Consider the following 141,980-nt stretch of genomic DNA (forward strand, 5'->3'; position numbering starts at 1 on the left):
TGCAAAACAGACTTGGAATAAGTTGATACTGATACTAAATTTCAGGAAGTAGCAGTAACTACCACAAAAATGTTAACTGAAGTCATTAAAGTTATATTCTGTTGAAATATATTTTGAAACAAGTATTGCTATAAATTTGTAGTAGTCTAGACAATGAAAAACAGTCAACTTTATTTCTTATGCACAATGAATTATTTTTGCTGAATGTACAATTTTCAGTTTCAGAACAATTTCAGTATTTATTATTATAAGCAATAGTAGTTAAAAATTGAGAATCCAATTGTATACGACATTTCTGTTTTATCTCTTGTATGACAGTTTTGTTCTTTGTAAATGTTATTAAACAAAGTTACCTAACAAACTATGTGCTGTGCCCACCACAGGCACTTAAACATGGATTTTAGAATTAGAAGTCTTCAGTCTCACTGCTACAAAACTATGGGACAAATAAAAAAGTACATTAGGCTTTTATAGCATGTTTCATTAAGGCTGTAGTGAGGGTGTTCGACAGACGTACACAGAGTTTCTATATGGAATTTCTGGTTAACTTCTTTCAGAGATACTACGTTTAAAACACCACTACTTACAGACCATTCATGCCAGAGAATAATATAACTGTTCCCCATCAGGCTTACTTCAAGACCACAATCAAGAAAAAAGTACTACATTGGGCAGGACATTAATAAACACTTTTTTTTTTAAATTCTAGACCATAATGTCAACAAATGTAAACTATATAGATATTTCTCTGTGGTCTAAAGCTAGTATACAAATTTCTTTTCATAATAGTTTAAAACACTAAAGTATATCATAGTTTACAAAATGTATACCACTGTAAACCAAAAAATCTTCATAACTTGTCCACCCTGCATATTTTCACAGTAGTATCTTAGACATTTTCATTTTCTAATGTCACATTTTTATGTACAATGTTAAATGTACTGCATTTTCCCTGTATATGAACTACAGACAGTCATAGTTGAAGTATTTAAAATAAAAGAAAGCACTTGGAATTACACACAAAACTGAAGTGTGCAAAGCAAATGTTTGAAATGTGTTTTTTCTGTACATTAAATTTTCTTATTAATGAGAACTAATAACACACAAAGTCAATCCTTGGAAACAGTTCTAAAATATAAGTAGTGTGTTAGTTACTTGATATTAAGTTGAACAAAAAATACAACACAAAAGTTACTCCAGAAAATCACTAAAGTGGAAACTGCTGTAACCCTTATGTAATACAAGAGAGTGGAATTTTTGACTATATTTTACAAAAAAAACTTATTTACTCCATTAAACTTGTACGGATATTTCTTATTTCATGCTAACCAATACCCTCATTTGAAATTGTAATGAAACAAAACAAAATTGTTAATTGGGTTTTCTTGGTTTATTTCATAGAGTTCACTAGTTCATTCTCTTTAAGCATGCATATTTTTGCCATAATTATTTGCCTTTTAAATTTTTTAATCAACCTTAATATTTTATTAATTAACAGTAGTAGTGTGCTGGTGGCTACTCTTGTTTCTTCCAAAACTTTTCATGGCATACCCACCACCCCAAGTTTCTGTACTTTTATTTTCTAAATAGATGACACATTTTCATATACACTTCATTATTCTAGTACTTAGTTGTTTTTCTACAGCTGCTCTTTTCCTTTAAAACTATTTGTTACCTCTGCAACAGATGCCACAAGGAAATGTTTCAGCTCCAAATTTTTAACTAAAACAATTACCTATTCATATTTAAAGAAAGTGTAGGCAATGGCACTTACTTTACAATATTAATACAAATTAAAATAGCAAAGCAAAAAAACTATAAACATTCAAATATGCATTTGTGAAGTACTCAAGACCAGGGATTCTTAAACTGGGAACTATAATTATTATTATACAATTTGAAGTGGGTCAATGCAGCACTTACAAACTACATTCTCACAACTAACTCCATTTCCAAAGTGGCCATGCTGATAAGAAATACCATTATAAAAGTAAATAGGGGACAATTGCAAGTTACATTCTGTGGATCAATTTGGTGAATATTATCTCTCTGAATATGAAGTGTCCTGAGACAAGAAAGTTTTGGAATCCCTGCTTTAGATAAACTTCACTCACATGGTTCTATATACCATCAATTACTTTGAATGCAGAAATAAAGAAAATGTTTGTTCAGTTGCCTTCAAATGCAATAAGGAATAATAATAGGAAAACATAAAACAGACCTTTTCACAAAATATGTATTAAGTAACATTGAAATGTTTCAAATTTAAACAATGTTTTAATTTCTAAAAACAAACATGAAAGCCAACTGTTGATTTGTTGAATTTCAAGTTCTAAAGTTTCCTTTGTTATATTGTAAACATCAGTTTTGATTATTAGCTATTTGCTAACCATCACAATAAATGTCTAAGATTGGTCAGTCCCTGTAGAATGTACTAAAGAAATAGAAGAAAAGTCCAAGGTGTTACAGTCAGGAAGGCCTGCAGGAGGAGGCAGAGTTGTTATGGAAACAGGAGAAAAAGAACTTGCATCAACCACAGAAGTGACAGAAGACTTAGGATAACCTGCTAAGAGAAGAAAGAATGTAACATACAACCACAACAGAAACTTGTGGTGAACTTTTCTTACACCCAAATGGTCTGATTAGGTGACTTTCTACTAAAATTAATGCATGTAATATAAAGTCAGTCAATCTTCCTACTGTTCCTCTCATCAGATGAAGTAATATGCATGTTCACTGTGAAACTACTATAGAATATTTAAATTTCAGTGTCACACAAAGTTAGACTCTCTAAATCTCCTATCACAGAGAATGGGTGATCACATTTATTAGATGAATTTAACCAATTACTATGGAGTGTCTAGTTTGTGGCTCACTGAATTTTATAATAATTCAATTTCAGCAGTTAGTACAAATAACTTAATTTGCTTTGTATGGAAACAAAATTAAAAACCATCAAGATTATAAATCAATGCATTTACACAGTTACCATACAACTATTTTAGAACTTAAAAAAAAAACATACCTTTTAAAACATAATACATAGTGTAAAGTTTGGAATTCATATATATTTTAAAATCACATTTTAACCCAGTTAGTAGTGGCATGTATTCACAAAACAGAAGACTGGCCAAAGACTGAATTTTAACTACAAAGGTTAATTCAAAGTGCATCAACTTAACTTTACAAGAATAATTACCTTTACTGTAAAACTTCATGAAACAAATCTACCGAAATGGCTGTTAGCGAATTAAAATAAGAGTAGAATTGTACACCATCAAATTCCTATTTTTCGGAATGATGATTTCATATAGAACTTCAAAAGAAGTTAAAAAGGTCACTATTAACCACCCAAAATAATTATATCTAAAACCAAAAGTATAGCATACTAGAATACAAACAAGTTGTACCACTCTAACATGATAAGAGAAACAACTTTATTTATTGAACTTGTAATGTTCAGTGATGTTTTAGTGTTTAGAACCTTCATTTGTGAAATATATCTTTTTTCATGTTTATCTGTTTAGTTAAAGTTGGATATTTTTACTTTTTACTTGAGTAATTCTTGTTACAAGTTTAAAATGGACATTGACAAACAAGAGAACCCTTTTAAATAAATTGTGGTCGAGGAGAATTAAAAAAGAAAAAATCACTATATTTAGCTTTTTCCCCCCATAATAAATACTTTAATAATAGAATGACAGTTTAAAACCACAGATTATCTCTGCACACTTCAAATCCTACATATGAATCAGAAATAAAACATTTCTGTGGCATCTTTGTTTGTTTTAATAAGGCTACATACAACCTGCAAACAGTAGCAACAATAAGGTATAATATGAAAGGAAGTGGTCATTGAAAAAGTTCAATCAAAGTGTATTTGCCTCTAATACAGTAAGTGGTTTGCATATTGTGCACCAGACTCCAACACTATCAAGCAAAATATAAACAAAATTTACAGATGTTGAGGTGCAGCCATTCCTTGTGATGTTGAAACTGTTCCTCCAATAACTGTTGTATTGGTTTCTTGAGAATCTAGAAAACAAGGAATTCTAAAGTAGAAAACAAAATCTAATAATCTGAAAGGAAAACGCAAAAGATAATTTTGCATAATGCAGAAGTTTTGAAAATTAATTTTTGTTGTTGCTACAATAATTGTAATTATTCCAGAAGCTGGGACTATTTGGTGAGTGGCAATTCTTTTAAATGTTTTGTCTGGGAGCTCATCTTAGGATACGTTTTAGTTTTACTAAACTAAATGATATACAATGAAAAATATTAATTCAATTCACCATGTTTAGAATGTTTTAGCCTGCATCTCACAACAGTCAAAAAATTCTAGAAAAAACTTACTTTGACAAAAAACAAAAACGAATAACAATATACAATAAATCAAATTATGTAGCCTAATTTTCACAACAGTATATAATAAATCAAACTAGTTAAGAATAATGCAATATTCTATTACCATTTCTTCTCTATGAAAAGAAATTTACAAATTGTTACTATTGTTTTAATAAATAAACAGGAAAGTAACCTACTACATGTTTTGAATATAGATACAATATTTACACTAAAAAGTGTATTACTTCTTAATAATATACTGAAATTTAAATAAACTTTTTCCATATTATTTATAGAGTTATATTGTGGCCATTTGCTGTCAATATAGTAGAAAATTAACTGTATAAGAACATAAAACAGACTCAAAATCATGAAATAAAAAAGAATTATTTGTTTTCTTAAAGCACAGCCATATCAGGCTATCTGCCGAGTCCACTAAGAGGAATCAAACCCCTGATTTTAGAGTTATAAATCCGTAGACTCACCCCTGTACTAGTGGGGGTATGTAAGAAAAGTAAGCTGATAAAAACTGTCCACATTTTTTCAGATAAATGTCTACAAAATTGTTAACTGTAACCAATATTTTAAATTTATTTACAAAGTATTTGATTATTACACTAAAAACAATCTGCAAAATTATTCTTTTGTTACAGATATAAAACAAGGATTTGCAATATACACAATAGAAAAACACAAGTTACTGACCACTTATTGTTTTGTAAGTAATACTAAAAATAAATCAAAAATATAAAATGTAATAAGTTAACTTCCTTTGATGTTCAAAAAGTATTAAAAATGAAAATGTTCATTCATTGACTCCATCACTAAAAGACAAATAACCGACTTAGATGAGACTTTCATATTGATTATGAAGTTAAAAAGTCAAACAACCAACCAAAGGGAATTGTCTTAAATGTTCATTTAGATTAAACATGGAAAATGTTATTAGCATAAATGTGCTTGTACAGAACCTTACACTTAGCTTGAGTTCAATGCCTAGCAATTACTACCAAAACACTTCCGATATTTAGATACAAGTGCAACATGTGTAGTCCAAGAATTGTTTTTGAAACAGTACTTGTTTATGATCTTAGCATAAAGTATTTCAAAATTACTCAAAATTAATACTAAAACACAGAGTCTGATGAATATTTACTGATACATTATTCAGTCTGCTTTATACAAAGATCTCAAACAAATTCTTACACTTGAGACCATGTAAATCCAACCACTAGTACAAGTATCTCAAGTAACAATTTCTCTCATAAGGGCTTATGCTGTTAGATCACATCTTCAAATCAAACAAAAACAATTATCAAATCTCATAGTATATTCTGAACAGATTTGACCTCTGAAAGAAGCAAACATCTCAACTCCCCTAAATTATATAAAGTTTAATCTTTTATTCTACTCAAAATAAAAATTAATAATCTGATAAAGAGATCCCAACACTTGAGTTTTCGTCAGGTGATTAGGTTACGCACAACTCGGTTCTATTCTAAAGTTGATAAAAATAAATTTTAAACAAAATATTCAGAAGAAATTATTGTAGAGAATTCAATATTGCTAAAAATGATCAATTAAAAGTAGTAGTTCAGTCAAATCTACAAGTACTGCATTTTTGAAAAATTCACAAATACCAACATACTAATTGGAAATCATAACTTTTTCTTCCAGGATAAAGTAAGTCATGACATTCCTGGAATACCTAGAATATTTAAAACTACAACATTGTGACTGCTAGTCTATAAAACAAATCATGACGACTTACCTAATCCTGATGGCTTCCCGGCCACAGAGGTGACAATGCCTGACAAAGCATCAGGAGGCAGGGTGGCACTAACTGTAATAGGAGGCATGCCTGGTAGATTAATAGGAGTTGTGAAAGGAAGTCCACCCATGACTGCAGGTGAAACAGTGGCAGCTAGGAAAAAAATGTTTTAAAGAAAATTTCATTAAAATTTAGTGATGAATTACTTTTTTTTGTTAAGACAAATATTCCACAAGAAGCGACTTATGATTATTTTAAAATTTAATTCAGTATAACAATAGTGTTTCATTACTTCAAAACAGGTCCTACAACACATTTGTGAAGGTGTTTATAACCGTAACTTGCAATACAAGAAACTAAACATTCAAATGCTTCGTTTTTTTTTTTTTTTTCTTATCTAATAAAGCACGATACATTTTATGAAAATAGGACTTACTGATAAAGCAAAACAGTTTACACTTAAACAGTAAATGATTTGTCCAAAACAAACTGATAAAAAACAAGTGGTCATGAGCAACAATATATATATAACCTCCCACTTACTGTAATAAACTTTTAAATCCCACAAATAAAACAGAAAGGTTCTTTCTCAAATCAATTTATTTTACTCAGGAAAAGGTTTTAACCTCAACAAAATTTCCTGGAATGTTGAAACATGTCTTAAGGAACATTTGTAGACATATCATGAATGATTTAACCAGAAAGTGGATATTTTAATTTAATAATCCCCCCAAAGTAGTTTCAAAATTATGCGTGTATAAAACATGCTATAAAAATGTTTTACGTACTGTTTTCAATCCAAACATCTTCATACCTTTAACTACACCTTAGCCTAACTCGTCCCATGTCCCACTAAATTTAAAAACATTATATTCACTATATATTTATTTTTATTGCTGCCACATCTTCAGTTTCCAGATGAAGGAAACTGAGAACCTCGATCCTAGGAGTTTTTTTTGTCTTTCTTATTTTTATTCTCACTTCTATAATGTTTGTTTTACTAATTATTAACGACAAGCTAGTTTTTGTTGTCAGCTCTTTTTTTTTTTTTTTTTTAAATTTGTCCTGGAGAATCCAAATGTTGATTGGTTGATATTTATTGGCACAAAGCAAATAAAGGTTATCTGTGCCAAACAAATGTAGAAACTTAAAACAAAATAATGCCTAAAATTTAGATAAATAGAATTAAAAAAGCCAATGGTTCATAAAAAGTTAAAAACAAAAGCAAGTTGGACAGTGTCACTGTTTCCAATGACACTGTCCAATGTCAGAGGTAAACCAACATAAAAAAGTCTAGTGTCATTACTTACAATTGTAATGATGGCACGACAGTAAATTGTGGACTACTGTGACTTGAGTGTCACAAGGCTGCACATTAGCAGATCAGTTCCATAGAAAAGAAAATAACAAGTTGAAAGACTGTGCCCGATGCATCGTCTACTCAGGAAAAACTTCCTCTTTCCAATCCCTATAGAAACAAGACAGTCAAAGAACAAGTGGTTTGCTCTGGAAAAGCTTGTTAAGTGTTGCTCACAAGTCAACTGTCAACTGGCACAAAGCCAAGCCTTCAATACAGGACCATAGTCCATGTATGGAATAGGCACCATTGTGATGGCACCAGAACAGACTGCCACAGTATCAGATACCAATGTGGACAGGTATCAAGAAAGAACAGATAGAAACACAAGATAAAGAAAAATGAGCCAATTGCTTTAAAATATCAAAAATAACAATGAGAACTAACGTTAAGCCAATTGCAAGGTCAGTAGACTTAAGAGAGTCAGTGTAGGTAGTACAAATTGATATACTGCATAGCTTCTATGTGACCAACAGCAAGAGAAATGGTATACAACTTGGCAGTGAACACAGATATTGTATAGGGGACCCTGTGTGAAACCATCAAGACAACACATCACCACAGAGCCACAAAGTTATCGGATTTCGAACCATATGTATAAACGGGAATGGAAGACCACTTTGAAAGATGTTTGGCATGGAGAAAATGGTACTTCCAATTGCAAGCATCTGTTTTCCTCAGATAACAAATAAAAAGGTCACAGGTGAGGATGGTAATAAAGCCATGGTGGGATGGGTTGATCATTGGAGAAAGAAATGTCATCCAATGACATACCTAATTCAGCCAGGATTCAAAGGCCAAAAAGAAAAATGGCAGACTGTCTATTCCAAAATAGCATAGCCCACAGAAAAAAGAATCAGCCTCAGATGGGATGCAGTGGTAAAGATCCAAAGTTTAATGACATACTGCAAAGAAAGTTGCAAACAGTGTAGGCAAAGAGAAGTCTTGTGGGACTCGAAGGTACCAAACTCTGGACTAGAGAAGTGTGGAAAGCCTCTGTGTAGAGGCTAAGCCACAGACAGTGAATGGGGTCACCATCCTTAAGGATAAGGTCCTAGTAGAACTAGAGACCAGAGACCCATAATCCAGTTTGGATCTATTGAGGAAATGATAGATTGCAAGCATGGAGCATCAATCCACTCCTGAAGTGAAAGAGAGGATGTTCAGTGCCCTTGGATACTTGACATGTAGTTGCTTGATGCAAGAAACAAAAGTCAGCTTATGCTTAAAAATAAGCCCCAAGAACAGAAAGAACAACTTCGCCAAGATGGAGCTCAGGATCAAGGTGCACATACTCTGTCACTGGCATACAAACAGTTTTGGAGAAAGAAAAGGTAAAATCATTTGCTGAGGTGTATTTAACAATCACCTGAGGGCAGATTTAACATGCCTCTCAAAAACCTCATGTTCAATGAATGATACAAGATTTAAGTCTTCAACATGCAGCTTGTTTGCAACAGTACGAGGAAATTGTGTAGCAATAACATTAATGTTGATACTGAAGAGTGTGACACTCAAAACAAGGGCCTGAGGGACTCAGTTCCTGTGAAAAGAACAGGAAAGTTTTGAACCCACATGGACTTGGAATTGTGTGCCCTATAAAAAGATCCAGATAAAAAATTAAAAAAGGGATAAATAGCCACACAACCCATAAGAGTGAAGGTGCCACAAAATGGCATACCTCCACATAGTATCATAAGCCTTTCCTAAGTCAAAGAACATAGAAGCAAGATGTTTCCACTTGAGGAAAGTTTCCCTGATAGACATTTAAAGTTAAATAAGGTGGTCCACAGTGAAGAGTTGTCAATGGAACTCTCATTGGATAAGCAAGAGAAGGTTGTTTGATCCAAGAAGCCAAACAAGACATGCCATCCTCCAAGTCCTTACACAGACAGCTAGACAAAGCAATTGGATGATAGTTAGAAGGAATCTTGGTATCCTTCCATGGCTTAGAGAAGTGGAGGACAATAGCTTGGTGGTAAGCAGCAGGAAAAATAAAACAAACATTCTCCTGCCAGATCCAGTTAAAAACAATCAAAAGAATAACAAGGGAGGCAGGAAAGCAATGGTTGACCAATGTATTAACAGACCAATGAAGAGCAAGCTGGAGTTTTACCAGTGTAAAATAGAGACAATTGGCCCGAAAGGAAACAGTCAACTACTCTGCCTGAGACTTGATTGCCAAGAAGACAAGGGAAAGAAACAAAATGCTAGGTGCATGAGAAAAGCTCTAAGTATTGGCAAAAACTGACTAGGTGTGTGAAAATAAGTAAAAGATCCAGTATAGAAGAGAAAAGGGTTGTTATCTGAGAGCATATGACAATAACTTGTCATGAGAAATTCAAAATAGCATGGGGAGCAACTACAATGAGTATGTTCCCAATGGTCTTCAAATTAAAAGATGCTCACTGTGTTGTTGGGTAGATATTTCCACCAAGATGTCCCAGAATGTAGTTTGTTTTTTTACTAACTTTGGAGAGCCAGCATGCCTCTTTAATCCCTTCTGAATAAAAACAGACATATGCCCCAAGAATTTGCGAGATAAAGAATGAAGAATTAAAAAACGAGGTACAGGACCTGATAGTAGCAATGACTGTGGAACAGGGTCATCTACATGTGGTATTTTCCAATAAGCTGATTTTAATTATTTTTATGTAGATTTTGAGGTATACCTAATAGAAAGGTTCAATGCCCACTTACTCCACCAACCACGGAGTCCTATAATGAGACTCGCTACAATGCTAAACAAAAAGTCACTGTAGCAATGCCAGGGTTTAGTGAGCACTACATCCAAAAACCAGAATCAGTATTTCCACAACACCCATTAAAAATGCCCAACAACAGTACTTGGTTCACCCTAGTCCAACAATTACCAGTTGAATGACAGTGGAGAGAAACATCCCAAGGCCTCCCTTCTACAGGAATTCAAGGCCAAAATGTTGTGTTGGGGTTGGACCTGTCAACCACCAAGATCCTCTCCCTCACAGGTCACCACATATGACAAATACATGGGTGGGCATTCAGATCCCAGAAGAGAAACTGAAAGTACAGAACCTTTTCTGGGAGATCGTTTTACCACATACAGGCATCTACACTAAAGGTAACCCAATGTCCTGGCTTTCATTTGTAAACTGTAACAAAACAGCAGTAAAGTGGTTAAGCTGGCAAAATTTCTGTAAACTTTAGAAGGAAAAAACGCAGTAGAAAAGGTGACAAGATGGAAAATAAGAAAAAGTTTAAAAAACTGGCAAAATGCATGTCTATAAAGAAAAACTATTATTTGCAACATTTAGGGCAGAAGCGTCTTGTCTGGCAGTTTAGGCGTTATATGGAAGTCTTTTTGTGTAATACAGTTTAAACTGCCTGACAAGAGACTTATCTCCAAGACATTGCAAGTTTTTATTACATACACATGTTTGATCAATTCTGAATGTTGTTTCCCCCTACTTTTACATAAAGAGAAATGAAATGTTTCATACCACTTGTCAGTACAATAGGCTCTCCTCCTGCAGGCGATAGAGATGGCTTCAAAGGTACGGCTGGAGCTGCAATTATAAAAACACTTGCTAAATACAGTAGATGCAGCCAATTGCTATTGGTTTAAAGCTTCCTTGCAAGTGTTGAACAAACCTAAATAAATGTATTCCTCTCTTGACTCGCAATAAACTAAAATTCTACTTTCTTGAAGTAAATCGGTAATGCCAACCATATCTAATTTAAATGAAAGAGCTCACACTTTCAAGGATTTAGAAAACATTATCTCGTAGATTACGTTCAACTCTTTTGCTGTGGATAGAGCAAAGTGTGCATGTTACAACCTTTCAGAGTTATATTCAAAATTTAGTTAAATACAGACACACACAAACTTGGTATAAAAATGTGGTTAATAAACCAAACTTTGGTATTAAGTTTTTCATTTCATAAAGCAATATTAAAACAAACTTACATCTTCCCTCATATGAAAACTGACATTTGTTACCTCATTTTCTCTCTCTTGTTTTTTTGTTTTTAAATCTCCCCTCCAAAAAGTTTGGAACTCAAACTAATTTTCTTTAACATTATATTTAACTGATAAAAAGTCAAAGTTCCAATCTACCAAAATTAATGTATTATACTAGCTGTTTCCTACACAGATAATTATAAAAGTTTGGCTTCCAGCTTAAGGACGATTCCCACAAGAAAGACATCAGGTGTAGCTGAATTTCTAATGACTACTGCAACATTGATAAAAAGTGAGAAAAACTATAAAATATGGGAAATTCTCTGCTTTCTTTGGACCATTATTTAACTAAATAAAAATTTATTATTTTAATAATACTATTTCAATAAAGTATGGTTAAGTGTCAATTCTGTGAAGATACAATAAATGCTTTCAGAGTTATAGTATATACACCATCATGGTTCTGTAAAATACAGATGTTCATCCTAATAGCGTTAATGCTGAGTTTTGTTTTAGCTAATCTAGGAATACAACAAACCAGTGAGGAAAAAAAATGAAATTTTTAAAAATAGAGTAGCAAAGACTTGAACTAACAGTCTCAGAAATCATTATTATTTGTTTCTAATACATTTGTATACCCACATTTTCTACAGTGTATTGCACATTCTTTTCCTAACAAGAAATACCTAGAACTTTAGGTCTGATATCCAAAATATTTATTTGAAAGTTTTGTTAGATGGACAAATAAACATTAAAAGTTATCTTAAGTTTACAGCAGCAAAAACTATTAAACATATTTAAAACATTAACTTTACTAATAAATGAAACCATGAAATGTCAGTCAGAAATGAAATCATGATTATTTTAGTAAAGTTAAACAATTACCATTGTTATTTGAAAGAGAAGGATCATAAACCCAATTAACTGTTTTAACACTAAGTAAAATGTTAATCTTGCATATCTATACATATTGCTTAAATACTTCACAGTGATAAGCTGATTTAATTATGAGGAAATTGATGCACCAAAACTTCCTACAGAACAAACTTAGAAATAATAACAAGAGGAAGTTTACATACAATTTAATGATATTCTGTTAAAAGACAGCATCTTACCTGATGGATTCTGAACTACAGATGGATGTGCTGGAAGGGAACTATTTACATTCAAGGCTGAGAGACCTTGGACAGCTTCTTCTACTGAAGCAGTTGTGATGGTGGAAGGAGCTGTCAGCTGTACCTGAGATAATTAAACAGTATTCCCTCTTTCAGTGCTTAATTTTAAAAAATTGTAATATAAAAGATTAATATATGCTAGACAAGATTAGAATGTAAAATATATGCTATTTACAAATAACTTTTTATACCTATTTTCTAGACAAATTATAATACAAATATCACAGAATCTAAAGCTTATGATCAAAGTACATTTTTGTTTCTGAACACTTCCTTACCGATGAATAACCCCCTGTTAAAGAGACTTTGGGTGGTGTAGGCTGAGAGCTGACTGTTTGGTTGTTAGCAGAAACTGGTTTACTATGTTCTGGTTCTCTTGTTGGTATCCTGTGAAGGTAACCATAACCAATCCCACAGCCTAAGCTGCATATATAAGAAGAAAAAAAAAAACACAAACAAGAGAATTAAACCTAAATATTTCAATTTGTGAAAAAACTTCACAAAAATCAAAACAGTAATTTCATATTTATTATTACTATTTCTTTAAGAAACAATTGGTATAAAAATACTGAATGTTTTACAGTCTGTCTATGAATTACAATATTTTATCTTTTCAGGTCTGATAGAGTTGTTTAATAACAATAATAATGATTTTTAGAAAAATGAAAGCTTTACAATATAAATTTATAAGAGTAAGTTTCTGTAGCAATGTGTAAGAATACAAATTAGTATTATAACCATTGAATTACACTATCATGATCACAAAGAAATCATCTATTGAAATTGTATTTGAATTTAAATTTAGATCTTAAACTACATTGAAATTTTAGTATATACTACAAACAATAGTTCATAGTTTACTGTAAAAAGTAGATGTCCAGTCATCTTTCTCCTGGTCACTTCTGTGACCTTGTGATACTTGATGAAAATTCTAAAAACTCTTTTGGTAATTCAGTTTGAAGTGCAGTAATCTACAAGTACAGATGACTTAAAATTTATCCCTAGGGGGACTAAAGGGGATTATATTAAAGGACTTTCCAGTGCAGAGTTTCTATTTTACAAATATAAAAACATGCTAGACAGAATATCTTTAGCTAAGTCATATTAGTAACACAAAGAAAAAAACTGGCTACTTGTCAAACACCAGAGACAATGAAAAACTTTAATCAACAGCAACAGCTTGTCACTGAAAGTAACTGAAGGACACTTAGGGCTCATAACAATTGAAGTATGACCTTCCCCTTTGGAATTTTCAAAACAATAATTTACAAGACTTATGTATAGGTGAACCATCTTCACACAATAATTGAACAGATGACCAGCTGTCAAAAAATGCAAGAACATGTGGCAAATGAGATACAGTTCATCATGATGATAAAGAATGTACAGTTTGATTTTGAATTTTGTGCAAAGTTACACAAGGGCTATCTGTGTTAGCCATCCCTAAATTAGCAGTGTAAGACTAGAGAGAAGGCAGCACTCACCACCAACTCTTGGGCTACTCTTACCAACAAATAGTGAGATTGACTTTCACATTATAATGCCCCATGGCTGAAAGGGTTTGATGTGACAAGGATTTGAACCTGTGACTCTCTAATTACAAGTCGAGCTTCTTAACCACCTGGCCATGCTGGGCCTAACAATAGACAGTCGTTTAAAATGTTTGGGCAATTCATTAATCACCTTACCAACATAAAACATCTAAAAAATATTAAACAGCACAAGACATTTCCACAACTGATCTATGCTGGTTACAGATTAGAACTATAATAAGAAATTAAATGTTTGTAAAATTAAAAATGCCCAGACAAGCTCTGCATCATATCTAACCAACATGCTGATACCTTTATACTGCAAGAAGATATCTTTATGTAAACTTGATGACAATAAGGTATGATTTGACCAAATCAACATTCCAGTTCCTTTACGAGATGCTATACCAGTTGAAAGAAAAAAGACACAGGGAATATAGTGACAATGAGTTGCCAAAAAGAGCCCTTAGAAGTTTAACTACTATCAACCATTTGCATAAACCTTAAAAGTACAATAAAGGTGATTAAAATGATCTTAATGCATTATGCAAAAGCCTCATACAACAGAAATTGTAGAGCAGTACAATGGTTTATAACCAAGGCAATAAAAAGTACGACTACAGGGCCTAGGAAGATAAACAAGTCCTGCTGCATATATTGAATGACATGTGAACTTAAGTAAACTATACATCCTACCTTCCCTCTCCTCCCCAGTTCTTGTTTGGTGTGATAGTGACTTCACGACAAGTGTCGGTGTTTGTGTTATACACGTACAGCTTTAGAGGTTTGCCTTCATGAGCTTCTATTAATGTAAAGAGGTCTTCTGACTGTGTCAACCAAAATAAAAAGCTATCAAGTAAATCTTTCAATGTTTGTATATTTATATATTATATATGACAGAGTTATTAACTACAAAACAAAATGCCAAATTATGTTAATGAAATTAATACATTTTTCTTAAGATAAGGACCAATTTAGATTTGTTTATCAAAAGTTAAGTAGTCTTGTATTCCTCTTAAGTCAAAAGCCAATCTAGATTACTGTAGCAAATATAAAAGTCTCTTCATCAAAATACCTACGGTGGTTATACTTCTATACAAATTACTGATTTCTATTATGTGTTTTTTTAAAATAACCAAAACAGAACACAGTATAAAAGTAATGGAAATATTCAATGAAAAGTGAAACCAATATAACAGCTACACTAATAATGATTAAAAAAACTTCATAGAAAGTCCTTACTCAGTTGTTTCAAATGTTTACAATCTTACCTTTTATAATTAACTGTGCATTTGTTATGAAGGTAATAATAAAAACATTGACTATACTTATAACTTGATTCTGTCTTTAAAAGTTCAGAATTAGATTTGACCCAATTTAAATATTTTTAATCAACCTCTTAAAATCTAAAGGATTTCAATAGTGATATAAATTAGGTATGGCCACTTGTCTTCATCTCAATTTTTAGAACTTTATTTGAAGATGCTTTCAGTACACTTATCCAGTACTTCATACATTCACTTATGCTATGGCACACATAACGTATGGTTATTTATATTTTTCAGATGGCTCATACTTTAAATAATGCACCAAAATAGATTTTTCTTTTAAGTTTTGATGTAAGAAATTGACTTTAGTTGCTTTCTCTAAATGAAGTTTCATTAGTTTGATAGATTTAAAACATGGAGATCTTTATAACTATTATATTGATCTTACTTGGGTTTGTACCTTCACTATTTCACATTATCGTACCTCAATACAATATTCTTTAATTATAAAAATAAAGTTTTGTTGATACATCAGAGCAATCGTAACAGAAAGAAACAAAAAGACATTATGAATGTAACGATACTTGTTAATTTATTTGAAGGTTCTACCTCATGAAGAACAGAATCAGCACCAATAACATAATCCAGGTGAGGCACCAGCCCAGCTAGTTCTGCTGGAGAATGTGGTTGGATATCCTGTATTTGATGGAAAAATAAAATGATAAAAATGTTGATAATTATTTAAAAATATTAAATTTTGCAAATACTTGCATCATTCTTAAATAATCGTACATTCAAACAAACTATACATGGATACTTTCAAAACTATTATTATCTAGAATGTACTGACATGATATACATGCTCTACAAAAAGAACAAAAACATTCTACCAAGATATTCATGACATTGAGGATTGTTTAAGTTATACATGAGTGATATTTATTTTTATCCAATTGGAATACAGCAAAATCACTTGTAAGAAATATTTTACATGACAACACGAACGTACATATTTAAAATGTAACTTTCTGTAGCTTTTACTGAAAAATTCAAGGCTTATCTACTTATAATAAAATATTAAAACTACCTTGTTTTCATAATCTACAAAACAGGTTCCCTTACACTCAGCCATATTGGATGTTGTTACTTAAAAGTGGCACATGATATTTGCTTATATTTTGTTAGAAATCACTACTTAATTTCAAACACTTCCCACTGGCTTTTATTTTAACATGTATTTGGTCTACTTCTATGAACATAATAGTTTCCCAGATGCATGTTCAGAATAACCACTCCTGGACCCTGAAACGTTTAAATTAAAACTAATAATTTTATTTAAAATATCAAAATCTATTAAAAAACACTATTTAGAATAAACTAAAATCATAGTTGAATTAAATAATACCCATTTTAAATATTATATATACAAGTTTCAAGTATACATAAAACCACATAAAGACAAACATTTTTGTGGGCTTTGAACATTTTATATGAAAAGTCATTTATCTAACACTTCTCTTCCCACACAAAGCCAACAGAAGGAACAACATAAATAACATTCTAGCAGAAGGAACAACCTAAATAACATTCTAGCAGAAGGAACAACCTAAATAACATTCTAACAGATGACCATGTATGACAATTGTAGAAATGCTAGGACTAATAGCATGGACTTGGTACAAACTTTCCAATATGATTTAGGTAAAATCATTCCAGCTCTAATATGTTTTGTTTGACTGGTGTGTGTGTGTGTGTGTGTGTGTAAAATCACAAATACAATGTTTCAACAAATAAATCTAACTGAATTACAGTCAAAATTCTTGAGTTCAAGGAATTTCTAATCTATTATCATCTACAACACCAGCTTTCAAATCAATTACATAGCACATGTGACACCTTTTATCTATACAATTAATAAGTTTATTTTTCTTGCCTTAATGAACCACGATAGCATAAAGACCATAATGTTTTTACATTTTGGCTTTTTGTACATATCTATGGTATGTTTGTGTTTTTTTTAATATAAAAAAATGTTCAAGTAATTTGTTTGTAATGCTTTCAAAAGATAATTTCAAATGTTTTTAAAAAACAGTTTTAAAAAGTTGTAAAAAGTAACAACTAAAACAAATTCATTTCTATGTGGATGGTCAGGGTAAATTGTTTCATATGAAATAAAATTTGTATGCAAGTGCTCTCAATATAGCTACAATACATCTAACATGTCCATTTGCCACTACATTAGCTTGTAACAATCATTAAAATGCATAACAATAGATAACTCTGTTGAGTGTTTTTAATTTTACTTTTCTTGTAGGACTTGATCTTTAGCCAAGATCAGGGTTATTGATAACATGGTGAGTGTGAAAATGGTCTAGTCCTGAGGAGTAACAAGAATACTCAAGCCTTTTGTCTCTCCTCTTCAGAAGTACATGAAGACAGCATATAAAAGTTATTTGTGGCTTTAAAGTAGGTACTGTTGTAACAAGTTCAGTAAGTGACTTACTATGCAACAACATTACAAAGAAAATACACTTCATTACACACTGTTAGTTTCAGGCTGGAATCAGAATATCAGATAATTAGTAGTTGCATTTAATAAATGTAGGTAGGACCAAATCTATATAAGGAAACTATTTCTAACTATAGGCTTCACATTCAACTGGTAAATAACTAGTGAGACAAGGGTCAAATATTCATTAGAATGAACCTTAGAAACTAATTTAGTGATTTGTTAAATAAAAATCAAGAAAATATTTATGTTGAAATGGCAGATTGTTCAGAATTTCTGTACAGAAACAATGCATGCCACAAGAAATGGTTGGAACAAGTGAAAAATAAGAACAAAGGTTAGGTGGCAGACTTAGTTTAGTTTACTGGTCACTCCCACTCAAGTGATAACATTTCATACTGATATTTATTTTAAGATTAAGTAATCTTAAATGTAACCTCTACACGTCGACACATCTATTCAACCATACTGTAAACAAATTTAAACTAAACAAATCAAATCACATAAGACAAAGCATTCCATACATTTCAAATTCTTAAAAGAACATACATAAGAGTATTTGAATAAACAACCTACATCTAGATTTCCAAAACACAGAATACTATAAGTATTCATGTAAGTGTTTTCAACCTTTGTTTTTCATTATTTATAGAACCCATAAGAAAACTATCTAAATTGCTTAACTGCAATGAACTTTACAATCTATTAACCCTAATTTTTGCATGCAAGTAAAAGGCAAATTCAGATTTCTAAGCCTTTCTTTACAGAATACTGAACAATTAACCTGTTATATTGATTAGTATAAACACAAAATAAGCAAGTAATCAAACTAAGATTATCATGTTTAAATGTGGTAAAAATTATTGTTTATGATTTTCCCAACACTCATGTTATCAAAACACTGCCATTATAATTTCTCATTTTTAATAATTCAAGGCTGTTTGGTTTAACTATTTAACTTAATTATCATGAAAAATAAAACTAATTAAAGTTAATGTCTCTTATTATTACTTTTATCATTATAACTATCCAATTCTCATAAGAGAATCTTTTGATGAATGAAACCAATTAAAATGAGCTCAGTGATCAATCAGTTATATCAAATTCTACAACTCACCTAGCTCTGTTTTATTGAGTAACACCATTAAACTATTAGCACACTTATATATTATTTCCAAATTGATTATTTAATGTAGCAAGTGGATCAAATTACATACAGTACTATTAAGGCCATGCTAGTTTTAAAAAGGCAAGAAATTTTTTTTGACAGGCTATAAATAAGAGCAATGTTTACTCTGATCACTACAGTCAATTAATAAGTAAAAGTCATGTCTTTAAAGAGTTATTAACAATTACATTTAAAATCCTTCACTGCATAACTTCACACTTTTAAATATACTGAAAATTCATCTTCCACTTTCCAACCCATTCAATGAGACCGAGGTCCTTTGCACAATATACACATGTAAAAAATTAACAGAATTGGTCTTGCAGAGAAAGTTAATACCATAAGAATAATTGAAACTTTATTAGTTCACTGAATTTTCTCATAGGAGTTAGACTTAGATAGGCCAAGACTATTAATGAAAGGATATTTCTTCACAATGCTGTATATTGGAAATACATAGACATTAAGTACTAGGAAAAAAATGGCTAATTGAAGTCACTTGCAATATTCTATATTTAAGTAATGAATATTTGGTAAAGCTGTGAAACCTATAAAATGTATTATTTCACTGAGAAAAACTAGTTACCACACAAGGTTAATTTCTGAAAACAATTCGTTTTTCTTTTATAATGAGATTAGTTGTGTTTTTAAACACAGATTTTAATAAAACCATATTACCTTTAAAATATCTAGATAAAAGAGCACAATAAAGATAAATGTTATTGCTGCCAATTGCAATTTAATCTGTCTTCCATAAATTAACTAGTCTGTACAATAAGTAATGAAATTATTTACGTTATTGTTCTTACCAAAACATGCCACACATTTTCATTTGCTCCTTCAAAAGAACAGAATCTTATACTGACTCCTAGTAAACCTTGCCCTCCCCACATGTTGGAAGGAACTATTTCTACATCTCGGATGTTCTGTGTTTTACTGCTGTATACAGTCATGGTGACTGGCCGTTCAACATTGGCCTTGAGAATTTCCTTCAAAGAGTCATTGTCTTGATTCTAAGAGCAAAACACTCACAGATTCAGAGACAATTATAATAACAAATATACAAAAACTCTTCGTACACTTCAAAATTACTGTTTTGAAATTTAAGGTCTATAAATTTAAAAAATAAAAGTATGTTACATATCCTGAGGTACACTCAATGATACTATCTTCTTTTAAACAACAAAGTTTGCCATCAACCCATTATTAACAGGTATGTTAATATAATGAAACCTACAAGTAACTGCAAATCATAGCAATACTAAACCTCTAGAGATGTTTGTTATTTTGAAAAAAAGTTTGATTAATTTAACAAAACAATACTAAACAATTTCAAATATTAATACTTTCATAACAAATGGATACACTTTCATTCTGATTCATACAATTCAATTAGTTCTTTTCTAGATAAATCAGCAACACCTTTAGACTCCTGTCCTTAAAATAAACAAAGTGACAACAGAAACTAATACTTTATATTTTTGTTGAATATCACTTACTGTATCATTTGATGTTTAAGAATTTATCAATTTTATCATCAGCCAATAATTAAAACAATTTATTTTCAGGCTCATTGTGCTACTCTATTAATAATCAAAACAAATACCACATTTGCTGGCACAGCAACTGTAGTATTAGCTTAGTCTATATTAAACTCCAACTGTTAATGGGTCAAACACAAGCAAGCTGATAATGGTAACCAGGTTACTGAAAGTGGTTGACCTAAATATTTAATAGAGATTTCATCTTTGATTGAGTTAAATGTGATTTTTTTTAACTCTTACTAATTATAACATTGAGACCTAGAACATCACCACCACTTAACTGAAAGTTAATTAATAAAACAAAAGTTAAAAGAATGCAACTGAAACTATAATAATATAATAGTATTACATAATATATGGAAATTATATTAGAGAATACACTATGAAACAATCTTGTAGATTACTTTGATTATTCATTTAACAAGTTTCAATTATATTGGTAAGTGTCAAGTGAAATAATCAGCGTTTCTGTTTATTCCAACTATTCAAGTAAAAAGCAACAGGTACTTAAAAAAAAAAGAAAGAAATTGCAAGTTTATGATGTAGAGGTTAAAAAGAACTGATTGTTATTTTAATTTGTGGATGTTTCTTTGATCAACCTACTTAGCCAAATCTATGTAACAAAGTGCATATCAAAAATATAACTAAGTACAATTTGATATCTTATTCACAATTCTGATCATAACTAACAGAAGTACATCATAAGAAATGAACATTAAGCACGATTTATAAATAATAAGCACATGATTCACACATTCAAAAACATTACAAGAAATTAAAACATTTGTAATGATTCATATCAAAACATGACTATTAATACCAAGTAAACAGAAACTGACAGTCTCCTAAGCAGTGTGATGTGTATTGTATGCACATGAAGATATTTACAGCATTTTTAAATAAACTTCCTTATATTTACAACGAGTCTCCTAATATATATTTAGTACTGAGGGCTTACAATTAATTTCTAATGGTTTCATCAATCTCACAGTAGGTAATGTGTACAGAAAAAATTTCACCTTCACAAATGTAAGTATACATGGAAGTGACCCTTCTTTTTCTGAAAACATACATGTAACCCTATTAACGTGCATAGAAGAGAAACACGATTCTAATTTTATAACAACATAATACAGTGGCAGACTAACCACAATACACCTTGACCATTTTTCCCAAACAAGAAATCTACTGTAATATAATAAATGAATATTTTCATATAACTTGTTTAAAAAAAAAATTGTTACTTGAAAATGAAATACAAATAAATTGAATTAAAAAAACAAAGCTATACCAATTTTTGAAACATTTTCATAGATTTATGGATTATGAATTAGATTGTTATATTTAACAACTGGCTAATTGAGTTGTCTTAATGAAAGGAAATTTATATTGTTTAGGTAACCACACACACTTATGAAAATGTTTTCTTTAATAACTTTGTACATAATTTGAATGTTGTTTTAAAATGCAATTAAATAAGATATAAATGAAAGTACTTATGTTGTTTCAAGAAATTTATATAAACCTGTTTCCAAGCTTTATCCAGTCAAAAGCACAAGATTTTTTTTTTTTTTTTATGTACAGATATTATCTAATTACCATGATTACAGTTCTTGATAGTATAGAATAGTGTCTGTCTTTAACCAAGAAAACTACAAACAATTTAATATATAAGAAAACACTTGTTTTCAACTTGCTCAAGAAATTCCCTTTTTCTCAAACTATTAAAACATCTTCCTAATAGAAGAATTCACAAATCATAACACTTCCCACTGACTTCAACATCTATGCAATCTGGTTTAGGGTTCCAGCAAGATGGAAGATTAAGAAAAGCTTAGTAATTACACAACAATTTATTATTAATAAGCCTACAACACACATACATAAACAAAACAAAGTTTTAGAGATTAAATGTAAGCTTTTGATTTGCCTTTTTTTTTTTTACTAATAATTTTTATTCATTAATGTAGTTCATAATAACATAATAAAAGCACTTCAGTACCAAGTTAAACAAAATTGACAAAATACACATTTCATCAGGTATTAAAAACATTGTATCATACTGTACATATGATTTGAGTCGAACAAAATTTTCAGTTGTTTTAAAATCAACAGTCTAGAAATATAACAATTTTTATGGTCATTTATCTTTCTAATTAAACATAAGTGGTAAATATACATTTAAAATCACCAAAACAAAGCAGAGTCCTTATATTTCACTATCAAACTAAAACCAATGTATCCAATTCTACAACTTGCATAATTATTTATATTAAAGTATCTTACTAATCTTGTTTTTCCTATTGCCACAATAAAATCAAAAAATGATTCTAAGCCAGCTTTTTCCCCTGGTGAGTTCTCTTGAACCTGTAAACATAATTAGTACAATTTATGTTACAAATAGGTTACATGTTTCAGAAATGTTACTGACAAGATACAAAATCCTTAAAATTGAAAAAAAAAAAAAAGTTACATTATGTTGGGATAATTTGCTACTAGTTTTGATTAGGATAAACCCTAACATCATAGTTTTGTTTTGATTTTTAACTACTGTAGATAAGCCAAAAAAATGTCCTTTCTTTATAACTTTTGCATTACTATTTTCCAACACTAAATTACTCTAAATGTTTTCTCTCAAACAGCTCACAAGCACACAAGTTTACTTTTATTTATCACACCATAATACTATTTTGATTTATGTCCTTAGTTTAGATCTGCATCAGATTCCACATGCTCACACTGCTGTCTACTAACATGTCTGAAATCACTGGCAAAAACGCTTCTTTAAATCAATTACTTCAAAAACAAAAAAGCATTAAAATTTCATTGTATGCATACATGTACATCTGAAGCTCAACAGAGAAAATTGAAGGTCAAATCATTTAAAACTATACTTTTTTTTTGTTTTAAGAGGTGAACTGAGTCCCATTTAAATCTGCTGAAATAGCAGATTAGTCTCAAAACACAAAGAGCTGTTCATCAGCACACAAACAATGTGATTGTATCTCCTATAGTAAAATAACTCACTCCTAATCACTAAAGTGACAAAATATATTACTTAATGCAAGATAAGATTCTGTTAATGGCTGTTTGGGTATTCTGTGGTATTCTTGCATAATTAAACAAGTTTTAAACACTCATCCAATACTGTTTTAGATTTTGTTTTGTTAATACCAGGCAAAACATGAAAAATAATCTGATTTCAATACCAAATACAGCACTCTTGGATACGCTAGTATTAAAATCATTTCAATGTTTTTAAAAATTAGTTATAGTAGTATTCTTATTGGCACTGCAAAACTACAGATAATTCAATATAAAAAATGTTTGTGTTTGACACTTCGTGAGCGGTTGATTATAGCTCTATACAATGAATATCATATATTAGTACTAAGTAGTACACCAAAGTACACCTACGTGTCCTGATTTGGGACATAAGTATAACTGAACGTTTAATTTGTAGTGTTAGTGTCACGTTAGATAATTAATATTAAGAGAGTTGAACTGAAGGTAATGTAAGTTAACACTAAGCCTAACATTTGGCTTACTTAACATTCTCACCCTGAGGACGTGATATCCTTCTGTTCCTCCTCCAGGCACTGGTGAGCTCTGTGTTCCCCCCATGTTTGTTTAAAAATAGTTACAGCACAAATAATATCACTACTGGTATAAAACAGACTAAATCTCAATCACTTATTACGTGGCAGCTTAACAGCCATCTCTGTTCTTAAACTGCCCTCTTTCGTCGATGCAATTAGAATTTTATTTTTCTTTTTATACGTAGTTACAAGTACTAGTATGATATTTAACGACAGTATTTGCTATTTAAATTAATTGTGTAACTGTACTATTAAGATAGATAACTTCGGGGAAAACGGAAACATATTAATGCAATTAATCTATCAGTAAATATAAAGTACATATAGTGCTTAACAACAAAACGGGAAAATAACTAAAGATTAATTAAACTATTTTAACAAATGAAATGAAAAGGGGAATATTAAAAGGTTTTTAACTGTATTTTAAAGAAAGTTTAGAAACGAAATAATTAATTTTTAAGTTAAAATTAAAAATGTTTATAATTGCAATTAAATATACTTATTGCACAGATAATAATAGAATCTGTCAAACAAAATGGAAAACAATAGCCACCCATCTTGATCACGAATTTCAAATAGATTATTCATTATTGAACTTTTAATTATAGAAGGTTTATCTATTATAAATGAACTCCCAACTTAAATGATGACATAGCTTCCCTACAAGTAAATCTCTTCTGAACATTTGAAAATATTGTTACAATAGTTTTATTATCCTATTCTCTTCTTTTTTTTTGCATGTCTTTTAATCTATTTCATATTTTATGTGTTTTAATTACTCTTTATAAAATATTCGAACTTTATAAATTTTTGTACTTAATATTTTCATCTGTTCAGTTCGTTTGTTTGAGTTAAGTACAAAGCTACACACTGTGTAGCTTCGCTCAACACGAGTATCAAAACCCAGTTTCTAACGTTTTAATTCCGCAAACATGCCGCTGTGACACTGAGGAGCATCCGTTCAATATAAGCTTCCTTAAGATCGAATATGTGTCTACTGAAACAATCAAAAAGTGAATGTTTGTTACAGTTCAAACATGTTTCAGATGTTCGTTGTTGTTTCCGTTGTTCTACTGTTCATCAATAACTTCCTGCATATTCTCTTCATATGGAAATAAGAACTTTAATTATCGCAGTGATTTGTATTGTCTTTAAAACTAAACAAGTTAAAACCGACAACTGAATAAATTTAATTTATTATTTAACAGTGACAATAGTTTAAGATGAAACATCGCAATTCCAAAGATAAGAATTGTCTCTTTTACTTCTGATTTTTATTAGTAGGTTGTTACCTGGATTAATACCTAAAACTAGAGATCATTTGATGTGTTGAGATGAATTTAGTAAAAGGAAATAATTTATAGAAATCTAAGAGTTTTTAAATATAGAAAAACAGTCGTAAGCTTTTACCACCTGTTTTCTTCCTATCTTATCATTGTGGTTTCATAAATCTGTCTTTCAACTGACATTTCATCCACTGTTTTAACTAAATAGTCGAGTGCATGAATCAATATTCTTTGGAGAAGGGACTAGGTATTCGTTGGTATAAAATCACAAATCAAATGATTTAACGTAACATACAGGCAAGGAGGAATCATTTGGTCCTTCAAGACTATCTTCGGACCCTTCCCCTTGAGAAAAATAAAATTTCGAACTCATCCTTTGTTTTCAACGAATCTTCGATTACTCTCTTTAGCTTTTGTGAAGTTTTGGCTTCCATTACTGTTGATGGCAACATAATCTATAAGCTTATGATATTTTCAGGTAAATTGATTTCTGCACATGTATTTAATAGATCTGCTAATTAAAAAGTTGGTAGCACTCTGAATTTGAAAATTTGAGTTTTCTTTATGAAAAATAAAAAGACTACACAAGCTTGAAAAGTAAACACAATCTTTATTATAATTGATCAAAAACAGACGTTGCGCACGTACTTGTGCAAATAAGTGGACACCCACTTCTACAGAATTTAAGTAGTACACTTAAATTCTTTTTTGTCTCTCAAGATGAATTTCTGGCAAATTAGTCACGATCAAAAACCAGGTTACTTTGATTTGCGGAGAAAGCTCGTTTGTTTTTTTTCTTCTGAGGGGGTAATCGCGTACTTGATACTCAACCTCAGCATTTCTCGACTGTGACATAAGGACATCATCAACTCAGCCAGCAAATAACGTTGCAGCCATTGACTCATCTAACACTTAAACGTCAATATCCTCTCGAGTAGAATAGATACTATCTATTACATAGAACAAAGAAGCTAAAAAAAGATAACTTTAACGTTTTTTGAACTTTGTCTTTCGGTTGAAAGAGCACAAATATAAGTAAATGAAAAATGTTACACATCCCTATATTACAAACAGCATGTAGAAAATACATAATATATCTGTATATCACAAGCCAATAATCCAGTTTGAAAAATAAAACTATTTTACTGACACCAAGCCTGTATTTTCTAAAGCTAAAACCTTTGCACTCACATCTTTTATCTTCAGAATATAGCACACATATACTCAAAATCAGAAGGATTTATTTCAACCTTATTTTCCCAATAGTAACTAGGTTAAGAGATTTTAAACTATCCCAATAAAGCAACCTTTCCATCAAAGGAACCATCTTATTAGTTATCCTTTGAACCTTTACCAATAAAAGTTTAGGTAAGCTGACCAAACATGTACGCAACAGTACGTATTATCAATTTTCACACATTACTAATGCCGAATTGAGAAAGAAAGAGATTTGTATTTTCTTGTCTTCTGAAACGGCCACTATATAAATAAAGACAGATTGTAGATACAATGATAAATATTATTGTATTTGACTTAAATTCGAGACATTTATGACTTGTTTGTTTTTGAATTTCACACAAAGCTACTCGAGGGCTATCTATGCTAGCCGTCCCTAATTTAGCAGTGTAAGACTAGAGGAAAGGCAGCTAGTCATCACCACCCACTGCCAACTCTTGGGCTACTCTTTTACCAACGAATAGTGGGATTGACCGTCACGTTATAACGCCCCCACGGCTGAAAGGGCGACATGTTTAGCGCCACGGGGATGCAAACCCGCGACCCTCAGATTACGAGTTGCACGCCTTAACACTCTTGGCCATGCCGGGCCCATTTATGACTTAAGCACAAAACTACACGATAGGCTATCAGTGCTCTGCCCACCACGGGTATCGAAACTCGGTTTCTAGAGTCGTAAGTACTCAGACATGAGTTATAGTATTTTTCTATTTCTTGAAAGCAAAGCCACATTGAATTATCTGTGTGTCCACCGAGGCGAAACGAACTCCTAAGTTTACAGTTGTACATCTGAAGACATTCTGCTATCCCACAGGGGAATATGAGCTATAGTGAATTGAAAGAGGTTGTGCACGACATTTTTTTTTTTTTTTTGAGTAGCTACAGTTTGTTTTAACTAAATACATAACACTGGCAAATTTACCACTTTTCAAGTAATCTTCATTAAGAGTATTACAAAAAAGTGATTTTATATAGTACCACATAATAGCAACGAATTATACATAACTATATTTTTCGTACCTCATATAATGTAACGCAAATCTAAGCACTTTACTTTTCAAAAATATTATATGTTATTAAGCTCGAATACGAATTTGATGAAAAAAACGTAGATTTGTGACTAATAAAGTATGAGTTCCCTGGTGGAATAGTTGTATGTTTGCAGGTGTACAACGTTAAATTTTAGGGCTAGACTTCCGCATGGTGAACATGGTTTTAATTTCGCGCAAAGCTACACGAGGGCTATCTGCGCTAGCTATCTCTAATTTAGTAGTGTAAGACTAGAGGGAAGGCAGCTAGTCATAACCACTCATCACCAACTCTTGGGCTACTCTTTTACCAAAGAATAGTGGGATTGTCGTCACATTATAACACCCCTACGGCTGGAAGGGCAAGCATGTGACGGGGATTCGAACCCGCAATCCTCAGATTACGAGTCGAGTGCCTTAACCACCTGGCCATGCCGGGGCGATAAACTTTAGAGATGGCTTTAATGGGTGAAGAACAAAATTTTATTACAAATTAACATCGTAACAGATGTACAACGTTTCGACATCGATTTATCATTATGCTGTGTGTGAAGTAAAAATAAAATTTCTTGTATGTATACTAACGAATTACTGTTTACAGATATATTATAATTGCTGTAAGGATTTACTGTTTAGAACAATTAAGAAGCAGTACTACGTGTAGTTCAATAAAATTACAAGAATCTTTATAATTAGTTCTTCAGTGGCACAGTGATATACCTGCAGACTTATACCACAAGAAACTGGGTTTCGATACTCATGTGGTTATAGCACAGATATCCCTGTGTGCAGCTTTCTGCTAAATAACAAAACAAACAAACTTTATGATTAAGCTATTGACAACATTGGTGCTGTTTTATGTACAATTCTGCCTTTCAAGAAACTTCAGGCCTGGTATGGTTAGGTGCTTGGAGCGCTCGACTCGAAATCTGAAGGTTGTGGGTTCAAATCCTCGTCATACTAAAGATGCTCGCTTTTTCAGCCGTGGAGACGTTATTATGTGACGGTCAATCCTACTATTCATTGGTAGAAGAGTAGCCCAAGAGCTGGCGGCGAGTGGTGATGACTAGCTGCCTTCCTTCTAGTTGGCCCGGCATGGCCAAGCATGTTAAGGCGTTCGACTCGTAATCCGAGGGTCGCGAGTTTAAATCCCGGTCGCACCAAAACATGCTCGCCTTTTCAGCCGTGGGGGCGTTATAATGTGAGGGTCAATTCCACTATTCGTTGGTAAAAGAGTAGCCCAAGAGTTGGCGGATGGTGGTGATAACTAGCTGCCTTCCCTCTAGTCTTACACTGCTAAATTAGGGACGGCTAGCGCAGATAGACCTCGAGTAGCTTTGCGCGAAATTCAAAAACAAAAAAAAACAATCCTTCTAGTTTTATACTGCTAAAGTAGGGACGGCTAGCATAGATAGCCCTCGTGTAGCTTTGCACAGAATTGGAAAACAAACAAGAAACTTAAATATATGTATTGTCGTGTTTTTCTCTTCATAGGAACTGTCGAATTTCCTTGCTTTTTCTTGGGGTGGTGGGAAGTGAAAGGTAAACTTAAGGTTTGGTCTCATGTTCAATTGTTTACATATTGAATAAATGGAGAAATTTTGGAGAGAAAACTGTTGTTGTTATTTGTTATTAAACATAAAACCGTAAGTATCGAAATCCCGCTGGCGTGGCAAGAGAATTGTAAATTCAACATGTCATTAAACATTAGCTGAATGGAAATGGATATTCTGATATAATTATATAAAAAAGTAACTTCAATCTGCTTAACAAACTTTACGAACCAAAACAACAATACGATGTGATTGCAGTATTTCGACAATTATTTTTCTCTTTTGTTTTCAGTGATGACGAGAAAACCCACTTGTAGAGAAAAATATATATGTAAAAACGGCTGGTTTGGGTTAAGAAAATTTTTATGTAGAGGAGCGAACAACGTTTCGACCTTCTTCGGTACATTTTCCTCCTTTGTTTTGTTTGTTTTTATAGTTAAACCTTAAAATTGGTAGTTTGAAAATAGACCACAACCCATAAAAATCACTTGTTTCAAATACTGATAGAGTGAAACAAAATTAGGAAAAAACAATTATAGTTTCACAAAATATGAAACTTTTTTTTTTCAAAAGCAAACGTGTTTGGCATGAAGAAACACCCTTATTCGATAATATGAAACTTCTACCTCACTCCCGGGTATACGCAAAGGCCGTTACCTTGACAACCATTAGACTAGGGTTCACTTTTGGCATTACATTTAGTACTGTTCTTGTGATTTCACTTACCTAACCACGCGTACATTAGATGTGGTAGCACGGATAGCAAGCACATGCTTTTGAATTCGTAAGTATAAATAACAGGAATATTTAAGTTTCTAATTTATGTACTGAAATTATATTTTATTTCCACAAGGATGAAAATTTTCTGTGACTCTTTTTAGTATTAATTTTAGTTATATATTCAGCATTGCTGCTTTTTAATGTAATACTACTACTTAATGGGCTAAAAGAACGTTGTCAGTCACGTGGAATAGAAAGAACCCTGTATATTGGAGGTCCATAGACTTGCAAGTAATCAACCAGGGTACACGTGAAGTGAAAATCGTAACATACTTTGTCTGATAATCCGTTTTATTATTTTTCTTATTTCTTCTATGACACTGCATGATCATAGAGTTAGTCATAAAATTTTCTGCTCTTCCCCACCACTGACCCATCGTGTAGCTCTGCCCTTAACTTCAAACAAAAGCAGATTGCTTTTCTACCTGCAAGTATTTTTATGAAACCTGAGTCTTTCGTTAAACGTTTTTTTTTTTCACCTACCAAAAATAGAAAGTTGAGTAATCAGACCCGCGGACTGTTTCGTAAATTTGTGTATATTGGATTTCCCTTATTTTAATAGATACCAGGGAAAGTATCGAGGATATAAGATGCAAGAACACTTAACAACGAAAAAAAAACACACAAAAAACCCATTCCTGCAAATATTCAAAAGTTTCGACTTTTTATAAATTTGTTTTTCATCTCCTATTTTCGATAGCAGCTTAATTTGTGTATCTGAATTAATTTATAAACATCTGCTGTAAGAGTAAATGAAAGTAATTTTGTGATGTTGAATTTTTTAAATGTAGAAGGTTAGGTTCCATATATTGTACGTGTATGTGTGAGTGCATATATACATATTGAGGAGTGGATGTTTTCATTTGTTGTCATATGATACTTGTTGTGTAAGCCATATGAATCAAATTATGGTGATCTTTTTTCACATAGCTTCAACCTTATTGTTTTCCATTTCATCTCTTTGTTGGTAATGAAATGTATCAAAATAAAAAAAACAAAATACTGTTTCCCTTGTTTAAAAATAAAAATATATTTTTAAAGCCTACAGGAATGCAACTTGTTGTTTATTTACATATACTTCGATATTTTCAGTTTGCCACTGATGAGAAATTACCAGTGGGGTGAAAAGATATAATATGTACAACATCTATCCGTTGCAAATATAATGCAATGCCTAAAAATTCCGTCTGTAACATAACAGCCAATTTGATTTTTATGTCTTCGGAATATATAGTAAAAAAAAAACCGAGATGAAGTTCGCGGCTAACTTTATTACAAAGCAAATATATAGTTTCGCCACAGATATATACATGCATTAAGTTCAGGTAACTCGTGTCATCTTTCACGTGAGCTTTATTGATTGAAACCCAGCCAAGTATATCACTGTACGTTAAGGGTTGGCGTGGTAGCCTCGAGGTGTTTATTTTTATTTTTCTGATTCACCATGTTGTGAAGATCGTCTGACAAAACCTTGATTTACAAAAAGGTGTTGCCTTTTCTGTATTAATTAGGGCTGCTTTAAATATTACAAGATTTACGGTATTTCATATTTAGTTAAAATACACATTTCTTGAATAAACAAACAAACAAAAAACACGAAAAATACCAAACAGATTAATTTTGTTGAATTTACCAAGTAAAATACATAAACTTGGGTTTTAAAATTAACGTTGAAATGTTCGAAGTCGATAATAAGCGTCGAAGCGCCACAGGTGGTAGGCCATGTAAAAAATACGTAATATTTCGTAATTCAATGAAAGCCCTCTATAATGTGCTTACTCCGTAAGTGCACATAAACTGATACTGAAGTACCTCGAAAATGCTCAATCGCTTTTAATCTAACCAGAGAAAAAGTAAACCGAAGAGAACATTTTGTACAAACCATGTTTTTCCTAAGATTTGTAAAAATAAACAGTCAAGTAATCAATAAGCGTAGTCTGTAGTTACGGTAAGGTTATGGCGGTTGGGTATTAATCATTGTCAATCAACTAAGCCTAATTATGAATTACTCACTAATTTTCCATATAATTGGATATTAATTACTGACTAGGCTTATCTTAAGTTTTGACTGCTAACCTGCTGGTTTTTTCAGGAAAGCCATAAGAAGGACTATTTCTCATTTGGTAATATATGTACCAAGTGGGCCCGGCATGGCCAGGTGGTTAAGGCATTTAACTCGTAATCTGAGAGTATCGGGTTCGAATCTCCCTCACACCAAACATGCTTGTCCTTTCAGCCGTGGGGGCATTATAATGTGACGGTCAATCCAACTTTTCGTTAGCAACGGAATATCCCAAGAGTTGGCGGTGGGTGATAATGACTTACACTGCAAAATTAGGGACGGTTAGCGCAAATAGGCCTCGTATAGCTTTACGCGAAATTCAAAAACAAACAAACAAATATATCAAGAACTTGTTGATGAAAGTCTGGTGCGTCATTCACCCGATTTGAGTCATCTACCTTTATGAATGTTCTCAAGGGGGCCATGACCCTCCCAGATCCTCAACGACCTAAAAACCCGGTGCCGAATCACGCATTTCAAGAGGGTAGTAACTGACTCTGATTGACATGTAATTCACATGTCTAAAATTCTGTTTCAACAGTTTATTTCTTTTTACAACTCTGGAGTAGAATCGGTGTTTCAGCCCAGTATTTTAAGCAGTATTGAAGCTCTGATTTCGTGAACATATTATAGCCTTTGACAGTTTAATATGCAATAGTAAAATAAGGAGGAACAATTCTGAATAGAACCTGATCCTCCCAGACCGCGCGCAACAATCAAATATCGATTGAGGTAGACAAATAAACTTCCAAGAAGATATCTAGGCTTACATGACCTCTTAGGTAAGTTGGCTGGGTATTTAATACTTATGTAACTCCAGATTTTTTCTTTCAGTTTTTTGGTGTACTCTATCGTTTATTAGTAGTTCTTGTTTATCCGATTTATTAATATCCATATTCAAAACGGATATTGTAAATAGTATTATTTCTCTCCATTGGATCTGTGTTGTAATTTCTGAACTTATTTTATCATCATATCCTCTATATGTTTTCGAGGATGCATCTGATATTGGACAATATGGCTGTATATTTATAATGTCTTCTTTAATTTATCATGTGGTCTACACATCCATTGTCAAGAAGCATTGTAGTGGTGTATTTTCTTCCGTTTTAGCTTTTTCTGTATTAAAAACCTTGTTTATTCATTTGATTTATACCCGAGGTTTTTACCCACATCTGTGAGTTTCCAAGAAATTCCTGTGCTGTCTGAGTTGCGTGTTTTAGTAATCGTCATGTTTAGGAATAAATGTTATTATGTTTCTGTTTATGTCGTGAATTGTTATTTGTTCAGGTGGTTCATGAATTTTGTCTGTTTTATGTGGCCATATTATGAACGTATCATCAACATATCTGAGTAAAATCCTGGAGGCCCGGCATGGCCAGGTGGGTTAAGGCGTTTGCTTCGTAATCTGAGAGTCGTCCAGGTTAATGTACCAACTGTTTGTTGGTAAAAGAGTAGCCCAAGAGTTGGCGGTGGGTGGTGGTGATTAGCTGTTTTACATTGTTGAATTAGGGACGGCTGGCGCAGAAAGCCCTCGAGTAGCTTTGCACGAAATTCATAAACAAACAAAATACAAAACCTGGAAATCACAGTAGTTGTTTTTAGGCCATCAACTCCGAAGTGTTACCCGTCAAGGTTGCTGAGTGCTGACGATAGGGGTGCTCTGTGGCTAGGCCTTCTTGTTTTTGGTAGTACTAACCTTCATGTTGAAAGTAAATATAAACAGGGCTGTAAGTTCTATTATTGTAGTGATTGTCGGTTGGGCAGAACTTTAAGGGTAATATAAATTTCAAAATTTTTAGCCGAATATTTGTGAAATATCAGGGACTGATGTGTTAATAAACAAGTTGGAAACACCAAACCTGATCACTGTATATCATATAGTCCTTATAAAGTGAACCAAATTATTAATATTAAGATGTTCTACTTGTCAAACATGAGTATATTATGTGATAAACTAAGTCGGAATGAAAGCTAATGCGTGAATATTACACTGTAATTCTGTTAGATCTATATAATGGTTTGTAATTTTTATCTGTCACATTCATGGGAATTTTTTGTTTACTTAATATGTTGGTTGTTATAATATGGAAAATACATTGAGACTTCTTCCAGATGCTGTTATTTCGTTGTATAAGGTTGTTTTGTTTAGAATTTCGCGCAAAGCTACTTGAAGGCTATCTGCGCTAGCCGTCCCTAATTTTGCAGTGTAAGACTAGAGGGAAAACAGTTATTCATTATCATCCACCGCCAACTCTTGGGCTACTCTTTTACCAACGAATAGTGGGATTGACCGTCACATTATGACGCCCTCACGGCTGAAAGGGCGAGCATGTTTAGTGGGACGAGAATTCGAACCCGTGACCTCAGATTGTGAATTGAGCGCCCTATACATCTGATCATTCCAGGCCTAGTAATGCCATTTTCCAGGTATTTTTTGTGGAACAGTAAATCCCTATAAAAACAAAACCAAGTTATCTGAACTACTATCACACCAACAAGTTTGGTCTTACTGCTTTTAATGCTGTTGTTGCTTTTGGTGTTAAATGTGTTCAAATGTTAAAATAATGTTTTCACACACACACACACACACACACACACACACACACACACACACACACACACACACACATGAAACTATCTTACAGTTATAATTTACGTTCTTCAACTAGTTTTAACCCCCAGTGGCACAGTAGTTTGTTTGGTTTAGATACCCGTGCTGGGATAGAGCACGGGTTGTCCAATGTGTAGCTTCGTTCTTAATAAATCCTAATATGTATCTTGGCCAGGTGATTAAGGTTCTCAACTTACACTCTGAGGGTCTCGGGTTCAAATCCCCCTCCCTCCAAACATCTTTCCCCTTTTAGCCGTGTGTGCATTACAATGTGACGACCAATCCCATTATTCGTTGGTAAAAACGTAGCTTAAGAGTTGGTGATGGGTGTTAATGACTGTTTACCTTACCTCTAAATTAGGACGATTAATACAGATAGCTAACTTCGAAACAAACCAATCAACTAGCTTTTGTAAATGCTTATGGAGCTACACACGTGTTGCGAGTTTATCTGATTTGAAGTGATTTTAGGAGATAATAATACATCAGTTGTTATTTACATATCCAGTACTAATTTTGTCTTTCATAAAGACTCGTGTGTAACATACATATCTCACATTTGTTGAAATGTTATTCTATTCTGTTTACAGCATACTATTCAATATTACTTATTGTGACTGCAAGAGCGAGCTGTAAAAAACAACAACAAACACTATAAATATAGAGATGTTATAGTAGTTACAAACAATATATGTTCCACTGCTGGTATACGACATCATTGACGAATTGCTACTCATCGTGGTTTTTGGTTTTCACAGATGTTATAGTAGTTACAAACAATATATGTTGCACTGCTGGTATACGACATCATTGACGAATTGCTACTCATCGTGGTTTTTGGTTTTCACAGATGTTATAGTAGTTACAAACAATATATGTTGCACTGCTGGTATACGACATCATTGACGAATTGCTACTCATCGTGGTTTTTGGTTTTCACAGATGTTATAGTAGTTACAAACAATATATGTTGCACTGCTGGTATACGACATCATTGACGAATTGCTACTCATCGTGGTTTTTGGTTTTCACAGATGTTATAGTAGTTTTATGTTGCACTGCTTGTATACGACATCATTGACGAATTGTTCAATAATACTCAAATCACCAAAATGGGCTATCTGTGCGATGTAGTCGCCGTAGGAATCGAACCCTCCAAAATGTAACGTTATAAGCCCCATCTTTATCACCGCACCAGTGGGGACAGGTTTTTCTTGTATAACATTATTTCTGTGTTTTGCAAACGCACAAACATTTACATAAATATACAAAAAAGCCATTTACGAATAATGTCGCGTGAATAATTTCATTTTCGCTTGACGGACACATTGATACAGTTTCTCATCTGTCTTTGCATAAAGTTCAGTTTCTCACATATCTGAAACTGTTAGCACAAATTAACACTTGCTTTGTTTACATCTTGAGCGTTTTTTGGTAACCTTCATATTCTACATTAAGTAATTTCTGTTTTGGACTTTGTTTCATGAGATACTTCAAGTGTCTTTTGGTTTCCCATGTTTTAAACACGTGCTATATATTTTGTTTTTGACAACACCTTTCACTTCTTTGTGTGTTACTAGCAGTTGAAATAACTATACATGAAACTGTTAGCTTATGTAGTTCCACATCTGATAAAGGTTCGATATTTATGTTCCTGAAATGTTAGTATCAGTTAACGTATGGAAACAATGGCACAATTACGCTTTCTCATATTCTAAAACATGAATTTAATTGTTTATTTGGCTTGTTTTGAATTCCACGCAAAGGTACGCGAGGGCTATCCGCGCTAGTCGTCCCTAATTCAGCAGTGAAAGACGAGAGTGAATACATTTAGCCATCACCACCCGGCGCCATCTGTTGGGATATTTCTTTACCAACAAATAGTGGGGTTGAGCATCACATCCTAACGCCCTCACGGCTGAAAGGGCGAGCATTTTTAGTGGGATGGGGATTCGAACCCGTGACCCTCATATTGCGAGTCGAGCGCTTTAACCACCTGGCAATGGCGGGCAAAACCAAAATCAACCCATTTGAACGAATCACAATTGCATACGATTGTTAAGAATATCAGCACAAATATTTATAATAACCTAATTAAAGAGTGTTATTTTAAATATAGTAAATTAATTATATACGTGTGTTTTTATTGTTTGTTTCTGCAAGAAGGAAACACAGCAGCGGTGATCTTCTAAGTCGACTGAAGACAAGAAAATTATTAGGAGTAGGAGAGACCGATAATGGAGATGTTCACAGATCCAAGGTTAGTAACAATATAAAGTATACGTAGCACTCAAGCTAATCGCAAATCATCCTTCAACCTGTATATTTACTAGTAACCCGAAGTACGAAGTTAACTCACGAACCAAATGCTTATTTCAACCTAACCCTAAAATCAGTAGATATTTCCATATTTGGCAGAATAACGCGGGCTGATAGCGTATAAATAACGTGTCTTATACGACTGAGGGTGAGGGTGAAATATGAGTGGTAAACTGTGAATAAAACTACCATATTTCCCGCCGCCGAAGACGCTATCCCCAGAATAAGTCTCAAAAGTGTACTAGTGTACTATGCGTACGTGGTTCATAGGCCTAAACCTAAGCCTAGAGGAAACGTTTCAATACTAGACAACAATCCAAGCCCTTTTATATGACCCAAAATGAGATATATAAGTTACTTAGTATTAAATAACAAATAAATAAACAAGAACAGGTCACCATACATATGGTGCTGTAATACCGGCAGTCTTTTTAACTTCTCAGGCTTAGAATAACGTTATTACTGATAATACAGATATTCTGGTGGTAACATAAGGTACACACTTTCAAAGGTAGATATGATAAGTATATAGCTTACAAAAATGGGTAAGATGATTTATGTACCGTAAGCCACTAAACAATCTATGAAACATCTTGGTAAGATTGGTGGAAGTGCTGCGACCTTTATTGTCATGTTTATTTTTTTCCCCAAAAAAATTTAGCCGGGAAATATGGTTCATTTTCTTACTTTCCTCTTTGCCCCACCCCAGATCACTCGAAGAGTTTTTTCCCATTCCACTTAGGTCTAACGTTACATTCACCTTGCAATAAGTTTATGACAGTGAAAATACTTATTAATAAATGTTTTTTTTTTGTTTCCTTAGCATCTTAACAGTTGAAAAAGTTGCAGTGAATATAGCTTGTACAAAATGCACAAATTGCTCTATATTAGCCTAAATTTTGACCAATCCATATAAATTTGGTTTGGTTTGTTTTGAATTTCGCGCAAAGCTACACGAGGGCTATCTGCGCTAGCCGTTCCTAATTTAGCAGTGTAAGACTAGAGGGAAGGCAGCTGGTCATCACCACCCACCGCCAATTCTTGAGCTACTCTTTAACCAACGAATAGTAGAATTAACTGTCACATTATAACGCCCTCACGACTGAAAGGGCGAGTATGCTTGGTGTGATGGGGATTCGAACCTGCGACCCTCGGATAACGAGCCGAGTGCCTAAACCACCTGGCCATGCCGGACCTCATACAAGTTTCATAAGTTGTAATTTTAAGATAATGTATTGTTGTTGTTTTGAATTAAGCACAAAGCTACACAATGGGCCATCTGTGTTATGTCCACCACGGGTATCGAAACCCGTTTTTTAACGTTTTAAGTTAGCAGACATACCGCTGAGCCACTGGGAGGCTAATGTATTGGTAGATACATCGTTATCGTGTATTCATGAACAGTAAATTCATTTCTTTATTATACTTGACCAATAAAAGCACTTTATGCTAATATAATAATAAGTTAGCAAACAACTTATTCATAAGTGTAATGAGATTACTTATTTATAGTGGTACGTGCTATGTGTCCCTCCAAGTGGCACAGCGGCATGTTTGCGGACTTATAACGTTAGAAACCAGGTTTCAGTAACCGTGGTGGGAAGAAAACAGATAGCCTATTATGTGGTTTTTGTGCTTAAAAACTACAAACAAACAAAACAAAAACTGTCTTTTTAAGAAAATGCAAAACCTGTAGCACGATCTACCATGAATAAATAACTTCATTGTGCTTTCGATTTGCTGTTCAGTACCTACTGTTTCTTTATTATGTTTACAGATCAGCCAGGTGTTGGGTTACAATGAGCACCTATTCGTCAAATTTCCCAAAGGATACACAGTCTGGTATTTCTCAATGGCAATATTTTTCACCGTGTCAGGAGTAATAGTAAGATTTTAAAATATATAATTAAAATTTATAATTTTAGTGTGTGTGTGTGTGGGGATGAGGGAGGCAGAGTTATTTTATACAACGTTGTTCACTATATTCTGTGATCACAAACTAATTCGTGTGAGTACATCTAGTCCCTGTAGTAGTGTTATTTGAAGTAGGTATTTTGTAAATTTATGAGTAATAATAATCTAGGAGAAATAAAGCAGCTGACAGGAAAATTTATTTCCACGTTAAAATGATATCAAAAACAAATTTTGAATTAAAGGTGAAGTCTCGTTAACAGTTTTTATGGGCAAATTGTAAAAAAGAAAAACATAATTTTTTGCATGCAAAAGACAAAATGCCTTTGTAACTAAGCCGCCATGTTTGGCAAACTTAATTATTGAAAGAATGTGTTGCAAATTAAAGGTATAAATGTAAGAAGACGGAAGCTTTTGTAAGTGTATTTGTTGTTGTTATAAACATTTCCACAGATGGTTGAGTATGTTATACTAAAACGATCTTGAACACGCAAATTAGCTAGTCGCGTGATTACTACAGAGGATATGAATTCGCGGTGGAACGGGATGTATTAGAACTATATTTTGACATTACTTGTCATTTTTGTAGTTAGTGTGGTGCCACTAACAGTCATTTTCAATGCAAAATATTCATGCAATCCTATCATAAAGACGCGTTCAGATAATGGATTTAAAACTTTCAAGTCGGAATATCCTTCTTACTTAATAGCATTGTTAAAGAAAGAAACATGGATCAGCTTGAGGAATCGGGACCATCCAGAAAGAAACTTACAACAAAGTCATAATAACCAAAGTGCTGTGTCTTGCATCAGGTGCGAATCTTCAAATACAAAGGTCAGTAGTAAAAGCCCTTCACGTGTTCCAAGTAACAACACGCAACATAATCAAGAAAAGTATTAATTTGAAAAAGCGACTTAAGTCATCTATAGATATCTGAGCGATCAGACTTTTGAAACAAGCGCTGGAAAATAGTCGTCCTCATGTACTAGACGGATTATTGAAAGTATTCAAGTAGGAGTAGTGTGCTTCGAACACAACAACAGAGCGTTTTCCAATGTAAACTATGCTATAGGGATATTATCAAGATGTGCAGTTGTTAAATGTAGCATGACTTGACACAACTACTCAGACTGTAACTGCGTGGCTCCAAAATCGTTATTATATAAAGTACTCAATATTTTAATTCTACAGAATATTTATAACACTTTGATCAGAATAAGAACATAATTTAATTTGAACCTTTAAATTACATGCATATAATATAACAGAATTAACAGGATACCTATATTGCTGTTTTCGTAAATCACAAACATATATATATATATTTAATGTTAATTTAAATAGGGTTTTCAGATTTTATTTAGAATTTTTGAACAAAACAACACATGGAGTATTTACGCCTAGCCACCGCTAAAATTACAACTAATAGATTAGAGCAACAGTTCTGTGGTGCGCGAACAAAAAGGTTGGAGAACTGCTGGACTAGAAGGGTTTGGTTTCAATTTCACGCAAAGCAACGCAAGGGCTATCTGCGCTTGCCGTCCCTAAAATAAGTGAAAGGAAACTGTTATTACACAACCTTTCATTTTACCTCAGGCCCGGCATGGCCATGTGGTTAAGGCGCTCGACTCGTAACCTGAGGGTCACGAGTTCAAATTCCCGTCGCACCAAACATGCTCGTCCTTTCACCCATGAGGGCGTTATAATGTTACAATCAATCCCACTATTCGTTGGTAAAAAAGTAGCCCAAAACTTGGCGGTGGATGGTGATGAGTAGGTTTCCTCTAGTCTTACACTGCTAAATTAGGGACGGCAAGCGCAGATAACCCTCGTGTAGCTTTGCGCGAAATTCAGAACAAATCTTTTATTTTAATTGCAGCGTCAAATCAGTTTTAAAATAAATTTTAGAGAAGTTGGTTCCATGTAAACCACGAGTCATCCCGAAGATAAAAAACAAACAAAAAAAACGTTCATTCCTTTCCATCCAGACCTGTAACAAATTGTCATGTTTTTCTTGCTGTGGACAGGGACTCGAAATGTGATTTATTATATACTGTGACAGATCTGTTGTTTTCTATAAAATTATTGTATACATAAAATAGTATTTTTATCACACTTGCAGAATTACCTACCGTCGAGTAACTTCTGTCAAGGGTCATCAAAGTCCACTATGGATCAAGATCTGACTGCTCTTTCCAACAGGTTTTATGGAGCATCACAATTAGGTAAATCAGAATAATACTTGAAACCTTTAAAAACTTAGCGTTTGTTTTAAATAGCATACTGAGTAGTAATATCTCAATATAGCCAATCAAAAACTGTTTGTTTTCTGTGCTAACCCTAAAATACCGTAGACGTGCACTGTAATCATTTACTACCAGAAATGGTAAATTCATTGCTCTAAAGATTCATGTTAGTCAGTAACAAAATAAAATGGAGAGAGGTGTCACGGGATCTTTCACATCAAAGCAGAGTTAACAACAAGAAACATGGAAACGAAACTTCGTCATAATACTTGGAGTTAACCTCAGAGTAAGGTACTAAATACCTAAACCTACATTAAATTAGGCTAACCTTGATAATGAATATTCGCATACTTTCTATATTTAGTTACCTTACTACAATAATATTCTGAGAATCGATTCTTATTTAGTGTTATTTTTTGTCAACTAAGTTTACACAACTTGAAACTGGCGAGTTTTGTAGTTCCTTTAGGTTTTTGTTTTGTGTTTACTTTTTGTCAACTAAGTTTACACAACTTGAAACTGGCGAGTTTTGTAGTTCCTTTAGGTTTTTGTTTTGTGTTTACTTTTTGTCAACTAAGATTGCACAACTTGAAACTGGCGAGTGTTGTAGTTCCTTTAGGTTTTTGTTTTGTGTTTACTTTTGTCAACTAAGATTGCACAACTTGAAACTGGCGAGTTTTGTAGTTCCTTTAGGTTTTTGTTTTGTGTTTCCTTTTTGTTAACCAAGATTACACAACTTGAAACTGGCGAGTTTTTAATTCCTTTAGGTTTTTGCTTTGTGTTTACTTGTTGTCAACTAAGATTGCACAACTTGAACCTGGCGCGTTTTGTAGTTCCTTTACGTTTTTTCTTTGTGTTTACTAGGCAGCTAGTAATCACCACCCCCCGCCAAATCTTGGGCTACTCTTTTACCAACGATGTGGGATCGACCGTCACATTAAAACTCCCTCACGGCTGAATGGGGAGAGCATGTTTGGTGTGACGGGGATTTGAACCCGCGACCATCAGATTACGAGTCGTACGCCTTAACCCACCTGGCCAATATTCAAGTTATTGACAATATTTTACCACGTAGAAATAGTTTTATGACTTTTTAAATTATTCTAGATTTTCCTTTAATTAATGCGATTAATACCATTTTCAGCTTTTGCCACAATTTTCTGGTGTTTTTGGAATACTACGGACAAAACTGTCGTTCGACGTCTGATTGCAGCTGTCCAATTGGCTCACTTTTTGCAGCTCACAGGTAGATATATTAACTATGTAGTGTGAGCGAAAGAAATGTGGTTGTTCCTTGCTAAAAATAAACACTAAAGTATTATTACACTAATTTTTGTTTACTTAAAATAAACTCTACAATAACAGCAAGTATTCTTAAGACTAAAAGTTATTTTATCTTACAATCCTAATGGTGTCATTAGTAAAAAGTTGTTACAATATTATTGTTTGTTGTGTTTTTTGTTTTTGAATTTCGCGCAAAACTACACAAGTGCTATCTGCCCTAGCCGTCTTTAATTTAGCAGTCTAAGAATAGAGGGAAGCCAGCTAGTCATCTCCACCCACCGCCAACTCTTGGGGTACTCTTTTACCAACGAATATTGGGATTGACCGTCATATTATTACGCACCCTCGGCTGAAATGGCGAGTATGTTTGGTGTGACATGGAACAGTCAATGACTCGCTAGAAATACATACTATTTATTGAGCTGAAATGGCTACTGTTCTTCATGGATCATGAAGAAATTCGTTACCTAAATTTCTTTTATAAAAAATCAGCAAACGTTAATAAATAGAATGAAAAGGAGATCCGATTATATTACTGATTCCGGGCCTGGGCTGGATCTCGAACACCCCTCATTATTGGGCGTATAGAATTGTACAATGCGTAGAATGGATAGATAGCTTTTGTGTATACTTGTAAAAATATGTTAAGTGTTGTCTAATCCATTTGAGTTTGTTTTAAAGCATGAAACTGCTAAACAGGGTTTACGCTAAACCGGCCATTGTTGTAGAATCCTAAATTTTAGTGTTGCTTAGTATTGTTTTCAGTCCAAAGCTGTACACTTGACCATCTACATTGCGACTACCGTAGGAATCGAATTCAAAATTTTTGTATATCTGTTTAACATTAGAACTTCAAATTCCTAGCTGTCATTCTTTACTCCTGGAATGAAGAGTGGAAGGGAGGTCGTCGACTTGGAAATCTGGTGGTTCGACTTTTTGCCGCTTGTCTCAATGGTTACTTTTATAGAGCAGTAGGAAGTAGTAACGCAGGTATTCGCAAATCATTTTCTCTCAGAGATCTTAGTGACACTCAAATTAAGTTTCAGCCTTTTGAAACTGGAGAAGAAGATGGATCTTTTGGTGATGGTGGTGAGCGACCAACAAATGTGGAAGACACGACTGATGACCTGTCCCCTACTGAAAAGAAAACCAAGTAACAAGCTTCCTCGGTATTTCTAAAGTAACGCAAGTCAATCTAATAGCAGTAAAGTACATTGTAATGTCCTGCTATTATGATAGCGAAATGTATGCAATAACCACTTATTCCTTTATTAATAAATATCTAGGAATACTTCTATTATTCCATATTCATATTTGGTAATAAACCAAAAATATAAAAAAAGTTTATTATTTATGTAACGAGTTTTCTTACAACTCCAAACGTTCACTGTTTATAAACAAACTATTGTTCAGGTATACATATTTTGACATTACTCGGTGGTTGAAAAGCTCGTAGGTCTCCACGGTTCTTTCAGATCAAATGGCAGGATATGACGTTCATGACGATTTTTATTTTCTTTTTATTTGGAGCGGGAAACGAACAACGGATTCTCAGAAGTACAGTCTAGCATGCTAATCATGATCTATATTGACCTTATAAGCTTGTTTGTTTGTTTGTTTGGAATTTCGCACAAAGCTACTCGAGGGCTATCTGTGCTAGCCGTCCCTAATTTAGCAGTGTAAGACTAGAGGGAAGGCAGCTAGTCATCACCACCCACCGCCAACTCTTGGGCTACTCTTTTACCAACGAAAAGTGGGATTGGCCGTCACATTATACGCCCCATGGCTGGGAGGGCGAGCATGTTTAGCGCGACGCGGGCGCGAACCCGCGACCCTCGGATTACGAGTCGCACGCCTTACGCGCTTGGCCATGCCGGGCCAACCTTATAAGCAATTCCTTGTATTTTCTTTGCAGTATAAGGGCTCGTAAAAGACGTTTCTACTGATCACCCTGAAATATCCAATTCTGTCCCATATACAAATAAATGCCTGTTCTTTCAAAGTTTTCCTTGTCATGATGTAAGACAATTGTATAAAATCATTTATGTTTTATTTCACTGTTGGATAACTCTCCACAAACATAGAGAACCTAGATTTTGGTCTTTCTGCTTCACATGGCAATGACAAATTTATCTTTTTTGTAAACATCAGGAAACAATTGGTTCTGTTTTACCCTTAATATTTCGGACTTTGGTAAAATTGTTTTGAATGTTTAGTAACTTGTTCGCATCCACAAAACTACATATAGGGTTATCTGTGTTCTGCCCATCAGTGGGTATTGAAACCAGGTTTCTAGAAGTATAAGCCTGCAGAGGTGCCACCCACTAAGGGGGGGAATTAGTGGGCAACAAGGTATTATTGTACAACGTATTTATATGTTGGATTAAAGTTAATAATGCAAAAGGTGACACCTTACCTTTTATAAGGCTTGCTTGAACTCGTTCAAAAACAAACAAAAGAAAAAGAGAAATCAACTATATCGCCTGGATTTATATATATAAAAAAAATCAAACCAAAAACACCCTCACGATTCTTTTAATATAAAGTTCTAAAACTCTGAGGATGACGCATTAATATACGTCGAAACATGTACAGTGTACGAGACTGTTTTTCATCGGGTTTTTACTAATTTTAATCCTGTGCATTGAGTTATTCGTATTTTATTGTATTTTTGAGACTGGACACTGCCTTACTTTTAGAATTGTGTATTACATAATCGTGAATTTTTCGAATACTGGACATTACATTACAAGCGTCAAAGAATTTCAAAATATCGTCTGGAGTTTTACCATTTAACCAATAACTGACTAAAGATACGTGTTGTTAGGTGTTTCCAGTAACTACTGCGTTTCGTTTAAACGATATATATTTTTAAAAAGGATATCTTTCTATAACAGAAAAAAATAACAGAACATAATACGTAATAAAAGATTTAATGTCCAATGTCACACAATAATAACTGTAGTCCATTCAAACATGTTAATTCGTGAAAGTGTAATCACATATATTAAAGGTTCTCAAACTTTGTGGTGATCAAACATTGTTACCAACGAACCCATCCAGAATACTGACGGAAATGGATAAACCTTTGTTTTTAAATACTTAATAAATGATAGTTTATTTAAGGGAATGTTTTTCTTTGTGTTACGATTTCTCACTAGTTTCCTAGTCCTCAGAATTATTTGCACCAAACAGAGGTGTCGCTCCGAATCTTTGAAGCACTTAGTGATGCCTCTGCTACTAAAGCAAGCTTACAGTTCTTGATAAGATAATACTGTTAATAAGTCGAAGCGTCATCAGTTATACCCAGAAAATGGGGCAGAAAAACACGTTTTAAGATGTATATTTTAATATTTTGTGCTCAAATTATCCAAAATGTATGCTGTATAACAATATCAAAGATATTCATAGTATATTCGGGAAATATTTGGTGTAATAACGGATATGAGGTCCTTCCCCACTAGGACTTAAACCAACTAACTTTTTGAGTTTCAAGAAGCATATATAGGTTGATGGAATGTGTTATGTATGCAATGGATATACAAAACGTTTTTTATCTTTTTTCTCGTGTATGGTTAACACCTCACATTTCATATTACTCAATTTCGTTGTGTGGCCTTCTCTGACATGGCCTTTGCCTTTACCTAAGCTACAATTCCTAACCATCAATAATCAGCACATGAAGAAACACAAACGCTAAGAAATAAGAGGGTAAACTAGAATAAAGCACCACAAGGCCATACTGATGGTCAGGTATCAAAACATTATCAATAGGCCATTTTGATGGTCAGGTATCAAAACATTATCAATAGGCCATTTTGATGGTCAGGTATCAAAACATTATCAATAGGCCATTCTGATGGTCAGGTATCAAAACATTAGCAATAGGCCATACTGATGGTCAGGTATCAAAACATTAGCAATAGGCTATACTGATGGTCAGGTATCAAAACATTAGCAATAGGCTATACTGATGGTCAGGTATCAAAACATTATCAATTGTTGAAAAACTTGTCTGTTTAGCTTTGAAAACTTTATTAATATATTCATAGATTTTAACATTTACACGGTGTACAATGGTCATACAATCTGTCAACAAGTGAAAGATGTTTCAGATCGTAAATTCTATCACTTGTTTTGATGGTTTTACATATCTGTAGAAAAAAATATGTACTCAACTTATGATCTGCTCTACTCTGTTGGCAACTGTGACGAGACAGAGATGGTATTGATTTCACGATTAACCATAACATTATTTATGTCTCAGAATTACTGATATGGGTATTAACACTTTTACTGATAAGCAGAGAACAATGGTTTGACCTTCCTCAGTCATCTTCAGGTTAACAAAGAGAGAGTTTGATTCTGACCATTGCTGGGCACGTCTTGGGGACAAGAGTATACGATTGTTTACACAATATTTCACTGCAGTCGTGTTAACAGAATGATTAAAACAAAATAAATGATCTTTTTAAAAATATTATTTACAACACAAATGTAAAACTTAAAGGTTGAGATTAGTCATATTCTAAAAACACACAAAGTTGAACAACTATTCTAGCAGTAAACAGTGTAACTGAACAAATTAACCACTGGTTATTTAAGTTGATAGCTTTTGAGATAAATGTAAAGATAAGGATATTATGAGGTTTATAAGTTTAAGATTACAAGTGAATATATTATTAATTAGGGAAAACTGAGGTCAGACAGAAATGGATTCCACGAATTTGTTAAATCACCTGCCCTTAATCAGAATAATGTGTAATGAATCCTACTAGGTTTCAGTTTTGTGCTTTTTTAAAGAAAATTTTTAACCTAAGAGAGTGATCTGTAACTTTTAAAGGCTTTACATAATAGTTCAGTTTAATGTTATAAGAATACATCACTTTTTCAAAGAAGGAAAAACACAGCATTCCATGGAATTGTATTTTATTTACTACCAAGTGCAGATTCAAAAATCACCTAATGTGCAGACTCTTGTAAGGCTGCCATCGGTTCCACCTGAGCTTGCAAAACGGATTCCATACTGGACTCCACCATAGACAAGTTGTTACGCCACTTCACGAGAACTTCCCGAAGTTGCTGCCACTGTGATTTTCCAAATGTACGATGCATCGTGGAACTCACAAGCACCTTCTTGTTGACATGGTCAATTTTAGCTCGAACCAGTTTAGTACGAAGCACTGATTAAAAAACAAAAATAAAGTAGGTTTTTATCTGCTGAAGTTAAAACCATTTTCCTCCTGCATATTGTTTTTGTTAACACAATTAATCAGATATTATGCCAAAGCCTTACTAAAAAAAAACCTTTAAAATTTTACTGTCTCATACGTGCATTAAAATAATTCCAATTTAGAACCTAGTCCTCTTATCGCAAACTACACTTCGGGTAAAGATGTTAAAGGGAATACTTTCTAATAATGTTTAAAATAAGCTATTTATTCTTGGCATATCATCAACATTAAGGAATAACATAAGGAAAATAAGATATAAAGAGATATAAAAACATTAGTATTTAAATGTTGAAACATCAGAAACCAGTAAGCATAGAATTTTTGAAGAAAAAAAAAAAATAAAAAAATAAAAACAATATTCACAGCCACAATTAATCACAATATTTTCTATACAATTAGTTCACTGCTGTAACAAGACACTTCATCAACTTAAGACATTCCAACCACGACTATTAAAGTGTTACACAGTTTACACAAACAGTTTCAGACAATTTTTAGTCTCTCATCAATCACTTCAACTGATTAGTTCTGGTATTCAGTGAAAGGTTTATTTTGCAGTGTCTTGTGGGAGACAAAAGGTAGATCAGAAATTATATATTTACCTTGTTGGATATACATGACTGTTTAAGTTTAATGCAAATGTATGACTTAAATGGTTTATATAGTGTTTGTTTGTTTTGGAATTTCACTCAAAGCAACACGAGGGCTATCTGTGCTAGCTGCCCCAAATTTAACAGTGTAAGACTAGAGGGAAGACAGCTAGTCATCACCACCTACTGCTAACTCTTGGGCTACTCTTTTAGCAATGAATAGTGAGATTGACTATCATGTTATAACACCCCCACGGCTGAAAGGGTGAACATGTTTGGTGCAATGGGGATTCAAACCCGCGATTCTCAGATACAAACAAATTTAAACTAACAGCTCAAATCACATAAGACAAAGCATTCCACACATTTCAAATTCTTAAAAAAACATAATAAGAGTATTTGAACAAACAACCTACATCTAGATTTCCAAAACACAGAATACTATAAGTATTCATGTAAGTGTTTTCAACCTTTGTTTTTCATTATTTATAGAACCCATAAGAAAACTATCTAAACTGCTTAACTGCAATGAACTTTACAATCTATTAACCCTAATTTTTACATGCAAGGAAAAGGCAAATTCAGATTTCTAAGCCTTTCTTTACAGAATACTGAACAATTAACTTGTTATATTGATTAGTATAAACACAAAATAAGCAAGTAATCAAACTAAGATTATCATGTTTAAATGTGGTAAAAATTATTGTTTATGATTTTACCAACACTCATGTTATCAAAACACTGCCATTATAATTTCTCATTTTTTTAATAATTCAAGGCTGTTTGGTTTAACTATTTAACTTAATTATCATGAAAAATAAAACTAATTAAAGTTAATGTCTCTTATTATTACTTTTATCATTATAACTGTCCAATTCTCATAGAATAATCTTATAATCTTATGCATTATGAATTAGGTTTATTGTTGTATTTTATGAATCAAACACCTCAACCAACCTGGCAATGCCAAACCTTGTTTATATAGTAAGAACATCATTTACTTATTTTTTAGAAGCAATATTTTATGGCAAGTTTCTTTATGTGATTGTTTACCAATCATCCATTGCGTTGTTCAACTGCTACAAATTAGCAGTTGTTTAGAATAGTGAGATTACTGTATCATTGTTAGAAGTTTCTAAGTTTCTCATTGATTTAACTGCATCTGAATATTTAGTGTTGTGTAGAATGTTACAGACTTCTGTTAGAGTATAATACACACAAAAATTCATTATTCAATTCTAATTGTAGACTATTAAATCTTGAGTTTGGCACTGAGAGTGTATATTGGCAATTTTTAAAGTGAAATTATAATAAATTGTATTGTAATAAGAGAGTAAGTAAGAACAATTCCTATTGTCATTCATGTTCTAATATAACTGAACTAGCCTGTGTGGGCTTTGACAAAAGAGAGAAATGATTAAAGATCTAGATAGAAGTGTTATAACCACTGTAATGTATATAAACATATGTTTTGACTTGTTTTTAATGTATTATTTTGTAAAATAAGTGGATTGTGTTGCTGTTTGTTTATTGTTAAAACTTATCACCAACAAGTCATAGGCACTTATTGTAAAGAATCTGGATATATACGGTCTGACATAAATACTTTTGATTTTCAGTCTACCATGGACAAATGAGGAGGAATATGGAAAAGAAAATGCAGTTTATGTGATTTTTTGTCAGAAACCTATTTTATAAACACTGTTGCTTTCATTTACATGTGTGTAAAACCATGAATAAGAAATACAGGACTTAATACCATTAATTATCCACAAATTGTATGTTTTAACTGAAGAATGAGTGAGATAAAACATTATATGACTGACAAGCAATTATAAAGTACATTTAAATAATTATGTGGAGATAGTACAATGTGAAATCAATTTTTAAAAACAATATTAAATAACAAATTTAAAACAACTTTTTAGTTGTTTTGTGTGCTCCTTTCAGTTGTGAAAACAGTATTTCTATAAACAATAAAGCAAGATAATGCTGGATACTATATAACGTGTGTGGATGTATATATATATATATATCCACTAGGGTGCATCAAAAACCAAAAAGTTGTGACACTCAGTAGCTCGCTTATAATTTGATTCCATTCAATGAAAAAAATATGCTAGCGTAAAATCAATCCAATACATTAATATTTAGGTTAGGGGTTAGCAATGCTTTCAAAATAACAACGTGCTTCGGAACCAAACGAAAAGTTGGCATTAGTGAAAGGCTAGCTTCGCTTTAGACAGAACCTAGATCAGTGACCGAAAAGCGGCGCAAATTTTGCTTCCTTTTGCAGCTCATATTGGACATAATATCGAGGATCTTGCCATTAGCCCAAGTTCCATAAGGAGGAAACGAATTACTAACCGTACTCTTCTAGCAGCTGAATTGAAGGAAAGTTTTTCTCCAAACGTTCCTTTGACATTACATTGGGATGGTAAGCTGATGCCTGACTTGGTTGGCAGAGAGAAGATCGAACATTTGGCTATTTTAGTTTCAGGTGAAGGTGTAGAGAAGATTCTTTCAGTGCCCAAGATTGATAGTGGGGATGCAAATTCAGTAGCTTCTGAGATCGGATGAGTTTTAATAGAATGGAATGTAAATGACAGAATTAAATCGCTTTGCTTTGACACCACGGCGACCAATACAGGATCCAAATATGGCGTCTGTCTGAGGATTGAAATGTTACTTGAACGTGAGCTCTTGCACCTTGCCTGTAGATATCACATTTTGGAGATTCTTCTGAGCGCTGTATTCTCTACTCTCGTGATAGAGATATCAAAAAGTCCAGATATTACTTTGTTTTTAAACTTTAGAGATTGTTGGCCTAAAATTAATAAAACTAAGTACATAACAGCAGTAGAAGCAATGCCACTCCAAATACAGCCTTGGAAGGATGATATTATTCAATTTTGTCAGAATCTCCTTCAATCTCATCAACCACAGGACGATTATAAAGAGCTCTTGGAATTAGCTGTCATTTTTCTTGGATCTCTTCCACACAAACGTTCTTCAGTTTCTTTCCGTACTTCTGGTGCTGTACATGCGTGCACGATGGATGGCTCGAGCAATATATTCTCTAAAATTTGGATGTTCCAAGAGGAGTTTGGTAGACTGCAACCACGGCCTGCTTCATCTCGTGTTTCATTTGACGCACATTTCTGCAGCAAACTTGGCGATTTGTGTGTCTTTATAACTAAACATTACTTGCTCTCATGGTTTTCAGCTAAGGATGCTTCCGTGGCAGCTCGAAGGGACCTTACACTACTCAAGGAACTTGAATTGCATTAAAATCATATGACTAAGGAAGTTGGTACAAAGGTAATGAATCGGCATTTATGGTACTTATGTGAGGCTGCAGTTGGGCTTGCACTCTTTGATGACGGTGTAACGAATAGCGACAAACTCAAGATGGTCTCAAATATGAATACTGTGAAAGGATCTCCTAGGCCAACTCCACGTTTAACAGTTGATGCTGCAAGCAATGTTGTTTCCAGAAAACTTCCAGATTTTTTTACCACGGCAACAAAGAAAATTTTCTACCATCTGGATATTAGTAGCGCATTTTTATCATTACCACCGAAAGAGTGGAGCGCCTCCGAAGAGTACAAACAAGGAAATAACAGAGTAAAGAAACTTTTTGTGACAAATGACGCAGCTGAAAGAGGAGTAACTTTAATTCAACAGTTTACGGCAAAGGGCTGCACCAAGAACGAAGATCAATTTCAGTATATGATTCAGGTGGCAGAAGAACATCAGCGAACATAATGCGAAGGGGGCAGGCAAGATAAAACTTCAATGAAATAAATTTTTCTTTCAAGTTTTTATGTTTTTGCTAATTGTATAATCAATAAATATTAAATAATTTCGTTAATTAATTTAATTACCATTAACAATGTACTGTAGGGTAAATTTAAGGAAAATAGTGAACTTTGCGAGGGATGAGCGACCCATAAATACTTCGCGATTGAAATGAAACTTTGTCTATGTTCTTTTCTCACGCAGTGGCACAACTGAGCAAAAAAATTGGGACATTTTAATTTTTATCCTTTATCCGCTGACGCACCCTAATATCCACGTATACATGCATTTATTTTAACAAATCTCAAGTACAACAAAATAAAAATTTGCTTATCAACATTGCAAGTAAGGTGCATATATTTACTTACCATCTATAACAAAGCTTTCTATTTCTTCAAATGTTAAATGAAGTTCTTTCTGAATGGTCTCAAATGAAATCTCTTTTTTAGTTTCTCCCATCTGCATGAATGTTAACAATCGCATCTTTTGCATGTTCTGTTCATGAGAGAGGCCTGAAAATAATTGATATAAAAAGGCACTACAATAAATATAACTTGGTGATATGAACTGACTGAATGTCCAAAAAGGAAGTCTGAAATAATTATTATTATTATGTCTTACATTATTGAATAAATCAATGTAAGTACTTTTATACAGTTCTAGTTATAAGAATAATGATTTTAAAATTGGATGAAATACTTTTTACAAACCCTAAAATTGTTCCTGAGTATTGGATCTTTAACATCAAATTTATCAACTTTGAAACATGACACATCAACTTAGAATACGGAGCATATGCATTTTAACTTAAAGATCTGAAATGTAACTAAAGAAGTGTATTTTATCAAACATAACATGCAACTGAAATGTAAGAGATGAGGTCAGATACAAACTTTTATAAACTTATTTTGATAAGAATTATTTAATTAATTTACTCTTCATGTTTTCTGGTGGAGAATTAAAAATTAACTTTCATAAACCATCTACAAAGGTGGAGTCCACATATAGTATTATATTGGGTAATTTACTGTCAGTTTTATGGGTGCCAAATTCTTATATTTATTTGTCTGTGACAACATTTGCCTTTTCACCCAAAGTACATAAAGACTAGCTCAGTTACTTTAAAACATCCTTTGACAAGACATATTATCTCTTACTATAATAGAAGCTATGAAACTCACTTTAGAAATTTACCATTATGGCTAAACCCACACACAGTCTAACTTCACTTTCACTAAGCTGTTCATTTAAATATATTGCCCATCTGAGGCCTAGGACTTCCACAAACTATGAGATAGTATGAAGTAACAATACTTAATGAAACAACGAGAAAAATGTACAGGTCGTGGTAACATGACTTAAAGTATTGTGTTTGTGTTTTTCTTATAGCAAAGCCACATCCGGCTATCTGCTGAGCCCACCGAGGGGAATCGAACCCCTGATTTTAGCGTTGTAAATCTGTAGACTTACCACTGTACTAGTGGGGACAACTTAAAGTAACAATCACCAACTAGTGAACTACACAACATGTAATTTATACACAGTTATGTAACAATCAAACCTGCAACAATTTAACTTCCATACATAACAACTTAACATCTAAGTATTAAATTCTTGTATTAAATTTAAACCAAGCAATTATTTATAACTAACCTTTAAGCTTCTGACAGTAACATCTACTATAGAGAACTAACCAAAACAACTGGGTGAAGTCACTTATTAAATGTAAAATGTAAGATTAATATTGATGGTATTGTTTGTTAGTTACCAGAGGTTTTATGTCCAGCAAAGTTGTGAACCTGTGAGCAGTCAGATTCATGAAATTTCTTTCAGAAAAGTGTGATTAAAAAGTTAACATTCAACCCTTCCATTCAACCCTTCTTGCAATTCTGGGGTAAAATTCTATAACAATATATCTCAGAGAATACATTCAGTTGTAAGACTATGCTGAATCTTACACAAATCTAATATACCTTTTGCACATGTTATTGTATAAAACCAACTCCTAAAAATCATGTGTAATTGTTGAAGAAAGCCAAAATCATATATTTATTATATTGTAGAAAGGAAACATTACCAGATTATAAAATATTATATTTTAGAAAAAACAAAAGTCTAAAGGTGCTAATGTTTAGCAAATGTAGTTGAAACAAATTCTAAATAGTTTTAAGTGATTAATGCATTGTACAATAAATTTATATCAACGATCATGGATTCAAAATTACTTACAAGACATTATATCTATATGAATACACTGCTAAAGAAATGATTTGATTACCTAGAGAGTTTAGAAAATCCTTGTTGTTGTTATAAAACTGAATGTACAAAGATAATTTTTCGGACACAAAGATTGTGAGAAGATCATGAATCAGTTCTCCTTCCAGAAAGCGAACCGGTTTTAGGGCAAGCAAGTGATCCATAAGGAACATTGTTGGGTCAGCTAAGCAGGCTACAATACATCTGTAAACAAATATTTAGCAATGAGCTCTTTAGATAGTAAATAATCTGTGACTTGGAATAAAATGATGTACATATATAAACTGTTAACCCACTTCAGACACCAAAGACCACATCAAAACAATAAATAAGGTTCAAATACTGAAAACAGATTTCTGTTTTAAATTGTTTTTGAGATGAAATAGTGTCCTGATGCAATGTTCCATTAACATTATGAAGTGAACATAGTCAGAATACAGATACTTTTAAAAATACAAAGTCAAAACCCTATATAAAAATATTGTTGTCATTGTTTTTTGATGAGTACAAATGAATGGACCAAATGAAAAGTAAGAGAGTACATTAAAACACAGAAGTAACCTCTTGGAAAAGCCAATAAGATAAGACAGAGCACAAATACAAAAGAAATACTGACATGAGCTAAGAAACGTCTTGATTGGCCGGAACCAAGTTCAAGTAGGAGTGAAGAACAAACATATTTCTATAATAATGTGTACAAAAGAAGAGTTATTAATGACAAGCAAAATAATAGAATACAATTAGATTATCTATAAATGAACCATTATTAATATAAATATAGAGAAACCAGAGAGTAAAACATACAAAAGTTTGATGGCAGTAGAGGCTTGTATATTCACAAGTTTTCCCCAAAAGTTGACTATGCAACGTTTATTGTAGTATTTCCCTTTACCAGTTGAATAGAATGTTTGCTAAACAAGGAATATGAAAACACAAGGTTTTTGACAGTGATGATTTCAATATTCAATGAACCTACCTCCTATTTAGTGGGCCATACATACCTTACACAAATGACAATAAAAAACAGAGTATGTTAGGTTAGAAGTAAGGCTGTGTGTCCTAAGGTTCATCGAGTTGTATTCAAGCATTGCTAAGGATTTTTTTTTCTTGTTAACAGAAATAGTTTGACATTTAAACAGTAATCACACATGCAATAATACTCTGGTGGAATATTCAGTCTTTTGAATAATATACTGGCCATTACATAAAGCTTGTGTATATCAGGCCATCCCATAAGTAACATCCAGAAATTAATATTGGAATTGCATCATCGTTTCTGTCTTTGTAGAAGGCTTTAATGACTAAAGTATGTAGTAGGACATGTATAAAAATGTTCAGACAGATAACAGAAACTAATTCAACTCCACTTTTTCACATCGTTAATCAAACCCTCATGAAGTTGGATGTGTCTGAGGATCAGATTTGGTATATAATGCTTTATGAGTTTAAAAAAGGTAACTACATGACACATTCAAGGTGTTTACGGTGTGGAGTCTCTCAATGAAAAAAAATGTCGAAGGGGGTTTCAGAAGTTCAAATCTGGTGACTACAGCTTAAGTGATGATCCACGTTCAGGTTGTCCTGTTGAGTTTAATGATGACTTGCTGCTGGCTGCACTTGATGAAGATTATCTGTAACAGTTGAAGAACTAGCACAGAAGCTTAATTCAACCTATTCAACAGTTCACCATCATCTGCAACAGCTTGGAAAGATGTCAAAACTTGGAAAATTGGTCCCCCATGATTTGACAGAAGCCAATCTTAGAGCAAGAGTGGACATTTGCACTTCTCTGCACTCTTGTGAACGTAACTCACCTGTTTTGGACAGGTTAGTGACCGGAATTAAAAAAATAGATATTTTATAAAAATGTTAAGTGCTGCAGACAATGGCTCAGTGCAAATAAACTGGTTAAAGCACAGTCCAAAATTATCCTCCACCCAAGGAAAGTCTTGTTAAGCATCTGGTGGGATATTGTTAGTGTGATCCATTTTGAGTTGCTGCCACTCAATGTAATGATTACATCAGACTTATATCATCTATAGTTAAAACACTTGAATGTTGCACTGAAAAAAAAAGGCCTGTTCTGATCAGTTGTAAAGATGTTGTGTTACACCAGGATAATTCACAGCCCCATACAGCAAGGATCACATCTGCAAAGATTGAAGAGCTAGACTGGGGAAAACTTCCACATCCTCCTTATTCTACAGACCTTGTCTCATCTGATTATCATCTATTCTAAAGTTTGCAGAAACTATCTTGATGGAAAAGAGCTTGGAACACATGAAGATATCAAAGCTACCCTCTATACATTCTTTTCCTCCAAACCCCAAGAATTCTACAGAAGTGACATTCAGAAGCTTGCGACTCATTAGCAGGAAGTAATTAATAATAATGTAACATACATTATTGATTAAGTGACATTTGAAATCCTTTCCCTTTCTCTGAACCTAAGATCGGACATCACTTAAGGGATTACCTGATATTAAAATACACATACACAACCGAAACATTAAACATAACAGCTCTTTCCATGAACTGGACCAGATGATTTGGTGAATGATTAGTAAATGCACTATTTCAATAAAATATCCTGAATGGCTAGCGTACAGTACAGAAGTGTAACTTTACACAATGAGTGCTCTCTACAGCAACACTTCCTCTCCTCTTTTTGAACATAGTTAAAATTCTGTATTTTTTCCTTTTAATCAAAGTGTTTCTGTCACTCTGTTCTCTTGACTGTTTATTTACATTACTATTTATTCATTTAGTTGAATAGGAAGCTCTTACAATGCAAGCTTATGGTACAAAGCTATGCAAGCTGTGCAAGTAAATCCAAACAGTAGTAGATAAGTAATGCTCATTTTTATTCTTTTTTGAGATATAAAAACATGATTACAGTTCTATATAGCAAATTTTTAAAATACATGTGAATATCTTCTTTCATTTGTTCACAACTTGTCACGGCTCGACTTGTGTGTGTTACAATCTAGTGTTCAGATAATGGCAACTGTTGGTGTCATACACATTACTATAAACAACTTTCTTAACCTGTAAATGGCAGTTGTCATCAACTGATGCTGTTGTCTACAGCATTCTTGTTGTTTAAGAGTTAAAAGAAGAGATTTTAATATCTTGTGATAATCCAAAATTTTTCATAAAATAAAAACAAGCACCTTAAACTACTATAAGTAGTTTTTAGAACAACAACTACAACTTGATCTATTTACTGATCATATCATCATACCTATGAGCATCATCTCTGGCATGAGAAGCATTATCTTCAGTGTAAGTACCCAGAAGTTCAATCATTACTTTGGATGCAAGTTCACTATATACAACACAAAATTATTTAAATTAAGCAAGCTACACCCTTTGTAAAACATTTTTAATTTCACCAAATCACTAGACCTAAATCCAAAGTACTTTTATTACAAAAAAAACAATGCAAGTACAGTAACTAAAACATTCCTTTAAAGCAATATTCACAGAAAAGTATTAAATTCCATATTAAGTTGTTTTAATTCATTTTAAATAAGCTAAAATTATTAGTAAATGGGAATAATTCAACTAGAAATCCCTTAATAATTTAAGTATCAAAGTTTTCTCTAGCAATCTTTAAAGCAAGAGCAAAATGTATGCAAATAAGTGTAATTAAGAATGGTGTATTGGTGATGCTTTGTAGAATGGACGGCAACTGCCTGTTGTGGTGACACAAGCGTACAGGAAGATATTTATGAAGTCTTCCGCTTTTCGAAACGTCGTCCTCTACGCTTGCGTCTCCACAACAGGCAGTTGCCGTCCATTCTACAAAGCTTCATCTTGAATACTCTGCCTAAACAATCTATCAAAGAAGAATGGAGTACTGTTGTATAAAAATCTGAGCTATGTTACTTAATTTTGGCTTTTATCTTATATGCATCTATTCTAAAACTATTATTGATGTAATTGGTGCTAATGATTAATACTGGTAAAAATAATTTCCAATTGCAAGATGATGGGAAAAAACAATATTAGGTTTTCAGTGTTAGTATGTTTCTCAATAACTCGGAAAAAATTATAATAGACAAACAGCTAATACTAATAAAATTCTGGTTTTTAAACAAGAATAAATCATAAAGTAATTTCAAAATTAATTCACTAAAATCATGGTATATTATGCTACATAAGTTGGATCTTTTAGTAGCAACAAACCAGTTGTTAAATATGAAAAACATTCCTTGTGTTTGTGTAAATTTTCTATAATCTACAACTGGAAAATGTTGTTGTCATTTATTGTATCTCTAATTAAAATTTACCTTTTTCATATTACCTCAACATAGTTTGCAGTTTTATCTTTTCCAATGCTCAAAATTTTAACAGAGATAATGTTCTTACATAATTTTGCTATAAATACATACATACTGAATTATCTTAAGTTATTCTATGTGAAATACAACTCATTTGTTTCTATTTTTTATGCTGTACAAAAATGTCCCATAACCTTAGCTGTCTTACTTTATGAAGAATCATTTAAGGAACCAATGTGTTCAGATTTTAATAAGAGCTGATCAACAACTATAAAAAGAATTGATTTCAGAAGTATCTTTACACTTTGTCATTTTTTTTTCTCATAAAGATAAAATTCCCAAATTAATTAAGTCACTGTCTACAAATATGCCTGTCTTTTGTCTTCAAATATGTCTTCAGTGTACACTAATTGAAGTGTACACTGAGAAACAGCATGTAAGCCCTAAAATGTCTATGCCTCCTTAGTATCTATTATCAAGACAGAAACTGCACAAACTGTTTTAATAATAAAGAAATAACATTTGTTATGCTACTGTAGTTGTGTTTTTATCACTCTGTGGTAAACACAAATGATATATCAAATCTACCTTTGCTTGTTTTCTTGTAAAACTTCGTGAAGAAGTCTCAGAAGTTTCTTTGCCTTCTCTGTGCTGACGTTGTTTTCTTGGAACCAGCATTTCAGCTTTAGTAAGATTGAAGAAGTATAATCTGAGACATAAACTTCAACATGAAACTATATGCACTCAATATTCATAAATACATATACAGTTACACAGCTTGATACATGGGTCAGTATTCAAGTAACAATGCGGGAAAGTCCATAAACCTCCAGCACTTTCAAATATTTCCCTCTGCTCAGAATCAATTAACATTATTAAATCACCTTTAACTTGAAAAGAAATAACTGTAGTTTATTATATTTCTCAAGCTATATAAATATAAATGATATCAATCTCTCTGCTACACTGTACGTTCATTTGATAAAAGATAAACAGTTAATCATGATACAAAGCCCACTCTTCATTTCATTTCAAGTAAAGCACCTTGAAAGTATTTCTTTATGATAAAATTTACCTTGCATAAGAATTTATATTAACACTCCTACGAAAAGTGAGGCCTAATAGGCCCCAGAGCAACTTGAAAAGTTATTAATATTAGGCTAATAATTTTGAATTTAAATGAAATTGCCATTTAAATCCATTAATGAATGGATTAACGAGATTCCCACTGTCCCTATCTACTATCTAGCGAAACCACAGCCAGGGGAACGGGCTTGGAGAAATTAGGACTAGAAACGTCTTTTCGTAGGAGTGTTAACAAACATGAAACTTGCATTTATTTGACATTGCTACTTTTAAAGGCATGAAATTACAGTTATATCAAAAAAACATACCTATAAGTATATAGAATCATTAAAAACATTAAAACTATTTCAAATGCAAAAATAAAGAGAACTAAAATTCTATCTTAAAACTATTTTAACAGAGAAAGGACATATTTTTCAATATCCCAAGTTGCATTTTTAAACTGAAAGTTTAAAATGTGTGACACCTAAACTTATTCAGCCTGAAATTCATTTGTTTTTCAGCTATAAACCAACTATTCCCATTTGTGACATTAAAAATAGTTACAAACGTTATTACCCTAAGCTTGAATTGTAAACTATTTTAAGCAGCATGGCTGTATCTTACATATTAGATGAGCTGAATTTCAAGTAAAGTTACTCAATTATCATCTGTATACCAGACTAATTATATGATCCATTACACAATTAAGACATCAACAAATAAATGTTTAAGTTCTACATGATGGATCTAATTTTAAGTCCACAAATATCAACAATTCTCTGCTTATAAGGGTGAAAAGAACTCTGACTTTTGCTAATTGAGTTTTGACAATTGATGTTTTTTTTTTTCATTTTTCATACAAGTTATTTCTAACTAATGCAACCCACAGTTCTAAGTAAATAAATGAAATTATTTCAAAAATTCTTATTTAAAACATTGTTATCACTTAAGTTTTTAAAACAATCCTCTAGAAAAAGGGTATCAACCCTATTTCACCCTGGGGAACAAAATTAATGAATAAGCCATGGTTCATGAACCCCTCCTCCCAACTTAATGGTAACTTAAGTTGCTAGTTTAGAACCAGCCACACATGATACAAAGACATGGATCACATTACAGAATATGTGGATGTAGTCCTATTAAAGGATATTGGGACATGTTGTGAGAAATGGTAAAAAACTTGTGTGGTTCATGTGTTTAACACCCATGCTCTCCAAGTAACACTGCAAGATACATGATATTTCACACTGTTTGCTACAAACATTCAGTAGATATATATTACATACCTTCCTGACATCAGTAAAAACAGAACTGATGCTGTCAGTCTGGCCTGCTATTCTTACGAGGCTGTAATACACATCAAATAGCAGTGGAGAGTCTTTTAGGAGGCCTTCGTATAGGTTCTGCAGCCTATTAATTAATAGAAAGACAATCAGAACTTTAAAACATACCCAATATTACATATTTCTTTTGTCCATATACAACTTAAATATTTCTAGAAAACATGTCTGAAGCCAAAAGGATTGATTATGAGAGCAGTTTAAAAAACGATTTAAATAAATATTGTTTGTCTGATTCAGTATATTCACAAGATTATAACATTATAATATATACCATACATATGTAACATATGTTTTCAAGTCTTCTTATGCTATGCCTCTGAGTGCACAGCATATCGATTTGTATGCTTTTATTGTTCCATAGAATCTACAGCATATACTAACCATCTTTATCTGTATTTCCACATCAATGTAGTTGCTTTGGGTATGCACAGTATCCACAGGAAACTTGTATTTTCCAGTGGTTACAGTTCATATTGTACAGGTCAAGTGATAGTCGTGTGACTTAAACAGGACAGTGGGCTTTCATAGTTTTTGTTTTTTTTTGTAAACCTTGAGACATTTCTAACAATCGCTGTTTTTTCTCTTGCAGTCATATGTTATTGTTTCATTGTGATAAACTTAAAAAAAAGGTAATTCATTATTTCACGTGTACAAGAAATATCATGTTCTACATGTACAGAAATAGTAGAGCTGTGAACACTGGATTTCTGTAAAGTGTGCACTGTAAGTATAGATACTGAGATGAATACATCACAAATCCAAAAAACACTGACATAATAAAATAAAAAAGACAAAATTCAGTAGAGGACTAAATATTAGTGTTACATTGAATGGGTTAAAGTAAATTATACAGTTGACAGAAGATCCATACGTTTATATAACTTATTACTTTGATTCATTTTCCCATAAAGAAGAAACCAAATACACTACATGTAAAGAAATTCAGAACCAAAAAGCAAAATGCTGAGTATCAAGCAAGTCAACTTACAAAGAATTTACACTTTATTGTAAAACAAGAATATATTACGTTTGTTTCAAGTTTTTACAAGATAGAAACAAACACTGTCCAGAAAACCTAAAAACCAGCATCACCACTTCCATTATTGTTTTATAGAATAAAGTGATCAACCCATATCAGTTAACAGTAATTTTTCTCAACTTACAAGCAGCACCCCCCATGGCACAGTGATTATGTCTGTGGACTACACCACAAAAAACACACACCAGGTATTGATGCCCTTTGTGTGGTTTTCTTCTTAATAACAAACAACAATGCATTCTAAAAGGTTTTGGAACAGCTTACACAATAGAAGTATGGTCTAGAACTTAAAAAAAAAGAGAGAGAGAAAAGAAAAGAAGAAGGGAGCCCAGGTAAGAGCTAGATGTTTAAAACAGGTATACACCTAGTGGTAATTTGAAAAAAATATATACCTTTTAAAGTGATTTTATTTAATTAACTGACACAAAGTGTTTTATGTTTGAGAAATGTAATACTTAGTAATAATTAAAGGGAGGTTGTAGTTTATACAATATGATAAAAGAAATAATGCTGACAAAATTTATTTGACTATATACATGTGTGTGTGTGTGTTGATAAAAATTATTTTAAACTGTATATAGTGTTTGATAATAACTACTGAACTCACCATACGTGTTAAACAATACTGAATGACACAAGTCTTAAACTTTATTTTAACCTCATGTGTACAGGTGGAGTTCAAAGTGTGCACACCCCAGTCTTGTATACCTGTAGTTCATCATATATTATGAACCTAATGTCAGAATTATCAGTTTGTCATGTTACCATAAACTGATGATTTTGTGAAAGTTAATGTTAGAAAGGATTGAAGAAAAACCAGATACAATATAAAAGAATACTAAAAAATAAACTTTAAATGTGCAGTTAACGGGTCTTAGAGTGGCTGTGTTATCAATTAGGTGGATACAGAAAACTTAACTTACCTGTCTTTTCTCGTGCGTGGTGCACATTAGATTATATTATTACTTTTCTAATTTACTGGATTTCTTCTTGAAACTTTATGATGGACAACAGTATTTTTACTTTTCAAACAATCATCACCTTGCAGTCCAACTTGTCATGTTCAGATCAGACTGATTGAGTCACTTTACAGACATATCTGTTGTACAGAAACTTTACTAACACATCCAATATTTTTGTGTACAACAAACTTGTGCTGTTCACTAATATTCTGCCATATTTCATGAAGAAGCATTTCACATGTTCAGAAAAAATAACTTCTTCAGTATGTGGATGTTCACCAGAACAACCACATGTAGATACTTTAAGTCACTTATATAACAATTTTAAAAAAGAAAAAATGCAAAACATTCTGACAAATTCATGTGCAGACACCATTCTTATGACACTTTAATTTATATGTTCCAGAATTCAACACTTACACTCTCAAACAGATTTGTCCAGTTCTAACAGATGGTGTCTTGGTTAATTTTTCACAAAAAGCATACATCAGGTTGTCACATTGATCAGGAGGTACAAGGACTAACAAGGAGACAATACTGTTCAACACCGATTCAATATCTAGAAAGAGACGAACAGGATCAACATGTATTCCTGATTTTTGATGCACAGACATGTTACACCTGACAGTTTTTCACTTCAAATCCCTCAACTGAAATGAATTATTAGCTGCTGTTTTTAATGTTTGTATTCTTTTGAAAGGAACTGAACATACCTTCTTAAATATAAAAGGATATAAAGAGAAATTAGCCTGCTTCTGTGATATATTTACATGGCTAACCATCACATCTAACATTAAATACATTCATATAAACATAAAATATGAGTCAACAGGTATACATAACTACTGAGCACATAGTTATCAATTTTAAATTCAATTATTTGTACGAGACTTTAACAGTTAGAATAGTAAAAACTGGAAAATACCTTTTATGAGTTATTTACCTGTGCAAGTTATGACTCTAATTAATTAAGCTGAACATCCTGGAACTATATGAATAGTTGAAACAGTTACTATTTAATAGTAACATTCAAAATTTATTTCAATTGTTTATTACCAATGTTTTTCAATAAATCTGGCATCAAGATATAGCTTAAGATTCAAATTTTTATATTTACTTTTCTGTGTTTTTTTTTCTAAAGTGTTTTTCAGGTTTTCTTTCTATTCCTGTAAGATCTCAATTTGCATGAATTACATTTATATTTATTATTATTTATATTTGGATTATTTATAATCAGTTGAACAAGGTTTTAATTTACTGAATCTTAACAAGATTAGAGTCATTCAGGAAACAGGTTTTGAGTAATTTGGTCTCAGTTTTTTTATATGCTACTGTTTAAACTTGGCTTTTCCAGCTACCAGAATTTTTAAAACTAAGTTATGTCTTAGTTAGAAAGCCAGGAAATTACAATAGTTTTAGTACCTTTTAATTTTTTGTGTATAAATATTTTATATTTTAAATTTCTTATGCTCATTTATTAAGATTATATTAACACTCCTACCAAAATGTAGGGTTCAACTTCCTCCAGTATCAATAAATAATTACTAAAATGTTAAAATCAGAAAGGCATTGTGTTAACTATGAAATCTTAAATGTCTAAAAAAAAAAAAAAATTATTAGCAAAAAAATAATGCATGATATAATTCAATACTGTGTTTATAACAACTTGTTGTATGCTTTCATACAATAACTTGTTCTACGCTCTCACCGAGTGATTTATTGCTATTACACTAGTCGAGTAGTTAGACGTGGCTCGAAGAGAAATAACATAAGGTTAAAAGACTTAATATGACAGGACAAAAAATCATAATTGTCTATTACAATCTACAGTCATTCTAACAAAACAAATATACTTTTAATTCTAATTCATACTTTAAAATTTTTATTGGGAAAGTTGCACATTCATTTAAGAGGTTCTACACGTTATGTGAATGAAATATAATGAAGTAAAGCATTTTTACTGTTGACATACAAATCATCTTGCCTCAGAGTAATTACAGTTTGAACTACACCAACACACAAATCTTTACAATAAATACCTTATTAAAAATTGGTTATTCTTTTATGCACAATATATTTGTAATGTTCACCAAAAGGTTACAAAATTCCATTACATGCAATAAATTTGAAATTAAAGTAAGCACTCACCCTTCAATATGAGTATGGTCCAGTGGAATGATCCCATGTGTAGTGTTAATGCAATCTTTAAAGATAGTTGGCTAACCATATCAAATATTGTTCAAAAGGTAGCTCATGATACTGAGATTTAGTATTAATACGAATGGTGGTATATTTCAAACCAGTTAGAATTAGTTTAAGTTGTTAACAACCAACAAAACTTAAAGGTGTGATAAATAGAAAAATATTTTAAGAGAAATCTATGCTGTACTTTTGAAACTGATATTTTACTAGTAAAATGAATTGAGTTTCTTTACCTGCTTCACTTTGTTCTTTGAAGCACACATCACAAACACCAATTATCTGCTGCAGATCTATAAGGAAGCCCTCTGGTGAGTTTTCTTCAGAAATATCAGCTCCCAAGCTTTTGAAGTAGCTTCTCAAATCTTGACACTATTAAAAACAGGATAATTATTGAACTGTTAAAAGAAACTAGGATGCTAAGTATCATTACAAAAAATGCCTTAAGTTCTAAACAAAAACCGAAGCACCACAACAAAAATACAGGACAATGTTATTTTTATCAGTTGTTATTTTGATTTCCTACAAAATAGTTAAATTTTGAAACTGACTGAAGAAAATTTTAAACTGAAGCTGTAAACAGCTCAAGTTTAACACAAGAGTACCATTTTTATAAAATGTGTATATAATCAGTAATGATGAGAAAACCCACTTGTAGAGAAAAATACGAGGTCTGTTAAAAAAATATGCGGACTGTTTGAATTGTGCGGCTCCAGTTGGTTCCAGGGGAACCCGCTTGGTGTCGCTAGGTTCGCACAGATCAGCTGATTACGACGCCATTTCCCGATTGCAGATATCTTCATTTGTGTATCAGCTACTCGGTTTTAAGTGAAGTGCAATTTTTTCATTTGGCGGATTTCAGAATGAATGACCTGAAGGAGCAACGACTTGCTGTGAAATTTTGTGTTAAACTTGGAAAATCTGCAACTGAAACTTTTGCTATGCTTAACACGGCTTTACGGTGATGTTGCTATGAAGCGTACGGCATGTTTCAAGTGGCATGAAGGTTTTAAGGATGGTCAACAGTTCATTGAAGATGAGGTACAAATACTGTCATAATTAATTACTAACACAAACTCACATTCCTTGGATTGCATTTCTGCTAGTATTTAGTAATAGTGTAATTAAACAACGATTGCACATCTGTTGATAGATGCTGATATAAATAGCTACGTTCAATTTTATTTTAACTTTTCTCTGATTACTTTGGTGGTGGTGGGGGGTTTGATGGGTCAAAGATTCTTACATCACAGATTTTCTTACACTATGTGTATATTCTGCATGTTCAATTTCAATGAAATGTGTTATGAAGTGAGGTAATGAGAGGTGCCTCCTTCCAATGACTTTCTTCATTTTTCAATTTTAAGAAGAAATTTATAGTTAAAATAAGAAAGTCACATTAACTTCACTTCGTCACCCAGAAAGAAAAACTGAGCAAACTACATTTAGACTTTGAAATTTATGTACCTTTTCTAATTTAAGTTATACAAATTTGAGTTATTATAATGTCACAAATTGTAGCCATGAACTAGACAGAGTAAGGGTGAAGGCTGAGAATGCAGTGCTAGGTTTACAATGAGACATTATTAGAAAGAGTTAGAGACAAGTTCTGTAAGCATCCAGGTATCGATATTTAACAAATTTAAACTTTGCTTACAGTGAGGAAAAAGAAGATTAATAGGTTTTTAAAATGGAAGAATCTTCTATGATTAGACATACTGATAAAGTTATATGTAGTGGAGAGTACAGAAAATGGATGACTAGAATCTGATTAACAGGTGATAGATACAGTATAGTACATCACAGAAAGCTTTGACAGCTTAGTTGTTGGTACCAAGAAAGATTCTCTGTTTGTCATACATGTATGAACAAATGATGATGGAAATCCTGAATTAAAACAACTGTGTAAAGCACATATTCCACACACACACACTAGGGGTTTTTGGTGGATTTTATTCTATAAAAATAACAAAAAACTCGTACACCTTTGGATTCCACAGTTACAAATTAGTAGATTTACAGTGCAAGTTCAATTATGCAATTAATAAGTAATGAAGAACAATTAAAAATTGTGAGCTGATCTTTTATTCCATGTTACATTCCTATTGGAACAATGTTAACAAAATGTGAAGGATTTATCACTCTACCTGTTAACCTCATAGTGCATGATAAAATGTAGTCCCATTGATATCCATCTGCTTCAAACTCATAAAAGTGTATTTATATTATATCAATAGATAAAACCATCAAAAACCAAATGTTCATTCTGAAGTGTTAGCTTACCTGTGTACCTCGGAAAAAAACGATATTTTGTAACAACACTGGTTTTAAATTTAAAATACCACAATCAACAGTTCTGATAGATAGTAACCCTTATTCATTATACATCATATCATGGTGTAACTGATACACCATTTGTAGCCATACCCAATTATATCAAAATATAGCAAACTGTTGTTATGACAACACAGTCTGCTTAGGACTGAAGATACATATAGTCTGTTTACAATCTCCATTTATCATTTTTTTGAGATGCTGTTGGTTTGATCTGGACAGATATATCAGTTTACGCATTATGTTGTCTGCAAAGCAAAGTTTACCGGGTATCCTCATTTCTACCAATTCACTGATTTTAAATAGATTTAAAGTTTTATTTCTGTGTTTTCAAACAGTGAGCACTTCTGAATCCAATCAAACTGGTCAGACTAGAGGGCTACTGTTTGATGCATCAATGGTCTTCACTGATTCAGCTACTTCAATACATTGGTTTCGGTTTTATCATTCCTTTGCTGACAAATGGGAGACAAAATATTTAGTGATTTTCTCAATGGTTTTGTTTATCAAAGTCAATTTCAAACTAGTGAGAGTACAGTTGCCTTAAAATATAATACTGTATTTGTGTGTTACACTCTGGTATTACAAAACTGTGCAAAACTGTTAGGAGAAAAGTAAAAATTAGCCTTCAGGCTGCTTACAAAGAACGATATAAGGTAAATCACAGGTGAAACAACAACATGTTATTAATCTTCATATTAAATAGAAGTGTTTGAGTTCATTAAAGAAATAATATTTTTTGTGTTCTACTTCTACAATTGCAGACAGTCTTTCTGGCACTGTTGCAACATATTTAATGAAGGTGTCCTTTGTTACTTGGAAGTAACTTCTGATTTATCAAGTTTTTGATCTACCAAATCTCAAATCTGCTCAACTGGATTAATATCATGGCTCTGTGGGGGCCACTGCCACATTTGAATAACTCCAGCAGCTTCTTTTGTGGTTAAGTAATTTCTGTATAGGTTGGATGAGCAGTTGAGGTCATTATCTTCTTGGTAGTGGAATCCTTTACCAATAATATGCAAGCCAATGGGTACACCATGATGGATCAGTATCCGATGATACTTTCACTGGTCTATTATTCCAACTATTTTGCAAATATCTCCTGTTGCCTCAGCAGAAAAACATCCTCCAAACCATCTGCTATGAAGCATCTCTCTCATGCTATGCATTGAGGTAAATATCTATCACCTTTCTTCAGCTGGATGTGCAACATATGCTTTAGACCAAAATTTTAATCTTGGACTTATCCATTCATAACATCCTCTTCCAATCATCAAGTCCAGTTTTTGTACTTTTTAGCACATTTCAGTCTCGTGACAACAGTTGGAGTTCAAAGCAAAGGTTTTTTAACTGCCACACAACCAAATATTCCATTCTGGTTGAGTCTTCATGATACTGTAGATCTGGACACTTTTCTGTCATATGGTTCATGATTGTTTATCTCATGCTTGAGATCAGTAACAGTCTTCCTTCTATCCTGAAGGCAACATAAACAAAGATACTTAACATTAGTATCCTTGAGTTTAGGTGTTCTACCTCTTACTTTCCCATCTTCAAGTTTGCTTGTCTAGGTCTCATGATCTAGAGTGTACTTAACAGTGTTTGGGGAGCATTTTGAGTCTGCAGCAATTTGTCAGAGAGTGCAACCAACATCAAATAAAGCTTTCATGTGAACTTTCTACTATACTGATTTTGGGGCCGTGGCATGACAACCAAATTTAATATATAGTGCTAAACACTGTTTTTTATCAAGGTTTATTTGTGGAGTACCATTAAATTGATTTCTTCCAGCATACACAGGTACCATGTATAGCTTCTTTCTATATACTTAAAAAACTGCATGGGGCACCATAACAGTTATTTCAGACCCTAAATTTAATAAGTATGTTCATTCAAACAGAACCCTTATGACATGACCTTGGTACAATTATATGGTAATGGTTAAGTATTCTTACCCTGGCTCATTCAGTTGTCAATGTGGGTCAGTGAACCACTACCAATGTTGAAATGTACATTCAGTAATGCCAAGAAAGAATTAACCCCATAGAATGGAAGGAATTCAATAACAAAATATTTTATCATTCTAACACTCATTACACACACACACACACACACACACACACAGGCATGTACATGCTTAAATTTGTACAAGGTTAAAAATGTTTATAATATCAAATTTGAAATAATTATCATGCAAAACAGAGTCCAACTCATAGAAGTTTTCTGACATTTGTTAATTATCACATCAAACTCCCTTTCTCTCATTTATACCAGTGACCAAGAAAGTTATTTCTTCACAAATTCACGTGCACAAATCATATAAGTGCATTCCTTACACAGTACCCACATTAATTTTCACCTTCTTAAGTTTTTTTAACTTAAAAATAAAACGAAACTTTCAATTTCACTTAAGCTAGACAATTCATTTTAACAATAATATTCGATCAGTCCTACTTAATACTTACTAACTAAACCTTTTGTTTACCACCTTATCCGAAGGTCTAAAAATTATTCAAACTTAGAATCAAGTTCGAAGCCTGTTTTTTGTTTTCTAAAGAGACAACATTAATAAACCAAGTGTTGGAACGTTAAACCAGAGCACTCAAAAGGCAGTATCATATGCGGTCAGGTACGAGTTTGTGACAACATATGGTTAAGCCTAATTCAACATTTCATAAATGAACTCTACCAATGGTTATACCTGGATGTCCTCAGTGATGTCAATAAATGCAGGTACGCTCATTTCTTTTTACAAAATAATGGTGTACAGATACCGAAAAAATAGAAACTCTCAATATAGTTTGCGGTAGATTCTCATAAACGTGGTTCTAATACTATACTAAACTCCATGTACACACGTAAAAGAGGGCAGCACATGCACACTTATGTTTGTGGTAAAATACGAACTAATATATACTGTTGAGTATTTAATAGTACGTCAGATTATCCATTGCTGGCCAAAATCTTAAGGCCGATGAACATAAAGAAAAAAATATGTATTTTGCGTTGTTAGACTCAACCATTTATTTGAGCAGAGCTTCAAAAGATGAAAATAAGAAAAGGGTAAATAAAAATAAGAAAACTGTTTTAGCATTTAATAGGGAAAATGTGAACACTATGAAATTAGCCTAAACACTAGTTGGTCAAAAGTTTAAGACCATACTGAAACAAAGCGATAATCGGTAAACACGTAACGAAATTTAGTCATTCGTTTTCAAGCATTAGCGTTGTCAACATCTCCTGTGTTGCATTTGATAAGAACATGGCAAAGGCTAAAACGTTGACAGAGTTTGAATGTGGCAAAATTGTCCAGCTGCAAAAGCAAGGTCTCTCTCAACATGCCATCGTTGGTGAGATTGGGCGTCGTGAAACTGCTGTTGCAAATTTCTTAAAAAGACCCTGAGGGATACGGAACTAGAATTTCAAGTGGTCGGTCCAAGAAAATTTCGCCGGCGTTGAGCAGGAGGATTCGACGGGTTGTTCAGCAAAACACCAGCCGATCGTCAAACCAAATTAATGTCTTTACGGACGCAGAATGTATCTCAAGAACAATGAGACAGCATCTACGAGAAAAGCCTTTAAAACCCGTAAACATCTTCAAAGGCCACACCATGAAACAGTTCAGTTAAACTTTGCTGAGAAGCACCAAACATGGGGCGTAGAAAGGTAAACAAAGGTTTTGTTCTCTGATGAGAAAAAAATTTAACCTGGATGGTCCAGATGGTTTCCAACGTTACTAGCACGATGAGGATATCCCACCGGAGACATTTTCTACACGACACAGTGGAGGAGGTTCCATCATGATCTGGGGTGCTTTCTCCTCCCATGGAACAATGGAGTTTCAGGTTATACAGGGGGCGTCAAACAGCAGATGGCTACATTGGCATGTTGGAGAGAGCATCCTTATTGACTGAAGGCCGTCGCTTGTGTGGAAATGACTGGATCTTTTCTTTTAGCAGGACAACGCTGCAATTCACAATGCCCACAGAACAAAGAACTTTTTCATGGGGAATAACGTGATTCTTTTGGACCATCCAGCGTGTTCGCCTGAACTGAACCCCACTGAAAATGTTTCGGGGTGGATGGCAAGGAAAGTATATAGAAATGGACGTCAATTCCAAACAGTGCATGATCTTCGTGAAGCCATCTTTACCATTTGGAATAACATTCCAGTCAGCCTTGTGCAAATGCTTATATCGACCATGCCAAAGTGAATGTTTGAAGTTATTTGCAATAAGACCTCTTGTTGGGCATTTTCCACTCTGTTTAGAACTTCTTTTTGGTGTGGTATTAAACTTTTGACCAGCTAGTATTTAGACTAATTTCATAGTGTTCACGTTTTCCATATTAAATGCCAAAAATGTTTTTTATTTTTATTTTCCCTTTTCTTATTTTCATCTTGTGAAGCTATACTCAAATAAGTGATTGAGTCTAACAACGCAAAATACATATTTTTTTCTTTATGTTCATTGACCTTAAGATTTTGGGCAGCAGTGTATTTAAGCAGCAACGTATGCTTGTACTTTCTCATTACACATGAAAAATGTATGTTAATATTATTGCGCATAGTTATACAAAAAATAATCTATGGTTATCTGTTCTTAATTTTGAATTAATAGACAAGAAAGGAAGATTGTCTGAATAATCCAGTGCTTACCAGGAAGACAGTGGTGTGTCATCACGAGGGCTGTTAGAATCCGTTACGGTGTATATATTTGTTTTTTTGTTTTTTAATTTCGCGCAAAGCTACACGAGGGCGTTCTGCGCTAGCCAACACTAATTTTGCAGTGTAAGACTAGAAGGAAGGTAGCTAATCATCACCACCCACCGCCAGCTCTTGTACTACTCTTTTACCAACGAATAGTGGGACTGACCTTCACATTATAACGCTCCCACGGCTGAAAGAGCAAGCATGTTTGGTGCGACGGGGATTCGAACCCGTGACCCACGGATTACGAGTCGAACGCCTTAACCCACTTAGCCATGCCTGACCAAGACAGCTGATAAACAGCATTTACCGTTAACCCTGAGACAGGCTATTTTTATTCGACCCAACAGTAAGATTTGACCATCGCTCTTATAACGCAATTACTGTTACAAAGTAAGGTGCTTGTGTTTGGTAGAATTAGGTGCGAACTTGAAATCCTGTGATTCATAATCTGGATACGCTTACTATGACCAGATTAATAGTGACTTAAAAATAAAGAAATTTAATGGGGTTGACATTAACTAGTAATTCAACATATTTATTTCTATCTTTTTCAATTCTAATTCCTTAAAAAGCTGAATTTGTTTGTGTACTATTAAGCACAAAGCTACATGATGGGTCTCTGTGATGGGCCCACACAGTTATTGAAACCTGATTTTTACCGTTTCAGCTTTCGGACTTGCCTGGTCTGGCATGGCCAGGTGGATAAGGCACTCGATTCGTAATTCTAGGGTCGCGGGTTCGAATCCACGTCACACAAAACATGCTCGACCTTTCAGCCGTAGAGGCGTTATAATGTGCGGTCAATCTCACTATTCGTTGGTAAAAGAGCAGCCCAAGAGTTGGCGGTGGGTCTTACAACGTTAAATTAGAGACGGCTAGTGCACGTAGCCCTCGTATAGCTTTGCGCGAAATTCAAAACAAACCAAACCAGCTACGTGTTTAATCATAAACAAGCGAAATAAAACATATTAAAAAAATGAATTTTCTAAGCATTTACGGTAATATCTACGTTTCTGAATGTTCTAGCTAATTTATAACAGATAAAATATTTGTACAATATTACTTCACATTTCGAAATGAAATCGTGAGGTGGGAAACAAAAATCATTAGTAAATATGAAGACGGTTAACAAAACACAAAACATTTTTATTTACAAGGTTCAAACATTTCGGAATACACTCATGCTATCTTCAGCGACGTCTGAAAATAATGTTACAAAGATATTTATTAATAAATAACATAATATTATTAATCATTAAGGAAATGTTCAGTAAGCCTTTTCAGAATTATAAGATTACTATTTCACTCAGTATCTAATTAAATTAGTGACTAATGATATTATTTTCATTTGTCAATAAAATCTTTGTAACATTATTTTCGGGCATAAGACAGAATAACCGTATTCCGAAAAATTCGAACTTGTGAATAAAACCAATGTTACCAGTGCAATACTGATGTTTAATGTCGCCCTGTGCGACATATAAATTCGGCATCCACCAGCTCCTTAATCCATTAGTTTGCTTTGTTAGTCAATCGACACCATACTGTCTATGTTACAGACCTTTGTGTTATCATAATAAATGAGATATAGTCTTAGCAAACACTGATTACGTAATGAAAATGGAGGATGCAGTGACTATTACCACCATCACTAAAAGTGATTACAGAGTGATTTGAACCATTATTTTGTCTACAGTTTTAACATTATATTCGAATCTGACATAAATGTAAGTTTGGTTTGGTATATTATTCTCTCTTATTCAAAGGAGTACCTGATAGCTCAGCAGGAAGTATTAAGGCTTCTAGCCTTCAAAATCGGATTTCGATTCTTGCAGTTGGCAGAACATAAACGTATAGTTCTGCCCATAACAACAAACAAACAAACTTATTTAAAGGGTAAAAATACGACATAGTCATTTTCAATCAAAGGTATTTGTTCAATCTATTTCGTTGTTTTTGTTTCTATTCATTATATACTCTTGAAAAAAAGAAACGCAAAAGGCAAAATATGAGACAAATTGTTAACAAGTTTATTCCGGGTAGTTCTGTATGACATGTGTGAAACTTTGCACATTCACTGCTGAACATCCAAAGTCTGCAAAGGCGAAGTCCACGCTCACTAGGTGAAGTTTGACGTCACTCAACGTCAATAACGAGTATGCCCCTCGTGAGCATCAATAACTGCTTGGCATCTCCGGCCCATGGAAGCGATGAGATGACGAATCACATCCTGTGGAATGGCTGTCCACTCAGTCTGCAAAGCTGATGCAAGCTGAGGTAGAGTCTGCGGTTGAGGTTGTCGCCGTCGCAGACGTCGGTCCAACTCGTCCCAAAGATGTTCGATGGGGTTTAAATCTGGTAATCTGGAGGGCCAGAGAGGAACGTTGATGTTGTGGTGTCTCAAGAAGATAGTGGTGAGTCGGGCTGTGTGAGGACGGGCGTTGTCATGTTGAAAAACGTCGTTGACGTTCACAATGATGGGTTGCACATGGGGCCTAAGAATTTCGTCGACGTATCGTTGAGCCGTAAGACCCCTCGAATGTGCAAAAGGTCTGTTCTGGCATTGTAGGCGATGGCAGCCCACATCATGACGCTGCCACTACCATATCTGTCAACATCCTGCACACAGTTTGCTGCAAAACGTTCACCTCGGCGACGGTAAACACGGGCCCTTCCATCCTGCCTACGAAGCATAAAACGTGATTCATCGCTGAACCAAACATGCCTCCATCGTCGATGAGGCCATACCCGATGTGCCCGAGTCCACTGCAGCCGTGCTTGACGATGTTGCTGGGTGAGGATGACGCCTCTGACTGGACATTGAGGTCGGATTCCTGCATCTCGTAGACGGTTGCGTACGGTCTGATTGGAAATCCTACGCAGCCCTGGTATGGTTGAGGCAGTAGACGTCGCAGTGGTGGTCCTATCCAGAAGGTGACGTAACCGGATGTTGCGATCTTGTGCGGGCGTGGTCACACGAGGTCTGCCAGATCGTGGACGGTCACGAATTGATCCATGTTGTTGGTGACGATTCCATAGCCTTGTGATGGTGCTTGGGTGGACATTCACAGCTCTGGCAACATCTGATCGAGATTCGCCTGCTTCCAATCGATCAATGGCGTTGTTGCGTTGTGCTTCAGTCAGTCTTGGCGTAACTGTATTGCGTGTCGGTGGCTTAACACTGAGCTATGGAAACCGTGAACACGTCACTTTTATAGGGATTTTGCACATGTTGCACTTGCAGAACATGCAGATCTCTCAAACAAATTTATTGGACACGCATGCTTTTTGGCGAAAATTCCGATGTTTTCCTCCGTTTTCAAAGTGCACAACTTTTAATGTCATTTCGGTCTGATAATCAGTGCCTTAACACGTGTAACATCACATACTCTGAGCTTGTAACGTTATTACATATATTTCTCTTTAAAATAAAAAAAAATATCCCCTTTGCGTTTCTTGTTTTGAAGAGTATATTTTCGTATATACTAATATTTTGTTTCCTTGTATCTTTGGTACTTGTAATAATACTAAAAAGTTGGAAACTCTGTAAGTGTGGGAGACGTTTATCTTTCGTACTGTTGTTTTTGTCAGTTCTGGTGATTATGATCTGTTGACAAAGAACTTGGAATAATAAGCAAAGAGATCAGAAAGAATAACAAACAGGGTGAATATATTTATTCGCCAATATCAGAAAAGTTTTATTGTGGATTTTGGTTGTTCATTGGAAAAGGTTACTGTTAACATTAGTAACTGTAGCTGGAAGTCTATCTGTCTGTTCGTCTTTTGAATTTCGCGCAAAGATTACTGAGAGAATAAACCGAAGAGTTCATCTTATGATATATTGTAAATCAACTGCTGATTGTTTTCTAAGGTTACAATGTTCCTTGGTTAGATGACAATAAGTTTACAGAATTCAGTTCCCTGGATTACTGCGTTTCAAATAACACTTTAAAATTTACATTTGTTTATTTCTTTTTGAATTTCGCGCAAAGCTACTCAAGGGTTATTTACGCTAGCCATTCCTGATTTAGCAGTGTAAGACTAAATTGAAGGCAACTAGTCATTACCACTTACCGCCAACTGTTGGGCTATTCTTATACCAACGAATAGTGGGATTGACCGCCACATTATAACGCCCCCCACGGCTGAAAGGGCGAGCATGCTTGGTGTGACGAAGATTCGAACCCGTGACACTCAGAATACGAGTCGAGCGCCTTAACCACTTGGCCATGCCGGGTCACAGCTGAAAGTCACCGTACCAAGGGGTCAGGGGATGGATATATAACCCTGGAGATTACTCTTCCTTTTCCTGTGAACAATATGCTGCTTCTAAAGCTGAAGTTGAAAAAAAACCAAGCAGTTTGAAATCGAGCCTGGCCCAGTTATAAAACTGGGATCACAAGTTTCTGGACTTTGAATAACATGATTAAGCTTGTTAACTTACTGTACTAAAAAACACAATGTCAGGATTTCCTAGAAAAATGACTCAAGAAGTTCAATACGGACCTTGAAACAGAAGTTGATTGATTATGTTGGCACTTATGCTTAAAACAGAGCCAAACAAACAAAACTGGGGCATATTCTATTGTTCTTCAGAATAACATAAAATAAAATACAGATATAGACATAAACTAATCTTCATGAACTTCTGGTATTTCTTCAAGGAGTGGCTGGTCTTTCTTCAATGGTTTTCTTCACATAATATATTTTTTCTAATGTTCAATACATGATTAGGTTTACTCTGAGGCCTTTTGCTGTCTTGTTTTTTATCACCTGATAATTTAGTTCCAGAAGTTTCTCAGGTGGGCATGCTCTCAGAATTGTTCATGACTTTCTCTTAACCATATTTTTTTGTCTTCGTTTGAAGATTTTAAACCTAATACTTCTGATAATTTTGTTCGTTTTTCTTCTTCTAGAGTATCTGTTTGTTCGTGAATATTCACTCAAATATCTTCGATTTCTATCTGCGCTAGGCATTCTTAAATATGAACTCACAGACTAAAGATGATAAATTTAATGAATAAAAAATTGCAGTTAATTGTAGGACTAGTTTGATTAAATAACAGAATTTGTCCTATAATGCGATCATAGTTCCAAAGCGCACTATGTTTTTACGCAACTGGACACTAACCATGGACCAGTATAGTTACAACTAGAAAAGTAATATTTCCTTTTTTTTTTGTTTCCATTATATCGATTTAATCTGACAGAATTATCTGAAGCTTAAGTTATATTTTGAGGATTTGAAAAGGTATGAGAAAATGAACTGTAACGTTTTGTTTCTTTTGAATGTCGCGCAAAATTACACGAGGGCTATCTGCGCTAGCTGTCTCTAATTCAGCAGTGTAAGACTAGGGGGAAGGCAGCTAACCATCAATATCTGTCGCCAACACTTGGGCTATTTCTTTAGGAATGGATAGTGGGAATGACCGTCACATTATAACTCCCCCACGGTTGATACGGCGAGCATGTTTGGCTGGACGGAAATTCGAACCTGCGACCCTCAGATTACGAGTCGAGCGCTTTAACCACCTGGCCCCGTCCAGCCACAATAAAATGTACAATACACGATAAAAAGTGCAACAACTTCGCGATATGAGATTTGGAGAATATGTCTTAAGCACATTTAGTCTCAAGGGATAAAGCAGGAACCCAGTTAGTTTAGGTACAGCTATCCATAATTTTGAGCTACTGACCAGAAGGAAGTTTGTCCGAATTATGTCCTAGCATAACCTGTTGGTAAGGGCGCTAAACCAGCACAATGCGGGTTCGAATTTTTTCAACAAACACGCTCGTTCTTTTAGCCGTGGTAGCGTTATAATATGACGGTCAATCTCACAAATCGTTGGTCAAGAGTTGGTGGTGGGTGGTACTGACTGGCTACTGTCTATCTTGTCTATCACTTCTAAACTACTGACGGCTAGCACAGATAGCCCTCATGGAACTGCATGAAATTAAGCAAACAAACAATTAAACGAATAACAGAATTGATTATTATTACGCACCGAAAGCTCAAACTGATTGCGTTCAACAGCGCGAACCTTAGACTTTTTGTTCACAGCTCACTACGTCAGCTTTAAGACCAAAATATTCTGTGTCTAGAAGTGAAAAAGGGTTGGTTGAAATAAACAACATAGAATGTAATATATTACAAGAAATTATAAAAGAAGAGTTATTGGTAAAAATTCCTTTTGCTTCTGTGATATTCCAAGCTGTAGCATGTTGCAGTTTGGCCAATATATGTATATTTTTTTGAATTTCGCGCAAAGCTACTCGAGGGCTACCTACGCTAGCCATCTAGCCATCCCTAATTTAGCAGTGCAAGACCAGAAGAAAGGCAGTTAGTCATCACCATCCACTGCCAACTCTTGGGTTATTCGTTTAGCAGCGAATAGGGGGATTGACCGTCACATTATATCGTCCCCATGGCTGAAAGGGCGAGTATGTTTGGTGTGAGGGGGATTCGAACCCGGATTACGAGTCGAGTGCCTTAACCACCTGGCTATGTCTGGCCTTGGGCACCATATGCATATTTTTTGTTTTAAGTACCAAGCTGCACAATTTGTTACCTACGCTAACCTCCCACAGGGATGATTTTATTTATCACCATAAACTCCAACTTTATCCTGAGTCACTGGGGTAAAATACATCAGTAATGATACTAGAAACATCTAATTACTTTATCCTTTATACAGTCATGGAGTCGTTTATTCGGGGACAGTTTTATACAGTGTGACTTTACATTTTCAAATGTGATATCTCAAGGAAACTATGACATCATTTTGCCAATGTTGAACAAAATATTATTGTTGCTACTTGAAGTTTAAATTCAATAAATAGCATCAATAATAAGACAAAATGAAAAAAAAACATCCTGCTAAAAATGCTTTAGTTTTACATAAAACATTCGGATCGTTTTATTATAATGTTGGCAAACTAAAGACGCAGTAGTCCATGAGAAGGAAGCGAAACTGACACTAAAAATAATTATATTAAGAGAACGAGAAATTAACTGCTAATTAAACTGTTAAAATACCAAGAGACCAGAGCTGTATCTATATTATCAGAGATAGTGCCACATTTACTTGAACAGAAAGGAAAATTAATTCTAGATGACATGGCGAGATTCACATAGGAGATAGTGCTGAAATCCGGGTAACGGACACAAGCGGATAAGAATGGTAAGACATTACTATTTCTGGACCGGACGCTAGTCCATTGCAGGTCAACCCACGGCTACCAGATGGGATCCACTGTACAGTTGGGTAGACAAAAACAACTGAAGTGTTTTTTTGCTCAAGGACACAACAGTATGTCGCGTGCAAACCTAAGAACTACGAGATGACGAGAAACCCACTTGAAGTAAAAATGTATCTCAGGATGATTGGTAAGAGTATAAACACTTTTACTAATAAAACAGAGAACAACGTGTTTAGTTCCCCGCTGGTACAGCGACAAGTCTATGGATTAACAACGCTAAAATCAGGGGTTCGATTCCCCTCGGTGGATTCAGCACACACACAATGTTTCGACTTCAAGATGACTTAAGAAGGTCGAAACGTTGTTCTCTGTTTTATGAATAAAAGTGTTAATATCCCGTACCAGCCATCCTGAAGTAGAAACCTAAGAACTCTCAACCTTCTGACCTAGAGTCCAAAGTATCAGCTAGCTAACCACGTTGTTAACGATCTTACTTTATTTCTGACAACTTACACTTCACATGGTTCACATTGTCAACGATCTTACTTTATTTCTGACAACTTACACTTCACATGATTCACATTGTTAACGATCTTACTTTATTACGCACGTTGCAACCATATATGTTATATCCGTTAATAAATAAGTTTTAAGGTTTCACATAACCGAATACTTCTTTACTTCTTGACGGTTTTTTTTATGTTGGTTGCCACATGGCAGTTTTTGTACTGTTCTTCTCACGATAAGTCAGAGCTGGTCAAAAACTCACCATTAGTGACGAAATGGTAAATTAGTTACTTTGTTAGATTGTCTGAATAATTCAGTGCTTACCAGGAAGACAGTAGTGTGTTATCACGAGGGCTGTTAGAATCTGTTACGGTGTATATATTTGTTTTGTTTATTTTTGAATTTCGCGCAAAGCTCCTCGAGCGCTATCTGCGATAGCCGTCCCTAATTTAGCAGTGTAAGACTAGAGGGAAGCCATCGAGTCATCACTACCCACCGTCAACTCTTGGGCTACTCTTTTAACAACGAATAATGGGATTGACCGTCACATTAAATCCCCCCTACGGCTGAAAGGGCGAGCATGTTTGATGCAATGGGGATTCGAACCCGCGACCCTCGGATTACGAGTCGAATGCCTTAACCCACCTGGCCATGCCGGACCCGGTGTATTTAAACATTATGTATAAGTTTCTTAAATTTTATTATAATCTTAGCTCGTTATCTGAAGAACGTATGAGCAATACATATTTAAAGGCCTCTCCAGTGGTACCGCGGGATGTCTTCGGACTTACAATGCTAAAAACCGTATTTTGATAGCCGTTGTAGACAGATCAATAACCCATTGTGTAGCTTTGTGCTTACTTACAAACAAACAACTTTTTGATAGGTTGTCCTTTACAGAAATATTAAGAATTGCAGTAGCAGGTTACAATTTCTACAAACCTTTTTGTTGTTGTTGGTAAGTTGATAAACTAAACATCGATTCAAGCATCAATGTTTACTAATACATATACAAAATGTATTACAGAAATCAATGTGGGATTGTGTAGAAGGCATTCACAAATAAAGTTAATGCACCTATTTGTTTGGAATTAAGCACAAAGCTTTACAATGGGCTATCTGTGTTTTGCCCAACACGGGTATCGAAACCCTGTTTATAGGGATATGAGTCTGGATATTTACTGCTGTGTCACTGGGGGACAATGCAGTTGTTATTTTGTCCACTATGGTCAGGTGGTTAGAGCGCTTGACTCGTAATCTGAGGGTCACAGGTTCGAATCCTCGTTACATCAAATATGCTCGTCCTTTCAGCCGTCGGAGCGTGATAATGTGACGGTCATTCCATCTATTCGTTTGTAAAAGAGTAGCCCGGCCGTTGGCGATGGATGGTGATGGCTAGCTGCCTTCATTTTGGTCTCACACTGTTAAATTAGGGACGGTTAGCGCAGATAGCCCTCGTATAGCTTTGTGCAAAATTAAAAACAAACGAACACTTGTTATCATAAACAGACTATGTAAATTTCACAATTTTTATGATTGCCCTCAAGTGGCACAGCGGTATGTTTGCGCTTTCATACCGCTAGAAACTGGGTTTCGATACCCGTGGTTGGCAGAGTGCAAATATCCCATTGTATAGATTTGTGCTCACTTCTAAATAAAAAAATAAACAAACATTTTTAGGATTATTTAAGGTAAATAAAAACACTGAAGTAAGAACGTTGAGGTAATCAGCACATATAGAGCAAAAACATTTTCGATAATTATTTGAAGTACAAGTGAAAAAGTCATCTAACACGATTTTTTTACACTTTTTATAATGTATTTATTAAAAATTAAAATATTATTTTCCTACTGGATTGTAAAGATTTTCCGAAATAATTTCTTCAACGATCGTCCTGAACTAAATTAATCAGAATCGTGCGTGCAGCCGCCACTTGGCCGTGAAGCTGTTATCCACCTGTTTCATGAAGCCATGTGTGTGTTCTTTCCCATCATTATTTACTGGTTTGATATAATTGTATCTAACCATCCATAGCCAGAAGCCTAAGTCTACCGGACCTGACCTCGCCTGTACGGGGTGTACAAGCACTGAATGACAAGAAACACTGGGGTGGTTGGTGTCTGAGTTGACCATGGCAACTGTAAACATTCTTTTACCCGCCAGGTCAACTTGCATCTGGCTAACCTCGAGACGCATAAAGCACTGGATTTACTGCATACTGGGGCCTTGGTTATATTTAAGAAAGAAACCTGCCGAAATTTCTGAATTTTGTAGAAAGCCGAAATTCAGGTCGAATTTCCACGTAATACGGAAAGTATTTCTGAGCAACGTGGATTTAGCTCTAAGCATGCGCATAGACGAGTTTTAATATAGTAGCCGTGATGTGAAGCAAGCGGCATTTTCTTCGTGCAACTGAGACAGTTAGTTTGTTTGCGGACAAATGTTTTCCGATACAGGTGCAAAATTACACTGAGCACCTTTGTCGTGTAACATTAGTATCAAACTGTGATATTCAAACGAATTCAGAGATTGGTTCTTCTTCCGTCTATTTTATTAAATTAACTTTCGCTAGTTTAAAGATCAAAGCTGTTAAGTTCTAATCAGTTAAGGTTATTATTTCTTCGATTGAAGAGAGGGGAAGAAACCCGTGAGGTTCCAACTAAATATTTACATGAGAAATAACACATAAAAACGACGTTCATCTTATGAGGGTCAGTTTTATGCCAGATGGGTAAGTATGGTTACACCAATTGGTTTTAATAATTAGTTTGTTAAAGAGCTTCCCAAGTTCTGATAGTCATACAACTGATAAAAACAATGTGCATTTAAGGACAAAGGTGGAATTATTAATAAATGAAACTTTATTTCAAGTTAGTCAATTTTAATATTTTTATAGAATTATTTATGGAGTAAATGGTGAAAATCAACTGAAACTGAAACATGGTTTATTGTATGTAAGTTATTATCTTTAATGTAGAAGAGCACATTAGCTCTGTATCGTCCAATGTAAGATGCATTATGTAATAGTCTAATAACGGTAATAGAACAATTGTTACTATTTTTCTAAAATTATCTTTTTTTTAGCATTAAATCGTTGTTGAAGTACACGATTCACAATGTTTACTAATCATTAAATTATTGTTGAAATTCACAGTTCACGATGTTTGTTAGACATAAATCATTGTTGAGGTACCCGATTCATGACGTTTATTAGACATAAATCATTGTTGAAGTACCACATGATTCACAATGTTTATTAACTATTATATCATTGTTCAAGTACATGATACACAGTATTTGTTAACCATTATATCATTGGTGAAATACACAGTTCACGATGTTTGTTAGACATTAAATCATTGTTGAAGTGTTATTACATGATTCATAATGTGCAATAAATCTCCGTTTTCTTGTTGTTAGCAGTTAGAGATAGCTATAAATCGGTGTACAATTTTAGAACTAATATAAAACCCAACTCGATAGTTGAAAGGAAAAACAAAACACAGAAAATTTTGTTTTACACAGCTGCTTACGTTTGAAAGTGACAGTCACGTACGTTTGATAAACAGATTTCAAGGAATAGCACATACAACAAATTACTATATGTATAGTTCGCAGTGGTTGAATTAATAATTGTGATTAAACTTTGAATATCTTATTAGCGTAAATCTGTAGAATAAATTAATTCATTTTTACTCTTTCAACACAGGAATTAATCTTCAGTGGCTCAGCAATAAGTATGAAAACTTATCACGCTTAAAGTCAAACAATAAACAAACAAGAACATGAATTTAGATTACACAATAACTTAGTTACTGCGAACGTTTTAGAAGATAAAATCTCTATTTTAGTTAGGACTTAAATAAAACATTGAAAAACAAAACAACGGAACTAAGTAGTTTGGCTGATAATGTCATACTTTATTCGATTTTAAGACATCTGTCAATTAGTGATTTTTCTATATGATGATGCTAAATTAGTTACCGTTATGAGGCAGATGTAATTTTTGTTTTCGTGTTTAGAATTATCTAGTTAATATTATGAAAGAAACACGGAAGTTTACGACAGTGGTTTGTTAAAGAACCGAACAATGATACACTATTTTATGGGTGATTCGATATAAAACGTGACAAGCGAAAATGATAAAATATAGTCTGACTGTCACAAGTAAATACGGAAATATCTAATGAAAGAAAGAATACATTAAAAGTGAAAATACGAGAACCTCCAATGTCACGTTATCTAATACGTACTAATTAACAATTAAACTGTATGATAGGAAAGAAAAAAACATTATACAGTGGAAGGACATAATTGTAATTTGGTGTAAGTTAAGCCTAAAGAAAAGAAAAATTTAAAACTTTTCATCCACTCAATAGCGGCGCTAGGCACCAGCAGAGTAAACATTTTCTTAAGACCCATAACACTTGTAGAGCGCCCTCGAATCACGGGAATTTATAGTTTTTATCTGAATCTCAGCATAAGTTTTTATCGGTTTTAGTATTTACTCGTTTCATAAAAAAACGTTTTCGATGAATGCGAACAAGAAACATCAGTCAGTAACGAAATGATATATAGAAACCGCAGCAGTGAAGCAGTTTTTTGTCAAGAACATGTGTGGTGTGGTTATTATGTGCAGTACTCACAGCGTAGAGTATACGTGATTAGAGAAATATTCCAGATTAAATGCGTATTAGTATGTATAGGGCGGTTATTAACTAGAGTATATGGTTACTATTTGGTCTCCAACAATTGACAAAGCTATTATTTTTCAAAAGATACAGAGATATATCATTCGGCTTTTTTTTTATACGCTGACAAATTGCCTTGGCTACGTTTGCTGCCACGAAGTAGGAGAGAGATGGAAAATAGGCATAACCAACTTGACAGATCTAATCCTCATTACTTTGTTCTATCGAAAATAAACAAAACCAGAGGTAACAACGTTTTCAAACAACACAGCCGAATTTCCCTCAGTTTAAATTTATTTTTTACAGGGAATAACACAAAGCTGGAATGCCTTCCCTAACACTACTATATCCATCACCTCCATGGAAAAACAGATGAAAACAATTAAAGTTAATACCAGTAGCATTTTATGATGACTGCTCCGCGCGTGCAACACAAACAATTAACTTTTACTTAAACTTCAAAAGATTCTGAAAAAGCTTACGATAAAACTACGTATCTAGGTAACCGTTACGTAATTCTTCTGTGTCATTGGGCGGATATAAAGATAAAGTTAAGCTTTTATTAAAATTTGTGTGACCATATTAATTGTTGAAATATATGTTATTATTTAACTCTAAACAGATTTATTGGACTTAAATCTTAACATAAAAGGAAGTCAGCCTACGAAACTTCAAACTATTGCAATGGTGTTTTACGAGAAGAATTCGAAGAAGAAAAATTAGAATTGTTTTAAAATACACGTGATAAGAGTATAGATATATATATATTAGGGACTAAATGTATGTAATATCTTTTGTTCCCCAAAGATATTTATGATAGTGTATCATAAATAATTCTCTAATGTTTAAATACCAACTCCACTAACTCATATACTAGAACACTATAAAAACGTGTACTACAACACAATTATAGTTTATTTGATATAAAAATGTCATTCACGTAGCAAAACTAAACAATATTATACACGGGTTTAATGATAAGAAAGCAAGATAACTTGTCATTGAGTTACAATTTTCTAACTAGTCTATAAGTTAAGATAAAATGTAATTGGTTCTGAGTATAAAATGAACGTCAGTTTATTTGTTTAAACGCAAAACCATACAAGGAACTCTGTCCACCGCGGAGAATAGAACCTCTGACTTCAGAGTTGCGTATCTGCAATTTACCGCTCGGGACATGAAGTGAAAACCATTTCTAATGTTTCTGTTGCACATGTAAAACTGACAAACGAATGTTATAATGCCAGTAAACTTTACTTTGGCGGACAGCGTTTTTTTATGTATGTGAATTATATACTTTCATATTTGAATAAAATAAAATAAAACAAAAACATGAATGATAAATTGTAAAAAAAATCAAGATATGACTTGTTGAGAGACGAATTAAAATTTATTCGTCATCAAGAATGAATATTTATAATGAGCTGTATGTGCAGATATCGAAACCCGAGTTTTAGTGTCCCCCCCTCAATTACCACTGAGTCATTGGTGGAAGGGCGAGACTGAATTAAGGACTTTCTTGTTTCTGTACGTAAGATTACTTTGCATCAGAAGTACTAGACTAATAATTATCGTTGTAGATAAGGTTATTTACTAAGTTAATTACAAAGGTCACATAGTTAGTATTTTAGAGTATAATAGTACAAGAAAAGTAAAAGGAAAGGAGAAACCTCGTGATGACGAAAACACACTTGAGGTATAAATGTATTCCCAAGACGGCTGTTAACCTGAAGATGATCTAAGGTCAAAACGTTGTTCTGTACTTTATTTTAATTAAAGTTTTAATACCTGTACTAGTCGTCTTGAGAATACAAAAGGGTGAAACGTCATGCCATAAAAAATTCCTTTGACCTTTATCAAACGATTGAAAAGGACGGTACTGGGATTACTTAAGGATTGTGATTGTAACATTACAACAAAACGGGTTATAAGGTTTTCTACTTTTGTTTTAAATTGATGTTTGAACCTAACTGTTTTTCTAACATCATGATTGAAACTAATCCAATACCACAGTTAAAACTGATCTCAAGTTTTTTTATAAATGACCTTACTCAAGTTTAGGAACTGACCACTTTTCAACATCACTTTAAAACCAACAAAGTTAAAACTCATTTTTTAAAGCATTATTGACAATCTCATGAACCAACTTACAATCAGTGAATAGATTTATAACCCCAGTTTAGCATATGATATTGTACGTTTTGTCACTGTAAAATATTTTATCTTATTCTTTCGCGGTAATTAACTTTTAATGCATACTTCTGTCTCAACACTTTGCTCTTCTGTCTGTATTTGTAAACTATTGTTATCAGCTGTTTCGTTATTACTTGTATTCCATATTAACCTTAAGCCTAAATCATTTCTTGTGTGTTCATTTTTGGATATATTAAAATAACGTTACTAAATGCACACTATGTACCACGTCTCTGTTATAAAATTCATCGGATGCACCATTTCTAAGTCATCCAACAGTTTCATATTAAATCATCCTTCCATTCCTACATCTTTTTGAACACCAACAACATATGGTATTAAACCATAGAAAACATCGATGTGGACAGTATGTTCGTATTAACAAGTGGTTATTAAAAGTAAAAAAAAATTTTTACAAAACTCGCCAGTTAACGGTTAGAACTAAATACTTACCTAATGGACACTACAGAAATATGCCCCGATGATGGTAACACGTTTACCGAAACTAGTTGACTGTAATTTATATTAAATAATTTTATTTATTATTGTGCCCCAAACGTTGTATTTTTGTGATTATTATCCTTAATATACCAGCACAACGTACCTTAAAAAGAATTAAGACGAGTGGTTCTCAAAGTGTGGTTTTTGCACCACTGGTGGTCTACGAGAGGCCTCCGGCATGAGCAGATTTAAGCCTAATCAGCTGAAAAAAAAAAAAAATAAGGGAAGTCTCTATTCATATCAATATTTTACAACAAGCGAAATAAAACAGGGTTCCGGCTTACTAAAAAGGGGGCCTAATTAGCTGTAAATTCGTCCCTCGGTGGTTGGTCGGAGACGCCAGTCAGTGACGGCAATACTACCGTCGAGGTTATGCCGATAGATGGTGAGCAGACGACTTCGTTTAAGAAACATTATTATAGACCTTCACACTGACTTCTTATCTTGTTGATATGTAGTGATTGAAAGTATATCTTTGAAACGCCAGTATTTATATATATTTTCTGTAATTTTACTCGTAGGTGTTATGTCAGAAAGTGAGAGATTGAAACAGACGTTTTTAAAACGGGGAGAACTCTTCGAAGACCCAGAGTTCCCAGCAGTCCAAACATCAATTTTTTATCACCAGGCTCCTGCTTTGCAGTTTGTATGGAAAAGGCCTAAGGTTAGTATTTTCGTGAGATCAGTTGTTTTGCGACACTTTTAACAAATTGTTATGTCGAAATAAAAGAATAAATGATGCTTCACTAACAGCTTTTAGATTTTGTAGAGTATTTTAATATTTTAATTCTGAAGTGACAAATAAAATGGGAATAACATAATTTTGAAAGCGTTGGAACTAAAGTTGTTAAAGAATCATCTGACGTGCTTTGCCACCTATAAATAAGTAATAACATTTAAAATTAACAACAAAAAATTAGCTTCTCGTGTTAATAAAATGTAATAAATATTCTAAAATTAATGGGTACAGACTGAAATCACAATATAAATTTAAAAATGTGTAAAAAATAGTATTATTCTTCTGATTCGAATGTAAAGACATTTAAATAATCAAATGACTGATTATTCGATTTTATGATTACACGGGCCTGCAAATTTAAACTTTATAAAAGTTATTTTGATTTTAATAAATAATTTTCCATTTTCAACTATACTGTTTCACAAATCTGGAAGGAGAAAAGCAACTCTTACTTGGATCAATTCTACAACGAATTTACCAATGTTTGGGTCATTTACACAACATCTTGTTGTCACAATGACGAATAAATAATATTGAAAAAATAACATTAAAGTGTATGCACAGACAAATGTTATCCAGAAATGACATTACATACGTCCTGTTAACCGTTTATATACTAGTGGTGTGTTTCTCGTGGGTTCTAGAAAGATCTATAAGACTTTTACGTCGTGATTGCTGAAGAGTAATCTTTAGCTAGTGGTTGTCAACATTTTAAGCATAACAAAATGTGACCTGATTTTAATGAAAATGATTCACTTATGCAAAAGTAAGTACGATATTTCGTGAAAAATCTTAATATGATGGAGAAAAAAGGGATATTATTTTCGGATTCGGCGTACAGGAATTACCGTAACGCATGCAAAAATTTTAAGACAATAAAACCATCTTAGGCCTGTGTTATCGGACAGAAACACCAACAACATGTAACAATATTTAAAATCTTGCATCAGAATTATTTAAACGACAAAATTTTACCTACCACTGTGCACTTTATTTGTTTTTTCTTGTTTTTACTTTCTATATAAAACAAAAGGCACAATGAGCTATTTACGCTTTGCCAAGCGCGGCAACTTCAAGGTTTAGCGTTATAAGCCTCTAGACGTATTGCTGAGTTACTCGTAATAATGTAATTTTCATGCGCTTCTTAAATTCTAACTGATACGATGTGGTATTTAAATATGTAGGGAAGTTATGCATATGCCTAATGGTTAGGGCTCTCGACTTGCAAAACGACAGCGTTTTAATCAACGACATAGTACTGTATTTTATAGTGTCTTAGTCCTGTCAAAATTTGTCAGAGGTGTAATATTCTTATCAGGGTAAATATCTTAAATTTAAAACCTAATTCCCATTTTTTATGAACCCGTTTTAAATGAGGATATATGCAATACAAAGTATTTGAGTTTGTTTTGAATTTCGCGCAAAGCTATTCGAGGGCTATCTGTGCTAGCCGTCACTAATTTAGCAGTGTAAGACCACAGGAAAGGCAGCTAGTCATCACCACCCATCGCGAACTCTTGGGCTACTCTTTTATCAACGAATAGTAGGATTGGCCGTAACATTATAACGCCCCCACGGCTGAAAGGGCGAGCATGTTTGGTGCGACCAGGATTCGAACCCACGACCCTCGGATTACGAGTCGAACACCTTAACACACTTGACCATGCCGGGCCGATTATTTGAGACAACTTAGATTAGTGCTCATTTGAGCACAAATATATCACCGAACTAAACTTTATCTGCCTTTGAATTAGGCAGTAATTTAATCCCTCCCAGAAGAAGGGTGATATGAAAATTACTAACTTTAAAGCACGTTTTAACAACGAATATTGTGTTAATTTACCATACTTACAACTGCTCTACACCGTTAACAGTTTTTTTTAATACTTTTTAGATCGTCTGTTTGGGCCCGGCATGGCCAAACGCGTAAGGCGCGCGACTCGTAATCCGAGGGTCGCGGGTTCGCATCCCCGTCGCGCCAAACATGCTCACCCTTTCAGCCGTAGGGGCGTTATAATGTAACGGTCAATCTCACTTTTCGTTGGTAAAAGAGTAGCCCAAGAGTTGGCGGTGGGTGGTGATGACTAGCTGCCTTCCCTCTAGTCTCATACTGCTAAATTACGGACGGCTAGCACAGATACCCCTAGAGTTAGCTTTGCGCGAAATTCCAAAACAAACAAACAAACAAATCGTCTGTTCTGTTAATACAAACAACGAAAACGAACGACTTTTCTTGTATATTATGTACATAAAAAGCGCTTTAAAAATGTGAAAGCTTCAAACACACAGTATAATTACAAAATGTATTTTATTAAGTGTTTTAATACCATTTTCGTGTGTCTTAACACCAATGTGAGTCACGAAAAATATTTTACCATTTTAACGCTCTGATACATGTGTTAGAAACCGGATTTCGAAATCATTGGTGGGCAGAGCATAGAGACCCCTTTGTGTAGCATTGTGGTTAATAACTAAACAACAGATGTGGTTAGGGCGCTTGACACGCAATATGAGGATTGCAGGTTAGAATCCCCGTTCTACGAGACATGCTCACCATATCAGTCGTGGGAGCGTTATAATGTGACGGTCATTCCCAATGTTAAAGAAATACCCAAGAGTTGACGGTGGATGGTGATGACTAGCTGCCCTCCCTCTAGTCTTTCACTGCTAAGTTAGGAACGGCTAGCCCTTGTCTAATTTTGCGTGAATTCCAAAAACAAACAAACAATGACGTACACCCGCTCTTCAGAAGGAGCAGCTGAACGGTGCCCTATGTCAGCCCTTGAGGAAGAGTGAAAGAGTTTGTGCTGAGCAGTATAAGAGTCCTCTGTCAATGAACGTGAGGGATCGTAATGTTTAGTGACATTAAAATTTTTTATTGTGAAATAAACTTAATTTCTGTTTGTTTGTTTTTCAATTTCGCGCAAAGCTGCACAAGGGCTATCTGTGCTAACCGTCCCTAATTTAGCAGTGTAAGACTAGAGGGAAGTCAGCTAGTCATCACCATCCACCGCCAACTCTTGGACCACTCTTTTACCAACAAATAGTGGGATTGACCGTCATATTATAACGCCCCCACGGCTGGAAGGACGAGCATGTTTGGTGCGACGGGGATTCGAATCCGTGACCCTCAGATTACGAGTCACACACCTTAACCCACCTGGCCATGCCGGGCCTAAACTCCAATTTCTGATGTAAAATGACTAATACATTTTTGTATCTATAAATATTTATAGGGTTGGGACTTGGTATGAAGTAAAGAAATAAAATATAATAAATAATAATTTACTTTCATGTATTATACACTATTCTCTTTTTGTAATCTCCTGTGTAACAAGGTGTTACATTAGGGTAACGTGCAATGTTTGTCCTCTGTTTATACTACTCCATTGTCTACATGTGTGTAATTGTGAAGACTTGTCTTCATGACAAAGGACTGGTGTATATTTTAGACCTAAAATTGTCATTCATTGTACAAATAAATATATGTCATGATGTCACAATCCTTAATGGCGAGCATTACTTCGTACGTGAAGATTGTTATCTGGTAGAATTCCAATTGAAATTGGTCGTTTTTTTTGTTTTGTTAATACTTGGCTTACTAAGTGTCGTTTGTTCAAATAGCTACACGTGATTAGTTGTATTTACAAATGGAAAATCAATCAAGAATATACTTTCTATACAAAGTGCCTCAAGGAGTAATAGCGTTTTCGGACGAAGTCCTGATATTAATTAACCTCATTTTAGCCTCTAAATTTTCCTTTCAGATGGTATTAATATTTCTATAGCCGTGAGCAAATTCTATTCGTCGAGAAAAACCGCATTAAATCTAGATTAAGCCAAAGTCGTTTTAGGGTTTATTCCTTCCAATATTGGCCCGGCATGGCCAGGTGGGTTAAGGCGTTCGACTCGTAATCTGAAAGTCGCGGATTCGAATCCTCGTCGCACCAAACATGCTCGTCCTTTCCGCCGTGGGGGCGTTATATTGTGACGATCAATCCCACTATTCGTTGGTAAAAGATTAGCCCAAGAGTTGGCGGTGGGTGGTGATGACTAGCTGCCTTCCCTCTAGTCTTACACTGTTAAATTAGTGACGGCTAGCGCAGATAGCCCTTGAGTAGCTTTGCGCGATATTCAAAAACAAACAAATCAGCTGGTTAATACATAAACAAGTTTATAAATAAATTATTTTAGATCGACTGGTTTATTACTTACTCCAGAAGTGAATGTTCAGCTGGTTAATATATAAACCAGTTTATAGACAAGCTTTTGTTTTTTAAATAGACTGGTCTATCACCTGCTTCAGAAGTGAATGTTTAATGGGTTGATTCATGAACCAGTTTATGAACAATTTGCTTTAAATACTTTGGTTTTATTCCATTAGCGTAAATTAAACAGTTTGGTTTATGAATATATCGAGGTAAAATTCGTTGCTATCTATTTATAAACTAGCCTACTGAACGTTCACTTGTTGTTCGGGTAACAAATCAAACTGCTTATAATTTAACTCACTGGATATTTGTTTTTGAGTTTGACTTGTTTCATACATTTGCACAAAATTATCTGCGCTAGCTGCTACTGATTTGTGACTGATAGACTTGAATAATGGATATGATTGTTATTCTTATAATCCCCGATCCCAAAGTGCAGAGCGCCTTGTCTGCCGCAGCGGATGCGAACCATCAACCCTTGGATTCAGAGTCCAGGCACGCAAACCAGTAAGATATCAGAAATATAATGTTAGTAATAGAACAGCCCAGAAATACCTTGAAGTAGTGAGTAGAGAGTTCAATATTTGTGTGTCTAAGTGTTTTTTAATAGTTTCAAATCAAGTTTCCATATGTTCTAGTTTTCTAGTCAAGTCGCGTTTACAACAGCGCTCAACGTGTATTACTTTTGGCTTGTTTTATTTACTCAAGTAGAATATTTAATTTTTATTTGTTTGTCCACCGCTGGGAATCAAACCCTGGATCTTAGCATTGCAAGTTCATAAGTTTACCCGCATACCCACCAGGGAAATATAATTTTCGTACTTATTGTGGCTTTATATTTCCAAAGAAACGTGAGCTACCTAGTAATTTCTAAGTCAGTGGGGTGAAACACTAACTGAAAAACAAATTAAAATATGGTACAGTTTCGCATCGCTTAAACACAAAGAAAATCGAAATAAACATCACAGCACTTTTAATAGTCTTAATAAATCACTATTTCCTGTAACGTTAAACCTTTTATTTAACTTGGACTTGGATTATCGCCAGAATTATTGTAAATATCCTAAAGCGCACATGATTAAATAAGTAAGAAAACAGGAACATTAGTTTTCTATTTTGTGCACAATTTCTTAAAATTTTTACAGTTTCGAGTTATTACTCTTAAATACCCACTAAATGTATACTTAATAACACTTAATAAGTTATTTTTCTCTTTGAAGCGAAATATTTGCGGATTTACAACGATAGAATCCAGGTTTTGATACCGGTGGTGGGCAGAGTAGAGATATTCCATTGTGTAGCTTTGTGGTTAATTACAAACAAACAAACTAGGTTTGAAATATACGTAATGTCCAACATTTGTTACGACTCGTAATCCGAGGGTCGCGGGTTCGAATCCCCGTCACACCAAACATGCTCGCCCTTTCAGCCTTGGGGGTATTATAATATGACGATCAATCCCGCTATTCGTTGGTAAAAGAGTAGCCCAAGAGTTGGCGGTGGATGGTGATGACTAGCTGCCCTTTTCCTAATTTTACACTGCTAAATTAGGGACGGCTAGCACAGATAGCCCTCGTGTAGCTTTGCGCGAAATTCAAACCAAACCAATCCTTCACCTCTAGGCGATTCTGATGTGTTCAGCAATCTTCGAAGACCGATACAGTTATTTTTGTTTAACCAGTTATTTAATATCTTATATTATTTGCTGAAACTATCGAATCACCCCAGTTTCTCTGATGAAAACTTTCATGGTTTAATTTCCAGAATCTTAACAATATTTGATAACAACTTCTCCATATTGTAGAATTTTCTTTAAAATGTTTGATGAATATATTGTAACATGCCAAGAAAAGACAAGTTTTTCAGCACTCGCATTCAGTATACAATTTGTAGAACCATTTCAACGGACAGACTGAAAATTATTCATGGTTTAGGTTTTTGTTGTTGTTGTAATTCATCGATATTTTTCATTATTGTACATGTTTTATCTTATTCTGATTGTTCTGGAACTATGTCACTACAATACTTTCAGGCCTAGCATAAGTGGGTTAAGGCGTTCGACTCGTAATCTGAGAGTCAGGGGTTCGAATCCCCGTCACATCAAACATGCTCACCCTTTCAGCCGTTGGAGCGTTATAATGGTTTCAGTCAATCCCACTATTCGTTGGTAAAAGAGTAGTCCAAGAGTTAACGGTGGATGGTGATGACTAGCTGCCTTCCCTCCTCTAGTCTTACACTGCTAAATTAGGGACGGCTAGCGCAGATAGCCCTCAAGTAGCTTTACGCGAAATTCAAACAAAACAAAACTTTATATTTTTATTTCCTGTCAGTGTCTGTTCACCTGTCTACATACATACACACACACTTTTTTTTTTTTTTTAACAACGTTAAGTTGTTGTAATTTTCTCTTTTCATGTCTCGCTAATGCCTGTTCTTGGCTATAAGTTTTTAAAAACTGCTAATTGTGTTTTACCCTCCTTGTTCTTACCTTCACTGGTTCTTCATACTCTACACAGTCCTGCTCTATTATGCACATTCTTTGTTAACAGCGCGTGACAATTACTGTTCTATTTTCTTCTTATTCTTTCTCTCTCTCTATTGCTATGTAGCGTTTCAGACTTCCGTTATACTAGATTATTTACGAATGGTGTTTGACGGCTGTTGGTTTTTCTTTAACTTTTCCATGTGTGTCGCTAACGTTAGTTTTCATTGAAAAAGACGTAATAATAATAAAAACTAACACTTCGCCTGTTTAACAAGAATATATTAACAACGTTCCGAGGCCACGTCCCATTACACGATCAAAAGCTATAATTTAATGTGTATTATAAAGCAGTCGTTCCGTGATCCAGTGGTTATTAGTTTAAACTAGAAAATGAGGTCATGAAGAATTGATTTTTCGCATAATGAAATTAAAAACCTTAAGAATTAAAAATGTAATTGAAAACCTTAAGAATTAAAAATGTAATTGAAAACCTTAAGAATTAAAAATGTAATTAAAAACCTTAAGAATTAAAAATGTAATTGAAAACCTCAAGAATTAACAATGTAATTAAAAACCTTAAGAATTAACAATGTAATTAAAAACCTTAAGAATTAACAATGTAATTGAAAACCTTAAGAATTAACAATGTAATTAAAACCTTAAGAATTAACAATGTAATTAAAAACCTTAAGAATTAAAAATGTAATTAAAAACCTCAAGAATTGAAAAGAGTAATTAAGATCCTTAATAATTAAAAATGTGATTAAAATCCTTAATAAGTAAAAATGTGATTAAAATCCTTAATAAGTGAAAATGTAACTAAAATCCTTAATAAGTGAAAATGTAATTAAAATATAATGATCCTCATTAAAATTAACAGAATGAATGTAAACCTTATAAAGGACAACATGATAAAGTAAATAATAATTAACTTAATTTTAGAATATATCAGTGAATTACAAATTACGATTTATAATAATTCTTTTTCAACTAGATACAGTCTTGGCCAAAATGTTTATGTACTGTTCTTTACTGATGTTTCTGTCTACATGCATGGAGTAGATACTGAGTAAATACCAGAGTTGTAACAGAAAATGTAACATATGATCGTACGAACTGTTATCCTGGTCTGTGTGAGTGATTTTGAGCATTCTCTTGTCAAAACACACGTACACACCTGTTTTATATAAAAGGGTGTACTTTCGTTATAATCTATTTTTCGAAATAGATCAACACTTTGTTCAGACAATTTATCCGTATTAGGTGTAGAGTGCTGCCTCATCACGCGACAGAAGTTATTGTTCGACTGTCCAGAAATGGTATGAGGCAAACGGACATTACGAGAACAGTAAGGTACCCCCAGTATACTGTATTCAGAATTCTAAAATGTATCAGATTACAGGAAATATTGTTCCACAAAAGTATACTGGTAGACGTTGAACAAGCCATAGGAATGCTATGAACACATTCATTCTAAAGTAACCAGAAGAACCGTGAATAGAAAACTGACCAAATAAGGTTATTTTGCAAGAAGAAATATTTGCAAACCGATATTAACCAGAATTCACAGCCGCCGCTATGTTACTTGGACAAGACAACATACCAACTTACAACCAAGACACTAGTGACATTTCATCTTTATTAGATGAGAGGATTTGTGTTCGTCCTTTACCTGGAAAACAGTTGAGAGAAGACCGTTTTTTTCCATGGGGAACACACAGGAGGTGGTTCAGTACAAGTTTGGGCAGCTGTTCATCATGGTAAAAAAACTACTCTTTTTACTCTCCAGGGAAACGTCAATGGCGCCTCCTATGGGCATCATATGGAGACGATATTTCTAAAATATGCCAGGGAAAGGTTTGCTAATAACTTTGTGGCCAGGATTACAATCCCATTGATCACAGTGGGCGTATTGTACGGGATTATTTTGACCAGAAGGGCATTAAAAATTGTCATTGCTAGCAAAGTCTCCATATTGTAATCCCGCTGGGAACTGTTGGGCAGAACTGAGCCGGAAAATTGCTAATCACGAATCTAAAACAACTAATATAACTGAGTTACAGCACCTTCTAGTGATAGGTCAGGGGAAAATCATAGAATAACGTCATTGACAAGATACTACGCCCTCTTGCGGATGCTATTAGAGTACGAGGAGGACCAACCAAGTTCTGAATGTTTAATATAGATTGATATAAGATCACAGACGCTACTTATAATAATTTGAGGTTAGTTATTGTTATCATACACGTCATAGTAAGGTTTTATTGTGATAGGTGAAATATTGAACCACATATCTTTTCTGATGTGGAATACTAAAGTAAGCTTACAGTATCTTGTTACAGTAGAATTATAATAATATTACTCATTAACGTGTTACTTTTTGTTTGTGTGGGACTATACTTACATAAATGTTTTTTTGTGCATAGCGTCTTTTTTTCTATCTTCTGTCTCTCTCGTTTTTAGTTACACATATGGAGAGATTGTTTTTTTGTCAATTACTTATTATCTTATTTCTCGGTAAACTTTTACTTAACTGTCTTTTGTTGTTAAACACAAAGCTACACAAAGAGCTATACCGCGGTGCCACTGGGGAGGGGTGCGTGTTTTTCTTGAAATTTGTGGATTGGCAACGTGTTTTTAAAACAGAGTTCAGGCCATGTGCTACTAAAGTTGTTTCTGTCGCTGGGATCGAACCCCGAATTTCAGTGCTTTATAAGTTAATGCCCTTAATGTTATTACCCGAGCCACTGATAACCACAATATGAGAAAAAAAAATTTTCGTGTGAATAATTTATGTGTTTTAGTTTCCATAAGATTAATTACAGAAAAGATATAATTCAGTGTTAATATATAAACCAAGATGTTTTTGTAGATAATATATTATATTTATATTTAATCAAGCTAACACGATATTTCTGATTGCTAATAACAAATTATTAACTTTAGAAGTGTAATGAACACCATTGCCCATAATCACGTATATTGTCGAAATGCTTTTGACAAGTGTCTATAACGTCCTTGTCTGCTTATACTAACCAGGTAGCATGAAATATGTGGAGGCGCAGATACAACAAACACTAAATTTGTCACAAGGAATCAAAGTAATTAGTAATCCGAGTGTAAACACTCTTATTTCAAAATTATCTCGTGTGTCGTAATGTGTGTGTGTGTTTTCTTATAGCAAAGCCACATCGGGCTATCTGCTGAGCCCACCGAGGGGAATCGAACCCCTGATTTTAGCGTTGTAAATCCGGAGACATACCGCTGTACTAGCGGGGGGGGGTGTATCGTAATGCGAAGACCCGACAGAGCCAGGTGGTTAAGGCATTCGACTCGTAATCCGAGAGTCGCGGGTTCGAATCCCCGTCGCACCAAATATGCTCGCCCTTTCAGCCGTAGGGGCGTTATAATGTGACAGTCAATCCCACTATTCGTTGGTAAAAGAGTAGCCCAAGAGTTGGCCGTTGATGGTGATGACTAGTTGCCCTCCCTCTAGTCTTACACTGCGAAATTAGAGATGGCTCGTGTAGCTTTGTGCGAAATTAAAAAAAAAAAAAATATGTATCGTAACGCGAAACTTATCTTCCCAACAATGTTTAATCATCTGGAAATGGTTAGTATGCGCAATTAGATTTATTTTTTTATTTTATTTACTATTAAACTATGCTGTTTACGCAACAGGAAAAACAAACAAACAACAAGAATATATATATATATATATATATATATGTGTGTAGAAAGAAGTCACAAATCAAGAAACAATGAGCTTTTGGCAATCTAAAATAAGCTGTTTGTTCTAAAGAAATAATGGCTGGGTGGTTACAGGAACTGAAGTGTAAGCACTTCTGTAGATTTGAATTAGAATCAGAGCATAACAGGATGATAAGTATAATTAGGCATAGCGTTCTCATTCTTACGTAATCATATGTACATTCTGACTGTTGATGCCAGACGTTAATAAACGACAGGTAGATCAATCACTTTGAACCCACAATAAGACTAACAGTGCTAGCCATCGATGCACAGTTGTTCACCAGGAAACAATTAGCGATTAAAAACTTGTCCAAATTACATGAAACACTGAAAGCTGAAAATGCACGTCAAGCGAATATTCCTGATATTTGGGATCGTAGACGGTAAATGTCAACAGTTTTTATGATTCGATCTAAGGATTTTGTATCAAATGTTCTAAATATTTATGAGGAAGAGTGTGGGCGCCTGTCCCGTTTCGCTATTTATGAGGAAGAGTGTGGGCGCCTGTCCCGTTTCGCTTCATACACCTCCAGATATGAGCTCATTATTGGTACTAATTTGATGGATTTCGTACCAAGCGTGGAATGCTTGGTTTATTTATATATATACTACTATAATTACACGTAATTGTACTGAAAATACTGATAGGAAAATTAAATGTTACGGATTCAAAAACACTAATTTTTTTCTCACATGTTTCTTGTGTTGTTGTTTTTTTTTGTATCAGTGGATGAAGATTTAGATCAGATGTATTTAAAATTAACCCATTTTTACTTTTAGTATCTTTGTTTCTAACATAGGAAATCTGTGCTGATCCTATTTTTGTTCTCGATGGCCCCAATCAACACGACATCACTCCTGGAAGGTTTGGTAAGTTATTGGAAACAAAAGAAAGAAACATCCGTTTTTTGATTGTCAGTTTCATTTGTAACCGAAATAGAACATTTCTAAGATGTTAATTCTACTATAGAACAGTTTATTATAATACTTATATAACTTAACATTTAACTGCTGATAGAGGGTCATAAATATAGTAATTTCTTATATAATCCCCTAGGCCCGGCATGGCCAGATGGTTAAGGCGCTCGACTCATAATCTGATGGGTCTCCGTCACATCAAACATACTCACCCTTTTAGTCGTGTTGGCGTTATAATGTTATAGTTAATCCCACTATTCGTTGGTAAAAGAGTAGCCCAAGAGTTGGTGTTGATTGGTGATGACTAGCTGCCTTCCCTCTAGTCTTACACTGCTAAATTATGGACGGCTAGCGCAGATATCATTCGTATAACTTTGCGCGAAATTCAAAACAAACCTATTAATTAAAATAAATATTGAATAAATTATCGATGCTGTTACATCTAAACGGTCCGGTTTTGTTATTTTGTGCTCTGGTTTATTCTCCTAATTATATATTGTAGCACTTAAACGTATTCGTGCATATTTTTCCAGGTGACAGGTGGTTTGTGGCCTGTATCGGATGCCTTTCCATAACCAAAGGTTTATTCTATCGTGTGGTACCAGCCGATCAGAACTTCCTTACCGATAATTACGCTGGGATATTTCGTTTCCGTTTCTGGTGGTCGGGAGAATGGAGGGAAGTGGTAGTGGATGACCGACTTCCGACCGTCAACAACAAACTGGTGTTTGTTCAGTCGCAGCATAGCAACCAATTTTGGGCAGCTCTTTTGGAAAAAGCATATGCTAAGTGAGACTCTTCTCTTGAGGTTAAGCCGTGAAGTTCCACACATTTTTTTTTTTTTATCGTGTAGGGTGTTTTATAAATAACGCGCTCATAAAACACGAATAACTTTAGTACTAATTTTCTCTATTTTACCTGGATTATTTATAAGCAGGTAAGCTATGACATTCTTCTCTTATTCCAGCTTATCTTTATAACAACAAAAGTACTAATTTAGTATCATTTACTGTAAAGTAGTTATTGAAATGATGTAATTTTTCTAAACAATTTATGACTATTCTGTCATTATTCTTGGGGTGGATTGGCTCTGTGGTAGAGTTCTTGGTTCAGAGCTGCTGCTCTGAGTTCGAATCTATGCGTTACTATATGTAGCTGGTAATAGGGTGCTACTTACCTGATCTTTTCCGTCTAGTCAGTATTTCAAAATTAAGGACTACGGCTTGCTATCGGTAATAATTAATTATTGTTATGTAATGATAGGTGCACCTAAAATAATTATATATGACCATAAACGTTTATAACCGTACTTAATTATAGTTTTGAGATATCGGAAAGTATAGTTAAAAACTTTAACCTGTGTAACTTATAGAGATGTTTAAATAAGAAAAGAATATGAAATAGGTATATGTATCATTTAGTTTTAGGATCTATTCTCCAGGGAAACCATAAACAAGAAAAATATACACGTGATAACTGCAGTTTTTCGACGTTTTTTGTAAAAAAAAAACAGTTTTAGCTGTGTGTCAGTAGTAGTTCCTAATGGTTCACAATGTTTTGACCCAACATGACCAAGTTATTAGGAGGCGCTTGGCACGCGAGTTCGAATCCCGTTTCACCAAACATGCTCGCCCCTTCAGCCAAGGGGGTGTTTTATAAAGTGATGGTCAATCCCACTATTCATTGCTGAAAGAGTAGCCCAAGAGTTGGCGGTGGGTGGTGATGACTAGCTGTCTTTCCTCTCGTCTTGGCCCGGCATGGCCAGGTGGTTTAAGGCACTGGACTCATAATCTGAGGGTCGCGGGTTCGAATTTTCGCCCTACCAAACATTCTTTCAGCCATGGGGGCATTATAACATTTTGACATCTTAAACTTCGCCAAAGTATACGAAATATTTATAAAGAGACTGAACCAATAGTTTCTTTTTTTTAATTGTTCCTAATAGAAAACCCGCAATTTGAACAATTTTAAATGTGTTGTAAGAGTTAAACGAACAGTCTCCCTTGATTAATGAACGCGAAAGTGAGGTTTGTTTGTTGGTTTTTGAATTTTGAGCAAAGCTACACGAAGGCTATTTGCGCTAGCTTTCCCTAATTTAGAGTGTAAGACTAGAGGGAAGGCAGCTGGTTATTACCACCCACCGCCAAAACTTGGACTACTCTTTTACCAACGAATAGTGGTATTGACTGTAACGTTATAATGTCCATTCAGCTGAAAGGGCGAACATGCTTAGTGTGACGGGGATTCGCACCCGCGACTCTCAGATTACGAGTCGCGTGCCTTAACCACCTGGCCATGTTGGGCCTCGAAAGCGAAGTGAAATATCACTTAATTATTCAGCTTTGTAGGAAAGTGTTTGCAAAAGCCGTTGTGAAAAACTGATTTCATTTTTAAATTTATTTCTTAAACAATATTAAAATTCATAATGGTACTTTGGTTCATATTCATATTTTGAAACCTTCTTTTTTGGTTTCTGTAGTAAATGTATGCGATATTGTTTTAATTACTTTTTTTTACTGGCAGCATCATGGAAAAGCAATTTTCTGGCGTACGTAATCTAAATTCACAAAATATATTTCGTATTAAAAAAACAAACAGAAAAGGCTGATATGGAGTTTGTTTACTAGTCTTACATTAAAAAAAATCTGTTTTTACAAACAGACTTCATGGATCCTATGAAGCACTTAAGTATGGATGCTCTTTGGATGGAATGGTAGACTTGACTGGTGGAGTGACTGAAAGCATCAGTGTCCGCCATGACTCCACAGCTTGCGGAAGAATCCTCTCTAAGCTTCTCACTATGACAGATATTGTGACAGCGGTAGTACACCAGCAGCCGCAGGTTGAATTCTATAATATTAAACACTTGGAAAAATGAGATATTAAGCGACTTATTATAGTCGATTAAATTAAATTTTTATTTGGATTATTGATTTAAGTTTACTTAATTTATCATGTTAACGCACATATTTATTTGATGAACATACAGGTGGTGTTTTTGCAACTGAAGATGTGAATATATTTCTGTCAATAAAGCAATATATGCAATGATGAATAATTGAGAATGTACCGCGTATATACATTTGTACATGTATATATTGAGAACGTTTTATTTATTAATGCACTTTCGTATACAGTATTTACACGCACAAAAACATAGGAACATATATATTTGCACTTGATATATATTATTTATAACACATTCTTAAAAAAATAACAAAAATATTCTGATTCTTTATCAAAATATATGCAAACAAATAATCAAAATAAATATGGCATAACTTGAAAGACTTCACGTCTATTTTTTGTTCAGGTGAACGTTTTTCTACATGTGATATTTTTTAATTGTTGTAGATCTTTTCTGCCTGCCATCTATGGGGTGGTTAAACAAAGATGGAAACATCATAATCATAGAGTTGGAAAAAATCTTCATTTGAACTTACACCGTGCAAACGTTTTTTACCATAAAATCCAGCCAATGGATTTATACCTAATAGTTTCAGTTGTTTAAGTGCCTTAGAAATATGTGTCTGAGATGTTTCAGACTCATGCCCCACTTTTTTAATTTTTAAAATTACAAACCTAGGCCTAATTTTTAAAAAAGAAAATGATGAAACTAAGTAATAAAAATTAATATTTTTAACTCTTACACGTTAATGCAAGGATGCGACTACTTTTCTGACATAATTAAAAAATGTGTGGTGCTATTTGAGTCAATTTTAAGGGAAAAGAATACTGGAGAGTATAGAGTGAGTTGTATATTCGTGGAATGCAAGGATAGGATTTACTATAAATTTATGACATTTTTATATTAATTGTGTCGTGTACCAAAATTTGAGAATTTCTGTGCTTGTAGGTATGGTAATCGTTCAACTTAGATTATTTTCGTTAATGATGGAACATTATAAGAAATTGTATTAACACAAGTATAGTTGGTGCCTTACAAATGGTCATTTCATGGGGTGGAACATGAACAGACGTTAGTGCTTCGGACTACTATTTGCACGGCCATCGCTTACGCCATGGTACTTCCAAAAACAGTTATAGCTGGTTAAGTACATTTATTTTAAACTGATGTAACTGACTAGCCATTACACACACTTTCTTACACAAGCAAATTTGTAAGGGGAGTGTAGTAGCTAGATAGTTTGGGTTGTTAAAAAGTATTAAAAATAGTGATTTATCGGTTGATCTCGAATCCTATTTGGTAGGAATATAAGAATTTTGTCACTTTTTTTTTTTTTTGTAAGAGCAAGCAGTAGAATCCAAGTAGGTTCAGATTTTGGGACACAGTAATGCATGTGTGGTCCAAACCAATTGTGCTCCTTTTTTAAAAAAAGGAACTTATTCAGATTTAATGTAAACGATCTTTATGTTTTATGATAAATTATAATACATTGGTAAATGATGCAATTTCAGGGAGCTTCTATTTTAAATGGAATTTAAATCTCATATTTAGATCTCATATTTTTATTCAGGGAAGAAACCAACCAGAGAAGTTGGCAAATGGAATCTTATTGACTACAAACTACAGAATCATGGCTGTTGAAAAGGTTTTTATTTTTAGTCTCTATATTTTTATGAAGTGAAGAATTGTTGTTTTAGATAAAAGACACTTTTATTGCACTTGCAAATAGATGTGTAAAATGTTAGAAGTGAGAATTTTGTTTCTCTACAGTGAGAAGAAATGATTCAAATACAGATCATTTTTCATATAACATTATTCTGTATTGGTTTAGTAACTGAACTGGTGACTTGCCTAAATGGATTAAAAACAGCATCTGAACATTTTTTTTTATATTTATTTTAATCGAACCTTTAGCTTTTGTCTGTTTTAGACTTGCAATTATTTCAAATGAAAGTAATCCAACACACCACTCAGTAGTTAGCAACTGCACTAGCGAGTTCTCAGTAGGCACACACGTGGTGTATGTTTGTGTTATTGTTAAGTGCAACATGTAAACAATTTGTGTGATTTGAGAAAGATACCAATTGAGTGGTAGTAGTTTATGAATAAAAATGACCTTTCAAATATTATTTGTTGTGTTTATATATTTTCGCTTTGTGGAAATATGAAGAAATCCAGTTACTTTGTTTTTAGTGAGGTTTAAAGATATTTCTCCTAAATGTTTCTGGCTAGAAAAGACATTATAACTAAAGCATTGACTACAGTAGGTTGAATGTAACTAAATTATTTATTTTTCCACAAGGGTTTAAGATGATAAATACATTAGCTACAAATCTGGTTATAGAATCAGTGACTTGTCTCAGTTTGGTTTAGAAAGTTACAAATGATTGTAACTAAATGTCAGTGTGCATATGGAAAATATATATGTATTCAAGTAAACATTACAAAATGAATTGGAATTTTTATTCCTTTGTAATAAAGGTATAGCTTATTTATAAACAATTGTGAATAGGTTTCAGAACTTTACCAGATTTAACTAAAAAAATGAAGATAGCTGCTTTTATTCTGTATATGGTGTTTTTGGATTTATGCTTTCCCTTTAACAGCTATAATTCAAAACGAATTCATTCATACCAACAGAGGGATTTTTTCACATTAGGTTGAACTAGTGAATTGTGACCAGATACAGCTGGTAAGACTGAGAAATCCACTTGGAACCAGCTCGGACTATGTGGGAAGTTGGTCTCAAACGTACGTATGTTATGGCTATTATTAGGAAATGCTAAAGTTTGTAGTTTTTATTTTATTTTGTAATACTTTCAGAAAGTTTGATAGTCAAGAAAAACAATAGAAATGTGTGTTGTGTGCTATTCAAAGAACAACAACAACACATTCAAACATTCCTCTAGCTGTCTTGATATATTATAAATTAACACTGGAATGCCAAAAATATAAACCGTGAGTTTTCCTTGTAGCTCATCAGAGTGGAATGAAGTTCTGTCAGAAGAAAGACAGATAGTAATGTACAAATCATTTGGTGATGGAGAATTCTGGTGAGTGGAACATTGATTGTTCATGATATTAAATTATATAACTTGTACGATTATAGGTAAACTGCATTATTTCCTTGCACTAGCACTCAATATAATTAAAGGTATTAGTGATAAGACCAGGAAATATAAACTTAGGAAAATATTTGTTGAAATACAAATGTCAAGTTCATGATATATCCATACACAAACATTAGATCTTAATGAAGGATGGGCCTCACAGGGATGGGCTGGATGTTAAAATTTTATCTGGAAAAAAAGATAGAAGGGGCCCACAAGTTTGTCATAAAAATAACAAAGCTACAAACTTTTCAAAGGGTAGCCCACTAGTATTTTTTATGTTTTTGCCTGTAAAAACATATATAAACATTTAGTTTATACATACAAGTATGCTCAGTTCATGCCTGTGGGCCTCATAAGAGTTTACTTGTTCTCATTACTGAATTTTTCAATTTCTCCAGTTGTACAAACAACAAATTACAAGGTAGTGAGTAGAATATGACATCTGTCATATACTGTTTGTTTTTTGTAGTGTAAAAGCCTTTTTATTTTTATCATTTAATGTATATCTGTATGATAGGAAAAAATAATTTATGCAGTATTAACCCTTGTTTTTATGATACTATATATATACATGGATACTGACATGGTTGGAAGGTACACACATTGTACCACGTGTTTGTTGGAACAGTTTCTCGTGTTATTTCTTTCAGGATGAGCTATCAGGATTTTGTGAAGACTTTTTCCACATTAGAAGTCGTACACCTAGACACAGAAACCAGTAAGGATGAACCAACTTTCCGAACTAAGACCCCATGGCACATGAAGCTTTGCCATGGACACTGGATTCGGGGGGTTTCTGCTGGTGGATGCAGAAATAATACAGGTAGAATTTCCTTTGTGTTATTACAAATGGAAAAATATTTTTCAACCATGGAAGTGCAAGTTTTTGTGAGATATCATTTAGTAAATTTTGTTTTAGTTTCCTTTCTATATTCATAACATAGTATTAAAAGACAGTAAGATGCCGGCCTACTAAATTAAAATAAATGTAACTCAAAGCCATACTTTGCTATTCAAATATTTATCAAGCTTTCCATCAAACTTCATCAAGTTAAATGCACCTACGGAAACTTAAGGCAATTTGTTTGAAATGTCAACGACCATGTTAGAAAAGTAAAACTGTCTCAGCCAAAGGTGACTTCTATTTTTATATTTGTGTTCCTTAGTTTTACCATTCTCAGCATTAAGTATGAAAAGGAAGATACATCAATATTATAAATTCCCTTAACAATCTTAAACACTTCAGTTGGATTCCCTCTAAATTTCTTTTATGAAGAGAAAACAATTTCACGGATCTTGCTCTTTCCTCATATGACAACCTCTACCTCCCAGGCAACATTCTAGTAAATGTTGTCTGAACATTTTTCAGCAATCCAATGCCCTTTTTAAGGTAAGGATCCCAGGACTGAGCATAGTACTCAAAACGTGGCCTAACCATTGACCCATAGAATTAAGTTATATCTTCATTAGACTTCTATTCAGTGTTTATGTAGATACAACTTAAAATTTTATTTGTTCTTTTAAAGTAATGGTAATTAAAGATGTGCTTAAATAACATGTAGAAAAAATCAGTCATAACAACAAAACAGTTGAGACGAGTTAGTTTAACTTCCTTATGAGCTAGGTGTATCCGATAATTTATATTGGCTACATGAAACATGATTATCTGCTGGGTTAATAGAACAGGAGACCAGTAGTGTCCCATGTATATTTTTTCACACTTATCACTATTTGTATTCCAACCTAGTTTTTTACTTATACTCAAGAGTATGGTTCAACAAGACTTTTGTACATTCAGAATTTTCATGTTCATTTGTGTTTGTGTATTAATGTGTATGTGTGGTTATGGATAATTTTAACAGGTATATATATATATATTGATTGTACTGAAAATTAACTTTTCAGACACCTTTCATGCAAATCCACAATATCATTTGATTCTGTCAGACACTCAAGAAGTTTTGATTTCTCTCAACCAACATTCAGTTCTTGAACCCAAAGTAATTGGATTTACTCTGTATGAGGTGAGTAGAGTTACTGGAGTAAAGAATGGTTAAGTATGTTGTGTTTTATTTATAGCTGCTTTTGTCTTTTAAACTGTAAAAATAATAAAATTGGTGAAAACACTGTAGCTGTTTCAGATATAAATATACACCAATGAAAGTTACAATTGGAACATATATTTATTCAACACAGTACTTTAAACAAGTCAGATTGTATGTAGGTTCATAAGGAGGCAACTGCACTTAAATTGTAAGGGCTTCTGACTGGCCGTTTAGCTCACGTACGCATATCGTTCTGGTTGAAGTGGGCCAGGCATGGTTAGGTAGTTAGGGCATTTCACCAAACATGCTCGCCCTTTCAGCCGTGGGGGCGTTATAATGTGACAGTCAATCCCACTATTCGTTGGTAAAAGAGTAGCCCCAAAGTTGGTGGTGGGTGGTGATGACTAGCTGCCTTCCTTCTGTGTTTACACTGCTAAATTAGGGACATCTAGTGCAGATAGTCCTTGTGTAGCTTTGTGCGAAAGTCCAAAACAAACAAACCATTTGTGTAGAAACTATACTAAGTCATCTCAAGAAATCTCTCTCCCTTACTATCTGACTCCATATGATTCCAATCAATGTCTAAAGTTAAAGTCTCTCATAATTTTGCATCAGTATTTTTATCAGTAAAAACCATGATTATACTATACAACTTTTCATTCACTTAATATATCTTTGAAACCCCTGACTGTAACCTATAAAACTTCAGAATAATTATCAACGTTTTTCAAGTCTAATGGAGTTTCAGTAATTCCAATTAAACCACCACAGTTTTAATTTCAACTAGAACTCTGAAATAATCTACTTATTTCTAGTTTTTTAGTTTAAATTACTTTTAATAAATTTCTTTAGAGCTTCCACAAATATACAACTTCCTAACATGCTTACATGAAGCCCATCTCTGGTTTATATTCACCCTTACCCTTCAAACTATTCCACTGGTCCAAACACTTTATCTGTTGCTCTAAGTACATCCAAGAAAATCTTTCATTTAAGCCTTGTTTCCTTCTAAGTAATTCATTACCACATCTAGCCAGATGGATTATTTTTGAAAGGGCCATTTGTCTGTTTCTGTCCCTAGAAAGTGTTCTATATACTTTTCAAACACCTGTTTTGATTCATAATTTCAAATATCGTTTGCTCTTACTTTTATTATTAAAAAGAGAACAATCAATTTTAACAGCAACTAAGCTGTCAATATATCTTATATTGTGCTGTGTTTTAGCACCTGGCCAGTTAATATTAGTCCTAGTATCTTCCCTTGTGCTTCCCAACTAAATATAAGCTGATAACCTCTGTACATTTAATGAGATAGAGAGTTCTTACTATTGTACACCTTTTTATTATGTTATTCCTCATTTTGAACACCTAAAGATTTACATTCAATAACCTGAATACCAAATGAACCTATCTCTGTAGTCTTAACGTTTTACTACTGTGTATCGTTGTAAGTCCAGCACTCTTGTTCTTCAGGTGAGCATCCTCCTATCCAAATCAACCTTTGTCCTAACTCTAGTCATTTCCTGTCTTGCTTCTAGCATGTTATCTGCTTCTTCTCTAATAACACAGTTTTCCCAATAGCTATCTTTAACATGCTCTACAAATGTAGTGTTATTCTGAGACTTGATAATTGCAGTCAATCCTACGGTTCTAAAACAAAACTTAACCCTAGCTGTTACCACATTCTATAAATTTTATTACATTTAATACTGATCATCCTCGAACCATATTGAAGTTTATTTGTTACAAATACACTCACGTTGTAATTATATGTTTAACTGTAACTGACTTATTGCACAGTATGTAAATGAATCTAACACTAACATTTTACGCTATTAATTACTAGTACTGTGGTGATGTATTTTTTTTATTGTTGATGTTTACTGTTAAGAAAACGAAGTAATGTTGCAATTTGTATAGTAAATTAACTTCAAACCCCACAAGTTGTTAAGATTTGGTTTGTTTGAATGTATCTATCTGTGCTGTGCCTGCTGTGGGTATCAAAATGTGGTTTCTAGCACTGGGTTGTTAAGCAGTTAACCAAACAAGGTAATTCTATTTTGGAATAAATAAAAGAAAGCATCATTACCCATAAAAATAAAAAACATGTATTTAAAGCTGCAAACTGTTGAACAAAAGTTATATATAAATAAAAAAGGAAAACAAGAGAATACATTTCAGTTTATAATTTAGACAAGCAGTGTGTAAGATGGTTGGAAAAAAAGTGACTTAAAATGTAACAAGTGGAGTATATTGTTATACATTGTAATGACTGAAGTATATTGTTATACATTGTAATGACTGAAGTATATTGTTATACATTGTAATGACTGAAGTATATTGTTATACATTGTAATGACTGAAGTATATTGTTGTGCAGTGTAATGAGTGAAGTATATTGTTATACATTGTAATGACTGACTATATTGTTATACATTGTAATGACTGAAGTATATTGTTATACATTGTAATGACTGAAGTATATTGTTATACATTGTAATTACTGAAGTATATTGTTGTGCAGTGTAATGACTGAAGTATATTGTTATACATTGTAATTACTGAAGTATATTGTTGTGCAGTGTAATGACTGAAGTATATTGTTATACATTGTAATGACTGAAGTATATTGTTATACATTGTAATGACTGAAGTATATTGTTATACATTGTAATGACTGAAGTATATTGTTGTGCAGTGTAATGACTGAAGTATATTGTTATACATTGTAATGACTGAAGTATATTGTTATACATTGTAATGACTGAAGTATATTGTTATACATTGTGATGACTGAAGTATATTGTTATACATTGTAATGACTGAAGTATATTGTTGTGCAGTGTAATGACTGAGGTATATTGTTATGCAGTGTATGACTGAAGTATATTGTTATACAGTGTAATGACTGAAGTATATTGTTATGCAGTGTAATGACTGAAGTATATTGTTGTGCAGTGTAATGACTGAAGTATGTTGTTATACATTGTAATGACTGAAGTATATTGTTATACATTGTAATGACTGAAGTATATTGTTATATATTGTAATTACTGAAGTATATTGTTATACATTGTGATGACTGAAGTATATTGTTATACATTGTAATGACTGACTATATTGTTATACATTGTAATGACTGAAGTATATTGTTATACAGTGTAATGACTGAAGTATATTGTTATACATTGTAATGACTGAAGTATATTGTTATGCAGTGTAATGACTGAAGTATATTGTTGTGCAGTGTAATGACTGAAGTATGTTGTTATACATTGTAATGACTGAAGTATATTGTTATACATTGTAATGACTGAAGTATATTGTTATACATTGTAATTACTGAAGTATATTGTTATACATTGTGATGACTGAAGTATATTGTTATACATTGTAATGACTGACTATATTGTTATACATTGTAATGACTGAAGTATATTGTTATACATTGTAATGACTGAAGTATATTGTTATACATTGTAATGACTGAAGTATATTGTTGTGCAGTGTAATGACTGAAGTATATTGTTATGCAGTGTAATGACTGAAGTATATTGTTATGCAGTGTAATGACTGAAGTATATTGTTATACATTGTAATGACTGAAGTATATTGTTGTGCAGTGTAATGACTGAAGTATATTGTTATGCAGTGTAATGACTGAAGTATATTGTTATGCAGTGTAATGACTGAAGTATATTGTTATACATTGTAATGACTGAAGTATATTGTTGTGCAGTGTAATGACTGAAGTATATTGTTGTGCAGTGTAATGACTGAAGTATATTGTTGTGCAGTGTAATGACTGAAGTATATTGTTGTGCAGTGTAATGACTGAAGTATATTGTTATACATTGTAATGACTGAAGTACATTGTTATACATTGTAATTACTGAAGTATATTGTTATACATTGTAATGACTGAAGTATATTGTTATACATTGTAATGACTGAAGTATATTGTTGTGCAGTGTAATGACTGAAGTATATTGTTATACATTGTAATGACTGAAGTATATTGTTATACATTGTAATGACTGAAGTATATTGTTATACATTGTAATGACTGAAGTATATTGTTGTGCAGTGTAATGACTGAAGTATATTGTTATACATTGTAATGACTGAAGTATATTGTTATACATTGTAATGACTGAAGTATATTGTTATACATTGTAATGACTGAAGTATATTGTTGTGCAGTGTAATGACTGAAGTATATTGTTATACATTGTAATGACTGAAGTATATTGTTATACATTGTAATGACTGAAGTATATTGTTATACATTGTAATTACTGAAGTATATTGTTATACATTGTAATTACTGAAGTATATTGTTATACATTGTAATGACTGAAGTATATTGTTGTGCAGTGTAATGACTGAAGTATATTGTTATACATTGTAATGACTGAAGTATATTGTTATACATTGTGATGACTGAAGTATATTGTTATACATTGTAATGACTGAAGTATATTGTTATACATTGTAATGACTGAAGTATATTGTTGTGCAGTGTAATGACTGAAGTATATTGTTATGCAGTGTAATGACTGAAGTATATTGTTATACATTGTGATGACTGAAGTATATTGTTATACATTGTGATGACTGAAGTATATTGTTATACATTGTAATGACTGAAGTATATTGTTATACATTGTAATGACTGAAGTATATTGTTATACATTGTAATTACTGAAGTATATTGTTATACATTGTAATGACCGAGTATATTGTTATACATTGTAATGACTGAAGTATATTGTTGTGCAGTGTAATGACTGAAGTATATTGTTATACATTGTAATGACTGAAGTATATTGTTGTGCAGTGTAATGAGTGAAGTATATTGTACAATGTAACTTAAATGCACTTTAAAAAAGGTTAATATTGTACAAAGCCTCCCCATGAAATCTTTGGATAAGAACTAGTTGGTCTTCAGTTGAAGAAAACGTTTAGGAACCACTGACATAGAGCATCTTTGAGAGTTGTTGTTTGTTGTATTCAGTTCGAATTAAAAGTTGTGTTTTATTTGAAGATGTCGAAATCTTCTGGTGAAATGGTTGGAAGATCATTTTTTAAGAAGATAAAGTCACTGGTGAACTCCCAATACAGCAACAGTAGACAGGTAGTATATATATATATATATGTCAGTAGATTTGTTTCCTGAAATGTTTCGTTATTAGTGTTTTTAAAGTTTTAAGAATGTATTTTAATTTATTTGTTATTTATTCAAACATATTATGATTGTGTGATTACACACTGTGTTATTTAGTGTAATAGATTTACTTAAAAACGTTATTTTTAACAATAACTTATATGGAATGTAAATTGTTTTAATGAAGTGTTTCTGTATTGTACCCAGATATCTATGAAATGTGATCTTCAACAAGGTGGTTATTTACTTATGCCAACAACCTTTGAACCAGGACAAGAAACCAGCTTCACTCTACGTGTTTATTCAACCAAATTGATCAAATTGAAGTGAGTAATAACACATTTTCTTGTTGTTTAATACGTGTTTGCTTAGAGTAAGACATGTTAGTCAATGATTACTGATGTTTCACTGAGGTGGGAGATGTATTTCTGTTGTGAGTGAACTAGATATTTCTAAGGTCATACTCACTATACAAAAAGTAAAATTTCAGTATTTGAAAACAGGTAAAAAATATATATTTATTTTATGATATTGTACACTACTATGTTTCAGATTATGATATATTCAAAGTGGTTGGTGCAGTTTTCACATCGAGTATGTTTTGTATGTTTCTTTAACTTTAAAACGAATGGGAAGCTGATATGAGAAGTTGTTTGGATACAAAGATTTAGCTTCAAATAACTTCTTCTTCTCTGATATTTATTTTAAAAATTCATAAGTTTATTAACACTTTTTATTTGTTTTTTTTTATTGAAACAGGTGATTTAGTTAGTACTTTTACATATTTTTAAGATTACTTGACTGTGTGCCTGCAGCTGTGAAACCAGCCATTATAAAGGTAAATTCACTAAACTTTATGTAAAGAACACACACCACCTCTTTCAACTGTATAAATTACAAGTATAAAATAAAAGAGAATTTAATTGTCAATAGCTAGTTCATAAAACAGGATGTAGAGTTTCACACACAGTATCTAGCATGTGACTTACAAATCTGAGAGTATGTGGGGAAGACACTTTCTCATAATGTTGAAATTAATTAATAGGGGAACATATTACCTTTTACGTTTTCGAATAAGACTTGTTTAACTGGTTAAGTGTTGGATTGAGTTTATTGAAATACAATCTTTTTAAACACTAATGAATTAAAGAAATTATTTATCATTAAACTGTATAGAAAATGAATTGAGGCTTTGGATCCATGCATGTGTTTTTGTTGGCTTTTTTACTAACTTCTTACATGCAATTCTAAATGTTGCATTACTATCAATATTATTCAGATTTCAAATGAAGAATGACAGTGTAGACATCATTTTATAATATTTCAAACAAATAGTTCATCCATTACTAAGATTTATAAATATTGAATGTGTAGGTCTCAATTCAAAACAGTCAGTTTTAACTTAAGTGTTAGATTTCGTTTATGCTATAAACTCAAAAATGTTTTTGATTCATGGTTAACTGAATAATTTTTTTTTAAGTATAACAAAAATTCATTATAGGCTCCAACATCGTTTGACAGTAAGGTCAGCTCGTATGAAACGATTTTTTTGCAACTGGCAGATGAGGTAAGGAAAAGAAGGTTGTGTTGCTATGGTCAGTAAATTGTCAGTATGTTTCTCCTTGTAATTTCAATACTATTCGAACTGTGTCAGTAGTTTATCAGTATTATATAAGTACTGTGAATTGTTTTCTCTTCTAAAACAGTGTTTTTGATAGAAATATTTTATATTTTACTAGAATAAGTAATATGGTTGTTTTGAATTCTTAACTTTGTTTAACACAAACTGGAGTTTATTATGAGACATTCTGTAAATGTAAATAAAATCACGACCTGTATCTCCAGAATGTAACTTTATTAACTCACTATTTTTCAATTACAGCTTTATTAGGAGCTACTGATATCCAACAGGGTTACTAATCCAGTTAAATCTAAATTGGAACACCGCTGTTTGTAAATTGAATATTAATGCATGTGTTTAGAAGATTCATATTATTTTAAAGTAATATCAAACATTCTTGAATTTATATTGTTATAAGAAATCAAACCAGCAATGCTTAATATATAACATGTGTAAACCACTAAGTAAACTATTGGATTTGTGATAGAATACATTATGTATCTGGAACATTTTTTCATGTTTTTACATGGATTTGTAATAGAATACATTACGTATCTGGACCATTTCTTCGTGTTTGTAAGTGGATTTGTAATAGAATACATTATGTATTTGGACCATTTCTTTATGTTTGTACGTGGATTTGTAATAGAATACATTATGTATCTGGAACATATTTTTGTGTTTGTACATGGATTTGTAATAGAATACATTACATATCTGGACCATTTCTTCGTGTTTGTACGTGGGATTTGTAATAGAATACATTACATATTTGGACCATTTCTTTATGTTTGTACGTGGATTTGTAATAGAATACATTATGTATCTGGAACATTTTTTTGTGTTTGTACATGGATTTGTAATAGAATACATTATGTATCTGGACCATTTCTTCGTGTTTGTACGTGGATTTGTAATAGAATACATTACGTATTTGGACCATTTCTTTATGTTTGTACGTGGATTTGTAATAGAATACATTATGTATCTGGAACATTTTTTTGTGTTTGTACATGGATTTGTAATAGAATACATTACGTATCTGGACCATTTCTTTGTGTTTGTACGTGTATTTGTAATAGAATACATTACGTATCTGGACCATTTCTTCATGTTTGTACATGGATTTGTAATAGAATACATTATGTCTATAGACCATTTCTTCGTGTTTGTATGCATATTTTTCCATGTTACTAAATTGCTAATGTTTTGTGCATTCTCTTCATAATTTTAATACTATTTGAATGTGTGTGTGCTTGTTTTTGTTATAGCAAAGCCACATCGGGCTCTCTGCTGAGTTCACTGAGGGGAATAAAATCCCTGATTTTAGCATTGTAAATCTGTAAACTTACTGCTGTACCAGCAGGGCACTATTTGAATGGAAAAAATAACTCTTGTTGAAGACCAGTAGTTTATCAATAGTATGAATTTTGATATTATTTTGATATAATATGAACTTTCTAAGTACATGTATCAGTGTTTTAATTACAAACAACAGTGTTCCAATTTAAACGTAATTGGATTAATGAACTTGTAGGATATCTATAGTTCCTGATAAAACTGTAATTGAAAAATACAGTTACAAAACTTAAATAATATTCATTGAGGTAGTCAAAAGGTGTTCTACTCATAAGTTGTATTTTTTTAAACACACTGCTCTTAACAGTAAATGTTCTATGCATTATATGACTGAAAATTTCACCCAAGTATTTGTAGTAATTCTGAAATTGAACGACATAAAAATGAGTTTTTCTTTAACTCGGTCACCATCTAAACTGTGAATTTAAAATAGAAGTCACAAATCATTTAAATGAAAAGATACAAAACATTTTAAGATTTTTGGATTTAAAAAGAATATTCATATAATAAATCACTAGAACCGTAAAGTCAAAAGGCTTTAAATATCTCATTAACTTGTTGAAATCAAAGTAACTGTGACAGTGACAATGTCAATGTTACCTTAAAAGATATGGTACTATTTCTTGATTTTAGAAAAGTCTTTGAAGTTTGTAGTAACAGTGAAGTTTGAAATGTCTCACATTTGAAATATTTCGTTTCCATAGAAATGTTTTACAGTTGGAAGATACCATTATTTTGTGTTGACGTTTCACAAGTGTAGAGTGGTATTAAAATCTGGTTTTACTGTAACAATGAAATGATAATTTTAATGGATATGTGCCTGTATTTCTTTGTATTGTATTACCCCACCGAACTTTGTGTTGTCACTATTTCCACTACCAAATAATGGAGTTGGGTTTATATTTTTGCTATGAAAATTACTATTTTGTGAAAATGGAATTGACAAGGTTAATAGAACTCAAAGATTTACTGAGACTATCGTGTAACAATGGTTTCTTCACTCTTGAACCAGGTTCATTTTGTTACTGGTAGTGGAATACTACGTACAAGTTTCTGTCACATTGATAACAGTTCTATGTTCATTTACTACTCTTGTGTGCCTAATTCATTTTTGCAACGTATTTACTTCAGGTATTTCTATTTAAAATGTTGTAGCACAAGTCAGTGAATGTGTTTGAACTTCAAGAACTACTTGAAGCATGCCTTCCAAATGGTATGTTTGTGACACGATTATCAACTTACAGTAATATCAGTAATAGCCGTATTGAATAAAAAATGATGAGAAATACTGATGCTTATTTTAAACTGTATGTACTTTTATTGTTGAGAACTGCATTATTTCTTTGTTAAATTATTTTGTCTAACATTGGAAAATGAATATTTCTTCGAGTCACATTTTTTTAAGAGGTAGCATTTACCGTTACATATAATACTTAAATGACGAACTTGTGAAGTTGAATTATAAGTAACAGAGATACTGCATTAATGATGTAATATACTCAGATTCAGGAATTAAATTCTTTTGTTTGATATTGGAAAATGACTGTATATAATCAGAAAAAAACATTCAAACACCTGTCAAACACTTGTAACAACCTAAAGTTATATCTATGTGTAAAAACAAGTACTAGTGTGGATATATTTATAATACAAAATTAAAAACCCTGTACACTTCTGAAGTTGAGATATTCATACATAGAAAAATAAGTATTTGTTGAAATGTCTTTCTTTATGATATATTTGTATATCACTGATACGTGTACTTGTGATTATATAGATTACGTGAAGAGCAGTGCTAATCTTGAAGTGTGTCGACATATGGTCCTCACTTTTGATGTATCCTCTTTTGCTGATTGTATTTATTCTCAGTGTAAAGTATCATAAATTTCTGTGAGATGACTTTTTATGCTTATTATATATTTATTAACTTTAACGTAAGATATTTTTCCCTGCTGTTAAATTTTTCATGTTGTTGAAAAGCACTGAGTTTAGGGACAGAGCTTGATTATTGAGGTATACTCTGAGCTTTGTATTTCTGCACTAATACGATCATTAAACTGAACTGTAAGGAGTTGTGGGGTCTTGAGCATATCCTTGGCTTAAAGGTATCTGTAAACTTCTTCGTTATTGATGAAAGTATATGTATTACCAAGATTGTCATCATAAAATGAAATCAGTAGTTTTGTTATATTTTAATATATGGATGAACGATTGGTGATTTTATTTTATTTTTGATTACTCAACAAAGGAGATAAATTAATTTTCTCATATATTAAAGAAACCAATTATACAAATTTTGTGAATATGATATACTGTTTTGCATGTTAAACAGAATTCATATACTATATATAAAAGCCTTAATTTCAAATTTTTTTGATAGATAAAAAGATTTTTAAAAATTCAACTAAAAGCAGGATATGGTGCAATTCCATCAAATGGATAAATTGTCTTTAACATTTCAACAGAAAGTTGGCTGTGGTCGATTGAAGTTTACTGACTACAAGAATCTGATGTGTAGCCTTAAGTATTGGCAAGTAAGTTAGTTTGTGTTGTAATTAAAATCACATTGTTTTGATCATGTTGAAGAGTTTTAAATTACTTAGAAAACTTGCACAAACTGACATGTGAATTTACGAATTTCTGTCTGGAAGCAAAACTCTCAGATCAATTTATTAGAACTAGTACCACTTCTTTTTGCTATTTGAGTGATAAAAAAAATGGAGTCTTCATATGTGTAAAGTATCTTTAGAAATGAAATTTAAGAAATTGAAAATAATTTACAATTACTCCAAAATCCATTTGCCACAGTTTTTGTTTCCTGAGAATCCTTAGGTTTTCCTTTTCCTGTGAAGTACTTCAATTAATTGAGATTTAACTACTTTGTATATTTCTAATATTGAATGGATTTATTTTCCATACATGTAAATTTGTTTTTGAATTTACTTAATAGCCTTTAACTACAAACATCACACACATTTAAAACAAATTTACAATAATGAAAGTGTCACCTTTTGGTGTTACTGTTTTATTAATGACTATTTAAATAACTTCATATTTTCAAATTCTTAATTTTGTCCTTTCATTGCTCTGCAGTAAGTCTATTGGTTTATAACATTAAAAACTACATTTCAATGCATGTAGTAGGCACAGCAGAAATGGTTCATAATGTAGCACTTAACAACAGACAACTTAATTTCTTACACAAATTAAATAACTTCACATCGTTGTAATTTTCAAGCATTTAAGTTATATTGAATAATAGTAATAGAGTTGTAAAATCCATTAAAATAATTAAAACAATGAGTTCTCTTAGATGGTTTATTAAGACTGAATTTCTTGTACTGGGGGTTTATAGACAACTTTCAAGAATCATACCAAAGGAACATCTGGCATTCTTAGAGCAGAGAGGCTCAAAGAAGCCCTGTTTGACCTAGGTGAGCTTCAATGTTTTATCTTCTTTGGTTAAGCATATTTTGTTTACAAAAATATTAATGGAAATATTAATATTTGTTAAACCTGAGTATGTAATTTTGAAATTCATCTATATGTTGAATAATATAAAATAAAGCTTTCATACAAAATTTTAAATATGTTTTTAAATTTGAATAATTTGGAAACTTATAAACTTGTGTAAGTTTACTGAATGAACAATACACTTTACCCTCTGAATTAAGTTATATTCCAAAGAAGTATTCAGTTTGAAATATTTTAATATGAAACACAAAGCTTTGATTTGTATAAAGTCAGATACTTTTAATTCACAAGTAAGTTTAAATCAAACAAATTCCATCTCTTGCAGGTTGTTTTGAAGTATTATTTTTATTTGTAAGGATGACTAGAAGTTTCATACTATATATTTCTATACATTTTGGTCAGTAAGTTAACAGTTTTTATCACATTTTTTAGGATTTCAGTTGAACCTGGAGTCTCTCTCACTTCTTGTACTTCATTATATGAGAAAAGATGGAACATTACGATTTGGAGATTTTGTGTCTTGTATTTTACGATTATCAATGGCATTTGGTAATTTGTTAGTTTTTGTTAAACCTTCAAGTAAAAATCAATTTCAAAGTTAGAACACTTACGAACATCTCAAACTGATGTTTTATTCATTCAGACACAGTTTTTTGGATTAAATTATTCAAAGTGTCTAGAGATAATAAACCACCAACTTTGTTATAGTTCTGAATCTGCACTGTCTGATATTAAATCAAACTTAAATTTGGGGTTTTCAGTTTGTTTTTATTATTATGTTTATTTGTGATTTATTTTCAGGGAAAGTGTTTTTAATATAGTGACACTTTATGGTTGCCAAATTTTGTTTTTAATGATTGTTATTAATACCACCAAATTTCATTAGTTATTCAGTTCAAATGATAATTTTAGTTAATACTGTATTTACTAAACCTATAATATGGATAGAAAAATATTACTGAGCATTCTTAAGTAATTTGTTTTTTAAATTTACAGCAACATTTGAGAGGAAGGACCCATTACAGAATGCTTATATTAAGCTTAACCTATCAGAGGTGGGACAAAAGACATGTTGAACATTAACTACATTAAATTAAAATTTAATGAATACCTTATGATTAAACTATAATTGTAGTTTAGTAATTTTAGTAAGTTCTACGTATTTTTTAATAAGGTATGTAATTGGAAAAATGTATGCAATAATGCTGATAAATATAATACAATTTCGACTATTTCATTATGAGAAAGAAACATTGGAATTAGATTTTATTTACCAGATTTTAACAAAACTGTTCAATAATGAAAATTGTCAATTTGAAACAGCTTTTACCTTTAAAAATATATATTTGTAATTTAGCATTAAATTGTTTTTGAGATTAGTTGGAACCATCTAACAGCATAGATTGCTGTACTTTATCTCCCAGGTATTCTGCAGTATTTCATTCATTTAATCTGATATTTTTTTAAAGTACCACAAATTTCTTTTATAGAAAAAATAACTTTTTTCATGTGCTTGATTTTCTGTATTTCACACAAAAATTTTTTTGGAATATTGAAATATTAAATTAGGATTATAATTGTTTAATTGTGGATGATTTAAAATTATGTTAATTGTCAGTATAGTTTTTAATTTAAAATACAACTCATTATAAATTATTTGAAATTAATTTAAATATTAACGTGGTATTTTCAGAAGATTAATATCTTTTATTGCTACATTTAAAGTAGTTTTTAGTTATACAGTTCTGATTTTAGAAATGCTTGAAAGAAAATATTTGTCTCAAATGATTTTCTTTGTTAGTGGCTGAAAGTTTCTCTACAGTGCTGAATAGATCGAAGAATCAGTGATGTTTCATTCTACCTCAATATGTGATTACTCTGCAACATGTATCAGTGGCATGCAAAAAGTTTCAGTAAAAACAGACGCCTCTGTTAATAAACTACTTGTAATTTTTATATATTTATGTATATTATGGGAAAGAAAAATGTTCTTATTTGTATAATTGAAATTTATTAAAGATATTGTTATAACATAATACATATTGGTATGATTGAAATTTATTAAAAATATTGTTATAAAATAATACCTATTTAGGGTTGGAAATTTTTTTTAATATCAGAATTATGTTTCGACTTGCTCCGAATTTAACACATTAGAGTTGGGTGTTAATGTTTCTTTTTATGCCTACGTAAGAATTTTTGCTGATGTTATACACTGTACTTGCTAAGGTTTTCTAAACTCTTTGGGTGAGATACAAGTAAAAATTGAGATTTTTTGTTAGAGGTTTACTGTAACAATGATATCAGTATCTCCAAATCAAATTTTTTAAAATTAGTTTGGAGTGTCCACTTGAAGTTTAACTAAAAATTCTTTGATTTCCTTTTTGTAAATTAATAACTAATTACTATATAATACCAGAAATACTTTAAACTTTTACTTTTATATGCAATTATATATTAGTCATCTTAACAAATCATGTTTTATAGTTTCATAATGTGCCCTGATATTATGTAACTTAAAAAAATTGTTATTTAAGAATTACACATTTGTACATTGTATGTGTGTGTGTGTAATAATAATGACTTTTGCAGTATACTTACTAGATTTCTTGATGACAAGAAACACTTGAAATAAAAATGTATCTCGGAACTGCAGGTGTAGGCATTAACATTTTTATTGATAAGCAGAGAAGAATGTTTTGACCTTCTTAGGTCATCTTCAGTGTTAATACTACCAATACCAGCCATTCTGAGATGCACATACTAAATATTTTTATATTTTTTAACTGATATTTAAACTTACCTTTATTGTATTTATTTATATAGTGGGTAAATTAAGATAGGTTACATGGAATTCACATCTAGTTAATAATAAACATTTACACTAAAACCTGTGTATGAAACCCACATTTTGAAAATAAGAAAACTGGTATTTATAGACAGGTGGTCTTTACACACTAACCAGCTGATCCGTCTGGTAATGTGAGGACACAATGAAGATTTGTGTTACTTGCCTTTGACCGAATACAGAGTTAAGCAGGCATTTTTGATTTTTCAGTTTCACTGGCTGAATTATGCCTAAGTCTGGTAGTTAAGACTTGGATAACATGTTTGTATTTGCAGGTAAAAGATACTAACTTGTCATTTTCCATGGTAAGATGATGTACTGTCAAGGGACAATAAGAACTTTCTTGACATTTCACATTATGGTCAAGTGTTTGCAGCCATTTATTTAACATATCAGATGTCTTTAAACCTTAGAATTAACCCTATGGGTTTTACAGAGTTTACATATATATCCACGTTTTTAAATATCTTTGCTTGTGTGGATTTCCAGTCACTAGTGGTGGTTCTTTTGACCCATTTTCACAAATTTAGAGTAACACAGAGACTTGGTTCTTTACCCTCTTTCCACCTTGTAATATTGTAGCTACATGTACCCGGTGCTGCCATAAACTAATTCATGTGGAGGTAGCTAGCCCTCAAAATTAGTAAAATTGTACTGCAAATCTGTTATGGAAATGGATGCATTTTATGGAAAGTGTTAAGAACAACAGTTACTTCAACTTGCTTAATCTGATATTTTATTTTCGACTGACTTTAAGGAACTGGTTCAACAATCAAGATGAATGCAAACTTTGATTAAGTACCATTTTCCACTTAATTTGTCATAGTATGAGAAAATACAAAGCACAAACCTTTAAGCCACAAGCACATTTAAGTGCCACTTCCTTGAGGAAAGATGCTGACACGTTAATTTTACTGGACATAGTGTCCACAAATCATATCCAACATAGCTCATTTATATAGTTTCCAAGTGACTCAGCAATAAGTCTTTCGGGCTTATGATGCTAAAATTCAGGTTTTGATATCTATGGTGGGCAGAGCACATATGACCCATTATATATCTTTGTACTTCATAACAAACAAACAAGCTCATTTATATTTTTATTTCCAACTCTTATTTCTCTCTCCTTCTTACTTGGCATGCTATTTTCACAATCTTTCAACACTTCACTTCTGCCAGTCTCAATCTCTTCACCAGTTGTTTTTAAGCTTTCATTCATTTGAGATGGATTTGTAACTTACCTTCCTTCCAGAGATAAAAAAGTACCTTATCTTAAATAAAAACTACAATATAGAATCTTGTGAACTTAGGCTTACAAAGTAATATTGAAACAGCATTTATGACAGTGATATGTAATTACTCAGGATTAGTGTCAACTTGAAGGTCGTTATGGATAATTAACAAAACTGGTCATCTTAAGTTACACTGGGTTTACATTTTAGTGACTGCTTTATAAAAGGTACCTAACTTTAGAAGATGATGGAGCTTTAGAAAAATGACCTTTCTGACCAGGTGGTCATTAATGCAGATTTTATTGTATTTTTATTTTTAGGGTTAGAAAATTTAACAGTGTTTATCAATGTGTGTGTGTTTGTAGTCATGAATTGGACAAAAATCAAGACAGAGGCATGTGATGATATAGAGGAACACTGAATCTCTTAGTAAGGGAACAAATTTAATTGCCAGGTTAATTTCTGGTTTTATTATAAGTACATAGCTTGTTCTGACCAGAAGTTAAAATAAGTTTCCTTTCACAGTATTTTATTTAAAAGACAAAACTAAATTCAGACATTCTCATCAGTTCAATAAGTTCACACTAAGGCAAACCACAAACAAAGCAAGAGACAAATATTAATAGTAAGTTATGAAAGTTTGTTTCTTTGAGGCTTAACACAAAGCTATACGATGGGCTATCTTTGCTCCGTCCACCACAGTTTTTTGTGTTCTATGTCTGTAGACATACCACTGTTTCACTGGGGGACAGTTATGACAGATACAGAAGAGTTAGATCTTTTAAGTGACTTACTATTTTGAAACACTAAGAAATATAATTTATTTAAATCATCCTATTAGTGTTGATTTCACCAAGAGGTTTTACCTTTTTACAATACATCATTGTAAAAGTCACAATTCAAAACATCTCTGTTAAGGATACACAATATATATCTAATTAAAATACCTTAAGTGTGAAAAGGAGATTTGAGAAATTCACTAAAAGGAATGAATTTACAACTGGTAGCTACACTTATAACATTGATAAGATTTTTATAGCAAATATTTATTCATTAGTTGACTAGGCTACGTATTTTGTTTTACCTATTATCATGCCCAAAGTTGAATAAAATGTGCAGCCTGTGGCGTAGCGGTATGTCTTCAGATTTACAATGCTAGAAACAGTTTTTTTTTTCTTCAATGGCCCTATTAAATATCTTACTAAAGTTGTATGTACAATATATATCAAGTCATTTTTGTTATATGCTAGCAATGGAATAATAAGAAATACAAGGATTTTTTTGAACGAATTTTTAATTTTCATGTAAACCTAACATGCATGTTTTTTGTGTGTACATTTTTACATGTTTGCAGCCTTATAAGTCAACAGTAAAGGTTTTAAAATGTTTGAACCAAGTCATTGTTGTTTAACCTGTTTAGTGCCGTAGACGAGATAACTCGTCCAAGCCGATCGGTAACACAGTGCCACGGACGAGTTAATTCGTTCTCAATAATACCTAACTTTAACGTTAGATGTCAGCACCATACATTTGTTTCACTTTCGATCCAAAATGGCGTTACGAAAAAGTTTAGAAAATGAAGAAGAATTGAGTTGTGTTTTGAAATTGGTTCGGATTTTCCGTAGCAGCTGAAATACTTGGTAGTCAACAGGTTTAGGTGCTTTTTTCTTCAACGTTGTGTTAGGGTCTTGTGCAGTTCCCTGTTGTTGTGGTTCAAGATGAAATGTAAAGGAAAAAAAAATATTTTAAGTTAAAACCATACTTTCAGCCTTCTGCAAGAAAAAGTAGATTAGTTTAAAATTGTGATGTCATATTCTTTTCTTATTATCAAGAAAACAGGGTAATCTCACTGTCTGGGTAATATGACATCACAACTAGTGTTGACTTTATCTTACAAGATACTGGAAAGGTAAACTTAAGATTTAGATTTCTGGGTAATACACCAATTTTATCACATATGTTATTAACTTTATTTTGCAAGATACTGGAAAGGTAAAACTAGGATTTAGATTTCTGGGCACTACAAATATTTTATAACTTTTGGGATTGTAGGAACTGTCTTCAAAAGTTTCGACATTTGTTAAGTTATGAAAATTGGTAGTCTTGGTTTTCATAACATTGCCCATAAAATTTTTTTTGACACCAAATATATTATAAGTGTAGCCTAACCTAGAGTTTAGGAATCTATATTTATGTATAAACTTAGCAATGCAGATCTCCTTATATTTAAACATGTAAGTTTGCAAACATTGTTTGGTATCTTATTACATAGAAAAATCATATTACCTGATGATATGCAATTTTCTAAAGTCTGCATGAAAAATTATTAAACAGAATAAATCTTAACATTGCATGCAGACTTTATTCATGGAATTGAAACTAGTTATTTAAATATATATCTATCAGTGTTTATGTATAAAAATTAAATTAAATGTTTAATGGTTATTTTGGCATAGTATAATATAAATTCTTGAAAACAGCAGATTTACAATAACTTGTGTGGTAAAAATACATCTGATAACTTTAGGTTCAGGACATTGTTGTATTCACATACACATACTTGTAAGAAGAGTGGCTGGATGGAAGAAACCAGAGGTTGTTACAAATGGAGTTTAGTCAAACTGGATTAATGTCTCAAGTAGGGTACCTCAGGGCTCAGTCTTGGGACCTTTTCTCACTCAAGTAGGGTACCTCAGGGTTCAGTCTTGGAACCTTTTCTCACTCAAGTAGGGTACATCAGGGCTCAGTCTTGGGACCTTTTCTCACTTTAATTTACATCAGTGACACAGATGAAGGAATAATCAATAAATTACTTACATTTGTAGTTCACACTAAGGTCTTGGGTGTTGCTAGCTGTGAAGAGGATGCTGTTGTTGCTATGATTGGGCAAATATAATTTTAAGTTTTATCTACTGAAATACTGAATACAAGTATAAAGAGGTTATAATTTCAAAGTATAGGCCATGGCTTAGGCCACACTTAAAATATTGTGTTTAGGCTCCTTACCTTAAGAAAGATATTGAATTATTAGAATGGATTTGGATAATGGTTACTAGAATGGTGCCTGGGAGGGAGGGTTATCATTCTAGTAGAAGCTGAAACCTCTCAAGTTATTTTCTCTTCAAAAAAGAATAGTTAGGGTGGTTTTATTAAGGTGTTTAAGTTTGTAAAGGAAGTTAACAGTGTTGATGCAATATTATTTTTCATACTTAACAGTGAGAACAGTAGGTCTAGGAGATATAAATATAACTTTTGGTAAGATAGGAATCGTCTTCAGCTAAGGCAGTTTTATTTTTCTTACAGGACGATTGTCCTTTGGAAGAGGTTACCTTTGGTTGTTCTGGAGACAGTAAATTTAAGTGAGTTTAAGAGAATGGTTGGTAAATATAGGAATGAAAAGAACTGGCGTTAGAATTTGTTAAAATTTCTTTATTAATAACTTCAGTTTAGTTTACAGAATAAAACAGCTGAGCTGAACCAATAGGTCCAACGTTGTCCAAAGACGTTAAGTTTCAGAAGATAACTTTTTATTTTATCTTTTAATAAATTAAAGCTATGTAGATATTCATTAAAATAATAAAATGTAATACATAAATAATTTGCAAATTAAAATAATTTTCAGTTTTTATTGTGAGAAAACACATTGTCGTATCCAAAGCGAACCATTATTGCATAACATAAATAACTATGAAACCAAAATACTATTACATTCATTCCAATAAATCGTTGTAAAACCAAACTATAGTTTCATTACATACAAGTCGTAAAGAAGTAACTACATATAAATAACAAGATCAAACCTTTGTTATATTACATACCTATACCATACAATTTTCACATTTATCGTTTTGTGTTCGTTCATTATGTAATTAGCAAGTCGTTTTTGTAGGCTCTTTCTAAGGAGTTATTTTATTAAACGAATTTTGTTGCATTAAATATATTGTCTATACAATCATAGCTGGTCGATAATTAGCAACTGCTTTGCTCCAAATATTAGTTTTTATATATATTTTTACTTACGAACAAACAAACAAAAAAGTTAAAATAAAAAGGCCGTAGCTTTAAGTGTTTGAAACTTATAATATTAGGGTACATTTCTCAAAATACAAAATACGTTTTTTTTTCGGGGTTGGGGGAAGGTATGCTATCAAAAACTGCATCAATTTGAATTGTACCTAAATGCTAATGGTATAAAATCAATATTTACCGTACATAAAAATATTATCATGGTCATATTCTCAATAACTGTGATAAAATAATCTGTCGTGAAATATTTATGTACAACGATAACAGTTGCAGGAGCCAAAATAAACAGTACTAAACTATTCAGAGCTTTAAAAACGTCACTACTTTAGTACCTAAGAAAAGATTAGGCGTAAGTACGTATCTTGTTAAGTAGAGACTCGAGTCGGTAGAAAAACAGTTAATATTTGTTGAAAAAATAACACGTTATTGCTGTATATTATAAACTTGGAAACTTTGAATTTTTTTTCTCTAGTTTTCATTTATCTTTTGAATAACTTGAAGTGTAATTTGTTGACACATTTATGTATATTGTTGATAAATGTTATCCATGGATATACAGGGTGGCCCGTAAGTCCATACCCATCCATATGCTATTATGTTATATTCAATTACGCATATATTATAAATTTGTTTCTTTTTTTTTTCTTCAGAGAAATATGGCCGATGGAAGCCCATTTACACTTGAAGAGTGTATTGTGACAAGTACGTGGGTACATGAGCGCAAGAATACTGGTGACACCAGACAGATACACTGGATACATAAGATATATGGATGGGTAGGGACTTACGGGCTACCCTGTAGAGAACGTCAGTATAGGTCGAATAGTTTCTGAATGCATAACATAGACGCTTAACCAGGGGACAGAAAGGGCAAATGCCGCCCCACTTTTCGTATTTTTTTAACAAAACATTTCTTGTCTCGTTCGCATGCCAGCTTTTCTTAACATTTACAAAGTCAGGCACACGAGATGCATAAGATAGGTAAAAAATACATTAAAAAATAACAAAACAAATCAGAAGCACATTCGTACGTAAGCTTAAAGTTTTTAAAATAATTTTTCTTTTCAATAAAAATTGTTCAAAGTAAACTTGAAGATACAGTGTCTGAGTAAGGTTGTGTCTGCCACAACATAAATTTATCAAGCTTCCTGGAGTTGGTATTTTTAGCTGTTACTGAACGCGGAATAACAATGTACACTTTTCAGGGTTTGGCTTTCATCTTTAAGGGTTAGAACACGTACTAAGTGAACCAGTTATGCTGCAGAATAATTAAAAACAAAAACCAATTCAGCAGGTGTCGCTTTATAATACTGCGTGACGCAATAACTGTAAAAAAATGTTTTCACTCATTCTTGACAAACGTTCAGTCTCTAAGGGCGCACATATTAATCTCTACGTATATGTTTCGATTACTTAAAAACATATCTGTGTCTATAACATCCATTTTTAGGATATATTGTAGAAAAAACAATTTGTTACCAGGAGCTCCATTTCGTAAAATAATTCTGAGGGTTAAAAACGACTGACCTCGTGTGGGTCATCTCAGCTCAGCAAGGAGTACGCTATGGTATAATTTGCGTGTTGTTTGTTTGTTTATGAATTTCGCGCAAAGCTACTCGAGAGCTATCTGCGCTAGCCGTCAATAATTTAGCAGTGTAAGACTAGAGGGAAGGCAGCCAGTCATCACCACAGACTGCCAACTCTTGGGCTACTCTTTTACCAACGAATAGTGAGATTACAAGTGGATCGCCTTAACCCACCTGGTCATGCCAGACCCTGAAGGAAAGGACCAATATAAAAACCTTAGGGGTTTGAAGTAAAGGTCTCCGGAGAAGGAGGTTAATATAAAAGTCATCGGGGTTTGAGGTAAAGGTCCCAGGGGGGATTTGACATGAAGGAGTCAGATTCATACGCCGACCTCTTATTATATCATTCTCTAGGGAGTCCTGAGGGTTCATGCCAGGTTTGGTCCAACGGGTTCACCACTTATAAGTGGACACATAAATACACGTTGTTTTTTTCTCAGATAATGATTTACATTGCCACGGTTGTATATTTGATACAGATATTAACACGAATTTTTTTTTTTTGGGGGGGGGATTATTGAATACCATTAACAGAAACGAGTATGAATTAGTTAGTGTATTTTCTATCCTTGTCTTCGTTTAGTGACGTATTTGCTTTACCACCTATCAGCGCAAGTGTTTGATTGAATGCTCGAAAAAAATCGTTTTGATTGAAAACTGTTCTCATACTTACTTGGTTTTAGCACTAGGTCTAACTAAACGTTTATAGAAAACGCATTTCAATAAAAATTACGAACGAAAATAATTTATAGAAGAACATTGTGTCGAACTCCATTCCAAGGACAACAGAGAGAGCAGTGAGAAACCACAATCGATTCTTTTGTTTGTTTGTTTTAGAATTTCGCACAAAGCTACAGGAGGGCTATTTGTGCTAGCCGTCCCTAATTTAGCTGTGTAAGACTAGTGGGAAGGCAGCTAGTCATTACCACCCACCACCAACTCTTGGGCTACTCTTTTACCAACGAATAGTGGGATTAATCGTCACTTTATAACGCCCTCACGGCTGAAAGGAACGACCATGTTTTACTGGGAAGGTAATCTTTAAAGACGAAGTGTAAAAACATTTGATAACTACGTTACAAAAGTTGAGTTAATAAATGCTATTAAACTACTTTTTAAATTTGAGTTTCGCAAATGGCTTGTCAAATGCTGGTCACTAATATTTAGTCTGTTATAAACTATTTGACCTATTTTCAGAAATGTGCTATTGGTTTGTTCAGGTGCACTATTAACGCTTTGATCACTTTTTCGCCTTCTATTTAATTTAAATAATTTGGTTGGTGGAGTAATATTTTTACCACGTGCTTTTCTCTGAACAGAATTTCCCACAATTCATTTTACAGAATTACAGAAAGATTAACTCTGTTAAGGTTCCATGCAAGATTATACACAGTTCAAGACCAAATTACAGGAACTAATGACGATATGTTTTGAAAGAAAGCATAGAAATTTGGTATAAAATATGTGATCGTCTCTTGTCGTTTCTATCAAAAACCAAGGCCCGGCATGGCCAAGCGTGTTAAGGCGTGCGACTCGTAATCTAAGGGTCGCGGGTTCGCATCCCCGTCGCGCCAAACATGCTCGCCTTTTCAGCTGTGGGGGTGTTATAATGTGACGGTCAATCCCACTATTCGTTGGTAAAAGAGTAGTCCAAGAGTTGGCGGTGGGTGGTGATGACTAGCTGCCTTCCCTCTAGTCTTACACTGCTAAATTAGGGACGGCTAGCACAGATAGCCCTCGAGTAGCTTTGTGCGAAATTCCAAAACAAACAAACAAACAAAATCAAAACCAATATCATGTTAAACACGAATTTGTGATAAATTTGGTATTATAACTGGATCAGATATAACATGACGTTTTTGGGCAACATGGGAGCTATTGGTCCTTCTCGGTTGTTCCACACTCTAAACTAAAGTAACGTAAAAACTCCCCGAAACCTTAAAGCCAACCCTAATTATTACTTAGTGTACTGCCTCTACAACACATGAAGACAACCCACTCCGAAGTCTTAACTACCCTGTTAGAAAAATAAAACAGTCTTACCTGAAGATGACTCTTACCCAACCAAAATCAATACTTGTTTCCTTAATCCTATTGTTCTTATTGTTAAATATGTAAAAATGATAATGTATCAACACAATACATCCATTTTACAGTCTTAAACACCTCAATTAGACTCCCCCCTCAACTCCATTTCTTCTTGTTAGGAAGATTACTTTCATACCTTTTTGACGAAAATATAAAAAAATACATTTTTCTAAAATAATTTTAAAGCCCATTTTCGCTAACTATAGTGACGTGGAGATAACCTCTATAAACATATATGTATTGACGTGGGGATAACCTCTATAAACATATATGTATGTCCTGTTCGTTTGTTTTTGTCTCATTAACGGTTAAATATTTCTCAAAATCTGACTTTCAGATTATTCACATTTGACTCGAAGGACAGATCTGTGCTTTAAACTACAAAGAGTTTCGTAAGAGTTATATTTTAGTTAAACGTAATGATGTATGTGTTCTAAATTCAATCAAATACTTTTATAATTAATGTAAAAGGCCCAACATGGCCAGGTGGTTAAAACACTCGACTCGTAATCTGAGGTTCGCGGGTTCGAATCCACGTCGCACCAAACGTACTTGTCCTTTCAGCCGTGGGGGCGTTATAATGGTACGGTCAATAACACTATTCGTTGGTAAAAAGAGTAGCCCAAGAGTTGGCGGTGGGTGTTGATGACTAGCTGCCTTCTCTCTAGTCTTATACTGCTAAACTAGGGACGGCTAGCGCAGATATCTCTCGTGTAGCTTTGCGCGAAATTCAAAACCAAACGAAGAAACTAATTTAAGATAACCTAGAGTTAAATGCTGTTCAAAAGGTCTCATTTGGTTTTGTGACTTACGAAGGAAACGAAAACCAGTCACTCACAAACTGCTAGGATTTTATATTTTATTAACTAAAAAGTCTTTGTCTCATGACATAAGGATGCTTAAGCAAAAATACGTAATTTTCAAATGTTGAGTTTTAAGCCATATTAAGTGTAATATTACTTAAGAATTATCTCGTGATTCAAGTTATGAAATACTTATTGTGGCCAAATATCTCTTCTTAGTCTTGAGGACTTGAGATCCATACGTTAAGCAATAGCTTTAAATTATAGATTATACAAACTCGTAAATAAGTTTTATAAAATAGCTATTTATTTGTCCGTTTATCTATCTATATATCCGTCTATCTATCTTATCTGTTTCTATGTTTAGCAATTTCATTCGTCCATTGGTACACCTATCTATCATTGTTTATTTATATATATTGTTATTATGAGGTGTACCAGCGTGAAATGTACAAACCTCTTAAGTTTTGGAACTCTCGATACGGTTCCTTCTTTGAGACAGTGGTGAGTCTGCAGACTTAAAACGCTGAAGTCCAGAATTCGATTTTACGCTGTGCACACAGCAGATTGCCTAATATCCAATCATGTAACTGTACCCTCTACTTTAATGTTCGTTTGATATACACACACACAACAAAAGAACAAACGACATCTGTACGTGCAAAACTTGCGATGAATTAATCTTTGCGCCATCTGGATGTCTTTCAGCCGAGATCGCTCGATTATTGCAGTTCTAATGTTTCTGAGTTGATCACGGACAACAAGAGACCGTGTTCTATATTTTGCTCGTTTTGCGAATTGACACCATAGATCTAAATGAAGGTAGAATTCATCGGTAAAGCTGATGCTCAAACTATTTTTTTCTGGAAGTAATTCATATCTCAGTTACCCTACTATTACGTAGCTGATGATAGGTGAGTATATGTTTGGATTATATCTGAGGGAGGTGCTCCCAAACATTAAAACCAGTCGAATAAACTAGAACACACGAACCTGTGCCAGAACAACAAAACTAGAGGTAACCAATCGAACAAAGTGGTTGACAACACTGAATATGACTTGTATTAAAAAGAAAGACATAAAGTAGCAAGTTGTAAAAGAGTTGTTAAAAACGTAGTGTTCTTTTAGATGTTGTATCACGCAGCATGAATAACTAGATGTCATAGATATGTTTGTAAGAAGAAAGAGAAACGGCATCTATATAAATATAACAGTACTGTCTGTTGTATGTCCATGTAACTATTTATCTATATAAATATAACACTACTGTCTGTTGTATGTCCATGTAACTATTTATCTATATAAATATAACAGTACTGTCTGTTGTATGTCCATGTAACTATTTATCTATATAAATATAACAGTACTGTCTGTTGTATGTATATGTAACTACTTATCTATGTAAATATAACAGTACTGTCTGTTGTATGTATATGTAACTACTTATCTATGTAAATATAACAGTACTGTCTGTTGTATGTATATGTAACTACTTATCTATATAAATATAACAGTACTGTCTGTTGTATGTATATGTAACTACTTATCTATATAAATATAACAGTACTGTCTGTTGTATGTATATGTAACTACTTATCTATATAAATATAACAGTACTGTCTGTTGTATGTATATGTAACTACTTATCTATATAAATATAACAGTACTGTCTGTTGTATGTATATGTAACTACTTATCTATATAAATATAACAGTACTGTCTGTTGTATGTATATGTAACTACTTATCTATATAAATATAACAGTACTGTCTGTTGTATGTATATGTAACTACTTATCTATGTAAATATAACAGTACTGTCTGTTGTATGTCCATGTAACTATTTATCTATATAAATATAACACTACTGTCTGTTGTATGTCCATGTGACTACTTATCTATATAACTATAACAGTACTGTCTGTTGTATGTATATGTAACTACTTATCTATATAAATATAACAGTACTCTCTGTTGTATGTATATGTAACTACTTATCTATATAAATATAACAGTACTGTCTGTTGTATGTATATGTAACTACTTATCTATGTAAATATAACTACTGTCTGTTGTATGTATATGTAACTACTTATATATATAAATATAACAGTACTGTCTGTTGTATGTATATGTAACTACTTATCTATATAAATATAACAGTACTGTCTGTTGTATGTATATGTAACTACTTATCTATATAAATATAACAGTACTGTCTGTTGTATGTATATGTAACTACTTATCTATATAAATATAACAGTACTGTCTGTTGTATGTATATGTAATTACTTATCTATATAAATATAACAGTACTGTCTGTTGTATGTATATGTAACTACTTATCTATATAAATATAACAGTACTGTCTGTTGTATGTATATGTAACTACTTATCTATATAAATATAACAGTACTCTCTGTTGTATGTATATGTAACTACTTATCTATATAAATATAACAGTACCGTCTGTTGTATGTATATGTAACTACTTATCTATATAAATATAACAGTACTGTCTGTTGTATGTATATGTAACTACTTATCTATATAAATATAACAGTACTCTCTGTTGTATGTATATGTAACTACTTATCTATATAAATATAACAGTACTGTCTGTTGTATGTATATGTAACTACTTATCTATATAAATATAACAGTACTGTCTGTTGTATGTATATGTAACTACTTATCTATGTAAATATAACAGTACTGTCTGTTGTATGTCCATGTAACTATTTATCTATATAAATATAACACTACTGTCTGTTGTATGTCCATGTGACTACTTATCTATATAACTATAACAGTACTGTCTGTTGTATGTATATGTAACTACTTATCTATATAAATATAACAGTACTGTCTGTTGTATGTATATGTAACTACTTATCTATATAAATATAACAGTACTCTCTGTTGTATGTATATGTAAATACTTATCTATATAAATATAACAGTACTGTCTGTTGTATGTATATGTAACTACTTATCTATGTAAATATAACTACTGTCTGTTGTATGTCCATGTAACTATTTATCTATATAAATATAACACTACTGTCTGTTGTATGTCCATGTGACTACTTATCTATATAAATATAACAGTACTGTCTGTTGTATGTATATGTAACTACTTATCTATATAAATATAACAGTAATTGTCTGTTGTATGTATATGTAACTACTTATCTATGTAAATATAACAGTACTGTCTGTTGTATGTATATGTAACTACTTATCTATGTAAATATAACAGTACTGTCTGTTGTATGTATGTAACTACTTATCTATATAAATATAACAGTACTGTCTGTTGTATGTATATGTAACTACTTATCTATATAAATATAACAGTACTGTCTGTTGTATGTATATGTAACTACTTATCTATGTAAATATAACAGTACTGTCTGTTGTATGTATATGTAACTACTTATCTATGTAAATATAACAGTACTGTCTGTTGTATGTATATGTAACTACTTATCTATATAAATATAACAGTACTGTCTGTTGTATGTATATGTAACTACTTATCTATATAAATATAACAGTACTGTCTGTTGTATGTATATGTAACTACTTATCTATGTAAATATAACTACTGTCTGTTGTATGTATATGTAACTACTTATCTATATAAATATAACAGTACTGTCTGTTGTATGTATATGTAACTACTTATCTATATAAATATAACAGTACTCTCTGTTGTATGTATATGTAACTACTTATCTATATAAATATAACAGTACTGTCTGTTGTATGTATATGTAACTACTTATCTATATAAATATAACAGTACTGTCTGTTGTATGTATATGTAACTACTTATCTATGTAAATATAACAGTACTGTCTGTTGTATGTCCATGTAACTATTTATCTATATAAATATAACACTACTGTCTGTTGTATGTCCATGTGACTACTTATCTATATAACTATAACAGTACTGTCTGTTGTATGTATATGTAACTACTTATCTATATAAATATAACAGTACTGTCTGTTGTATGTATATGTAACTACTTATCTATATAAATATAACAGTACTCTCTGTTGTATGTATATGTAAATACTTATCTATATAAATATAACAGTACTGTCTGTTGTATGTATATGTAACTACTTATCTATGTAAATATAACTACTGTCTGTTGTATGTCCATGTAACTATTTATCTATATAAATATAACACTACTGTCTGTTGTATGTCCATGTGACTACTTATCTATATAAATATAACAGTACTGTCTGTTGTATGTATATGTAACTACTTATCTATATAAATATAACAGTACTGTCTGTTGTATGTATATGTAACTACTTATCTATGTAAATATAACAGTACTGTCTGTTGTATGTATATGTAACTACTTATCTATGTAAATATAACAGTACTGTCTGTTGTATGTATATGTAACTACTTATCTATATAAATATAACAGTACTGTCTGTTGTATGTATATGTAACTACTTATCTATATAAATATAACAGTACTGTCTGTTGTATGTATATGTAACTACTTATCTATGTAAATATAACAGTACTGTCTGTTGTATGTATATGTAACTACTTATCTATGTAAATATAACAGTACTGTCTGTTGTATGTATATGTAACTACTTATCTATATAAATATAACAGTACTGTCTGTTGTATGTATATGTAACTACTTATCTATATAAATATAACAGTACTGTCTGTTGTATGTATATGTAACTACTTATCTATATAAATATAACAGTACTGTCTGTTGTATGTATATGTAAATACTTATCTATATAAATATAACAGTACTGTCTGTTGTATGTATATGTAACTACTTATCTATATAAATATAACAGTACTGTCTGTTGTATGTATATGTAACTACTTATCTATATAAATATAACAGTACTGTCTGTTGTATGTATATGTAACTACTTATCTATATAAATATAACAGTACTGTCTGTTGTATGTCCATGTAACTATTTATCTATATAAATATAACACTACTGTCTGTTGTATGTCCATGTGACTACTTATCTATATAAATATAACAGTACTGTCTGTTGTATGTATATGTAACTACTTATCTATATAAATATAACAGTACTGTCTGTTGTATGTATATGTAACTACTTATCTATGTAAATATAACAGTACTGTCTGTTGTATGTATATGTAACTACTTATCTATGTAAATATAACAGTACTGTCTGTTGTATGTATATGTAACTACTTATCTATATAAATATAACAGTACTGTCTGTTGTATGTATATGTAACTACTTATCTATATAAATATAATAGTACTGTCTGTTGTATGTATATGTAACTACTTATCTATGTAAATATAACAGTACTGTCTGTTGTATGTATATGTAACTACTTATCTATGTAAATATAACAGTACTGTCTGTTGTATGTATATGTAACTACTTATCTATATAAATATAACAGTACTGTCTGTTGTATGTATATGTAACTACTTATCTATATAAATATAACAGTACTGTCTGTTGTATGTATATGTAACTACTTATCTATATAAATATAACAGTACTGTCTGTTGTATGTATATGTAATTACTTATCTATATAAATATAACAGTACTGTCTGTTGTATGTATATGTAACTACTTATCTATATAAATATAACAGTACTGTCTGTTGTATGTATATGTAACTACTTATCTATATAAATATAACAGTACCGTCTGTTGTATGTATATGTAACTACTTATCTATATAAATATAACAGTACTGTCTGTTGTATGTATATGTAATTACTTATCTATATAAATATAACAGTACTGTCTGTTGTATGTATATGTAACTACTTATCTATATAAAAATATAACAGTACTGTCTGTTGTATGTATATGTAACTACTTATCTATATAAATATAACAGTACTCTCTGTTGTATGTATATGTAACTACTTATCTATATAAATATAACAGTACTGTCTGTTGTATGTATATGTAACTACTTATCTATATAAATATAACAGTACTGTCTGTTGTATGTATATGTAACTACTTATCTATATAAATATAACAGTACTCTGTTGTATGTATATGTAACTACTTATCTATATAAATATAACAGTACTGTCTGTTGTATGTATATGTAACTACTTATCTATATAAATATAACAGTACTGTCTGTTGTATGTATATGTAACTACTTATCTATGTAAATATAACAGTATTGTCTGTTGTATGTCCATGTAACTATTTATCTATATAAATATAACACTACTGTCTGTTGTATGTCCATGTGACTACTTATCTATATAACTATAACAGTACTGTCTGTTGTATGTATATGTAACTACTTATCTATATAAATATAACAGTACTGTCTGTTGTATGTATATGTAACTACTTATCTATATAAATATAACAGTACCTCTTGTTGTATGTATATGTAAATACTTATCTATATAAATATAACAGTACTGTCTGTTGTATGTATATGTAACTACTTATCTATGTAAATATAACTACTGTCTGTTGTATGTCCATGTAACTATTTATCTATATAAATATAACACTACTGTCTGTTGTATGTCCATGTGACTACTTATCTATATAAATATAACAGTACTGTCTGTTGTATGTATATGTAACTACTTATCTATATAAATATAACAGTACTGTCTGTTGTATGTATATGTAACTACTTATCTATGTAAATATAACAGTACTGTCTGTTGTATGTATATGTAACTACTTATCTATGTAAATATAACAGTACTGTCTGTTGTATGTATATGTAACTACTTATCTATATAAATATAACAGTACTGTCTGTTGTATGTATATGTAACTACTTATCTATATAAATATAACAGTACTGTCTGTTGTATGTATATGTAACTACTTATCTATGTAAATATAACAGTACTGTCTGTTGTATGTATATGTAACTACTTATCTATGTAAATATAACAGTACTGTCTGTTGTATGTATATGTAACTACTTATCTATATAAATATAACAGTACTCTCTGTTGTATGTATATGTAACTACTTATCTATATAAATATAACAGTACTGTCTGTTGTATGTATATGTAACTACTTATCTATATAAATATAACACTACTGTCTGTTGTATGTCCATGTGACTACTTATCTATATAACTATAACAGTACTGTCTGTTGTATGTATATGTAACTACTTATCTATATAAATATAACAGTACTGTCTGTTGTATGTATATGTAACTACTTATCTATATAAATATAACAGTACTCTCTGTTGTATGTATATGTAAATACTTATCTATATAAATATAACAGTACTGTCTGTTGTATGTATATGTAACTACTTATCTATGTAAATATAACTACTGTCTGTTGTATGTCCATGTAACTATTTATCTATATAAATATAACACTACTGTCTGTTGTATGTCCATGTGACTACTTATCTATATAAATATAACAGTACTGTCTGTTGTATGTATATGTAACTACTTATCTATATAAATATAACAGTACTTGTCTGTTGTATGTATATGTAACTACTTATCTATATAAATATAACAGTACTGTCTGTTGTATGTATATGTAACTACTTATCTATATAAATATAACAGTACTGTCTGTTGTATGTATATGTAACTACTTATCTATGTAAATATAACAGTACTGTCTGTTGTATGTCCATGTAACTACTTATCTATATAAATATAACAGTACTGTCTGTTGTATGTCCATGTGACTACTTATCTATATAAATATAACAGTACTGTCTGTTGTATGTATATGTAACTACTTATCTATATAAATATAACAGTACTGTCTGTTGTATGTATATGTAACTACTTATCTATATAAATATAACAGTACTGTCTGTTGTATGTATATGTAACTACTTATCTATGTAAATATAACTACTGTCTGTTGTATGTATATGTAACTACTTATCTATATAAATATAACAGTACTGTCTGTTGTATGTATATGTAACTACTTATCTATATAAATATAACAGTACTGTCTGTTGTATGTATATGTAACTACTTATCTATATAAATATAACAGTACTGTCTGTTGTATGTATATGTAACTACTTATCTATATAAATATAACAGTACTGTCTGTTGTATGTATATGTAACTACTTATCTATATAAATATAACAGTACTGTCTGTTGTATGTATATGTAACTACTTATCTATATAAATATAACAGTACTGTCTGTTGTATGTATATGTAACTACTTATCTATATAAATATAACAGTACTGTCTGTTGTATGTATATGTAACTACTTATCTATATAAATATAACAGTACTGTCTGTTGTATGTATATGTAACTACTTATCTATATAAATATAACAGTACTCTCTGTTGTATGTATATGTAACTACTTATCTATATAAATATAACACTACTGTCTGTTGTATGTATATGTAACTACTTATCTATATAAATATAACAGTACTGTCTGTTGTATGTATATGTAACTACTTATCTATGTAAATATAACAGTAATTGTCTGTTGTATGTCCATGTAACTATTTATCTATATAAATATAACACTACTGTCTGTTGTATGTCCATGTGACTACTTATCTATATAAATATAACAGTACTGTCTGTTGTATGTATATGTAACTACTTATCTATATAAATATAACAGTACTGTCTGTTGTATGTATATGTAACTACTTATCTATATAAATATAACAGTACTGTCTGTTGTATGTATATGTAAATACTTATCTATATAAATATAACAGTACTGTCTGTTGTATGTATATGTAACTACTTATCTATGTAAATATAACTACTGTCTGTTGTATGTCCATGTAACTATTTATCTATATAAATATAACACTACTGTCTGTTGTATGTCCATGTGACTACTTATCTATATAAATATAACAGTACTGTCTGTTGTATGTATATGTAACTACTTATCTATATAAATATAACAGTACTGTCTGTTGTATGTATATGTAACTACTTATCTATGTAAATATAACAGTACTGTCTGTTGTATGTATATGTAACTACTTATCTATATAAATATAACAGTACTGTCTGTTGTATGTATATGTAACTACTTATCTATATAAATATAACAGTACTGTCTGTTGTATGTATATGTAACTACTTATCTATATAAATATAACAGTACTGTCTGTTGTATGTATATGTAACTACTTATCTATTATCTATGTAAATATAACAGTACTGTCTGTTGTATGTATATGTAACTACTTATCTATATAAATATAACAGTACCTGTGTTGTATGTATATGTAACTACTTATCTATATAAATATAACAGTACCTCTCTGTTGTATGTATATGTAACTACTTATCTATATAACTATAACAGTACTGTCTGTTGTATGTATATGTAACTACTTATCTATATAAATATAACAGTACTGTCTGTTGTATGTATATGTAACTACTTATCTATATAAATATAACAGTACTCTCTGTTGTATGTATATGTAACTACTTATCTATATAAATATATAACAGTACTATAACTACTTATCTATATACCGTCTGTTGTATGTATATGTAACTACTTATCTATATAAATATAACAGTAATTGTCTGTTGTATGTATATGTAACTACTTATCTATGTAAATATAACAGTACTGTCTGTTGTATGTCCATGTAACTATTTATCTATATAAATATAACACTACTGTCTGTTGTATGTCCATGTAACTACTTATCTATATAAATATAACAGTACTGTCTGTTGTATGTATATGTAACTACTTATCTATATAAATATAACAGTACTGTCTGTTGTATGTATATGTAACTACTTATCTATATAAATATAACAGTACTTTCTGTTGTATGTATATGTAAATACTTATCTATATAAATATAACAGTACTGTCTGTTGTATGTATATGTAACTACTTATCTATGTAAATATAACTACTGTCTGTTGTATGTCCATGTAACTATTTATCTATATAAATATAACACTACTGTCTGTTGTATGTCCATGTACTACTACTTATCTATATAAATATAACAGTACTGTCTGTTGTATGTATATGTAACTACTTATCTATATAAATATAACAGTACTGTCTGTTGTATGTATATGTAACTACTTATCTATGTAAATATAACAGTACTGTCTGTTGTATGTATATGTAACTAC

General features: G+C 32.7%; 4 protein-coding genes across 10 annotated transcripts; 2 read left to right on the top strand and 2 right to left on the bottom strand.

Moving 5' to 3' along the window:
* Window positions 1-154: 154 nt before the first annotated feature.
* On the bottom strand, window positions 155-24,372 carry LOC143256508 (Golgi reassembly-stacking protein 2-like). Of its 4 annotated transcripts, none has more exons than XM_076513836.1 (11): window positions 24,170-24,372; window positions 22,895-22,975; window positions 19,874-20,077; window positions 15,997-16,083; window positions 14,816-14,946; window positions 12,866-13,010; window positions 12,528-12,651; window positions 10,952-11,017; window positions 6,116-6,268; window positions 3,960-4,035; window positions 155-2,563 (listed from the first exon to the last, which is right to left on the bottom strand). In XM_076513836.1, exons 1-11 carry the CDS (start codon window positions 24,230-24,232, stop codon window positions 2,554-2,556), a joined length of 1,140 nt encoding a protein of 379 aa, XP_076369951.1. In that variant the 5' UTR covers window positions 24,233-24,372; the 3' UTR covers window positions 155-2,553. The 4 variants fall into 4 exon arrangements, with proteins under 4 accessions (XP_076369951.1, XP_076369950.1, XP_076369949.1 ...); XM_076513835.1 differs by having other exon boundaries at window positions 155-2,566; XM_076513834.1 differs by lacking the exon at window positions 3,960-4,035.
* Window positions 24,373-29,949: 5,577 nt separating this feature from the next.
* LOC143256511 (tumor protein p53-inducible protein 11-like) lies at window positions 29,950-43,821 on the top strand. 4 transcript variants are annotated; one of them, XM_076513839.1, is made up of 6 exons: window positions 29,950-30,094; window positions 36,930-37,026; window positions 38,863-38,970; window positions 41,119-41,221; window positions 42,387-42,488; window positions 43,391-43,821. In XM_076513839.1, the coding sequence occupies exons 1-6, from the start codon at window positions 30,081-30,083 to the stop codon at window positions 43,681-43,683; spliced, it is 717 nt and encodes a 238-aa protein (XP_076369954.1). In that variant the 5' UTR covers window positions 29,950-30,080; the 3' UTR covers window positions 43,684-43,821. The 4 variants fall into 4 exon arrangements, with proteins under 4 accessions (XP_076369954.1, XP_076369956.1, XP_076369957.1 ...); XM_076513840.1 differs by having other exon boundaries at window positions 29,954-30,094; window positions 36,933-37,026; XM_076513841.1 differs by lacking the exon at window positions 38,863-38,970.
* Window positions 43,822-47,438: 3,617 nt separating this feature from the next.
* eIF3m (eukaryotic translation initiation factor 3 subunit m) lies at window positions 47,439-70,521 on the bottom strand. Its single transcript, XM_076513837.1, has 9 exons — window positions 70,343-70,521; window positions 65,541-65,676; window positions 63,526-63,664; window positions 61,048-61,171; window positions 59,282-59,376; window positions 57,652-57,735; window positions 54,430-54,611; window positions 52,520-52,663; window positions 47,439-47,709 (listed from the first exon to the last, which is right to left on the bottom strand). The coding sequence occupies exons 1-9, from the start codon at window positions 70,382-70,384 to the stop codon at window positions 47,489-47,491; spliced, it is 1,167 nt and encodes a 388-aa protein (XP_076369952.1). The 5' UTR covers window positions 70,385-70,521; the 3' UTR covers window positions 47,439-47,488.
* Window positions 70,522-82,161: 11,640 nt separating this feature from the next.
* On the top strand, window positions 82,162-121,270 carry LOC143256512 (calpain-C-like). Its single transcript, XM_076513843.1, has 21 exons — window positions 82,162-82,791; window positions 87,967-88,109; window positions 99,434-99,503; window positions 100,085-100,340; window positions 102,213-102,393; window positions 104,030-104,104; window positions 105,119-105,210; window positions 105,435-105,512; window positions 106,223-106,395; window positions 107,478-107,596; window positions 112,665-112,754; window positions 112,992-113,110; window positions 113,577-113,622; window positions 114,286-114,351; window positions 116,920-116,977; window positions 117,542-117,600; window positions 118,230-118,298; window positions 119,120-119,198; window positions 119,671-119,787; window positions 120,235-120,293; window positions 121,040-121,270. The coding sequence occupies exons 1-21, from the start codon at window positions 82,788-82,790 to the stop codon at window positions 121,064-121,066; spliced, it is 1,980 nt and encodes a 659-aa protein (XP_076369958.1). The 5' UTR covers window positions 82,162-82,787; the 3' UTR covers window positions 121,067-121,270.
* Window positions 121,271-141,980: the final 20,710 nt, after the last annotated feature.

The sequence above is a fragment of the Tachypleus tridentatus genome, chromosome 7, assembly GCF_004210375.1.
Source record: "Tachypleus tridentatus isolate NWPU-2018 chromosome 7, ASM421037v1, whole genome shotgun sequence".
NCBI classification, from domain to species: Eukaryota; Metazoa; Arthropoda; class Merostomata; order Xiphosura; family Limulidae; genus Tachypleus; species Tachypleus tridentatus.

What these genes read in the sequence shown, in the direction of transcription:
- LOC143256511 (XM_076513839.1), top strand. An exon ending in TCACCGTGTCAGGAGTAATA is followed by an intron (nt 38,971 to 41,118) that starts GTAAGATTTTAA and finishes TCACACTTGCAG; the next exon opens with AATTACCTACCGTCGAGTAA. An exon ending in TTATGGAGCATCACAATTAG is followed by an intron (nt 41,222 to 42,386) that starts GTAAATCAGAAT and finishes TACCATTTTCAG; the next exon opens with CTTTTGCCACAATTTTCTGG.
- LOC143256508 (XM_076513833.1), bottom strand. Translation starts at nt 24,232, where the DNA reads ATGGGGGGAACACAGAGCTCACCAGTGCCTGGAGGAGGAACAGAAGGA. An exon ending in AAAATGTGTGGCATGTTTTG is followed by an intron (nt 16,084 to 19,873) that starts GTAAGAACAATA and finishes CATCAAATACAG; the next exon opens with GATATCCAACCACATTCTCC. An exon ending in CGGGAAGCCATCAGGATTAG is followed by an intron (nt 2,567 to 6,115) that starts GTAAGTCGTCAT and finishes TTCTTCTCTTAG; the next exon opens with CAGGTTATCCTAAGTCTTCT.
- eIF3m (XM_076513837.1), bottom strand. Translation starts at nt 70,384, where the DNA reads ATGAGCGTACCTGCATTTATTGACATCACTGAGGACATCCAG. An exon ending in GGATTTTCTAAACTCTCTAG is followed by an intron (nt 52,664 to 54,429) that starts GTAATCAAATCA and finishes AATTATTTTCAG; the next exon opens with GCCTCTCTCATGAACAGAAC. An exon ending in AGAAAGCTTTGTTATAGATG is followed by an intron (nt 47,710 to 52,519) that starts GTAAGTAAATAT and finishes TTTTTTAATCAG; the next exon opens with TGCTTCGTACTAAACTGGTT.
- LOC143256512 (XM_076513843.1), top strand. An exon ending in TTGTATGGAAAAGGCCTAAG is followed by an intron (nt 88,110 to 99,433) that starts GTTAGTATTTTC and finishes TTTCTAACATAG; the next exon opens with GAAATCTGTGCTGATCCTAT. An exon ending in ATATGGTCCTCACTTTTGAT is followed by an intron (nt 117,601 to 118,229) that starts GTATCCTCTTTT and finishes ACATTTCAACAG; the next exon opens with AAAGTTGGCTGTGGTCGATT.